We start from the raw sequence: 115,430 nt of genomic DNA on the forward strand, positions 1-115,430 counted from the left end.
GTTGCACTGTTTGGCCAGTGGGCCCTGGTAGTGTCAGGGGTCATTGAGCTTGCCATTGTCCTCTGCGGGCTTTATGGTGCAGTGGCCCTCCTGCTGAAGGGCATCACACAACGGTACATCCTTCCAGGCTTTGGGCATCCCCTCTTCAATGTCTTGCTACTGGGGTCAGCACAGAAGAGCTCTTCCAAGGCCATTGGGGAAGAGAAGAAAAAGAACACAAAGTATGCCGAGCCAATGGCCCTAGGCAACATCTGTGATACTGTCTCTCCTTTTATATTTGCTTTTTACTCCTTTGGGTACATGAAGACCTTCTGTGTTGGAGCAGCATGGATTTCCATCATCTCCAGCTGCCAACTGCTGTCCAGCTTCTACAGCTACCTGAGAGGTGATGTCTACTACACCACCAAGTTTGGTGTCCACAGCCTGTACTGGCTGGTGATGTCTTGGGAAGAGTTCATACTCACTGTCCTCCTTGGGCCAGGCAAGGCTCAGGAGAGCAGGCTGGGAATGTTTGGAGGGTGGTTCTTCTTGGCTGTTGCCTGCATGCTGTTTCTGATGTCAACCCACAAAGATACCCTGGAGATGTTGCAAAATGCCTCTTTCATCATCCTCATGTGCGCCTCCATCCATCAGATCCCAGTGCCAGGTGCTTACCTGTTCCTCGGGGCTGCCTGCAGCCTCTGCACTGCTCTCTCGTTGTACGCCACTTTTGCCAGCCTTATCAACTCCATCGGGGAGAAGGCTCTGATTCCAATTGGCTCCCAAGCTATGTCCGGCTCAGCTCTTCAAACCACACTGATGGCTGCCAAAAGCTGTTTCACAAGGTCCAAGAACTTGCCAAGCAGCACCAGAGCCGAAGTGCCAGATGCCTTGTTCTACATCTGCAATGGCCTGGCAGCAGTCTCTGCCATCCAGGCTACTTTCAGTGACCCCGGCAGACAGCAACTCTCCATACCTTCCGTGCTCATCCCAGGAGCCATAATGCAGCTGTATGTCTGCAGGATCCAGGTGCAAGGAGGCAGAAGGTTTGGTTGCATTCTCCCGTTCTGCTGTGCTGCCTTTTGGGGAGCATGGACCTGGCTTCGGTTTGCAGGTAACGCAAGGTCAGGCTTTTGCTTCTTCCAAAACTAAGGGGTGTTTTAGGAAATTGCTGATTGCTTTCTTCAATGTAGTTCCTTCTCCCAGAAGATTCATTGATAACAAGATTAACAATATTCCTCCTTGTAAAGAATATGCAAAAAAAAAAAAAAAAAAAAGAAAGAATGGTCAAACATCCTGGCTTGCACTCAAGTAATTGACTGCCATTGCTGCAGTCTCTTGGTGCTCTGACAGCTGCAGGAGTCTAAGTTGTGTCTTTGACTCCAATGGAGGTAAGGTTTTCCCTGCTCAACAGTTTTGAGGCAGCACTCAGACTGTCCCAGGATAGTTATTTCAGAATAACAGATCAGTAGACGCTTCTGAGGTGGCAGAAGACACCAGGTTCTGGATTTACATTTCAGAAGCCAGTAGTAATTCATCTTAATTGGTTGTAGCCCTGGAAGGAGATCTCAGAACGACAAGTTTGTCTTTAAGAAGCCCTATTCAGCTCCATGTGAGCTGTGTTCATATGAAATCCAAGCCAGGTCCTATTAAAATGAGCACCAGTGGGGAAAGTTAAAGCTGTTGCCTAAGAGGTATGTCAGGAAGCTATTAGTCTTTTCAGCCAGACTTTGATGTCGTTTACAAGCTGGAAGTAAAATCATCAGTTTTTAAGACAGCCATCACCAGTTCCTCAGTTAATACCTCAAGTGGTTTGTACTGCTGATGTGATGGGTTTCAGTGTTTCAGTGCAGTAGGTTGTTTTCATAGCAGTCACCATCAGTTAATACAAATTGTAGTCATTCAAACTGCACCTATGTCGTTCTTCTGTTACACTGCGCTTAATGGTTTGCTCACATCCAAATCTGCTGGTCCTGTTTCAGGCCACTTGATGAACATTGGTGCGGGGAACAGTGAAGGATTCACTGCTGGTGCGATTGCCTTTTTGGTGCTCAATGCTTTTTTAATGATTTTAGGTAAGTCTCAGTACCGTGGGTGATTGGTTATTGAGGGGTATTTGGGGCCACGTCATTAATCTCACCTGTGGCTGCTCTGTGGTGGAGATGCACAAGTGAGGGAGTCTCAGCTCTCTCTGTCACTCCAATTAGGCAAGAACTGAAATGTTTTGCCCACAGTCAGTAACAGAAGCTGAGCTGGGCTTAGAAGAAGCAGTCATAAGGGAAAAGAAGAACATTTCAAAGAAAATAAACGGTTCAAATAAGGTGAAACTGTTAGACGGACTGGGCCACTGGCATACATCCACAGTCACCCTCCAGCCCAGCTGCTGTAAATCACAATCTTCTTGGCTGCCCGAGAAGTATTTTCCATGTGAGCACAGCGTACTGGCAGATGAAGGGCTTGGCAGTTTGTCTCCTGAAAGCCAAGGGCTAACTAAACCACAGTCGTATCTCTGTGAACACGGAAGACAAACCATGTACAATTAAGTTGATTTATGAGCTCTTCTGTGGTTTCACATACATTTTTACAGGTCTTTCTCTGATGTGGGTTCCTCTTGCTTATATTTCTTTCCACAGCTTCCTCTTTAAACGTTGTGCTTCTCTGCATGACTGCTGCAATGGAGCTCTTGGCCATTTGTTTTCTGCTCTTTACATTGGAGAAGCTCCCTCTGCCATTTGAAAGTGAGTTGTAGCTGAACATTGTCCTCAAACCTTCACCCAAAGGGTGCAGGGAGTGGGTCTCTGGTTGGTTGGGGAGCAATATTCTGCACAAGCTCTGTATGGTAAAAAGCAAGCAAAAAAATGAGTCATCTTTCCCTAGAAGACTGGTGTGTGTGCAAGCTACAGATGCTGAGCCTATTGGCTCTCCGGCTGCAGGAGGAAACGTTGCCTTATACTATCCCCAGGCCCTTGAGCTTCCTAATAAACATCTAGCTATGGCCGATACTGCTGGATCAAGATGACCTCCTGAGGTTCTGTACAGCCCTACTTTCTAGTGGTTGTTCAGTGAGCCAAGACTTGGAGTGATCTAAATATGCCACCAGTGTGAATTTCTGTTCAAATTCTGGCTTTGTAGCAAGTGAGAGTTTGATTTGCAATTATACACAGTACTTTAGCAAAATGCTTTTTAAAGGCTTTTCTACCAGGGGAAAAAAGAAAAAAAAAAAAAGGGGAAAAAAAGTCAGGTAGGCCAGTGTGGAAATGCCTTGAATTTTTAGACCCACAAATGTGCTGGACTGTAAACGTTGTGTGACAGGAAAGGCTGAGGTAAGTTTGCAATTCTGGGAAGACATGAGACACAAAAGAAAATAAAACTTTGCCAGCACCCTTCCTTCCTTTGACCCTCTGGTTTTATTTTCAGTTGTGATGTTAATCATCTTCAGCATCATCTGCTTCTATGGAGCAACAGCATCACTGGCAAATAGCATGTTTGGGAAGGATCTCATGATGATGGGGCCCCCTCTGTTCACAGTAAGAGATGTTTTGTGCAATGGTGTCACTTCCCTGTTCAGAGGGATACCCTAGAGTCTTCAGTCTCACCTAGGGGAGTTCAAATTTCCATCTCCCTTCCTTTGTGCCATTTGAAATCCCTGTCACAGCATTGCTGCAGGGAGCTATGAGCTGAAAACAAGTGACCTTCCATTATGAATAATGTGCTGAAAACTTGGGGAAAAGGCAGGGACATTTACAAAACTCCCACCTCACTCCAAAATGCCCTTCCATCTCTTTGTTCAGGTGGAATTAGCTGTCTCCAATCCATGAATTGCTGACAGGCTGAAGTTTTAATGGTCATAATCTTGGGGGCAGGGGAGCAAAGAGTTGGAATTTGCCCAGACTGGACAGCAAGAGCTCCCCTCTCCACCTGATAACTTTAAACTGTTCCTGCTGCCTTCTATGTCTGACCAAGGGAGCTCCATCTAACTGGGTTGATTGATCTGACAGCTCCAATTCCTCCTGCAGTGGAACATTTTCATTAAATTACTGCTCCTAACTACAGAGAGTCATGAAAAAGCACTTTGCAACCTGATCTCACTCAAGTTCCTCTGGATTTAGGATTTCCTAGCAGTTTCCTTAGGCCACTGTGGAGGGCAGTTACCTCTCCAGAAAGTAGTCACCATGCTGGGTGGGATTCATCTCCTGTAACTGTAGGCATCATGGTTCAAATGTCCGCACCTGAACTAGGTGCTCTTTTGACTCTTTTATTCCTGGAGCAGAAGCAATTGCTTCTGAAAAGTAATTAATATAATCTCCTTTAGGTGAAGCTTGCCTTGAAGTGCCACCTCTGTCCTTTGACTAGCAAGGGAAATAGCTGCATTCAGGCAGACCAGGTCTTACCCTGAGACTTTTATGTTTGCTTATTCCCACTCTAATGGATTTATTGCCTCCTGATTACCACCAGGCTGAGAGCTCTAAGAAGGACACTGAAGGTCCTCCACCCTGCATCTGCCCCAAGTCTCACTGTACAAGTGGCCTGAGGGCCATTGCTGACTTGCTGAACACAGGGGCAGTGTGTGGGGTCCCGACAGACACCGTGTATGCTTTGGCAGCCTCCTGCAGACACCCTCAAGCCATTGAGAAGGTCTACAGAATCAAGGTGTGAATACAAGACTGACATCTTGTTATTTGGATCCTGCTAGCATCCCATAGATGAGTTATGTACTCAGGTAGAAATGGAAGCCGCCTTGTTTCAGGTTGTCCTGGCTCAGAGCCGAGCAGAAAGAGTCTAGGAGGAGCCTCAAGAAAAGGTCAGGGACCATTTTCTGACCTGAGCAAGCTGGGGAAAAGCACTGGCTGCTCTGGGCGTGTAGCACTGGGAATTAGCTACTTGTGCTTCACTGAGGGGGTAAAGCAAAAACCCAAACTGGAACAGCCCTGATACGTGTCAGAAGTGGGTCCAAACTGATATTTGTCCTCTCTGCCTTAGGAAGTGCTGAATCAGAATCCCAGCTCTAAACCTGCCCAGACTTTTGGAGACATTCAGTGCTGGAATCAGACCCGAAGTTTGCACCTTAAACACATCTTTTGCAGCCTGGCCCTGTCTGTTCTCCATGAGGCAATTTCCTGGCTAGCCTGGAGAAATAAGCATAACAGACTATCTCAGCTGGCACTTAGTGTGAACATCAGTAACAAAGGCAGTCTTTTCTGTCCTGCTTTGGTGCCAATGCTAACCTTCCCTGTCAGTGAGAGAATATAAACAGAATGTAAATACATGCCCCGTTCCTTAGTCATTTGGCCCTGCTGGAAATGATGTCAATTGAGGACTGAAATGACACTGTTTTATGAGCTCTTTTATTTTCCTCCATATCACTTCTCGCTTTATAACAAGCTTATGTCAAAGCACCAAAGAGCTGAAGAAGCGGTCACACAGATATTGGTTTCAGGGGGTTAGACTCCCCTTCCATTATCCTCTTGTGAATTGGTGGTTTTTCTCTTGATTTGTACCAGTCTAAGTTAGAAGAAAATCAAGCCCCTGGTGTAAAAGACATTAAAGACACTGATAATGAGCAGAGCATTGCCTGCCTGGGTTGGTTCTGTCTGAAGCAGGGGATTTGGATGCATCCTCCCAAGCTCTTGCTTGCTTGGAGCTCATGGTCCCTGGGAAGTACACAGACTAGGACTCCAGTGGGTTTAGATCTTCTCAATGCAGACTTGCTCTCTTCATCTCATTTTATCCTTCCTTTCATCCTGTTTTTATTTTCTTTTTTTGTAGGACAGGCCTCAAGAGAAGCCCATCTGCATCTTTATTTCAAACCTGGACCAGTTGCGAGCAGCTGCTCCTCCCATCAGCCCGCTGCTTTGGGAATTCATGGAAAATGTTTACCCTGGTGGCATTGGCTGCATTATCAAGAAAGGAGAGTGGCTAAAGAAGTTAGGTGAGGAGAACAGGACATCCCTCCTCTCCCTCTTTCATGTTTTCAGCACAGCAGGCATGAAATCCTTTGGGATGTCAAGGGGGAGAGCTTCTGTTCATTTTATTCTGAGAAAGCATCTTTGGAGCTCTTACATGTCTTACCAAAATGTTTAGAAGAGGGCGTAAAAGAGCTGGAATGACTCATAAACAGTGTGAGACAGCATGATGATCTCTTTAACCCAGTCAGATTCAAAGCAAGGGAGGCTCATCAGCCTGGGAGGGTCACATCGTGCAAGCCCCTAGCTGTTAGCTAGGAATGAGCAAGCCCTGGGTGGAGGATCAAAAAGAGATGAGCGGTCCAGGAAGGGGAGAGGTTCCTAGGATATCTTGTTGCTTCTCCCTTCTTACCATATGGACCAAGACAAAACGCTGTAAACAGCAGTATGGTTCACACGCAGACCTGGTTTCTGGGAATCAATGGAAATATTAAAGACTGAAGAAATCAGTGTAAATACTAAAGACTGAAGAAACAGTAGGAGTTATGCATGCCTAACTGGCAGAATGTGTGGCAGAGAATGGGGAGGCTGGGCATCAATCACAAAGAGTTTGACTCTGTGATCCAGGTAGATCCTTTATCTGTGAAAACAGCTATGCTGATCTCCAGCCACTAAGGTTGTGAGATTTTTCCTGTTTGCCTCTGACTACTCAGTCCCCAAATCTTACAGCTGCTCTCATGGATTTCTAATCAAGCATGCTGCCTTTCTGAAGCTATGTAAAGAGACTTGCCATTTTATTTGGGGTATGGAGCAGGGACACTTGCAAGGAAAGCAGGAGGTCTTCCTCTGATGCTGTGTCAAGCAAACCTCTTCCAACATCCCCTGTCTGTCTTTCAAGGGGTTGGAGAAGGCTACAGCAGGGTGGGAACTCAAGACAGTATAATGATCAGAGTGCCTGACCTGACTGTCCTGGTGCACCTCATCGACATGACGGGACCCTTGGCAATCACATCTGCTAATCCTAGTGGAGAGGTTGACAGCACCCATCACGACATGGTCATCTCGTGAGTACCCTGTTCACTGCATTTCTATAGCCCTGAAAACTACCCATCAGGTGGGCGGCCATCATGATTTGATGCCCCGTGTAGAGGGGAACTTCAGCACCAGGTAATATGAAGTACTGTGTAGCTTTGTTTCTTCTTCTCCCTACAGGCGTCTTGGCCATAAGCTGGAGGGTGTTCTCTGTGATGGAGATTCTGATGAGGTGGTGGCATCAACTGTGGTCAACTGCACAAAGATTGATGAAAGTGAGTGTTAGAACCACCCTTCCAGTGGCATTTTCCTGGGTTGTTTCCATTCATTTCAATAGCATCAATCTGGCAGCACAGTGTGCTCAAAGACTAAGAGTTCTTGAGTGCCTGGGCATTTACGAACATGTTGCTGGAGAGGAACAAACAAAAGGTGTCCTTGGAGGACCTCTGTGTTGACAGAGAATGAAGCAGTGAGGAGAAACAAGGTTGTGCAAGCAAAATTTGCTTTATAAGAGCAAAATGCTTCAAGTGAGAGGGTGGATGCTTCTGAAAGGAAGTGTGTATGTTCCTTATAGACCACCAGAATGAAGGTAGAGTTAAAGGAGTTCATCTACAGTGATGGAATAGCACAAGTTGTTAGCTGTCTCTGGGTTGTCATCTGAGTGGGATTCTCTAGTGGAAAACTAAACTCTTGAGCACAGTGCGCTGCCAGTGTTGGTAGGTGTTGCTTCCTGCCAAATTTCCAGTGGTCTTGTTACACAGCTTTATTATCTGGGGGCACTGAGCATCTGGATGTTTCTACTGGTTCAACATGTCCCTTTATGTTGGAACATAATCCCCATCCCTTTCTTTCCCCCTTTGGGGATTATCCTAACTTTCTCATTCTTGCTCCGGGAAGGTGGCATCACCATCATAAGAGAAGGCTGCATACCTGCAGGCAAGGTGATGCAGATATTTGAAAGAGTGAAGAACAGAGTGGTCTGAAACTGAAGAAAACCTTTCCAAGTGAAAGAACGGCATCTGCTCTCACAAAAAGACATGAGGCAACACCTATGTCCTGCTGGAGCACTTGGCCTCGTGAAAGCCATACCTTCTCTAATCAAGCACTTACCTCCTTGGGAAACAGCAGCACTTTCTCACCCAGGGAGCACTTTCTCTCCTGGGAGCCTTTTGCGGCTTTTATTGTTTATCTCCAGTAAGTGCCTGAAACCGCCGGGAAAGCTGCCCACAGAGTGCCAGCAGGATCAGGAGCTGATGCTTTATTGCAGGAATTCCCTGAGTGCCCGTGTTTCCTAAGTGCCTCGAACTGTGGACTCCATGCCTGCTTTTATACAACCTTCCACACACAACACTCAGATCTGTTTATTTTAAACAGCTAAGTTTCACTAAATAAATCCACTTTTTGGAACATAAGGAAAAGGCTTTGAGTTTCATTTGATTTCCACCAAGCTATTCATCCTCCAAAAATCACAAGGCTCCATGGCTAAGCCCTAGGGGAAGGAATAAATATTGGAAGGTGCAACCCTGACAGAGGGCTTGCAGCAAGTAGTTGACCCCTTGTCCTTCTCTGGCATCCTCACAGCCACTCCCTGCTTGGACCAGGGGAGTTCCCAGCTGGTCTCGGGGTGCCCAGCAGCCTCCTTGCAGAAAGCAGAGGCTGATGTGGGCCCATGGCAAATGAAGTCCAGGGGAGAGTCAGGGATGAGGGGAATTCGCTCTTAATAAAGACAAACCTCCACTAAGGAAACAATGAGCTAGGGCTCAAAGGCAAGAGGCTGGCTTCAAAACACTCAGATGTGCAATGCAGATTTGGAGTTTTTTTGTAATGTTTTCCCCTGTACCAGAGGCGGTGTCCAAGTGGCAGATCCCTGCCAGTTCCCTGCAGTTGTTCCTTCTCCTCCCTCCTGCTCTGGGCAGGGAGATTGCTCCCTGGGCACTGACACACCACCACCTCCTACCACCCGAGGGACAAGCCCCTTTCCAGCTCTTCTTTACCACAGCTTTGCAGCATCTTTCTCTCCTGCTCATGGCCTTCCCCCTCGAGCCACATCCCTCTGCGTGCCCAAGTTCCCTCCCAGCTCACCCGATGCTGTTCCACGACCTGAGCAGCCAAACCTGGTGGAGCTTTTGGGGCTGGATTCCTCCCACACTTCACTGCAAACATGTAAACACTGACTCCAGTCTTGACTGTGTTCAGCTTGCTTTGGCAAAGGGGTTGTTGTCCATCCAACCCTCCTCGAGATGCCGCCTGCTATTTAGCCTGCACTATTTAAGTCACCATAAATAGCAGCTTTGGCTCTAGCTCCAGGTGTCAGAGGTTGTTTCACTCGAGCAGCTCCTCTGACTCCTGATTAAAAGTCCTTGGCACCTGTTCCTCAGGCCTGAACACAGCCTCCCCTTCACGCTGCAGCCTTCTGACCCTGCCAGCCCACCGGCACCCTGCGCGGGGGCACTCGCTGTTGGGGCACCACGGGGCATTCCCAGCCTCCTGTGGCTTGCCAACCCGTGCCAGCTTCTGCAAGCAGAATGAAGTCATGCCCTCCTCCCTGCACATACCCCAAGACGGCTAAACAAGCCTTGCACACCCTGTACCCTTCCCTCACACACCAGCACGTATCCTGCCCTGGTGGCAGCCATGTGAGCAGTCCATGTGTCACCCGCTCTCCCCGGGGCAAGAGTCTTCTGGGGCAGGAACCTCCCTTCTGCCCCGTGCTCCTCTCCAGCACCCCGTGCACCTCCTGCCATGGGTCAGCTGGAGCTGCACCCACGCTGGAAAACCAGCGGTACCAGGGCGAGGAGGCGTGGACCAGCTGGGAGGGGAGCAGGAAACAGGAGGCTGGGAGAGCTGAGCCGAAACCCTGAAGATTTCTGGGGAAGTTGTAAAAAACCATCATCCTCCCTGGCCCTGACCCAAAAAGGCACACAGCAAAGCCGCTGCTAAGTCTGTGCAATAAAATCCTGCTGCTTCACGGGGACAGAGTCTCCCCCGGTTCCTGTGCTCGCAGTATATTTGCATCCCAGCTGCGGGTGCTGCCACAGAATATTTAGCTTAAATGTACAGATAAATGAAGGAGGTAGTTACATTAGGCAAATGGGGAGAGGAGGCTGCTGCTAATGACTGGCTATGAATGTGGTGCAAAGAGCTGTTAACCTTCTGCAAGCCCCAGTACTTCAAATCACTGAATAAATGAAGTTAAGTGCCAGCTGAGGTCCACCACCATCCAGCAGAGGCTTAACTTCAAGCATGTGGTGAAGTCCCACAACATGGGGTTTCTCTCATGTCTTAATGCTTGAAAAAACTACTTGACCTTTCCAAGCAAAGGAAGTTTTCAACATGGGCTATAAATCGCTGGAACAACAACAAAAAAACAAAAAACAGGTCCCTTCTTGGCTTGTCACCTTTGTCATGTCCACATTAGACTCTCACCATATCGGTGGCACAGGACTGAGAGTGTCTGTAGCATTTCAGCTCATGGGAAGGATGTGTGGTTCCTCACCTGCTGTCATCAGTGCAACAGACAGCCCAGGATTTGGTAAATCGAGGCAACATTTTGCCAGTGGTTTTCTGGGATGTTATATGTGAACATTTTTTCAGTAGCAGTAGCAGCTCTCATCTTGCATTGCTGCTATCTGGCAGGTAAATCAAGACTGGAATGTCTCAGCCCTTGAGAAAAGCACCTGACAGCATTGTAGTGGTGGGAAAATTCCTTAAAATAGGAACTGTTTTGCAACTTCAGTGCGATGGACAAATCGACAATTTAGGTTATAAAGGGGGCAAGATAAGAAAACCGCAGCGGCATGCTTTCTGCTGATGGCAGACAAAGATGGCAAGAGTGTTGCAAAGATCCAGGATGAAAGGCTCTTTAAAAAATTCCTTGTTTGTTTGGGTTGCTTTCCCCTCAAAACAACACTTAACCCTTCAAAGTCCACCAGATGGGTTCAGATCTCTGGGAGAGGCTCATTGTGGGACTTAAGGCAGGACTAGACTTTAGGTTGTGTTTAGGTCCATACAGAAATGGTCTAGCCTGAAACCCATACGCCTAATGGTGGCTTGAGTTTGGAATATGAACCCAGTTTACCTCATACCAACTAGATACCTCTTTCCATCTCATGGGGCATAAACCCACTGAAGACTTCAGTATTTCCTCTCCCAGTCACACTTTGGAGATGTCCAAAGTGCCTGCACCAGCTATAGAGGAATCCAAAAGTATCTATTTTCTCAAATAATACTTCATTTATGTGTCTATGCTGGGGAAACTTACCCTCTTGGCTTCAGATGATGGCTTTGTTTCAGGGAGAAATTCAATGGTATTTCATTGGAAACATGAAAAACCAAAGGATTACTTCTCATCAGACAAGAATGTAATCAATAAATGGCACTATATTGTGAAAGCCATAAATGTAAAGACAAGGAAATTTCTATGTATTGAATTTTTACTGCTTACTAAATAAGGAAGCAAACAAATGAAGTTACAGGAAAAAAATCCTTCACCAGAATCTGGGTTTACCTCGACAGTCACGTTCTCAGAAGTAGTCTGTTGACTCAGGAGAAGTTAGGGTAAAGAGGTGTTTGCACTGTACCTGTTTTCCAGTATCACTTAAGGCACAACAGAAGGCAATGTTTTCAGCACAATAACCTGCACAATCTCTTCCGTCTTTGCTGAGTTTGTGCTGGGAATAAGTGTGGTTATCTCTGCAACAAACAAGGAAATACTTTGTTTTCTCAGTGTTGTCCTGGTGCTGCTAAATAGAGGAGTAGTGTTTCTTTCTCAAAACAGATGGGGGAAAATCCCCATTATATTATCATCATGATTAAGCCTTTTTGATAAAATGCTGTGAATTACGGTATTTTGCAGTATTACCAGCTTTATGCAGTTTTAGCCATGATTTATCACAATTCTCCTCTTGACAAGCAACTGTGTTGTTCCATAACCTCCAGTGATTTGGGTCAGAAATGTCCAATTGGGTGTGCAAGACCAGGGGAATATAGGAGCTGTAAAACTAAAACTGGCTGAAGATGTGTCTGGCTTGGGAGCCTCACGCCCAGGAGATACCCTCAAGAACCACAGAAGAAAAAGCCCAGATTTTCCAGACCATGAAGTTGTCTGCTTCAAGTGTATTCCCAATAGGAAAAACTTGAGCAGATGTGGTGGGATCCTGCCCAATGCAGCGGCTGTCGGGTGTCCATAGATCTTTCATGGCTTGGGTTAACGCATCTGGTTGTCTACTCTGCCACTTTACCCAAACATAAAACTGAATTTCTCACTGTGCTCTGAGCAGCTACCATGACAAGTGAGTCTGGAAAATGGCTTTCAGTAAGCAACCCAGGTGGCTGAGCAGCACCATGTCCCGACTCCATGCATGTACCCAGTCTTTGTTTCCCATAAATTTGGCACAAGGACTTGGCGAGTGGCAGCAACTGTTGTGTGGTTGTGTGCCCACAATTCTTCTCAGGGACTCAAAGCAAACTCCCCAAGCCTGGAGCACTCCTGCCAGCATTTCTACACGCTTAGAGGGAAACAAATACACCACCCTTAGATCAACAACAGGAGCTGTCAATTCCTTTATTCAGGCTCTCTAAACACAGGGTCCTTTCATTAAGGCTATTGCTAACGTTTAATGCCTCTTGCTGTGTTTTCCATTATAAGATGCTCTATATTGCTGAAGGCTCATTTCCAGTTGGGAGCTGGCAATGAGCAATGAGGCCTTTGGTTTCCAGCTGAGCCAGGGGTACTGGACGTAAACCATGTCATGTTTGCCCCTACTGCAGAGATGAGTCTCTTCGTTCTGCCCCGCTTCTCACCCTAGTGTTTGCTCAGCAGTTAGCTGAGCCCCAGCAAAATGGTTTTCAAGGCCAGGACACCAGTTCTGGCAGAGAAGAGCAGCCCACGTGTGTGTGCATTCAGATGAGAGGGGGAAAAGAGTTGTAGAGACAGGCACAGGAGTGGAAGTTTTAGGCAAGAAGCAGAAAGTCCGCCCATGTTTTATTAAAAGAAACATGGTGAAAAATATTTTTGCAAAACTGAATGTCACATCATCAAGGAAGCAAACTGCACTAAATGTCACTGGTGGTGAAGGGCATCACGTCTCTGTTCCAGCCCAGATGCTGGAACCTGATGAAGCCACCGTCCTCTGAGGGACATGGGTAGGACGCTGTGACCCATGAGTTGGTTCCTTCATTCCCGGAGCTGACCTGTGTACTAAGTTGTCCTGTCTGGTTTCAATTCTGCTCAGTCCCCACTCTTCTCCTTCCTTCTTCATCTTGTGGTTTTCCCTTTTTGTTTTTTCACCGTTTGATCATTTCATGTTATCTCTCAAACATTTTTATGAACCAGGAAGAAGCATTTTCCTGGGGTGATAGGCCTGTGACTATGCATTTTATCAGGGAACGTTCTGAATATAATTTCGTGCAGAGCAGCAGGAAAAAAAATGGCTCTCAGCATTTGTTGTGCCCACGCACGCACCACTGCCTGTTACCTTTCCCCTAGAGATGTGGTAGGGCTCACTTCCTCCATACACAGGATGAATTGTACTGTTTCGGACAAAGCACCTCCAAAAAGTTCAGAAAGTCACCAAAACCTGCGGCATCACAGACAAGGCAAGCTCAAAGGATCCAAAAGGTTCAATGGATCCAGCAGCTGCTGTGTGAGGCCGGTCTTCAGTTACAGAGCCCCTCCAAGCTGCCTTGCTTCGTGTCAGATATTTGGCTATGAAGAGGGACAGATGCGGGGCTTCAGCTTCCTTTTGGCCTACTCTTTGTTGTGTCTGCACGGAGCTTGGAAGTGAGATGGAGCAGGTAACATGAGTAGTGGTTCTGGATGTCTGCAGAAACCCCACCTCAGCTCCTTCTGTGGCCAAGGAGAGTCGAGCCCATGTCCTGTGTGCCAGTGGACACAGGCATTGCTGCCTGTGGGATTTGGTCTTTGGGCATTTGGCTGCTGTGTTCACTTGATCCTTACACCTCCACTTCTTCCTCCTCCACTTTTTCTGCTCCACAAAAGGCTCTTGCCTTAGTGACTGGGACTTGGTTTAATCTGCAGGTGAACACAGCTGCTGGCAGCTGCAGGCAAGGAGGGCCCGGAGCAATTGCAGGGGGTGATAGGAAGGGGGACGGGGGCTGTGGCAGGCTCTGGGTCATGCAAGATCTGATAACCTGGTGCAGGAGGACATGGTCCTTCGCAAGGCTGTATGTGGAAGGATGCCATGAGCAGTTATCGGGCTTAGGGGAATTTTGAGGAGATAAGGAGAGCCTGGTCGGGGCAGAGGCAGCGCTGCTAGTACTCACCCATCCCACAGAACAGTGCACTGAAAGGGAATTTGGGCACTTCCTGCTATTTTAGGGTGTCATCGCTGCCTGCAAAAGGTGACGGTGGAACCCGTAATGGCGACAAACTGGTTCTGTGCATCTGCCATGACTTCAGCAAAAAGCAGCACGAGTGCTGGGAGTGAACCCCTGACAGATCACAAGGAAGGCTGCTGTGCTACCGGTGGGCGCTGAGGAATTTATTGTGGCTGCTGAGCCCTGGCCAGGTGCAGGGGCCGTGCTGAACTGGCTGTGCAGGACGGAGCTCCCCATCCTGCCCCCCAGCACCACCCCTGGCACGGCCTTGCTCCATCCAGGCCAGGGGGCTGGCAAGTCGGATCCCGTGAGTACCAGGATGGGAACCGAGGCAGAAGGCTGGAAGCTGGCTGGCTTCGTGTCCCTTCACAGCCCACCAACACATGCTGGATCTGAATGGAGAACCTACACCGAAGGAGCTGGAGGTACAGGACCTCCATTCGAGGTCACTGACCAACAGCCTGGAGCCACTAAGCTGACCACCAGCCCTCACGTGTATGGTTGGCTGTCTCCTGAGTCCCCTTGGCAGTGAGATGCCAGCACTCATGGGAATGGAGCAGGGAAATACACCGATGTGATAAACTCACTGGTCCCTGCCCCAAAACGCTGCTGCTGCAGAGCCTCAGCCCCAGGTCTGACAGCGCAGTGCATAAGAAGGAGGTGAAAGTGTTGGAGCCATCAGAAACATTTCTAGCTGGGGCAGAAGGGAAGAATATCAGAGTCACAGCTAGAAGTTAATCCAGTTAATGCGTGCTCTGACTCCAGAAGCCCAATTTCCAGACGGCTGTTTTTTCCCCACAAGATTTGTTACACAGCCAGTTGCTGCTGTCACCCAGCTATCTGTTCTGCCTTGTTCCAAGCCTTGGCACCAAGCTGCTCCATAAATTCATTACTACAGCTGGCACGAATGCTGGGGATGCCCAGATGGCTCTAGACCATCAGAGGTTGTCCTGTTCTTGGCTGGGCAGCACAACACACACAGCCGTCACAGATAGAAATCCAAGCTGGAGCAGCTGAATACCTGGCACGGGTTTTGAAATATGCTGTTTCTTTGTTGTCCTTAGTACTTCTCCAAAAAGAGACAAACCAGATTATCTAGTCATTTTGTAGTAATAACCCCAGGCACTTGATGTTATAGGGCGGAGTACCAGGAAGAATGCAGCAAGGTGAGTAGGACATAAAATCGTTGTGAGGGGTGTTTTCAGATGCAGTGCCTCAGTAATGCCAAGGAGACCTGAGGGTTTTGATGTGACTGATTATCACCCGATAAGGAGGACTTTCCTTTTGCCTTTTCTCCCAGCTGATGTCCCATCCCAAGCTATAGGCAGATGTTGACTTTTGTATATGAAGAGCAAGAGCCAAATAGATGAGGACCGCGTCCGTACAGAGCTCCCAGTCTTGGTGTTTCCTTAAGCTGGAGGCTGTCAGGACATTCCAGGCTCTGCCCATGTCTCAAGCCTTCTGGTCGGCTGGTTTCACTCAAGAGGTGGTTGTGATGCCACCCTTCCTCCCTGAACCGCTGCAGTATCAGGTCCACCCACTATACCAACACGCACCCTTATGAAGATGCCATTGAGTCAGTTCCTGTCCCTATGGCACAGCTCTATTCTCAGAAGGGCGAGCTGTTTTCTTCCTGCGACAGGAAAATGCCCTTCTTTATTTTCCATTCTTTTTTTTTTTTTTCCATTGACATGGATGTCTGGACTGCACAAAGGGCAAAATCAAGGAGGGACGGCCCTTCTTCCTGGGTTGTTTCCAACCCCAGTGGGATTAAAGCGTTGGCCATTTCACAAAGAGGTCCATTCATCAGGTTATTTTGTCTCCCAGAGAGACCTTTCAGGCCTAAAGCCCTCAGAGTCATTGACAATGAAATCAAAATTGGCCCTCCTCAGAATCTCTTGATTTTGCTCAGTGACTTCAAATTCTTTCTTTGATGGAGGTTTGGGGGCCCCAAATCCCTTCTTATCCCTCGTCTGTCACACAGTAAAGCACCAATCCTTCACATTGAGCAGGATGGGAGAGGAACAGCACCAGAAGGGCACACTTAAAATCTCCTCTGAAGAGGGCTGGGCAACAATGTTTGACCCAAACCTACATTTTTAGCAATGAAAAGTATTTTACAAATTCTTGTCAACGTCTCAGCATGGATTTAATCTATGATTTTTCAGCAAATTGTTGAAAGAGACCAAATGTTTCTGATGGGTGTATTTTGGATTTGCTGCTTGTAACAGAGCCTTTTTTTCTCTCTCAACTTTCCTTTAAAAATGTTCTGCTTCACCTTGAATGCTGGGAAAACTGGAAATATTACAAATTCTTTTGCCTTGATTTAACTGAAACATTCCATCTAAGTCTCCTCCTCCCTAAGTTATTTCTTTCCAGTTTGCTTGGACACGGGAGAGGTATGGGTGGGGTGAAGAAAGGACTGAACTTAACTGAAGTCTTTCCCTGTCTTGCACCTGTCTCGTGAGGTGGTTCCCTGCCTTGTTCTCCCAGCGTCGTGATACTGGCATCAACAGTTCCTGTAAGAAACAGGCACCATAGAGAAAGATTGAAGGAGGAAAAAATGGATCCAGGCAAGGCATCTTGTGAAGAATCCAACTCCTTAAACTGCTCTTAATCTGTGGTACACTAAAATCATAGAATGTTTTGGGTTGAAAGGGACCTTAAAGATCACCTAGCTTGGTTCAAAAGTACCATTACATGCAGCACAGGGCAGCAGCATCCATAGTATATTTAAGACAGGGCTGTTTTCCACGGCAAAAGGCTTCGTAATGCTCCTTTCCAGATTAATACTCCTTACCATGCTCCCTCAGATTTTGGTGACAACATTTTTTAAAAGTTGGTTTAGGAAAGGAGCCAAATTCAGCCTTGGTGTTTATGAACTCATTAGCACTCCCCAGCGAAGCTGGCACCAGGGGGTTGATGTTATGTTTTATTCTCTCTTTCCCTCTTCTCTCCCACCCTAGAAAATACTGCAATTTCATTCACTTGTAAGATCATCTGTGCACAGTTAAGAAACCCCAAAATGCTGAAATCCATAAAACCATGACCTGCAAAGTTTTTTCCAGGTACTTGCCACAGTTGGTAGCACAGTCCTGTGTGACATGTGACAGTTTATTGAAAATATTTTATTGATTTCTGTAAGTCAGTTTTAATAAACACCAAAGAGATACAGTAAGTGGACTGGCAAAATGAGTTCACAAACTCAGTTATCTGACATTTTCTTTCTCCGCAGGAAGAGAGCCAGTTCTGTAAAGAACAAGCTGAGAAGGCATGATTTTGCCACAGTTCACAGAGGTTTAGCTTCTCTGACTGCACAGCATTTATGCTCAAGTTCCAATAGCACTTCAGGTGAAATCAATAAGATTATTCATTGGTTTCAGCTGCAGTTTGATCAGCACCTTGCACCTGAGTCAGGTAAGAGTAATATCAACAGTTTTCAGAGGCTAAACAAGCCACTAACTGCATGGCCAGGCAGATTTTGCCAAAGAAAACTCTTCATGTTGGTTTGAAACTTCTTGTTACTTCCTCCAGGTCAGTTACTACTCTTCTACAAAGTCTGCACTCTGGAGGAAATGTACCGTGAAGTATGTTCAGTTATGCTAAAAGGCAACAGACCAGCTTCTAGCATCTTCAAACGCAGTGCATACGATTCTTCTGAAATTCAGACTCTGCAGAAGATAAAATGAGAAGGGAGGATCTTCCATAATGCTCCAGCACTTCTAAGGAGATACTATTGGAGTCATCAAAATGGTAATTCCACCCTCACACCGACTGTGAAATACAGAAACCCTCAGATAACAGCACTTGTGGTTAGTGTTGGCTTCCGTGACCTCTACCTGGAGAAGATACACCAAAGACAGCCCCAGCTCCCAAGGCTTCATCTATTTTTAAGAAGTTCACTGTATGCACCAACATGGGACCTGAATACACCTTCCCTTCTCCCTCACGCGTTTCTAGTTCCATGAAGTGTTTATTCCTTAATATATAACTGTGTAGCACTTCAGGATATTCTCTGCCCCAATCAGAAGGCTTTAACTCCTAGTGAAAAGAAAAAAAGCTCCATTACTTTGAGGCCAGTCACTGATGTAACACTTTGTCATGCCAGTGAAAGCTGGCAGTTTCCATAAGTGAAAATTTTACTTCTACAAACTGAGCGAATGTAGTTTATGTCAGCTCTGCACTGCATCCAAAGGTGAACGAGTCACCCCTGCAGCTCAGAAACATCTCCCATTCCCCAGTTTCACCTCTACACCATTTTCCAGCAAACACCTCCCTCGTGAGCATGCAGCTGCTTGACCTGCACAGAGTCAGAGACGAGTGTGGTTCCCATCAGTGGAGTGCACCGGGGCTCTGGCTGCTGGGGCAGCCGTGCCCACCCCATTTCGCACTGCGTGGCTGTGGTTTGGGTGTTCTTCCTGGCCTTTTGGGATCCTGGTACCACTGCCAGGAACCAGTGAGTGTTTCTTCTGCACCTGCTCCAGTATCTGCAGCACCTGGAATTAGTAAACACAGATGTAAGCAGGTTACTAATTAGGAGAAAGAACTAATTTATTCTCCAGGTATTTAAATATGCCCTGTTCTTTTTCAAGCTGCCTGTCTGGGCATATCCTTGGGATTACGCTGTCTATTCAAAGGTCTCTGGGACAGGTGTCAATGGAGAGCCTGCTGCACAGAGACCTTGGATCTCAGAGCTCTTTCCCTAAATGAATCAGTCTGACATTGCATGGAACAAGATGGGCCCAGCACAGAGAGGCGCAGTGATGTTTGCAGGATCAGGACACAGGCAACACGGAGCTCTGTTTTTCTGCTCTTTCATACCAGACTATGATAACTCCTCATGCTATCACAGATTTCTTTATGGAACCAGGGAACTCCCAGTCTGAAATCCACTTAATGGAGATGTGCAAAGCAGAGAGAAAAAGAGGGAAGAAATCAGATCAGGATTAATTTTACCTGAGACTTGGGGATGATGCCAACTCTGAAGAATCCTATATTTCCACTGTCAATTTTGGTACAGTCCACAACAGTAGAGGCAATATTCTCTGGAGAAGGACCATCGCAAAGAACTGCATCCACCTGAAGGGCAGCGAAATTTCACAGCAAGCTCAGGCACATAGGCAGAGAGATGGCAGCTTCCCTCTCTCAACATCTCAACAGCAGGCAGCTGTTAAAGGCAGCTCCGCTCCTTCCTACCCCCCTGTGTAACCACTACGTGTTGAATTTGGAATGAATGAACTCAGTAAAAGCAAAGAGAGAGCTCTATGGGATGTAAATCAGCAATATAGCAAAGCAGATTTGCATCAGATGAGGAGTTTTGAGGGAGTCCCATCCAAAATCAGATATGTAGAAAACCATTTTTTTTTGAGTTAGTGGTGGGAGATTTGCACTGCCTCTTGTTTAAAACTGCCTTAAAATAATCTGCCATGAATATATTCTCATAAGTGTAGTATTCTCAGAATTTAGCAGTGAGAAGAAAGACAGCCATCTGAATGGCCATGGCCATTGTACTTCCAGAACTTACAAAAGTTCTAAAAGCCAGAAATGTTTTAAAGCTCTGGTGCCAGTTTTAGACCAGCTTCAGCTTTAGATGGGAATCTCCAATGGTAGCTGGAGCCCTGATGCATTCAGGCATCAGTTGTTTAATTGCTTGTACACAAAGAAGCATCTTTTTTTATTGCTCATAACATCCTGTGTTGGAAGATGAACTAACTCATTACCAAGCCCTAGCTATGCTTTAGAAAATAGAAGCATTTGGGTTTTCCAAAAAGTTTCTTATTTTACACTGTTCTTTCACTCTAGCACCAACATGAGTGACAACGACATCTTTTTAATTACATGCTCTCCCGTATTCTTGGTATCATCTGTTGACTTGCCTACTGGAAACAGAATGAGTGTGTTCTCCCATCTCTGTATCTTCAGGGACTTACAAGGCTGAAAAGACACAAAGCCTCCATTACCTTATCTCCCAGCTTGGCGTACACTTGGTTGTGGTGTGTTGTGTCTGCCTCTCCTGTTGGGTTAGCTGACGTGACCACAATGGGGCCAACCTGGTGGCAGGAAAATGGAAACAAGAGCCCTGAGCATGTTTTGTGGTACAAAACAGATGAGTTGAACTGTGAAGTTCCCTGGCGAATCCCCGTGACTCTATAAAGAGCTCAGTGTGACTCTCCCAGGTAAACACCCCTTCTGCGTAGGCAACTAAAGCTGGAAGAGACAAATCCCTCCAAAACTGTGTGAGTGACTAAGACCCTGCTGATTTGGGGTTTCCTGACGTTGAATCAGGAAAGAACATTTTATTTTCAAGCAATAGTAATCGCCTAAAAGGTACAATGCCTGTCCTAGAAATGCAGCAGTGAGCAGAACAAGCAGGGTGTCACGGTTTCTCTGGCAAAGCCCAGAAATAGAGTGATTAACTGTGGATTTGAGCTGTGCAAAGAACAGCAATTCCTTCATTCAAGGTGAATTTACTAGCAAGGTTATGGGGCTGTATCCACTGTTCTTTGTAATACACCTCCTATAGCTCCTGCAGGTGGGAATAGCAGCCTAACAATGCAATTCCTTCCACCCAGAGCATGGTTGCCACTGGCCAAGCCAGAGATCATCATTTTAAAGGCAAGACTATGGAAGAAAACTGACTCCCAGCACAGTAGGCAGCAGCATCAACATGCTCTCATCCAGAGCTGTGTCAATGTAGCCTGGGGGCAGCGCTCAGCACTGCAGCAGAAAGTCTCCTGCCGTGCTTTCTCTGCAGGTTTTATGCCAGTATGCTGCAGCTGATCATGCATTCGCTTGCTGCTGCTGCTGCCAAGAAGAGGTCATGCAGCACGCTGCAGAAGGAGCTTTCTTCCAAGCAGGGATCAGAAAACCATACGGACAAGCCAGTGTCTGGCCTACAGCGCTGTAATAACCTTGAAGCTATAGCAGGATAGGACAGGCTCTAATCCCACGTGTCTGGGCACCCTGAAATGTTTACGTGCTCACCCCAGCAACACACAGACATATTCTCCCAGGTTGTTAGCCCAGCAGCTTCTGCCTGAGTAAAGTCACGAAGCAGGGATGCTCAGAACATAGTGCAGGTTGTAACTGATGTTGTTCTACATTTGGGACCCTCCCAAGTTATTCTGGCTTCAAACAAGCCTGTGCTTGCAACAAAAATGTTCAAGATGTTCAAGGCAGGAAATCAGACAATGTGTCTGTTAATTACATCTCTCCTGGCATTCTGATCTGGTGGTCTGTTTTCTTGATTTTAGCCTCTCTTCTGCAGTAAAATCAGCTACCAGCTGTCTGCATAACTCATCCCTTCTTCCTTAATGATGTTTTTCTTGTGGGAGTTATTCAGTTCAGCACTTTTCACTCCCCAGGAGACCACTCTGAACATGCTATCATCCTCACTGCTCTGAGAAAAAAGGTGAGGAGGGGTGACGTGCCAACACCCAGCAAGAGAGTGAGCTGAGTGCTGCAGTCTCTCCGTCCTTGACCCCTGGAGCAGCCCAGAAGACCTGGGTGCTGGTGGCTGACCCCACGTCTGCTCCCTGTGCGGTCAAAGGGCAGGCCCCACTTGCCAGTAGTGCTGGGATGAGTGCACCCTGACCACTCACCAGGTCGATGAGGTGTGTGGTGACGGAGCAATCAGGAATGCGGATGGCAATGCTCTGAGGGGTCCCGACATATTTAGCAGAGTCCTTCATCCCCAGGAAGTCAACCCATGCACCTGCACAAGGAAGAGTGGCACAGCACTTACTGATGTACGTCCGTCCTCACGCAATGGTCTTACCGGAGGTATTGCCACGGAGCTCATGGCATTGCAGGAAAGCATGACTTAAAGTTGGAGTTTCAAAGCCAGTGGTCTCCAGAGAGCTTGAAACTAACAGCTTTTCCTCACCTCTGGGAACCACCAAGCTAATAGGAGACGGCCAGGCAGCTTCCATGAAGTCCCAGAGGAGGGGGCTAAACAAATGCTTTGCAGGTTCCAGTTGCTTCAGGCTAGAAATCCAGAGTGACATGGGGCGCTCCTGAGCCTGGCGCTTGGAGCTGTAAAGGGGGCAAGAAAAAAAAAAAAAAAGAATTTGGAAGTAAGCTAGAATTTATTTTCAAGCTGAAAAAGGAATTGTGTTGGAGAAGCCTAGAGTTAGACAAAGGGTGTGGGCTCTGCTACAGGTCAGCCATCTGTAATAAAAGTAGGACTGTTCAATAGTTGACCTGAAAGGAAGGGACATGAGTGACTGTTCTTGATCATAAATTACAAATCAAGGTCTTAGCTTCTTGTGTTGTGATGGGTAAAAAAACCCAGTTGCCTAAGTTCTGTGGGGTCCCAGCTGCTTACAAAAGTACAGCTAGAGACATTTGTTAAATACAAGAGGGATTTTGGTTGTGACAACATGTATCTACAAATATATATAAGGGGTGCCCTGTTTTGACATTTCTTGATCTTTGAGTTTCCTTGTGGTATCCAAGCTACCTGGCTCTATTACCTGTCAGGAGCCGTTAGTTTGTTGTAAGACAATTCTGGCTCAACTGTTTCCATTTCTCATTTGGATCTTCTGCCCAAGCTCGTCACCTTATTGTTCCTAGGAAAGCTAAGCTATGTGTCTCTTTGCTCTGGGCGGCTGCTGTAGCCAGGACTCACTATCAGCTGTACGTCCTAGTGGCCTCCTTAGACTAGCCAGGGAAACCTTCAGTGGGGCAGCGAGACAAACACTTACCGGTGAGCTTTCTCCACAGCATCAGGCCGATTACAGGCTGCCACAAGCACATATACAGTATCTGTGGGGATGCCACAAGTCCCTCCGTTCTTCAGGATATCTGTTGACATGTGAACAGGGCAGAATCCCTTCAGTGACTAGAACTGAGGGTCTGTAATTCACGGAAGAGCTGTCACAGACAAAACAGCCAATTCAGTGCTCTCATATCTCCTTTTCCCAACTAACACAGTATTTCCTCTGACAGTACATTTTCTAGCATTCACTCAAGAAAAGATTTGGTATTTAGGGGAGATCTGAGCCGTGTTCATTTGGGCCAGAAGTCATTCAAACCTGTGGGAAGAACAAGTACCTTGCTTTCTCTGTACAAAACTGTCAGTGGTAGCACTAGCCTGGAGGATTCGTGTGTCACATATTGGATGTCCAGCAGACAGGGATATGATACAGGACAAACAGCAGCAAAATCACTGCTAAACTGAGGAACTGGTTCTATTTCCCACTTAGTGTGTTTTGCTTCAAAGGACATTTGTAACTTGGCCCACTTGGTCAAAATGTAATCAGGTTATTGTGGTTTCCACATCTGGATTGGAAAAACGTCCTTTTAATACTGTTCTGCTACAAAATCTCCCAAAATTACCCCCCCCACCCCACATTATCCCCTATACATTTCCCTTACCTGCAATTCTCTTGACTGAGGAAGCTTTCCTGGCAGGCAGGTGAAGGCACTTGGTCATTCCTCCCCCAACACCACTGAGCTGCACAAGGGGCCTACCCATTGGTAAGCAGGAACCCTCAAAGATGCTGTTGAAAAGCGCAGACAGGAAGCAGTAAAAGCTGACCAGACCAAAGATGACAGTAGCAGCAATGTCATAGCCGACTGGAAGAGCACCGATGGCATCCAGCAGGAAGCTGACAGCAATGAGCAAGAAAGTGAGGGAGTAAAAGAACCAGGTGATGTTTAAGAAGAGTGTGCAGAAGACAATGAAGCCATTGAAAAGCATGAAAGCAATGATGCCTACTGCTGTGTGGAAGCTTCTGGTCGTGCCATAGAGGCCACCATACCTTGCCAAGCCCCAGATGATCCACATGACAGCATAGAGAATGAAGGCACTGCTCTCCAGGGTTTTCCCCCGGGCAAAGGCCACTGAGCCACCTAGAAACTTAAGGATCCCACCAGCTACCACCACCCATGGGATTACAACAGTAGCGAGTGGAGCCTGTGGGTCCCCTGTCATTGTTATAGCAAAAGAAGCAAGGACGCTGCACGCATAGCCAAGTACTTCTGCATCGGCGTACTTGGAGTACCCTAGGTAGGGAGTGTGAAGGTCTGCCCCTTCACGAAGCTTCAGGAAACTGCTGCGAGCAAGCAGGGCCTTCACAACACCCTGCCCAATCGGGATTTTGGTGCCTGTTTTCACGTTGTACAGGTGAATCAGAGCCATCAAGGCTGAGGCCACAAAGATGGCCACATCCACACCTTGGGGTCCGCCTTCGAAAAATCCCTTGGGACGGCAAGCTAATGCAATGCAGTAGGCCACATAAAACAGCAAATACAGGCCATCCACCAGGCTCTTAAGAGTGAGAAAGAGAGCCAAGGCAGCAAAAAGAATTGAAAAAACCACGAGGAATGGGGTAGGGAAGGATGGTTCCTCTGTTTGCCAGACTGGGTATAGAAGGCAATAGCCTCCCGCAAATTTCAGGATGGAAGTGAAACCGAAGAAGGTAGCCATTAGTACATCCATTGCACGGTATGACAAAATGCAGACTCCAATCTGGTAGACCCCAGCTGCCCACAGCCAGGGCATTTGTCCGATAAAAAGTTTGCTAGTGACGCCCAGGAGCCTGCAGCCAAAGACACTGGCAGACAGCATGTTCAGGATCACACCGAAAACCGCAAAATGATTCATGCTACCACTGGTGGGCTGGATCTGCTCATGGGCCTTATTCTTGGCCAGATCTGTGCCGGGGAGGGCAATTTTCTCTTTGGAGAGGAAATAAACAATCCTTCCCAGAGCAAAATAGCCACCAACCAAGCAGACAATCATATAATTGCAAGCCACGGCAGAGGAACCAAAAGACGTGCTATAGTGCATGGCGACTTCATGAGCACCGGCGAGTGAGACAGCAGAAGCAATCAGAGCTAGGATGACCTCTCTGCTAAGGAAGGCCACCACTGCGACAATGAGTAGTGCCAAAGTAAATGTGACCAGGCCAGGCACCAAGGCATTGCGGAAATCACCGGTGTCGTTCAAAACTCCTTGCCCTTCCAGGATGAAGACCACTCCATAGCCACACCAGAACACTGAGATGGTCAGGCAGAGGGACAAGAACAGGGACGCATCTCTTTGGCTTCTCTGAATTCCTATGAAACAAAGGGGAATACAGGCAGAACTGTGATTTTCACAGAGTAAGTTATGGAAAGCCACACTTACAATAGGCAGCTGTGCGACAGCAAGCACATGGTGTCTTGGAACCATGATTACAACACAAGCATGTGGCTGCACAGGTCCTGCATGATTTCAGACAGAGCTAAAATGAGCTTGGGTCAGTCTGCACAGTGCCCCATTACACAGTGTAGACATGACTATAAAGACTCCCTCAGAGCAAACTGTGTGAACTCACAAGTATTTGTGCCTCTCCCAGGCTGTCTGATTTGTAGTGGAAAAAATACCAGCTTCCAATCTGGGATTTTCATGTTCTCACTGCTCCAAGTCACAAAAGGAGAAATAATTCAGCATTCATTCTAAAGAGTATGGAATTTGTTATAATAAGTGATTTTTCCTCTTAGCCTCACATATTGACAAGCAACTTCAAATTATGGATGCCTAAACTAATCTAAGAAAGCTTGGGAGCAGTTTTTAGAGAAATTCACTCTCATTTAGAGTATATTCACTCTGTTATATATTCACTCTCTTATATACAGAGAGAGTATATTCACTCTGTTAAAACTCTCAGAGATTGTGATGAAACATTTGTTCAAAACTATCATTTATTTCTTTGGTTACTTATACAGGAAAAATGTGATGTGCTGATGAAAAAATAGATTGTGAAAAATGTGTGTGTTGATTTCCTAAGCAGAATGGATCAGTGATCTAGCAAGACTGACACAGTTCGTATAAACCTGTTGGCAAAGCAGACCAAATACTTGTAAAGCTATAGGAGGGGGAGGCCTTGAAGCTGGCCACCCTCCGAGTCTTACCTGCATACGCCAAAAGCGATGATAAAATCAACAGAAGGATTCCTAAAGCTGTGCTGGGGATCACTGGGGCTGCTCTGGGTAAACTGTAGAAATGCACTGCCAGCAAGAGTGATCCTGTGTGTGACAAGGGAGGTGGAAAAAGAGAAAGAGCTTGTAAACTCTTGCCCCTAAAAAACAGGAGGGAACCAGAGTGACAAGAGCAGGGAAAAGAGAAAAAATAACAGTGCAAGATCTGCAAATAATGAGATCTAGAGGGAGGGTGTTGTAACTTGTTTTGTGTCCAAGGTCTCACCTCTTTCTGGGTGCCCAGTTTTAAGAAACTTGAACTTATTTGTGTTTGAAAGTGCTCCGCCGTTGTCGGAAAAAGGTAAAAATTGGATCTCAGATTCCAGTTATACAAAAGGCAGACAGACAAGCACACACACTCTAAAGACAATCCCATAAGCCTTGTGCCTACAGTAAACTAGCCTAAAACTGAAAAGTAGCAGCACTCAGGAAGATGAAATGCAAAGGAGGAAAAGAAAGGGGGTGAACACAGAAAACAGAGCAGCAGGGAAGACAGAGAGAGAAAAGGAAGAGAGGAAAATGCATCCAAATCAAAATCATTTATGAAAATGACTATCAAAAAGTTTTGATTTGCTTCCCACTCAAGATGGATTGAGTACAAAAATTCAGGCCAGCGTTTTAAAGCCAATACAAATATTTTGTTGGCTGCTGAACCAGGCAGAGGGATCTCCGGATCTAAAAGTTTTACCCAAGCAGAGAAGATTCGGAACAAACAGACGTTTTAGCCCCTTCAAAAAGGGGGTTGTCCGTGAAAGCTAGTCCCAACCCCATCCTCCCATGCCAAGAAGACTCGATCCCTACCTGCGGAAATGCCCAAGAGCCCTATGGAGTAATGCAGTGACTCAGCTTTTCTGACTGCCATTGCAGAGTCCGCTGAAGACCCAGATGCGGGCTGAAATGCTGCCTCTCTTTCCTCCCTAGCTCTTTATAACCAAACCAACTTCACTGGCCTGTGTTCCTCCCCGCTCTCCACCCCTTTTCCCTACAAACATCTTCTGTTAGTGTGCCTTTCTGCATGCGGGAGGAAATGCAAATGAGTTTCTTGCTGCAATAAATTTCAGTCTGTGAGTCAGAATGGGCTGCTGGTAGCTCCCTCCAGGGGCCTGTTAATTTTACTGTTGATTAACCCTTGTTAAAAAAGACACTTGAAAAATAACGCTGATGGTTTATTACTATTACTGCCTTTTTGCTATTGCCAGTAAGGAAATTACACTGGTTAAAATTAAGGGTTTTTTAAAGAATCCATCTTGCTGGAGCAAACAAGTACTTTGCAAGCCCAGGAGCTCCCCAGGGACCAGTTATTTCTCCTAACACCGGCCGTGGTCCTGCTGTTTGTCCCTGTCACAGCTATGAATGCCTGGCACCACTGTCCTGTGCTGGGCAAGCCCAGGGCATATTCAGTGCCATTCCCTTAAAGGTGACTTTTGTCCATGTGCCGCTCCATGCCTATCTAATCCAGCCTCTCTGCACACCCTCCCAGGGAACTCCTCCTAATTCCTAAGTGGCTTTTGTGAGTGAGGAGTGTGAGCATAAAATCTGGAAGAGTCTTGCTGGCTTTCCAAGAGAACTGTGCAGGCAGTGAAGTGAGTATCAGTCACTCCCACGATCACTGCTGTATCCCAAAGGTGACATAAGGGACCTATGGAGAATACGTGATCAGGCCATAAAGGTCTTTACCCGTGAAGGAGGCCACAGAAAGCAGTGGACAGTGGCCCAGGGTTGTGATGAGATCATGTCGGTCACACATCAGGTGGGAATCCAGAACAGTCCCAGACTGGATCCACAGCTAATGCCAAAAGATGCTGCTCCTCCTGCTCTCTGAGCTATGTGGACCGGGGTGGTATGCTTCCCTTGAACACTTGGATCCCTGCATTGGCTCGCAAACCTTCATGGTTTCTTCTCTGCTTTGGAGGATAGCCTTGAAGAAGAGCTTTGGGGAAAAGGGTTCCTTCACACTCATCTTTGTTAGAATATTAACACAGATTAAAGCAAGGTATTGATGTGTGCAGGTACTCCCATACAGAAAGGAAAAACTCAGCCGAAAAGTATAAACTATCAAGAATACATCTATTGCAGATTGATCTTTAGGCTCAATATGTCTTTTGAGATAGATCTTGTCACATGGGGAAGCACTGGAACAACCCTGTTTTGCCTAGTTACACCTAAGCAATGATTTCAGTGAGGGGAACCAACACAGTCAGTTTGCAACATGCAGAGCTCGGTGATGTGGTTTACAGGAAATTGTAAGTTTGTTTAAATATCAGCCTTTAGCTGTCTTTGTTCCATCAATGATGGGACTGGTCTCTAACCAGCTGAAGGAGGAAGAAACTATTTGACTATTGAACTATGTTCAAGTCGCAGCATGATTCAGCTATTTTTTCAAGTAAGAGGAAATAATGCATTTCTAAATCACATTCAGAATACCTCAGATCTGAAACCAAACAGCAGGGAAAAGGCTTTGGGAATTTTCTCCACGTATCTAACAGTTTAATTCCCATTCTGGATAATAAAAGTCCTGTCTCCACCCACCTACAGTTGGTTTTTGTTCCTGTTTGTATAGGTAGCAGCTATGAGTATGCGGTGCCTGATTTTTTAATCATTTTTTAAATCAATTTTAAGAGATGCGTGCAATAAATGAAGTCACATATATCAGAAAAGAGTACCTTCCTCATCATGCCTGCTATGACTAAGGAACTCACCAAAACACCGTTTCATTATACACAGGATATATTTCACGTCTCTTCCAAATATGACAGACCTGAGAAAATTTTCTTATAAATTATCCCTGAAAAACATTCTTCCCCCAAGTTGCTTGAATTCTGTCGTTCTCTCAAGAATGGCAAGATAGCCTTAAGCGGCTATATTTATTTCAACAGTGCAAAGCTGAAATAAAACAGTTCATAATCTTCTCAGGTATGAGCATGTCAAGGATAAGGGAAAATGGGTTTCCACATGAGCAAGGGAACTTCCCCATCACATGCTGTGAATCTTGCAGCCATGTATCCCTATCAAGGTGAGGGGTCTGCCAGCTCTTGCAACCATTTTCCTGGTAAATGATGTTGTCACATTCTTAGAGCGATGGTGTTGTCAATGAAGAATCACATTATTCATTTCTAACTCAGGACGTGAAGGCCAGGAAACAAACTGGGCACAAAGCTTCTGCTTTTCAGAGATGGGGTGGGAGGCTGAGGACATTTAAAGTCAGAAAAGGAAACCTTGCTGTTAAAATACAGAGGCTGCTGGTACAATGTAGGGTTTAAAAAATGGGGCACAGAGAGGAACTGCACTGGCTCAAATACTTGCTGTGGGCTGGCTCCCTGTGATACCATCTTATGCACAAAAATTTGCTGCTTTAGTCTGAAATAGAATGGAAAATCGACAGCCGAGAAGGAAAAACACAGCTGCTCTGTTGTACAGGTTGTGTCGGCTGGGGATGATTTGGAGACAACGTGCTGGGAAGGAGGTCTGCAAGGGAGCAGTCAATTGAGGAAATAAATAATATTTACATGCCCTGCCCGTGGCACTGGAAATAAAACCTTCTTGCCAGTAAGAAATTCAGCCCAACCCTCCTGGCCCCACCTGCTCCTGGGGGAGGGATCATGCTATAAAAGGCTCCAGGCAGCGCACAGAGATGCACAGCAAATTGGGACTCTCTGGGGACTCCTCCTGCTCTGCCTGTGACCATGGGAAAGAAAGTGGCTGTCGTGCTTGCTGGCTGTGGGGTGTACGACGGGAGTGAGATCCATGAGTCTTCTGCTGTGCTGGTGCACCTCAGCAGGGAGGGGGCACAGGTAAGAGGCACCTGGCAGGCTCCTGCCCCATCCTTTTGCCCTTGCTCTGCTTTTCATTCGCTCCCCCTTGCACAAAGCGCTCTGCTCTAAGGAGCTTTGCATCTTGCCAGACAAGTCACAAGCTCCCCGCTGCTGCTGGGGTAATTGCAAAGCGTAAATGACTGGAGTCAAAGCAAGCAGCACGGTGTCAGGGCAGCTACAGCAAGCAGGGACAATGCCCTGCTCTCTGCTCTGCTCTCCCAGCTTAGCTGGAGGAGAGGATTGGCTGGGTGCTAAGCACAGAGCTCAACAATTCTGTCAGCTACACAACCTCTGAAACAAACTTTCTTGAATCTATTTTTGGCTTGCACTTCCTCTTTGCTTTGGTATTTCTGTTTCAAAGACTACTATTGACTTGGGTTGCTTGAAATTCATCCTTTTGAAGCACTGAAGATTAAAACAGAAAATAGAGTTCTTGTGAGTTAGATTGGAGAAGGGGCAAAAAAGGTGATCTTCAAGCCCCGGCTCTAACATGCAGTCAGTCACAACTGCTCTTTGAGAGTCAAAGAAGAGGGAGAGAAGCCCCGTGTAACGCTAACCTCAGCTCTGAACTGCCCACAAATCTGGGTCAGAGCCGTTCTCCTGGATATCAGACTGCTCTGCCAAATACGAAGGTGCAGTGGTGTGCTGCACACCATGGTGTGCAGCACATACATGTGCTGCAGAGCCGGCCCACCCAATTCCAAAGCCTTCAAAGTGTGTATTCACTTCGTGGACTAAAGCTAAGACTTGTCCCAAACTTTTCTGCACTGTTTGTAGTTTTGCTTCTTTTCCTTCTGTCCCAGAGCTGCTGTAGCTCTCCCCCTGCCTTACACGAGGTTGGCACACTCAGAGCACTGACCTGCACTCATCCCTTGATTGGCAGGGACCTCTAGTGGAAGAAACTCAGGCTTTATTTCCCCCACACCCTTTTAATTTTCGGTTCTGCTTGCCTAAGGAAACAAAGTTTGTATACAGCCACAAAATCTATCACCCACCTGTTTGCCATCTTCCACTCTTACTTTCTGCATGTGAGCTTGAAACAGTTCAGAAGAAAGGCGAGACACTTTCTTGAAAGGGAAATACTCTGGCTGTGGGAAACCAGTGGGCGGGGAGAAGATGGTGGTTTGACAGCAGCTTGAAGGGTGCTGGGTGCTCAGCACCCGTACGGGATGACTGGCTGTGTGCAGGCAGCCGGGGCAGCACTCGGGCTGTTGCAGTGAAGGTGGTTGCTTGGGATGAAGGTGGAAAACTAAGAAATGTGATTCACACGTGGCTCTTGTAATGACTCATTTTCCTAGGAAGGAAACGGGTGGTTGCTCCCTTTCCACCGCTTCAGCCCCCCCCCAAATTAGCAGTGTGGGCTATAGCCTCTGCCAAATACCCTCCTTCCTTTAAGGTGAGGGTAAATGTTTCTGTGCAGAAGCTACAAAACAGCTTTCTTTTGCCTCTTTATAACAATACCTTCCTATTGCCACTATCAGATAGAAGTGAGCCTGAAGGTCACTGAAATCTCCAGCAAAGTTCTTTCCTAACCAAGAAACACAAGCATTTTAATTTGCTACCTGTGGTCTTTAACATGCTTAGGATACATGCCTGAAGGATAACAGACCTTCCCTTCCCTTCTCAGGCAGAGGTTTATGCTCCTAACATTGACCAGATGCATGTGGTGGACCATGTGAGAGGACAGCCAACTCAGGAGAAACGCAATGTGTTAGTTGAAAGTGCCAGAATAGCCAGAGGCAACATCAAGGATCTGGCTAAGCTGGATGTGAAGGGGCTGGATGCCCTAATAATACCAGGTAGGAAAGACAGCACGTGGGGTCTGCATGCCTGGGGTCTTGGGAACAGCTTAAATATTCATGAGCCTTGAATGGCATGGGAGCCATGGGCTGGACAGGAACTGGGCAGAGCACTGGCAAGAAGATAAGCTGAGAGATGGGGCCAGCAGGATGGCCATCTTCCATCTGTGCTTGCACAGACTTGTATTACAAGAGCACGTGGCAGTGCAGAAACTCATCCACAGAGAAGAGGGCAGACAACTGTCAATTGACTTATTCTCTGATTATCTACTTAGTCTTATATCCAGCAGAAACAAGCTATCCCCTCCCTCATCGACACACTGCCCTCTGGGGAAGAGAAGCAGAAGCTGGGACACAGAGGGGGTGTGACTCAAAAGTGAAAAGCCTGATCTTTTTTGAAAGATTCTTTGGTGAAAGTATGACCAAATGATTTCAGTGGGAATTGATGAAGCCTGGAGTGAGGACTAAAAGACAAGTGAAAGCTTGTCAGCATGCCCCACCATAACAGGGTGAAACAGCACTGATACCTTTCCAGTTCAGTTCCGTTTAGAAGCAGAGATGGTGCTTTGGAGTCTTGCCTTGCAGCAGTCAGGAAATGAGAATATTTAGTGGCTCACAATGGTTTAGCTTTCTTCTGTCAATGCTGGGCAAATACTTCCATCCAGCAAATCCATTTTAGCATTCTTACAAAGCATATCCGACAAAAATCCTGCCCTGGAGTACTAATCTTTCTGTTTCCCTTTTCTCAGGTGGCTTTGGAGTGGCTAAAAATCTGAGTACTTGGGCCACCCAAGGAAAGAACTGCACAGTATCCAAAGAGGTGGAGGATGTCCTGAAGGCATTCCATGCTGCCAAAAAGCCCATCGGCCTGTGCTGCATCTCCCCAGTGCTGGCAGCCAAAATCTTCCCCGGCTGCGAGCTGACTGTGGGTCATGACACAGAGTGTGAGAAGTAAGTAACAGTGACACAGAGTGTGAGAAGTAAGTAACTGTGCAGTGCTGGTATATAATCACACCACGGAGATCACAGAAAGGCAGTCTCTCCCCAGTATACGTAGTACCACTGACTAAAAGTTAAGCAGATCCTAGGCAGGAACAAGATGGCTGCTGAACACATAGTCATGTTATGAGAGGTAGGGGTATGATCTGTCCTTACCCATTAATCTGTCCTTACCCACCCATGAAAGCTGTGACCAAATTCTCCCAACAGCAGGGAAGAAACTATGATGGCTCTGGCTACTAGGCTAGGAAGCTGGTGAAGAAAACAAACCAAAAGGAAAAGTCTAGAGTGTGCATTTAAGCAGCGGAACAGCTTTAGTGGAACATCAAGGTTTTATGTTGGCTTCACTTCAGATCTTTAACTCACTGTAATCTGGAGGCTTTCTGGGTTCTATAGTCCTAGAGAAATTCTTCTGATGGGAAAAGATTTACAGCTTATCAATCAGGCGTGTTGAAGGGACCATCTTATCTCTGTAACAGCCTAGAAGCTGTTGCTGTGAGGCACAACCAGGCTTTTCACTCTAGGCCTCTTTCCGATCTCTCGCTGCAATGACAGCTCCTCCGCACAGGGTTTATTCTCTTTTCTTCTTCTAGATGGCCTTATGCAAAGACTGCTGAGACCATGAAGGAACTTGGCTGCAAGCATGTGAACAAACATGTCACTGAAATTCACGTGGACGCGAAGAACAAGCTGGTGACCACCAGTGCCTTCATGTGCAACGCCCCCATTCACGAAATCTACGATGGTATCGGAAAAATGGTCAAAGAAGTGGTCAGACTTGCCTGAATGCCACAAAGCCACAGAATCCAGCTCCTCTGGAGAGCAGGCACTAAGCCTTGCACTTCCCCTTTCATACCCACATGTCAACACGCAAACTGCTGCTCAGAGTTCTTCCCCTCATGGCCCACTGGTAGCCCCTGAGGAGGGAGAACAGGAGCGATGTAAGCACTGGCATGCTTTGCCAAGGACATGCCACTTACTGCGCTGATCACGAGGTGGCAGTAACTGGAGTGTCAGCGTTCATTTTGCTGACGTGCAGGCGCCAGGTTTCCACAGGGCTCACATGCAGCCACTGTCTCTGGTTTGAGCAGCTGAGCAGTTGCCTGGTCATTTCAGCCATGCCATGGCTGACCCGACGTATCACCTGTGAACAGGAATTGGTCTGCTTCCCAGATTTGTTATAAACCCATCTCTCCCTACATATGGCAACCTCACAGAATGGATGAATTAGTGGCAAAAAGAGCACGATTCTGGTACTGAATAAAACAGATATATTTTACATGCGCTGAATTCTGCTTTTATTTTTGCCCTTTACTCTGTATGAGGACCTGCTCTTAGTGTTACTGGTTGGCCAGTGAATGGGGAAAATGGTATGGAAAGAAGTCACTAGTTACAAACTCCACTGCTTTTTAAGAATTTGTCAGAACTCAGACTTGGGCATGAATGACATTGGCTGGTGAAAACAGAAGCAAAGCAACATTAGCATGAAGGTTTAACAAGAAGTGGTTAAGTTCTTCTCTTATATTAACCCAAGACCCGTTATGGCAGCATGGAATATTTTGGAAGCAGCCTAGCCAGAAAGAGTCGAGGGTGAGACCTAGGGCTGCAGTTTCCAGTCTCTCCCAGTCTCTAGAAAAATTCTTAGAAACAATGTGGAAGCAACAATTCTGCATTCCAACAGGGACAGACAAGATACCAATCTAGCTGAAACTAGAATGGCAGACTGTAAACTGGTTGGGTGATTGCAAAGTCTGGCAAAGAGAAGACACTAAGAATAGCTGAGCATCCCACTGAGCTGTTCAGATAACAAGCCAGGCACGGATTTTTAGGGCCAGAAGGAACCATTTGTCTACATAATCTGACTGCTCTGCAAGAGCTGTAAAGAGCGCAGTAACTCACATTTTACTGAAGCAAACCTGCTGAGAAGACTCAGTTTTGACTTAACGATACTGCTGTACTATTTCATAGCTCATTCCCACAGTTAATCAATGTTATTTAAGATAAACCATACCTTGTTTCTCTCACAGTTGAAGAGCTTACTTTCAGGAAAATGCGGGTTTCTCTCCATTAGATTCAAAATCTTTTTAGTGGTAGCTGATATGTTCTTCTTATATAGGCTCTTATTCTACATGAAGCATTATATAATCATTACAGACTGAGCTATTAAATTGTCTCAGTGTAAGACATTTTTTCTAAGCAAACAATTATTTTCTGAGGCTCTTCTAAGCAAACTCTTCAGGCTTTTTATATCCTTTCCAAAACACTGGCATTTTGCACTCTCAACAACATGGGAAGATCCTTCAAGACTCCACCTGTGACTAGAGAGGGAAGGAATTAACCCACATGGTGCAGTGGAGTAGCAAAGAGGGACTCAGGCACTTCTGGCAGGGACAGAAAAGCCCAGAGTAGCATAATAGGACAGTTTTACCCTCTTCCTAAAAACACAGAGCTTATCCAATCACTCTTTTTTGTGTTATTTTTCCCCACTGCTACCCCTGCCAATCATTTTAAAGCTGCCGCCCATCTTCCACAACATTTAATAAAGATATAAAAGCCTTCAGAGGTATAAAGGACCAGCCAGTTTCGGGACAGTAGCTGCCAGGAGGAAGAGGGAATGTTTGCTTAGCATGAAAAGTCCACAGTTCTCTCGGTCCTTCGACAATCCCCCAGAGAGAACCGTGCTGAGTATCCCAACCGCAGAAGAACATTCGGTCTAAATCTGCGTTCCTAAATGATTAGAAAGGAAGCACAAATCCATGGGAGACCTGACCTCACTACATCTTCCACCTCATAGCTGCACAGTCTTCTCCTGTACTGCTCTTTCTGAAGGGAAATCCAAAGCCTAAGATATTTATTACCTTACAGAAAGTAACCGCACCCAAGACCTCAAATCTTGTCTTTTACACCATGCAGGAGATCAGGAAAGGCAGAGAAGTTTCTGCTATAAGTGCTACCATTTGAGAGTTATACAGGGTTTTCTGAGGTTAAGAGTGTTTTGACTAACTTATCAGATAGGCTGGAAAGCTATAGGATGCAATTGCAACAGACAGAACTCCAGGGACTAGCTGCAGAATGTGAATTAAGCTCAACCTTTAGAACCAACTCACACTGACACAGAGTTAGTAGCAACACTGTTTACTGGGATGTGGAAAACTGCTTGCAGTAATGGAGCAGAATCAACACCAAAGATGAAACATTAACAATATCTTGGTATATTTTCACACCCAAGAAATGCAACAAACAAAAAATAATGAAGTTGGAGAAAAGTCACATTGCAACCAGTTGCTTACAACTGAATGGGAGAAAAAAAAAAATCGCAGTTACAGGTCAGTCAATGTCAGAATCCGCAGAAACTCCTGTTGATCCACTTCCCCATCTCCATCCGCATCTGCTTCATCAATCATCTCCTGTGGGATAACAAAGACTTGGGAGACCAGATTAGGTGGGATCTGAGAGGGTGGAGGCCACTAAAGCCTGGTGTTTGCCACTGATGTTACCAGAGGAGGTCTCAGGCAAGGCTTCACATTAGTGTAATGCACGACAGACATCGTGCCCCTTGCAAGGCAACACAGCACAGTTCCCCAACCAGTAAGACATTCCCCTCCCTCCCTGAGTAAGAGGAATATATTTGTAATTCACAAACCTTCAGCTCCTCATCTGTGATGTCTTCTCCAACCTCAGCAGCCACCAGCTTGAGTTTCTCAAAGGAGATCTTGCCAGTGCCATCATAGTCAAACAGCTTGAAACCTTTCAGGATCTCCTTTTCTGAATATGGCTCTGCCTTATCAAGGAAATGAAAATGTCATCATGCAAGCATGACATCTTACAGCTCTACAATCCCCAGTCAGACACTTTACACAGCAAACATTTAGAATCAAATCCAAGACATCATTTTGAGGAAAAAAGGGTGATAGAAGAGGGTTATTTATCCCTGCTGTTTCACCTTTGCTTTGTTTTTTTTTTTTCCCTGGTGTTATTGTGTATTAAAGGAAAAGTTCCAAGAAAAATTGTCAGAACAGCATGGAGATTTGGCCTGGAATATCCTGACAAAGCTTTGTCAGGGAGAGAGGGATTAGCAATGCTACTGGAAGAGGAAGCAGCTGCCAAGAAAGACCCAATGGCTACAGCTAGATTTTATTTAAAAAGAAAGCCAGGCCTACGCTGGCTCTGACTGCCCTTAGTCACCTCACACACAGACACTACATACAGAAGCCTGCAGTTAGGTGTGAGCTTTGACCAAACTCCAAAGCATTACTAGGGGGAAAATGTGGATCTTCACTTAGCTCTTAGCCCAAGCATACACACCCTGGCAACTATGATAGCATGGACACAGGAATGGCAACACCTGCTGTGCCCCAGCCACCTCCCCAGGCACCCCACAAAGCCTTGCAATGAAAACACAAAGATGAGAGAGGCAGAACCAGGCACACTGGTGCTCTTTGAGAACAGCCTCTACATGCAGACAGGCATTGGAGGATACAGAGGGGTCTGAGCCACAGGCATCCCAGGTGTGTGATGCAGTCTAAGGAACGTGAAGCAAAAAGCTGGTATCAAACAGCAGCTCGGAGGACACTCCACAAGCAGGAGGTGCTGGCAACATCAGTGGGCACTGAGGAATGATTTCTCTACAGATGGCAAAATTTTCGTGTACATCCAAGGTGTGGCATTTGCTCCCCTGCTGTCTTGATTTTAAGAAGATCGAGAACTATGTGACTATAAACGCAGATGGAAATTCCACGTGCAGAGGTTTAAGGAAGGGAAAATGGGGGCTGCACCAATTCATGTTACGCTCGTCTCTGCTATGGTTTGAACATTAACAGCAGGACTCCTTCCTGGAGGTTTCTGGGTCCTTCGGTTCTGCAGGGAAAACCCCCGGCACTGTGTGTGTCAGCGCACTCAAGGCTGGGGAGGAGCTGTCTGCTGAAATGCAGCTGTCTCTACCTGAAGTGGACTTTCTGCGCCCTCTACAGTTCGCAGAAAAAGGCAGGAGGGGTAAAGACAACTCACCCTGGGGCAGGTATCTAAAACAGTTCAGCTGAAACTCCTGATTCTCCCCTGCTGGGAACCAGAGTTACCCAATCTACTGTGAGTACCTGCATTGTAAAGTTAGGCAAGAGGAATTTCAGTCTTTTCGACCAGCTGGGCTCACACACCATTTTCTGAGCCATCACCTGCAGAAATGACTCAAAATTTATCTTCCCTGACCCTTCCTCATCAACTTGAGAGATAATTCTCTTCATCTCCTCTTTCCTCAGTTCACAGCCCAGGGCCCTCACGGTTATCTGTCAAAAGAGAAAACAGACCCACGTCTGTACAAATCAAACAGAAACAAAGAGGGAAAGATGTCTGAAACGAGCAGGTACATGCAAATTGAGGGGAAAAAAAACAAAACAAAACAAAACTTTTTGCCATATTGGAAATCATATGCAAAGATAACCGTACAAACAGCTTGTCATTGTGCAGACATCAGAGCAGAGCTCCCCCGGGTCTTCTGACTTTGCAGTGAACCTGGGCTCATGGCAACAGGCTACACACGTTCATGCGGCTATCCTTGATAACTTACCCAATTAAGAAGTTTCAAAAACCCCCAGACCAGTTCCAGATGCTCACTTTTGCCCTTATATTGCAATTTATTAACCCAAAGACATATTTATCAAGCCAAACAGATAAAGGAGTTGCTTAAATCAGACTACTGAAAATAACCCTCCTTGGAATGTGAAGGTTATCTCAACTCTTACAGATCCAGGTTGTGACTTTTCAAGGCACAGTCTCTGATAGCAATTCCTGCTTGCTACATGAACACCCTCCACCACTTCCATCAGCTCCTTTTTGCTCCCCTGCCACTAAACACTGCATTCCCCTCCACCCCAACAGTGCCAGGAAATTGATATATACTCACTTACATATGAATATATATTTTTTTTTATATTGTGGTTATTTTTAACCTGGAACACTTTTCCTATGCAATTCCCTCTCTGCTTCCACAGTTTGCTCTGACAACTGTGCATAGCGCAGACACAGCAACAAAAAGAAGTGGGCAGGATCTGGGCTAACTAACCCAGCTCTCAGCACCTCTGTGCAGACACGAGCTGGTTCAACTCCCTTCTCCGTATGAGGAGGAAGGAGCTGCGCGCAAGATACGTGAGGGGCAGAGCAGGAGAGGGGCGTACAGAACACAGAGCAAGCTATTCATCCACTGTTGTGTCCCTAGAGAACAGTGTTCTGTAGCCGTCTAATGTCAGTACTACGAGGTCGTGGAAAATAAGCAGGGAAGAGCTGCAGGCGAGGGCCAAGGAAAAGGAAGGCTTCGGTCCCTCCTAAGAATACCTGGCTAAAGTGTTGGCATAACACTTACTTCACTGCAGGCTGCGTGACAAACCCGAGCTCCAGCAGCAAAGTCTGAGAGCACAGTAAGCGGTCCAAAAGCAATAGGTGGCAAACACTAATTGCTCTGTAACAGCTCCACAACAGGTGGAGCTTGTAAATGATTAGCCCTATTTGCAACATTTCTGTTTATCGCCTGTCATTTTTGTTTGACTACTGTAATTCAAGTTCCAAGTGCAAGCTCAGTCACAAAGCAAGCGTGTCCTTCCTCCCAGCCAGAGGGGACCCAGGCTGCCGATCCGGGTTGCTCAGACTGCAAACACATCCCTGAGAGCAGCAGACCGAACGCCCTTCAGCTACACAAGACATTTGGCGTCCCTTGTAAGGGCTGTTGGAGGGCAGGGGGTGTTGGGATGTTAAGAGACCTTTCCTTGCGTGTCCAATAGCAAATTGATGTTCCTCCCTGACTCGGTGGGGAAGGGAAGAAAGAGAGGATCAGGCACACACAAACCCTCACTGGTTTGGACTGAGTTCAGTCAGCAACTGACAGGCTCTGCATCCTGCTATGAACTCCCGCTGCAGGCACAGTATGACCACAGTAACGATCACTTTCCCTTTGTGGTATGGGTTATAAGGCTCGGAGCAGAGGCACCGCGGGGAGGAGCCGCCAGCCTTCCCTGCCCGCGCCCCGTCTCCCCCAGCCCCTTGCCTTCAGGCCCCCGACGTCCATCTGCCCTGAGCCGTCCGCATCGAACAAGTCGAAGGCCTCCCGCAGCTGCAGCCGCTGCTGGTCGCTGAGGGGGAACGCGGGGCCTGGGGTAGCCCCGCTCCCTGCCGCTGCCTCCCCGAGCGCCATGGAGGGACCCTCGGCCCCCTGAGGCACTTCTGAGGGAGGCCCCCGCCCGGCGCCATGGCAACCGCGCTTCTCAGCTGTGGGGCGCAGGACGGGCGCTCCTCGGTTTTCGAGATTTGTTTGAAACGCTCACCCTGTGCCCCAGGTTTACTCCCACAAACACCCAAACGGGCGCTCCTTGGTTCTCATGATTTGTTTGAAACGCTCACCCCCTTCCCGAGGTTTGCTCCTACAAACACACAAAATCCTCTCATGGTTGTCAGCAACTAAATTGGTCTGAAATCCCCATTAGTGTCCTGTGCATAAAATTCAGTTGTAGCGAGGCCTTCAAAACACCACTGCCCCTACCCTGCCTGGAGAGCTGAAGCTCTGGGGCAAGGCAAGCGCAAATGCTGACAGAAAATGACCCACATCTGCTTTTTTGGAGGAGAAGCGTTACAGCGCAACCATCAGCGCTGAATTGTATACTGAGCTGCAGCTGTTAGGTAAAATAAATGAGTTTAGGGTGAGGAGGCAGGTTTCTGCCTTCAGGATTTAACAAAACCATAAATTGTTGCAGCAGCAACAGAAGGTCACTGAGAGATTGAGGTAGATTGGATAAAGGACTAGAAAATGCACAGAAAGCAGCATCGGCCTTGCTGATAAACTGACCTCGGCTGATAAATTAAATTATCAGAGCTTTTGATGTCCCATTTATCATTCATGTTATCATGTGTATGTCTTATTCTTCACCACACGGGGGACATGAGACGGCAAGAATCCCCTCCCTTTCTCCAGTATAAACCATTTTTTAACAACAGATAAAGGCAAAAAGGAAACCGACACAATATAAGCCAAATTCAATTATCGTTTATTTTCATGCTGAGTTCAGCCTTCGATTTTTTTCCCCCCCACACATTTATGAACTGTGGAGGTAAGCTGAATGTTCAGCACTTGGAAAAGGGCAGATGCTGACTGAAAAGCAAAGGAATAAATTGGATTTTGAGTCAGAAAGATGTTCACATTTCTACAGAGGAAGAATCCATCCTTCCCTTGTCTGAGAGTGAGGACGAAAGGCACCAGAGGAAGTACTGGTATCTTTAACAAACAGAAGTAGCAGAAGGGCATGGGAGCTTGTTTTCTTCCAACACAAGGCAGGAGCCATCCTTTAATTATGCTCTTACCTTAAATGCCACTTCAAAGACAGAACAGAGTGTAGTTTGTCTCTGTAGACAAGTGTTTAGTAACTAGGGCCCTTCTGAAGACTTAGAAGTTGAAACTCTTTGAGTACCTTTAAGAATCATTTTGTTACTTGCCCATACATCAGAGTGAATGTTGTACCAGCGAAGTTGTGTCTTTGTATATTTCTTTCCACAACTCTGATGGCTTAAAATAAGACACTTTATTTTAAGGAAAATCTTATATTTGCAGCCACTGAATATTCCTGCAAACATACAGATCATCAGCATTGGTAACATTCCTCTTTTGCAAAAAGATTTTTTTAAATATGTGAACTGAATAGCAGTAAGTTAAGTTGCAGCAGTCTATTTACTTACTTTTTCAGTTTAAAGGGCATTCTAAAAAAGGGGGAGGGAATAATCACCATAAAACAAAGTAAAAAAAAAAAAAAGTCGATCCCCATAAATGTGTCATATAAAGAGCTCACTGTAACTGGGCCTAAACCAAGGCATTAAACCAGAAACTTCAACTGCTGCTAAATACAGCTTTACACTTTCTGGTTTCGAGTCTTCTCTGTACCGAATAAATCATGTGACACGTGGTTTTTAGTCAGATAAGGAACTGAATACTATCACTGAAAAATGTGATTTGTGTATCAAAAATGAACAGTGTAAACATCTTAGGAGCACAAACAAGCAACTACGTTGCGACATGTAAACAGATTAGCAGTTGGTAACTGTTCACAAATAGAAGTTTAAGACCATCCACTTACAAGAAAGTATTGAGCCAACTTTTTTGGTCTCTCAAAAGAAATAAAAGGCTGGAAAAAAAAAAAAAAAATGAGGCACCTACCAAACATATACACACATGTGCAAAAATAAATAAAATTCAGTTTCAGTAAAGGCTGGTCTTCTTCATGATCCTCAAGAATTCTTGCTCGTTCACTTCTCCATCCCCATCTCTATCAGCTTCATCAATCATTTCCTGAAATATATTTGTATTCTGAAATTAGATGCAGATTAGAGTAGGATGACAATTATTAGGTTAATTCCGAATTAGAGCCACTCTTAGTAAATAGTATCGGAAAGGACAGTGTTAGTTCAATGTCAGACCTCACGTGCTACAAAATATTTTTTAAACTAGATAACAATATGTTTTTACACAAATTTATATTTATATATAAATGTGTATAGAGTTATGCTGTATTAGAGGAGCGATGCTGGAAGAAACCAAATGCTCAGAGCAGAGTTGTTCCTTTTATATCACCTCAACTCCATAAAAGTGGAATTCTACTGACACAGTGACAGTTACTGTGAAACAATTTAAGGAACCACATGTGCTTAATCCATCTTTGGCCTCAGAAACTATTTCCCAATCCCAAATTGACAGAAGCTTTTCCATTTCTTTCAAGAAACAGCCAGCTTAGATTACCCATGATAGCTTAAAAGTAAGGATCCCACAGGATGCTAGGACAGCACCTAAAACTGAAAGACTGCTGCCTTTACCTAAAAACTTACTGACCCCTAAATGGCTTCCTTCCCCACTGAGACAGTCCCATTCCCTATTCTCACCAGCTCTGGTGCTGAGCAGGCCAGAGAGATGCTTGAGCATCTTCCAAACAGGAGAACTAGACTACGACCATTCACCTAAATTTTAAATTAATGTAAACATGAAACAAAGTAATACACAAACATTCTCTGACTGCCTTCATATTCAACAGACAAAACATAATCTGGACCTTTAAATCTTACACAAAGGCTGCCAGCGAGTGTTTGTGTATTATATGGTTTCATACACCAGGTACAAACCTGCAGCTCTTCATCTGTGAGATTTTCGCCCAGCTCTTTGGCTACACGTTTGAGGTTTTTGAAAGATATTTTGCCAGTTTCATCATCATCAAAGAGTTTGAAAGCTTTGAGAATCTCCTCTTTGGAATCTTTTTCAGCCTTAGAGAAGGAAGCATAAGTTTAAAGAAAAAAGCACTGTTTATGTCATACATAATACCCAAAATAAAGATGGCAGTTATAAAATACAAGCGTTAGAAAGACTGAGAAACTCTTAAGAGTAAGTTTAAAGAAGCCCAGCAGTACACATTCAAAAGCTGAAGGTAGATAGAGACAGCAGGGCTTCAGGGAGTTTTTTTCTCTATCTAGCCAGCTGTCCTTGGGATTTCAGTATCAGGATAAACCTCTGTTAAATATTTGTTTTTACTCAATATTTTCTAGGATTTTTAAAAGCAGAGGTTTCATCTGTAAATATCTGTCATCCGCGTAATGCGTTAATACTCCGGACAGCTTTCTGCAGGCCAGAAAATCTTGGTTTCGCAATTTTTCGTTTTTGACACACACACAAAACTGACTGTTAAAGAAACCTTAATGACATCTTTCTTTCAACCTTACCTTAAAAATGAGACAGGGCATTTTCTGTCTTGCCATTGTAAGTTTTACGTATTTTATTGCTAAGATTAAGGGAGTACTTTGATCTTTCACTAAAACCAAAAGGAGATGAAAGGGACTCAACCATTTTCTGAATTGTTTCAACTTGATTTCTAACATTTACAAACCATTTTCTGTGTCATCACTGCCAAGAAGTCATTGAAACTGATTTTTCCGGTTCCTTCCTTATCGATATCTGATATCATTTTCTTGATCTCTTCTTTTTTAGGTTCAAACCCTAGTGCTCTCATGGCCACCTGTAAGGACAAAAGAAGTTACAAATCAGTCAAAACTATAAGCAAAACCCCAGGAAACAAAAAGTTAACCTTTATACCACACTATATTAAAACATTCATTTGGTGTCTCAAAGAGAACAGCAAGGTCAAGGAACAGTCTTCAAGCAAGTTTTTTTTTTGTTGTGTTTTTTTTTTTTTTTTTTAAAACAGGCAAAGGTGCACCAAGATGCAGAAAACAGGCAGGCAAACGGTCATATTCTGGAGTCACTCCTTCAATTAATTCCAAAATTTCCTAAACACTTTCTAACCACCATATCCACCACCCCCAGGTCACAACTGACAAGAACGTGGATAAAAGTCTTGGGAGAAAAGATTTCTCTCAGCAAGTCTGGATTCTTTTACAAAGACTTAGCATACCCGTTTTGGTATACACTGTTTTAATTCCTACAGTGGGCATTCAGAGAATGAAAGGGTCCCACTTTCATTAATATATTGAAGGAAAAAACCACAAACTCATGTAGTGACATGGACCCTGCGACTGTGATGTAGCACTGTGGATAGCGATTTCCGGTGCTGCTGAAGACTAGAATATTATTCCTTTCCTGTCAAGGGAATCGCTACTGATACTCTCTTTGCAATGAGAAACACGACACAGAATAAAAGCAATAAAAAAGCTCACATCAGACTCTTGTAAGCAAGATGGCTAAGTGTAAGACCTAGAAATATCTTGAAAAAAGGAACATGCTTCCAGGCAAGTGACTCCATGAAAGAAGTTTCTATCATACTTGCAGCTCTACTGAGCTCTTAACGAACTTTAACCTGACAGCACAAAGATAGAAATTCTTAAGCTTACAGACCACAGGAAAATTAAAATAGTTTTTTTTTTTTCATTTTAGTGACCAGGACTTATCTTAATGAATGTTAAAGAAAACACAATTCAGACACTTTGCACAACTGCAGAAAACAATCCTATGAGCAGCACACCAAAGATGCCTTCACTTGCACAGGCATGTGCACGCCTACGAGTTTGCTTCTTCCTCCTTTTATAGAGGGACAAGTGTCAACTTTGAAATCATTTCTCCTCCTCCCAGTCGTCTGTAGCAATATGGGCATCCAGCTGGCAAAGAGAAAGGGCCAACTCTGAAAGCAGAAGAACCCCTCATTTATTGATTACTGTTCTTCCCAAAGGACAGGGGTGGAGAGAGGCTGACATTTTTCAGCGATAAATAAAACCGAGAAAATATGTAACATTAGCGCATTGCTTATCTTGGGCAATCTAAATCACAAAACATACAATTCTTGAGAGCACATAAAAGGGGGGAAAACCTTACATTTTTAATATGTACAAACCTTTTGGTTATTTTACTAGCAGAGAAGGAGGTGGTGCAGCAAATACAGAACTGGCAGTGTGTTTTGGTCATAGAGACAGCAGAAAAGAGTTATAGCTCATTAGCAACGTGCCTATTGACAGGGAAACGTTACACTGGAGAAAAAACAGAGCCTCTGTCCTGTTTAGGGTCCCTTAGGCGTTTGTGCCGCCGTTAACTCCCAGCCCATGCGGGGCCGCGCTGTCAGCAGCCAGGTTTACCTTCAGCTCCTTGACGTCTATGTTCCCAGCGCCGTCCGCGTCGAAGAGGTCGAAGGCCTCGCGGACCTCCTGCCTCTGCTCCTCCGTCAGCTCCAGCTTGGGGCTCGCCTTCTTGCGCTGGGCCGCGGCTGCCAGCGGCGGCTTCTTAAAGCCGGAGGCCTTGGCGCAGCGACACGAGAGCAGAGCGGCGTCAGGGAGGCTCGGCTCCGCTCCGCTCCGCTCCGCTCCGCTCCGCGCCGCGCCGCCCTCGGTCGCCCCCCGGCCGCCCTCGGTCGCCCCCCGGCCCCACTCACCATCCCGGCGGCCGCTGCCTCCGGGCGGCTCCAGGCCTGACAGCCCTTCTGTCCAATGCCGCCCCTTCCCATTGGCTAGCGCCGCCACGCCGCTGCTATGGTAACCACCGCCGCCATTGGTAGAGAGCCGAGCGCGGGAAGCGCTTGGTTTATGGCTATTGGCTAATACGTGCTTGGGGGCGGGTCCAAGAGGGAGCAGAGAGGGGAGGAGCCTCGGCTCCTTCCGTTAAGGCGATTGGCTAGAGTGGGGAGGGCGGGACCAATCAGCGAGGGGCCGTCGGCTGGCGCGATGCTCGGCCCAGGGCGTGCGCGAGGGGAGGGGGTGAGAGGCGGTGGGTGGGCGTGGCCTGAGGGGAGCGCCCGCGGTGATTGGTTGGGCGGGGTCAGGGGGCGGGGCCGGGCCGGCGCTGAGGGGAGAGCGGAGGTGAGGGGCTGGGAGGTGAGGGGGGAGAGGGGGCTTTGGGGTGGGGGCGGGTTAGGGGAGGGGAGGGGAGGGGGCCTTTAGGATAAGGAAGGGGGGGGCCTTTAGGGTGAGGGAAGGGGCCTTAGGATGAGGGGTGGGGGGCTTAGGGTGAGGGCTTTAGGATAGGCAAGGGGTCCTTAGGATAGGGGAGGGGTCTTCAGGATGGGGGCACTTCAGGGTTGGGGGTGATTCAGGATGTGGGGGGGGAACTGGAGCCGGGGCAGGTCCGAGCGCTGTTTTGGGGGGCGGTGAGGCCGTGTTAAGGGGGCTGTGGGGGTAGGGGAGGGAGCAGCAGGAGGGCAGGTGGCCTCGTGTCTGGTTGTCAAAGCCAGCTGAGTGTTCCTGGCCAGACAGGCACCAATCCAGCTTTTTTTTTTTTTTTCCTTGTTGCCTCAAAAGGGCTTCTCAGAAAGTAAAAAAGACCAGTAAGCGGCAGCTTTGGGGGCGAGTCAGTTGAACATACCTGTTGTCTTGTGTGGTACATGCTCACTGGTGTGATACTGTGGTCATTCTACAGCAGCCCTGGTGTAGCTGTGCCTGGGTCGCATCCAGCTGCGTTGACACCTGTGTTTGTGAGGTGAGATGGGTCAGGGAGCGCTCCTCATGGAAACCAGCCCAGGTGGAACGTAATTAATTTGAGACTCACCACACATTCATCCACCTCGGTGCATGGATGGTAGGAGGCAGTGGGAACGACTGACTGGGAATCGGGAGACTCAAATTGGCCTCTAAAGCAACAGTTTTTGTGCTGGTCAATTAAAGTGGCTGTGAGACCATCAGAAATCTTTGCACGCAGCTTGCTTTTCTCATGGAAGCAGATCTAAATAGGCATATTGTCATTTTCTGCCTTTCAGTTATACTTCTCACAGTAGGACCACAGGTGAGATGGGATTTACGTTCTCTATTAGTGTAACAATTTTAATGAAACTTGTGCCATCAACAGCCTGTGATGTGGAAACCTGGAAAATCTCAACGGTGTCTTCCCTCTCCACTGACAGCACCAGTGAGCGCTGGCATTTCTTCCTCACCGTGTCTGCTGTTTTGGAACAGGCGGGTGTGGTGCTTCAGTTCTGTTTTGTTTTTCCTAGCACCCTCGGGCGGCCCTATTTTTGAAGAGATGACTGCCAAAACAACAGAATTGCCTTTGTGTTTTTGGAGTATAGATGCTCAGATACTCAGGAAGTTCATGAAGCTAATGCTAACCAAAATCAAGTGGTGCCAAAACAAAATGGTGCCTTTATCAGAGATGTTTTATTAGAATTGTGCCTTTGAGGAAGCTATTTGATGTCCCTGTTAGTCTTGTGCTGCTTAGCATGTTCGTCTGGTCTGGGAGAATTAGTTCACTGATGTTTTTCATGTTTCTGCTTTGCACCTCGATTTTCAATTGTAATTTGCATTTTCAGTGACTTTACACCTCGATTTTTGTAACTAGAAATCTGTTTTAAAAAGTTGTTAGTGTTAACGGCATGCTTAAGTAATATGAGTATTTTATTGTGAATAAAACATTTTTCCTTTTTTTTCTTTAGGAACTAGGTTGATACCAAGTCATCAGAGAAATGGCCACACGCCTCAGATCAGTGAGTAGAGGGCTTTAACTTTGCTGCACGAAGATTTGTCTGATGGAAACATGTTTTCATAGATCCGTATTCTCTAACCGTGCTTGGAAGAAATGAGGCTGTTTCTGTGTTAATGCCTGCTCCCAAAGATATTGCTGCTGGAAAAGGGGCATCTTTGCTACCATTCCAACTCCAGAGAGACCCGATGATGCTCCAGCCCTGAGGAATACCAGGGGCTTTGTCAGTGCTGCTGAATCAATTGATCTGGAGATCTGCTTACACCAGGATCGTTCCTGTGTGCCTTAAAACATTATTCCATGCTGGCATGCAAATAAGGGCCCAGCTGGGCTCTCTGAGATCTGCTAGACCGTAGTAACTTCTTTCTGGCATTATTGTATTGAATGTAGGAAGTTTTAATATGGAAAGAATAACGCTCTGCTTAGCCTAGAAAGTTATCTGGCCATTTATCTTGGGAGTACAGCTTGCTAAGCTGATCTGGTGTGTTACCTGTGGTTGTTTATTGTAGAGAAGTTTCTGCTTTCCGGTCTATTTTCTCTTTTTTTTTTTCCGGCTTCTGTAAGTAAATGTCAGATATTTAGGAAACAAACAAAAATGTAGCATAACGTTAGAGAGCATGAACAGGCTGTTTTAGCTGCACAGCACTAGACAGACAGTAATTCCTCTCCCAAAGTTGATGTAATCCCGCCTAGCCTGCATTTCTGCCAGCCTTTTAGAGAAGGCCAACTTGTCCAGGAGCAGTACCGTGAGCTGCAGTTACACTGACTCTGGACACTGGGTTGGTTCAGTTAGTATTTTCCAAAGAGGTGTGTGTGCTTTCGGTTATAAACATGCACTGAAGGTTATTTAAATAAATCTTTCAGTCAGTGATTAGAATACTGACCTTTACTTGGGTGAGTGGGGAAACTGTCATACAGAAAAACCTGGGCTGCATCAACTGCAGTGGGAGAAAGTGATGCTGTCACTTTCAGTCAGACAGAGGGCGTCCTTCTGCCGCTGTTTAAAACTTCGGCTCAGCGCTGTGCGCAGTTGTGGTGTTTGCATCTTATGAAGAACGTGCTGGAATGAGACAGGGTACAGACAAAGGGCAATAAAAATACCAATGAACTGGAGCGACTGCCTGCTGAGGAGAAGCTAAAAAGGCTCAACCCCTTTGTGGGGAAAGAAGACTGCAGAGGGGGTGGATGTGACCGAACTTACAAAATCGGGAAGCTAATGAGTAAAGCAAATGTAGACCTGTTGTAGGGGGGAGATACAAGGAGAACAAACTGCAGAGAGTCCTTGGACTATCGTATTTTTTCTATACTGTCTGTTCTGCAACCATCAGAAGCAGAATCCAGGACCAGATAGGCCATTGGTCCATCCCAGAAGAACTTTAATTCATTTATTTAATGCTTTTAATCAGGCCGGACTTTGCACGCACTATCCCAAGTAGCTGGCTATGCCCTGCTGGAGTTGCTGAGTTGCACTGAACTTTCTCGTTTCTGCTGTGGATAACTGATGCTTTGCAGTTGAATCTTTGTTTAGGGATGTAGCCCTTGGAAATTACCAAACAATTGTTGTCTTTGTGCGGTTTCACGGGGTTAAAATTCCCTGCAGCTCAATAGAATAACTGCAGAGGTGGGTTTTTGTGTAGCAACAATAAGGAGCAAATGTATTTCCAGCCAGGACAGAGCAGTCTTTGTACAAAAACTTCCTCCGACTCATTGCTTGCATGTTCTTTGTTGGCAGTGAGGTTTCCACACTCATTGCAGTTAGACCGGTGACCAAACCAGAATCTGTTAATTAGCGACTCTAGCCATTGAATTATAAAGCATTTAAAAAAGAAATGAAAAACTATGACTAATTAAATAGGATAAGCTTTGCCTTTACCTGATTGCTTTCTTGGCTTGGAGGAGCCTAAGTCTCATGTGCTGTGAAAATGGCTTTGTCCTTGCTAGCTGCGATGGGTTTTGTATTTTGGGTTATCTGTGCCTTGTGGCTGTAGTGAGCTCCGTCTGGTTTATATCAGGGCAGAGTTTGTCAGAGCTGGTCCTCTTCTTCTTCCCTCCTAGGCGAGCCGCTTGGTTACGTGACGGAGTCCTGCCAAAATAGGAACCAGCACGCAAGCTGTGTGGACCACTGGCATACCTGAACTTCAGGTTACTGCGGTGGCACAGACGTATTGGAAAGTGATATCTGAGTTTAGATTCCCCCAGTCAAATCGACTACTGCCTTGAACAATCAGAGCTGTGCAAAATTCCAGCCCGTTAAGATCTTAGGAAGTTCAATCCCGGTTTAGTTGCACTGTTTGTTGGTGCATGTCTGCTTTCTTGTAACACTCATTGTCTCACTGTCTTTGCAGGCTGGTAAAAAGTGTACAGTGATCGGCGGCTGCGGATTCTTAGGCCAGCACATGGTGGAGAAGCTCCTGGACAAGGGTTACTTGGTCAACGTGTTTGATATCGAGAAGAGATTTGAGAATGACAGAGTGCAGTTTTTCCTGGGAGACCTTTGCGACAAAGAGGTACAGACTAGCAACAGTAACCTGCGTAGATGGGAAGGACGTCTGTATAAACTAATGTCCAGGCAAACAGCTCAGCGGGCCGTGTTTGAAGCGCTTAAATGCCTGAAAGTTTTGTACAGGCTGTGAAAGGATGCATAGGTACGCTCTCCTGCCTTTCCCGTTGAAGTCAGCGGCCTAAACAGTTTTCTGGGGAAGTGTCATCTGGAACACTTAAAGAAATAGTTGGTGACTGCTTGAAACTGAAGGGAACAGAACTTGTTTCTGATTTGTGATTTGCATTACTGTTAGCTCAGCTGTGGAGTCTAATTACAGTCACTGTTGGTAATTAGCTAGGAGAGCAGCTACGTGCAACCTCAGCTGCATGAGCACCGCAGGATGCATTATTCCTCACAGTTAAGACACACTAAGACCTCTTGCCTTGACGAGGTTATGCATGTGAACCCTGGCAAAAGCATTTGTATGCAATGTGAAGAGATGTTTCCCTACCAGTATAAGTTATCGCGTCTCAGAGCTTTATGACAGTCGTCTCCAAGGCAGACAATGCCATGGGATGCTGTGAAACTGCTGCGTGTGGAGTTCTCTAACTCCTCTCCCCAGGTAATTTTGAGTCTCATATCTGCAGTGGAGACTCTTGCAAGTAGTTATGTCGAGATAGCCTCCAGCTCTCAGAAAATTCCCAAGTTCTTCTCTGGGGGGGAAAAAACAAGAGCTAATGTAGTGCTCTTTTGCCTAACAAGGAGAGGACACTGAAGACCCTAGAGGCTAATCCTATTCTAGCTGCTTACCTTTATGGAGGGAACGTGACTTGAAATTTAGCAGTTTAGTTTTCATGAGATTAAGACCCATGCTTTATTTCCTGAGTAATCCCTGTTGCTGCTGTTTCATTGCTGTCTTACACAACGTGTCTTCTTGTAGGCCTTGCTCCCAGCTTTACAAGGCGCTTCAGTGGCATTTCATTGTGCGTCGCCAGCACCTTCAAGTGACAACAGGGAACTGTTTTATAAGGTGAATTTTATGGGAACCAAAACAGTCATTGAAGCCTGCAAAGAAGCTGGAGTGCAGGTAAGGATGGAAGAGCTTGTGGAGTACATAAGATGTGAATGTGAATTGGTGATTTCTGAACTATGGACCGGTTTGAGTCTGGTAAAAAAGGCTTTTTTTCCTCTCAGTGTAGTGATTTTATTCGCTCTTACCAAATTGTCAAGCACAACGCCTGTGAAGATCCCTTACTCATTCTGGGCAGAGATGTGATACTTCCAAGATACCTTGCACGTTGTCCATGTACAAATACAGACCTGGCAATGTTTAGAATTAAATGCTATATAGGACTCCCAGCCCACAGGTACTTGTTGTTATTTTGCCTCCCCCTTTCCCAGTCATAAGCTTTTGTAGGAAACGGGCCGTGCAGTGTTTACCTTCAGGCTTAGTCTAGCTTCTGTCAGAGCAAGAAGCAAGTTTTGTTAGAACTTGTTAGATCCAGCTATCTTTTAAAAAGTAGATCTTATTTACAACCACGTTTCCGATTGCCCAAGTGATCGCTGGCTTCCTGTTTTGAATCCATGAGGGCATATTTTTTTATCCAACAAAAATATCCAGGATAAGAATTCTTTTTTGTTGTAATCTGGCATGGTACTGTTATCATAAAGATAAGCAAAGATATCTTAAACATTCGTTGCATGTTAAGTGCTAAAATGTGCTAAGCCTAGTGGGTGCTCCAATTTCCTTGGAGATGTTTTCACATTGACTGGTTGTCCTGGAAATTTGTTGTCCTTAAGGTAGCAATAAATTATATTAGAAAACTCCCACTCTCTTAATTAACTCTTACCTGCAGTTTCAGATCATCTTCTGTTAACCCACGTTATTCCAGACACAGTTTATTCTCTGTAGAAACAGTCAATTAAACATTATTATTGTCTTTACTTAGTCTTTGTAAATAATGACCCTTTCTTCTGAGGCTTTAAAAAGCTGTTTTCTTTCTCATCCATTGCAGAAACTGGTGTTAACTAGCAGTGCCAGTGTTGTTTTTGAGGGCACAGACATAAAAAATGGAACAGAAGACCTCCCTTATGCGAAAAAACCTATTGACTATTACACAGAGACAAAATCCTACAGGAAAAGGTATTTGTCACAAAATGGGTAACACTTTTTTCCATGCTTAAAAATGCCCTTCTAAAAGTAGGGCGTGCCCTGGGGGACATCAACAAACTTCAAGACTGAGCAGATCACTATTCTCCAGAATCTTTGTTTCTCTAAAAAGAAGTCTTTTATTTGTAGTTGTGGAGAAAGTCTGTGCAAATTGATGCACATTTAGCAACGTCGGCCAGAGTTTTCAGGTAGAACTGGAACAGGAAAATTCCCTTGTTTTAGGCAGAACCTCTTGACTTCTGTGTTCTTTTCAGCATGGAGACTAGGGAGCTGTGGAAATGTGTTCGTTTATTCTGTTAAGAGAAGTGTGGCAGGTGGCCGCTGCTTGCATCTTTCACAGCTCACCCACAACCTTTTACCTGAGCGTGCTGATGGGATGGTGCAGGGGATGCTTTCCTAGCAGCCCTGTAGAGTCCAAATTCTTAAGCAGTCAATTCTGTCTTCCTTGGCTGGCTAAGCTCTAAGCAATGTATTCATTTAATAAAAGTGAATAAATAAAGCTGTGACAAATTACCTGGAAAGCTGAGTGAAGTAGGGTGTTATATTGGGAGGGAGGGGAGCTATTTCTGGAGAAAGAATAAAAGAACTGACGGAGACGTGTAACAAGTCCCTTTCTTAACTGATCCAGCTCTGCTTTGAGATAAGCTGAGGGAGACTTTTTTGCTTTCTCTGCTCCCATTGGAAGGCTTTCCTTCCACATTTACCTGATTTGCAGCCTGAAGGTACTAGTGGTGGTGGGCATGTGTTTCAGCTGGGGTTGTGAAGAAGGTACTGGGGAAGGAGATGATGAGGTGGGGATTTGAACCAAGTTAAGGAGCATGACAACCAAAAAACGTGTTGTAAACTAATGTTGTTGGCCATATACTGAAAATCTTCTTCTTAGTGTTTAAAAATTTCCACTTACATCTTAATGTCCGCTGCTCTGAAATTCTACAGATCACCAGTATCTGTTCTGTTTCAGGTTGTTAATGCTGCAGTATTTGTGGTCTCAACGTGGTATGGCAGTGTTTTAAATCAAAGCAAACAAATGTATCTTCAAGGGTTTTTTTTCAATGGTTTGCATTTCAGTTGTGGAAAGAACTTACGCTTTTTATACAAGAAGAATTTAGATTTGCTTCCAGATGGAAGCTGTGTCCTGTAACGTACAGTATTAGCCTTGAAGAATTTTTCTTATGTTCTTTGAAAAGAGCTCAGTGTAAAAACATCTGCTCATTCACAAGCATAACCACTTCGCTGCAAAGGGGACTAGCAGAGTGGAAGCTTGTGAGCAACAATCAAGTCAATATGCTTGTAATTATATCTATTTTGGGTGAAGCAGTGAAAGTATTCAGTGTTTGTTTGCATGTGGTGTTCTTGAGTCTTTACTAGAAAAGACAGCAGATTTTTTTTATTAAAAAATAAAAAATCAGTTGAACATGTTTAGAAACTCCCAGTAGAATTAAAACTTCTTCAAAGGTGCCTTGTTAAATCTGCTTTGCACATGGTGTTCCCAGGAAAAAGGGACCACACCCCTTCTGAACGTGGTCAAGGAAGCCCATGATGGAAGTCTTCCATTAAATGATGAGAGATTGAGTTGCTCAGTTTCCTTCTTTTTGACTCCCCCACATCCTACAGCTCCTCTGGTCTCTGTGGTGTTAAATGGCAAAGAGCTCACTGTCAATCCACGTAGTGTTCACTAATGAAAACAGATTTGTTTCTTTTTCTCATTAAAGAGAAGAAGAAGAGAAAAGGGGAAGGATCATCTGGTAGGATGGATAGTAATTCTTCCACTGATGTCTTCCCAAAGAGATGAGGGAATGCTTCCTTGCTCTAGTGCTGCGGTTGGGGTATGTTACTAAGCCATATTTTTCTTCCTAACCTCTCTGTTTGTTTGTTTTGTTTTTTTTTTTCTTCCTCCCCTTACAGGAAGTACTGAGTGCAAATGACCCTGACAACAATTTCTTCACTGTTGCTATTCGCCCCCACGGGATATTTGGTCCTAGAGACCCTCAGCTGGTTCCCATCCTCGTCCAAGCAGCTAAGAGTGGCAAAATGAAGTTCATAATCGGGTGAGCAAGGCTTAGTCACTCTATAGCTTGTTAAACCTGAAACTCTTTTGGAAGGGGATGATGCTAAATCAGGAGTGGTGATGTGGCTTTCAGTGATCTTCTGATGTAAGAATAGGATAATTCATGGTAATATTAAGTCTGTTGGGATCCTTGTCCGGAGGTGTTCAGCATCGAAGAAGAAGGCAGGATTTAACCTTCTGCACTGGCAGTCTCTTCTTGGGAACTGCAATGTAATTCTGGAGGGGGGAGAAGTTTCTCTAACTTTTTGCTTGTAATCCAGTAGCCTTCTTTCATAGCCCGTTTGTTAGAGACTCACACACTCAGGTGAGTAAGCATTCTTCATGCAAAAAGCATATCGCTAGGGAAAGCAGACATAACTTGAGCTGGCTTTTCACAGTCTAAAGAGTTCATTTTTTAATCAAAGAACTCAGATAACTTGTTGTTAACTAACGTACACTACTGGTATTTGAGGGTCTTGCAATTAAAAAGTGTGTTTGACAGTGTTTTAATACTCATGCCAATAAGATCAAAGATGTTTGCATTGTTATTAAGTCTCGCAGTTTCCAGTGGACCACTGAAATGTTAGAGCAAGAAATAGTTCAAGCTGCTACTAAGAAATCTTTTTAACTTTTATTATGATCTTGAAAATAAATGCGCTCTTTAATTTATAATAGGTTTTTATTGCATGCAGGAAGCTATTGTGTGTGTACCTGTGTGAATGAATACGTGCTTAGGGTAGGAGAAAGAAAGGGACTAGGGTTGGGTTTATATGGTTCTTATTCTTCCTTATGGGTCACTTCTAGATTGATCTCCCAGGCAGGTTTGCTGCTCACAGATCAGAATAAACTCAAGCTTTCTACTTTGTGTAAGTCTTTGCTTTCTAGCTCAAACACGCTTTCCTCATTTAGGTTTCCTGCTGCTATAAAGACCTGCTTATCCCTATCAAGAAAGCAAATAGCCATTTATCTGTGAAAGTTGAAAACGAAAATTATTAATTCCCAGAACGCTGGATTGCAGCAATGTTTTTATGGCCAAATGAGTGTGCTGATGGTTTTGTAACAAACAATTTGTGTGATTTAGATGGACTCTTGAAAGTGGCATGCAGCTCTATCTTTGGTATCTGTGTGGAAATAAATTTAGCACAGTGGGCTGAATCTGTTTCAGCTGGGACTGAAGTTGGCTTATTGAGTAAGTTAAAATTTCATAAGCCAAGAAATTCATAATTGAAAGCTTGTCCTTAAGTGACTTTCTGTGTGCTGGTTGCCACTGTGTTCCTATCTGTTCTGCTTCTGTGGATCACTGGTGGTCCTGAGACCTGTAGGATCTCAGTGGGTTTAAATAGGGTACTGTTACAGGAATATAAACTGTCTGAGGGTCTTCTCAAGAGCTGAGACAGTAACGGCTTTTCCTCTGTCTCAAGATAAGATGCGGTGACTTCATATCTCTATCAGAGTAACAAACAGCCTGAAGTTATGGCACAACGCAGGGAGAAGAGGATTCTCAAATTGTGTTATGTGAAATATCCTTCCTTTTGCCACAAGCAGATTTTTTGCCCAGATTACCTTTGGACATAACTCTTTCCTTTCATCTGCGCAGGGATGGAAAGAACTTGGTAGACTTCACTTATGTGGAAAACGTGGTCCATGGACATATCCTAGCTGCTGAGCACCTTCAGAAGGACTCTCCCTTGTGTGGGAAGGTAAGGAGGGAACCGGGAAGGGGCGTGGGTGTCCCCTAGCTCAATTTCATCTGCCTGCCTTGCTTGGTTACGTGTTTTGGCTCTGTAGTTCATGTTGATGTGTCTGTACTGAAAAATCCATCTCAGACGAGTGGAGCTAGCTCACACAAACGGGTCATTTTTTCCTGTCTGTGGTTATAACGAGTCGTTGCCCATCTGACGACCGTTCTGTGCAACAATGTGGGGCAAAATGCATGCGAATACTTTTAACTTCATTCTGTAAAACACCTTGTGGAAGGAAGTCCGGGCAGAGTTGTGGGTAGCTGAAATGAGTGCATAAGAAAACAGTTATGTAGCTCTTACAATAGAGCTCTGAGCAGCAGAATTTCTTTACAGACTTCCATGGCACCACCATGCTCTGGGCATGCTTTTATATGTTTTCACTGTGTTGTCATTCAGTTTGACCAGTGATGAGAGAACTAACCTGTCAGAAGTAGCTGGCTGTCTTAGTAAAGGGGATAACTGCTTTTCAGGTGGAGGAGGGTGGTGGAAGGTAGTTTCTCATGGAAACGCCTTTGCAGTCAAGTCAGAGGTGTCAGTCTCCTGGGCGTGAACATGAGATGAGCTGGGCCATCAAAGAGACAAATGTGTGAAAGGCATGATTTTCATCTGGCTTTTTGTCTTCTCTTTCAGGCATTTCATATCACAAATGATGAACCAATTCCCTTCTGGGCATTCATGTCCCGTATCTTGACTGGCTTGAACTACGATGCACCCAAGTACTATATTCCCTATGGGCTGGCATATTACTTGGCCCTGTTCTTGGCTCTAGTGCTGTGGCTGCTCAGTCCACTGGTCACCATCAAGCCCACTTTTACCCCTATGCGGGTAGCACTAGCTGGGACCTTTCACTACTACAGTTGTGAACGGGCCAAACGAGACATGGGCTACAAGCCAGTGGTGAGCTTGGATGAAGCGATAGACAGGACTCTCCAGAGCTACCCCCACCTACGCCGGGCTAAGGCCTGAGAAGTCCTGGATGGATTTTATTTCTACCAGAATTTCCTAATTGCTTTGAGATCTTAACATGAACACTGAAGCAAATCTCACTAATTGCCTGGAACAGGGAGTTTTCCCAAAGTCCCTCCTCCTCCTCACCATTATCAAGACAGACTTCTCTGGGTTGAAAAACACTTCACGTAGTAGCTGTTCTAACAGTTCTTTCCTTTGATGTGACTTGTTCTGAAACAGCTGCTGAACTCTGTGGGCTATGAATAAACACCCTGCTGTGCCCTTTTCAGTCCCAGCCCCGCACATCAGCATTCCTTCGTCTTCTCTCTCCACCCTTGTCCTCTGTTTTGTTGCTCTGGTGATAACAGCCGCCTCTTCTCATAGCTGCAGATCAGTTGATGAAATACTGCTCACAACTGATTTCTCTCTGGGGTTTGGCTTTTTCTATAAAAAAGCAATGAAAAAGAGGCCTTCATCAAGGAGGAGTTCTGCCACCATTTTTTTTTTTAACTGTTGAAACTGACTTTATTGTTCTGGGACTGTTCTTGGATCTTCCTGTGGTTGGTGGGTTGATTTGGCCTCTTACAGAGTAATTGGAAGGAAATATGAGAAAAGGCATGCCAGGCTCCTCCTTGTAAGGAAGCTTGTGCCTTTATTTCTGCAGGAGCTTAATTCTATTTAGAAATATATAAATAAAACAAGAAGAGAGGACTTCCTAACTTCGTGTTCCATCTTTGAAGGGACAGATCCTATTCTGAGCAGCTCAGCATAAACAGGTTTTTAATCATTCCCTTTGTGGGGGGAGAAATCTTTGCTGTGGCTTGTTGTCAGCCAGCACATATTTTGCCGTAGCTCTCTTACTTCCCGTAGGAATTACATTGGTTTGGAAGATCTGCTGCACAAGGCTGTCATCTTGTCTGACATTGTTTGTCAGACATGGTAATGGTCCCTGTGTTGCATTGACCACTCAGTACATGAAAAGCTCTTACACAAGAAAAAGGCTATAATACTGTGTTCACCAAATTGTTTAGTTGCCACTTAAATTAAGTCTACTTTACTCCATAATCTTGCTAAGTGCTCGTTTCATTTTGTTTTTTTAAATGAGGGCTTAGGTTAGGGTTGGAACTTCCCTCTGTGGCCAGTTCCTTGCTCTCCAGCAATGATGGATGTTTCATATTTCTTGGTGCTTCAAATTTCAGAAGTATGAGAAGTGCCTCACTGTGTATTCATCATTGTGCCCAGCTCAGTGAGCCTTGACCTCATCTGGGAGCTCAACGTGCTGCCAGAATCCCATAGAAATGAAGGAGTTTTTAAAACTTTTGGTTATATTGTAGAGTTTTATGTTGGATTTTTTTTTTCCAGGAAACTTTTTCTGTAACAGCTAGGTAGTTTTACCAACGTTTGCCTTGCCTCATCTTGAAGTAAATATCCAGTGGTTGGGTCACTTCACACAACTCGGGTTTGCACTCATCAAACACCGAGGCTATTTCTTGTTTTGTTTTTCCCAGCCTGTAGGGTTAAATATATAAAGCTCAACTTCTAGAGCGCAATCTGCTTGTGTCACCCCACGTCCAGTTTCAGTGGGAGACAGATACTGCTTCCAAATAGCTGGGCCGTGTTTCCCTCCATGTGATGCACCGATGTGCTGCCACAAATTCCCTGATAATGGGAAGACCCTTTCTTTCCTCACTGTTTGGTGGTGTGAGTGGCTGTGAATGCCCCATCCATACCTCTACAATTTGTGACTTATAAAAAGAACTCAGGGTGAACTCAGTGGTGAAACCATGCCTAGCTGATAGTGGTGGCTTTGTTCCCAATCTCACCGGCTGGATGGAGTGAGGAAGGACTAGGGAAGTTTTTCATGCTCCTCTCTGGAGCTGGCCCCACTTCCAGTTCTCATGATGCGGTCAACTGACGCTAAACTTGTAAATTGCTGCTGGAGGAGTGGCCTTGTGAAAACAGGCAATTCAGATGCACCTCTGCTACGTGCAGTAGAGGTAGCCAATAAACCCAAACCGGTAAGTACAAAAAGCCACGAGGGACAAAGCATTCTAGTTCAGATGCATTGCTTGTACACAAAAGGTGGGTACTGCTCTTGGGATTCATGGTACAGCACGGCAGGGAACTTCAGCTCCTCGTGAAGTAGGGATTACTGCACTTCTAGGGGTGGTGAGAGGATCGTACTGAAGTGAAAGGAGCAAGTTCAACGGTTACTTTTCAAAAATAAATCGGTAAAAGCACGTTTTGGCCTCTAGATGGCGTTTCCCAGCTAGATCTGCCACGCTGCTTCAAACGTTCTCCAAAATGCTGTCTCTCAGAACTTGGACACCGTTCAGGAGGAGAGTTGCTCACCTCCTTGTGTTTTGTGAAGGTAAATCCAGAAGCTGCTACAGAAACAAGAGGCACTGGAAGTTCAGGTCTGCTGGATAAAAAGCAGCAGATGGTTTATTTACCCTCAAGAGTATGGTCAGTACGAAAGTAAAGCAGAGTTTTGCTTGTATGGGGATGAGCAGTTTCCCAGAGCTGGGCACAGCAAGAAGCGTTGCATCACGCTGAAGTTGGTTTGACTTGGTATTCCCTGTGTAATTAGGTCAGTTCCCAGCATTTCTGGGAGGCTGACTAGCTTCTGTTTTTCAAGCAGAAGTAAATACACGTTGTTGCTGTGGTGGAACCTGACATCGCTATGCCTATAGCCCTGGCCACAACAGAGGAGGAACCTTGCTTTATCCATAGCCTCTCCTAGCCCTGATCGAGCTGCCTCCTCTCAGCTCCATTTCTTTTCCCAGTGAGCACCCAATAAGCTCCATCTTCTGTTCTTTGGGCAAGCCAATGAGCCCTTTCTGTACTCTGGCCTGTAATTTTTGGCGTGCATCTTCTCTGCAGCGTGTATCTTACATGTGCGTGAGCATGCAAGTAAGCAGGAGGCTACAAAGCAAAACTACCATTATCAACATTTCCTTCCAAATATCTAGGGTCAAATCTGCCGCTCTTGTTAGTAACGCTCAACAGGAGCTGCTGAAGACATCAAAGACTTTCCTAGAGCACTCTTGTCAAACTTTTAATCTCTTTCACTTTGCTTTCTGTCTTTTTCTTGTTGCAGCTCCCCATTTTGCTGACATGAGATGGATTTTGGTTTGACAAGCAGTGGGAGAGATAAAGGAGATATCTTCTGTTTCTTTCCCTAGAGAAATAGGAGAGGGAGAGGAAGAAAAGTGCTTCTCTAGGTGGAGATGAAGAGCCCCATTTCCTTCCTTACAGAGAGATCGTGAAAGGGGCATATGCACAGGAGGAACGTTGCCGTCTAAGAAATGCTTTTCAGTCTTGCCCTTGGAGTGCAGAGGAGCTCTTGTCCAGACACACCTCAGTGCCAGAAAGGAAAAAATAATGGCTTGGTTGTAATTACTTGGGGAGAGGTAAGAGGAGCAACTGATGAAAAAGGCAGAAGCCATCTCGTGTGTCCAAAGATGGAGACAAACTTAAGTCAACCCTGAGGTGGATATGTGGGAGGTTTTAGGTGCAGGGGGATGTTTGTATCGTGCAGGCATATGGTTACTGATGTGGAAGCTCACTACCCTCAGTGACAGAAGTACAGGGACCCACCGAGCCTCACAGTGCTCAAATGCACCCTTTTGTTGTGAAAGTGGCACCTCTTTACTCAGTAAATCCTTGCGTATGTTTTTCGGATCTGCTGATGGCAGTGATCTCCGAGCGATGGTACGGGTTTCCACACCTTTTAGCGCTGTGAAGCCAAACGTGGCGTGGGTGGGCTGGACTCTGCTCCTTCAGAGAACTGTTTACCAAGTTTCGTTAGTGCTTGTGCAAACCTTTGGAAAGTGCCAGGTCCACAGATGTACGTGATGGTGCAACTTGGTCATTACTATGGGAGAAGGAAAGCGAGTTGTTTGCCTGGAGGAAGCTTGCTGAGCTGGTGATGAGAAATAAATAGGCATCTCCCTGCTTGCAACAGAACATGTCTGAGGTGTTTCTGTTTGCAGATTGCACACGTTGTTTTACTGTCTTAGCAGCGCCATCAGGCTGGCACTTAGCCATGGCTTCTCTTTTGCCCAGTGTTTGCTGGCAAGATCATTTTGTCTTAGCTGTGAGAGCTCCTGACCTCCTTTGTAGGTGTGTTTCCATGGCCATGGGTGGTTTCCTGCTGAGATTATTGTATTCCAGCCCTGAATAGTCAAGGGTATACGATTCTGTTCAGCTACCTGCTATTAGGAAGGTGAGGTCTGGCATTTCGGCAGCGCTTTGTAATGACACCTCGTGAAAAACCAGTTTGATTCGCTTGCAACAAATGGGTGTAGTGATTTTACACCCTTCTACTCATCGCAACTCTGCTCAGCCTCTACTGAGGCTTTGCTTTTCTGTCGCCTTGGCGAAGGCCTGAAGGATTGATGTGTTTGGTGCCTTCCCTGTACCTTCGGTGCAAGGATGGGGCAGGTGGTTACACGGAAGAAAGCCTTACCCAAAAGAGGAAATATTCCAGTGGAGTTGAGTGCTGTGGAGTGGTGGTGACTCATTTTTCTTGACTAGGAAAGACTCGAAAATTCTAAATATATTGTAACTGTTCAAATACAAGTTGGGCTGGTCAGGGAGACTGCACGCCTTTGGCCAGAAGGCCGTTGCTGTCAGAGGAATGTCAAGAATTGCTGTGCTGCTCCGTATAACCCCCTGTCTATAAAACGGCTGTCTGGATTTCGAAAGGTGAGCAGGTTCCTGCCTTGTAGACGTCGCTGTTTCTAAAGGTACGCACGCCGCACCTCTGGAAAGGAACGTACTGCAGAGTTACGCAAACTGGTTTTAGGCTGGCTGTCTCTGGAAGTGGCAGCAGCATGCCCCTGGCAGCAGGGAGCTCAGAGCAGGCTGATGTACCCTACCCAGAAGAGAGCACGGTACGTCCATCCTACAGGCATGACTGCAGCTCGCAGGCAGCCCAGCCTGACCTCCACATTGCCAGCTGTGGGCTTTCCAGCACTGACTTCTGTGTGGCTCTGGTAGCCCCTCTGGGACAGCTTCTGGGCTTCGAGAAATGGATGAGACTTCTGTTGATGTTTCAGAGAAGTGGCAGTGTTTAATTCCCATCGCTCCTCCAAAAACAAACGCAACCCGTCTCTGAATGCAAAAAGCTCAAAGTATCTAGTTTGCAGCTCGGTCCTCAATTTTCCTGTTTTTATGTCCTGGATGAAAGTAGCCTTTGTGCTTGTCACTTTCTCTCCATGAAAAGTTCTCTCATGCTATGGTCGAGTCACCTCCGTTTCTTTTATTTTTTTACCTAAATTGTCAGAGTTCTTTAAATCTTTTTCTGTTAAGCATTCTCTCCAGTCTGTGAGTGGTTTCTGTGGCTGCAGCTTCCTTGTGTGATGTAATTTTTATGTCTCACTGATCCCAAATGATCTGCTTTGTGGTGCACTAAATAGGGGAGACAGATAAAGGGCAGTGAAACAAGCGTTAACCAGTACTGACCGTGGCACATCCTGATGAGAGGTGCTTATGCTTTTCTCATGAAGAAGATGCAGGGAGAATCCATTTCCTGGTAAAATCAGATACTTCAGGCCAAAATTTACCTACAGAAAAACAGTGTTTCAAAGTAGAGATGGAAAAGGGCTCTTCCAACCTGCTGCTCCCTCCTTTCTCCGCTGCTGCAGGAGTGTGTGCACCCCTGGAGAAGGTTGTTGTTGGAACCGAGGGGCAGAAGGTCCCTCCTGCGTGGGGCTGGGCTGGCACACCGGGATGGCAGCCTTCACCACACCTTTGGCTCATGGCCCTAGGAGGGAGTCCAGATCCGCAGCCGTGTCGGGGTTTTTCCACAGCAGACCCTCTTGGTTTTAACTCCGTACAGAGGAAAAAAGCCCTCTTGGATTCTGTTCCTCTGCTGATGAAGATAAGGGACTTTATTTTGTTGACAGCAGCACAGGCAGGGTTTGCTCCAGAGGTATGCTGGCTAACTCTGCCCTTTCCAGATGAGGCTGGCCTTGCTGACTGGATTGAGCTTGGTGGCCTTGTACTGAGGCGTCCCGAATTTGTTGGTGTTCAGCCTGTAACTGCCAGCTTGGAAAAAGCTGCTACTTCTTGCAGTGGTAAGAGTTACAATTTTGCTGGCTTCAAAGTAGTATCCGAATTGTGGTTGTGGCTGTGAATGAAGGGAGTGAAAACAGCCTCGTTTCACTCCCCTTGCACGCAGACTTGCACATGCACACGCTGCATATTTATATTAGGAACCACAGGTAGGAATTCATTCATTCTGGAGTCTTTATGCCAAAGCCTCTAGAAGCTACAGAAATGAGGACCCTGATGTGATTGTCTCAGTTCAGTGCCTGAAGTTAAGCAAATTGACTTTCCCTACAGATTTACTGGACAGCCTTTCAGCTTCTGGTCTGGAGCAACCTGGCAGTGCTGTATTTGAGTGGCCCCGTGGCATGCTGCTCTTCTAGATGTCACACAGGCCTGCCACTTGTTGGCAAAAAACCTTCTGCCTCTGGCCACTGCTGTGATTTTGAAATGCCATGTCATTAAAAGCTGAATATGCGCCTGTAATTATGAAGAAGAAAAACACCCATCAGGGTTTCTGCACCTGCTGGTGTGAGTGACATCCACCTATACTTTGGAAAGAGTGGTTTATCTAAAAGCTTAATTGGGATAAAACCACAACGATTTGTTTGGGACTGATTGTCCCTACCTGTTCAAGCTGCTGCACACCGTAGATATGCTTTTGTTTGCAGTACGGGATTGGTGTGGACTGGGCTGACACCACAGCCCTGGAAATCTCCAGTTCGAGGTAAGCTGTCTGCATGGCTGGACACAGTTATTTTGGTCTGAGTAGAGTATGAAAACCCTTAGCTATAGGAAAAAAAAAAAGGTGTTCCTACCCCACTCGCCTTGCTGGGGAATGAAAGACAAAGCTGTGGTCTACGTTAGTGTATTTGTGTGGTAACATACCTACATTTATACTACACTGCCAGTGGTATCCAGTGTCTCTGACCCACCAGCGTTGTCCTAGTCCAGGTGAGAAACATAGAAAGTCCCTTTCCATAGTTTGCTGGTCTTGGAAGACAACAGTTGATGAGACTTGCCTCTCTTCTGACATTTTAAAACATACAACATACTCCCTGTTTCTTTCTCTGGGCTGTTAACTGGGAAGCCTGTCACATTCACGCTGTGCTTGGAGCATCCACTTCTCTGCTCCCCTCTAGTAACAGCCGTGGCTAGAAAAGTTTCCCTGCTTTACCCTTTCTACAGAAAGTGGTGGTTGGCAGTCATGTACTAAATGGTGTTGGGGCTGCTATGTGTTTTAGGGTCGTGGCGTTGCCCTTGGTGATCTACCTGTGCAAACCTCACATCTCTGAAATGCACGAGCTTGATTCCCCTTGCAATTACATTAGTGCAGATGAAAGCAGCTCCCCTGAAAGAGCTATGCAGCTTCAAAACTGAGAGACCTGGCGCTGCTGGATATGTCGCAGGTTTAATTGCAATAATAAGCCAGGACCTTTTGTGCAAGCACCAGCTGAAGAGCAGGTGTGTTGCCACAGCGGAGTCCCTGCTACCCTGATGGGGAGCAGCAGTCCCTGGGCTCCCCAGTTGCCATGGGTGGCTGGGGCTTGACCGCTCCTTCTGGGTGATACTGTGGGATGTGGTTAAATCCTGTCGTCGTTGTTCCTGGTTTTCTCTGTGTAAGTCTCAGATAGCGGAGGTTCACAAGGACAAGGGGCTGGAGCACCTCTCCTACGAAGAAAGGCTGAGCGAGCTGGGGTTGTTCAGCTTGGAGAAGAGAAGGCTCCAGGGAGACCTTCTTGTGACCTTTCAACAATTAAAAAGGGGTCTTATAAAAATGGTGGAGAGTGACTGTTTGCTGAGGCAGCTAGGACAAGGGGAAAAGGTTTTAAATTAGGGGAGATTTAGAGGTCAGGAGGAAATTCTTTACCCTGAGGGTGCTGAGGCACTGGAACAGGTTGCCCAGAGAAGCTGTGGGTGCCCCATCCCTGGAAATACTCAAGGCCAGGTTGGAGGAGGCCCTGGGCAACCTGATCAGGTGGGTGGCCCATGGCAGGGGATTGGAACTGGATGAGCTTTAAGGTCCCTTCCAACCCGAGCCGTTCTACGTAAGGGGCAGTTGTAGCAGTATTATAGTTCTTCTGTGGCTTTCATAGACAAGCCTTAAATCTCCTCTTGCCTTACTCCCAAGAGGCTGCATGTGGCCGGTATGATGTGTAGCAGTGAGTAGGCAAATGCTCCCCTACACTCACGTGCTGCTCTGCAGTAGCCTTACATCTCACAGTTTTGTAACCCTGCAGCTGAAATGACATAGCCGTGATTTTCTGCAGCAAACACTACCTAAATGAAGTAAAACAAAATGTCTCCCTTTTCCCCTTCTCTCAGGAGCGGCTGCCACAGGGTCAGCCCAGCCTGGAGAACCCAGCGTGGGACTGACATGTCAGCAGGTGCTGGTTCAGACTGGAGTAGCAAGGGGCTGACTCCTGAAGGGGAGGAGGGCTGCGTGAGGTCAGTACCGAATTACTGGGGGTTTGGGTGACATCAGGAGCTGGAACACAGAGAGTGAAGCTTGAGGAGCCTTCAAAAAATTGATACTGATGGGGCTAGAGTGGTGGTAGTTCATGTTGTGGCAGGGAAAGAAACATCTTGCTTGGTGTTTCTCCACATCTCACGTGGCTGCTCGCTGTACAGCATGTCTTTCAGTACCAACTTGAGCATTCGTGTTGTTGTGATGGAGGTGCCAGCTGGGGAGCACATTCTCTGCTGTTCTGTATCGCCACCACACCCCTGAGTTTAAGACCTGTCTTTATAAGCTTTGTACATGTGTTTGGACCAGTATTTTTAAGCTAATAACAAAATGCGACTTATCACTGCGCTTGTCTCTTCTTAGTTAATTAGAAAAGCAATTCTTTGCTGTGTTTCTTCTAAGGCAGAGAGCAGTGCTGACAGACATCATCACGGCTAATGTTTTAGCCTGTGTTTGTGCCAGTCCAACAAACTGGTTGTCTGCAGTAAAAAAGTCGTAAAACTTGTGTATATTCTTTTAGAACCTCCTTGTCCATTTTATTTTTTGGTGTTTAATATTGAGGTGCTTATAATAGATGCTATTTTTTGAACATTCACTGCAGAACAGTGTGTTCATACTAGAAAAAGAATCACAGTCCTCAGACCCTGGGGTGTCCCTTCTGCTCACTTGGCAGAGGACCTACTGTACCCAACAGGCTGGCCAGGCTGTTAGTCACTATTATTTCAGGAAATAACTTGAACGAACCTTCAGCAAACGATGGGATGACTCAGGGGTTACTGAAAATAAAGCTACGCTGTCAGCTGGAGCCCTGAAGGATGCTTTGCAGGGGCAGGGACTGGGCTGCATCTTAGGCAGGCTGTTTCCTGCGTTGGACACTGCTTTGTGCATATCCCGAGCTCAGGGCGCGGCTCTGTGAACACGACATCTCCTCTCCTGGGCCTATCTCAGCTGGGATCAGCGGCAGCCTCTGGGGAAGAAAGCTCAGCTGAGCCTGTGCCACTGCAGGTGTTGCAGCGCGAGTAGATCAGAGAGGAAGATCTGGGATTGGAATCACAACGTTGACATCAGGGCTTTCCAGACGTTATCTTCGCTGTGCTTCTGCAAGCCAGGGATGGGTTATTTGCCCTGTTAGAGCCCAGCCCAGCCCAGCCTGCTGGTGGTTTGCCCACCATCATGCAGCAGATCCAACACAAGAAAGGGGAAGTCAGAAGATCTCTGGGGCCCATCTACTCCAGGCTCCTCGTTACTTCTGATCAGGCTGCAGTCGGAGGGAGAGGTGGGCGCACAGGTGGGGAGAGGTTCTGACAGATACAGGGCTGGGGCTTCAGCGCCTTCTTGTCAGCCTGTGGCGGTCCTGGGCTGAAGCCCTGACTTCTGAAAAGCGCTCAAAAGTCCTGCCACTAACCCCAAGTCCTTAGGGGCTGGCAAAAAGCGTGTCCAAGGGCCTCGCTGCGTCCTAGAGACTGGCTGGTGGAGCTGGGCCTCGGGGATCTTGTGGCAACTGCAGCAATTAATTAGAAGGGAAAATAAATTGAGGAAGATGATAGTACCTGACGACTTCCTCTGCTGTGAATGGTGATAATCGCACCTGTGTACCTCGTTTAATTAGTTACAAGGAGAGGATCTCTGAGCACTAATTACAGCGCCAGCCCCTGATGCTCCCTGGGTACCACTGCTGGAAGCAGCTCTCCCAGAGGCAGGGGCTTGCCTGTGGGGGAGCAGCAGCGGGGTGCCTGCTCCCCCTTCCTGCGGGGCGAACCTGTCCCTGGGCAGCTCTGGTGATGTTTGGCCTGGGAAGGAAGAAATTCGGTGGGCGAGAGCAGGGGGCTGCTCCCTGCTGTCCCACCACAGCACAGGGCTGGAGAATGCGAGGAATGTAGAGGAGAGCTGGCGGGGAGGGGAGACCGTGCAGCCTGAATGGAGAAACCTGTTTGATTCCCCTGAAGGGCAAAACACACCCAGGTCTCCTCCTCAAAACAAGGCTTGGCTTCCCGGAGCCAGCCCTCTCGGTCCGCCCGGCAGGTAAGGGCTCTGCCTCGCCCACAGCCGCCTCGCTGCCAGGGAGGATCGGAGATACGCGCTGTTTCGAGCCCTTGGGGGGCAAGGCGCTGGGAGACTGGTTGCAGACTGCTCCGCATCTGTCTTCTGGGGGAAAGCCGCAGCTGAGGAGCCTCCGCAGGTAGGGCTGGGCAGGGAGACTGCTCCTCTGAGCCTCGCAGAGGGCAGCTGGGGTGCTGCTGCCACCCGCGCTTCACCTGCTGGCTCTGCTGGAGAGGAGGAGGACTGTCCCCTCCTAACCTGCTGACACAGGGATCTGATGGGGTTGAGGGAGGCTTGAACTGATGCCTCCTGTAAAGAGAGAGATGAAGCTCTTTTCTCCAGTGTATGGGAGCAAAGTGTGGATCTAAAATGGTACGTAGATACGACAAGGATGGTATTAGTGCCAACATGTAAATAAGGCAGAACGGGATGTTTGGCTATGAGGTTTTGCTGCTCTCCGTCTGATCACTGAGTTCCCTCCTTGCCCATTCCTGTCTTTCTAAAATCTGTCACCTGCTTAATTTATGAGGTATAGCAGGGGGTATGGCAGCAGGGACAAGTCTGTGCGCAGACATGAGCAAGCAGCTCTGCACAACTGGTATAGTTTGAACCTGTGACTCTGGACAGCCTTCTGAGAGGCTTGGGGTCAGCTGCTCTGCATGCCACCACTCCTAACCCCCTTCCCCAAGACCAGTGTGTGATGGAGAGGGACGCAGATGGAGATTCTTCTCTCTGCGCTCCTCTGCCTTGTTTTGTTTCTCTCTGATCATGAAATCAGCACCCTGGAAAGGAAGGGATGGGAGTGGTAAAGCTCATGCGGAGGAGACGAGCACCTCCCTCAGTCCTTGCTTCTTCCCACCTCGAAGCTTGGTGAACGTCTTCTCCATTTCCCCCATCCCTGCCCCGCTGCTGCTCCAAGACAAACCCCAGCCAGGAGAACGAGCTGCCCATGGTCGGACAGGAGACAGGTTGCTCACCACGGGCTGCAGAGCAGGGATGTCTTCCCGTGTCAGATCCATCAGGGCCTTGTGCTTATTCTGGTTTCATCCAGCCAAAGACAAAATATTGAATTTGTTCCCTGGAATTATTTAACTGTAAGTCCCAGTCTTCACAAATGATAGATTTTAATTTTCTTTTCTAAAAACATATTTTTTTTTTTGTGGCAAAACTTTGTAGTGTCTCTGAGATGCCATGAAACATCAGTAGGATTTTTTGTCCTGCGCTGTTTATGGGTCTGTCATACGAATGCAAAGCTCTGCCTTTGAAAGCCCCAAAACTTTTCCTTCCTTCCTGCTTTCATCTTTAGACATCAAGGCATAAGGTCAATAGCATGTGGGTGCGGTAAACATCCTTTACATCCTTCTTCCTTTTCAAATACAAAAATTAGTTGAGCAATTAGGAATTAATGCCTTGTAATTAGAGTAATGAAACTGCGTACCCAGTACAGTGAAAAACGATTCAGTAATTTTGGGCACCAAGAGCAGCGAGCTGCTGTGCTGGGGGTGGTCGTGGCGTGTCGGTTTGTGCAGCTCCCAGCACAGCAGGGCCCTGGGAAGGTCTCTTGGGACAGGCAGGATTGCGTGCCGCTCTGAGGAAGTTTATACCACGCTTTCCTGACTTCAATAGCTCGTGTCTTTGCCAGCTTCATCTGGTTGGACTGAAATTCTTCATTGTGGGGTATGTGGTTGTGAGAGAATTAAAAAAATAAATAAATAAATAATTGTGCACGTGTAGCTTTACAACAGCTGTCAGACACGGCTGAAACGTGTCCAGTGCTCACCTTGGAGGTCTGTGCAGGCTTCCCCACGGCAGCCACTGGTCTTCATCTCACTTTCCTCCGTGCCTGAGGAAGGAGAGACGTTTGCTGTCCCCGGGTACTGGTGATGGGGATCCAAGGAGTTGCAGTGCTGGGCTGAGGCTCTTCGTAGCAATCCCGCACAGCCAGCAGGCCCGGCTGCAGCCACAAGTGCTTGTTGTTCCCGCGATGCGTGTTCAGGGTCGTGTCGGCTGCCCTGAGAAAGGTGGGCACGCAGTTAATGACTGCGATGCATGTGAATTATTTGACTAGCATCGCGGAAGAACAGCAGTGGAGGCATAAAGTGTCACCTGCAGCGGCGTGGCCGTCCTGGAGCACCTCTCCTGCGAAGAAAGGTTGGGAGAGCTGGGTTTGGTTAGCCTGGAGAAGAGAAAGCTCTGGGGAGACCTTATTGCAGCCTTCTTAAATATCAGCATGGGTTTAGCATTACGAGCCTTTCTATAGTTAGGCAGTTATGCGTGATTTTATGTCTGTTTGAAAGCCTCCAGCCACTGAGTTGCTCCTAACGCAGGGCCAGTATCACGACGTGACACGTTAGATCTGCCCTGGGGGCTCAGTCCGAGTCCTGGAGCGAGCTTCAGGCTGGTGGCCTTGGTCCTTCAGAGGCAGGCTGACAGCCTCCCGCTGCGAACACGCTCAGCCACCTGTGTGGACGAGGTGGGACGAGATCCTAAATTGCAGGATGTGACTTTACAGCCCGAAGCCCCAAGTGTAATTCCTGCTGTCACTTGCTTCCACAAGTGCAGACAGTGGGGCGGAAGCTGCCCATCCTTCCCAGGCACGGGATGTCATTCAAGCTGGAGAACAAAGGTGAAATAAATCTAGTCGTAGCAATGCTGGCTCAAAAATTTCACAGCGCTAACCCAGCGTACTTTCTTTGCTGGTTCCAGCTTCTTCAAATGAACTTTAAGGGTTAACTTTGCGCTGGCAGGTTTTATGCCAGATCAGGCACAGTCTGTCCACGCTGCTCTACCTTCGTAGCAGATCAGGTAACAGCTGACATAAAAGCATAACAACAAGGTTTGCATTGTGCTCTCTGGCTAATGCAAGAGAAATGCAAGTATGTGCCCACGCCTAATCCAGATCACTGGAGGGCAGCCTGACAGTGCACAGACCTGGATTAGCAATCCCGAAACCTGGATGCTGCTTTTCTGGGGCAGGGAGCCTTGTGTTTGCGTCTGACCTCTGTGGAGAAGCTTTCTCTCCCTGGCTTTCCTTCCTGTGGGTTTGGAAAAGGTGGGCTTGGTCTGTTGAGTGTTAATTCAAGGTCCTGCCTTGTCCCATAGGGGTTGGAGAGTAGGGACTGGGACCCTGATTTAGGTCTAGATAACAAAATCCTCAGAGTCTGCGGAGTTTAAGAAGTTCATAAGAAGTTCTAATTCAAGCCTTTTGCAAGTTTTAAATACCTTTTAATTTGAGGACCGTGAAGGTCAGAATATGCATTAATTATTGTTAAACCATGAGACTCTTCCTCCTGACTGACCTCGGCCCAGTTTGCAGCTGAGGGCTGACATTCAGGTCACTGGTCAAGTCCTCCAGGGGCACACAGGTTCAATGGTGCAATGAGTTCTGTGCCTCCACCTAGGAGGAGCGTGCGAGAGATCGCTCTGAAGGCACCAGGACAGCGCTGGTGGGGGCAGCACAGCCTGGAGCTGCTGGCTGCGGGTCCTGCGGTGCTCTAGGCAGGGAAGGATCGCTTTGCAGCTGGTCTTGCAGGTGACACTTTGGGCTGAAGGAGAGTAACCCTGGTTTAGAAGGTTTGTTGTCTATTAACGGCTTTTGCGTTGAAAGCCCGAGTTTGCCTCCCTGTTGCATGGACTTGGGAAGTGCTGCAGGGCTCAGCCACGGGGTCCCTGCCCGGAAGGCACGAGCAGTACAGGACTTGTGGCTCGCAGCTCCTCAGCGTGCAGCTCCTGCGGGGCCCGGGGCGGTAAGGTGAGCCTGGTGCCCCGACATCCAAGGGAGGTCCCCTCCTGCGACCGGGGAACCGGAGAGCTGTAACGTGAACTTGGCGGCTGGCTGGGGCTGCGCGGACAGTTCAGGAATGTAAAGGCACCCCGTGGCACTCTCCAGGAAAGCTGTATTTACCGGATCAAAGCAGCGCTGCTTCCTTTCCCAGGGCATTCATTTAGTCCTCAGAACTAGGTCCAGTGTTGGATCCAGCTCATCACCGAGACAAACAGAGGGCAAGGTGTCTATTAGGTGCAAAGGGGCTATTACTGCAAGTGCCCTACAAACTCCTGACAAAAGCAGGCTGAAAAATTATTAACATTTTAAAGTTGCAGTTGAGCCATCAAAAAGAGGGATGGCTGGCGAGTTTTCCTTCTGTGTGTTTGCAGCTAATAAGAGCTGCAGTCAGCTTTTAAAGAATAGCTAGTGTTTCATCTCCTGGGGTATAATTACATCTTTTTAAGTGGCTTACACAGAAAGCAGAATCATTCCCAATTAAGCGATGGGCTGCTGATTTCTGGCACTTGGAGAATTTATTAGCAAAGAGTGCTGCTCTGGCAGTGCATCAGTTCCTTTGCAGAGCACTGCACGAGCAGGCAGAAATCGATCGTGTTCTTCCTCACGCTGCTGCCCAGGGCCAGCTGCAGCCTCTGTGGCCCTGGGGACACAGTGGCCTTGGGAATGGACAAGGGCACAACCAGGCTGTGACCTGTAGGGATCGCTCCCTGCTAAGGGTAAGAGGAGGCTGTGCTGGAGCCATCTCTTGGCTCCTCTGCTGGGACTGCTGCTGACGGTGCCCACCCTTGTGGTTGCATGTCACAAGGGCCCTGGCAGACAGATTGAGCTTTGCAGCTTGTTTTGCCTGCATGGGGGGATTTTCACCAGGAACAGGCTCCCCGAAACACTGCTGAGAGGAAGAGACTTTGTAGCCCACTGGCACCAGCAGCTTACCTTGCAGCTGCCTTAAAAACTCAAAGCACGTTGAAGTACCCGAGGTAGGGACCACTCCAGCACCTGGGAGCGTGCAGAGGGTGAGCAGAGCTGGCTGGCTGCCCGCAGACAGGCACACCCCAAAGATTAAAATCTAAGCAAGGTTTCAGCTCCCCTTTCCTTATTAAGTAGCTTGTAATTGCTTTCATTCACATGACGAGGAGCTTCAGAGGCAGCGTCTTCAGCGTGCTGGCGGGCACCGTGCCTTTCCTGCCTGCAGTGACTCCGTGACAAAGGCTGTCCCCGTCCAGCTCTGTAGCGAAGCTGCTCGTGTGGTTTCCTGGAGGTGGACATAGCCTGCCTGGGATTTTCAGGACCACGGGGTCTTGTTGGTGCTCTGTGCCTTTGAAAATCAGGGCTTGCTTAGGATGGATTTAGCTAGCAGCTCCATTTGAAGCATGTGGTCTCAGGATGTGGTGTACTAACGGGGCTTTGGTCGAACATTTATTTTTTGTGCTGGGGTGCTCACGTTGGATGTCTTGTCAGCAGGAATTTAGGCATCATAACACCCATTTTTACGGGTCACCTGCTGTCTGGGTATATCCCAGAGGTCAGTGTCTGAAAGCTGAACGCCAGTTGCTATCACCCAGCACAAAGGCTGAGGGACTTGCGTTGGCTGTATCCTACTAAAAACTTGAGGCTAAGATGTGCTGTAAATCACAGATTTCATATATCAGGAATTGTATCTAGCCTGTAGCTGTTGTGTATTCGTATTACCCAGGATGGCCAGCCAGTTTCCTGCATCCTGATGCTACCCGTAGGGAAGAGTTGGAGAGAGAAGCAGGAGGAGGGGAGGCCTGGAGACCCCTCTGCCTTGTGAAGTGCTCTGCAGAAGTTAGGAGGTCATCAGCTGTCGTAACCAAGCCAAATTCATCCCTGCTCCTGCTGGCATCAGCCCCGTGCAGCTGGTGGAGAGGGAAACCCGGCTCATCAGCAAAGGTGCTCCGGTTCTCCCGGTGCTATCACGCAGGTGATCGGCCTCGCCTCCTCCCGCGTACCCAGCGTGCAGCTCCACCTGCGCTGCATACCTGAGACCTGCTATCGCGGAGAGGGGAGAGGCAATTTGGGTTTAATTGCCTGGAAGGTGGTCAGGTCCTGACTCACAAAGGGCTCATGAGAACCTGGGGAGAGACGAATTTAAAAACTGGCTGAGGGGCCAGCGCCTCGCCTCTCCCCACTGTAGGACCACGGCATCAGTTTTCTCTGCTGTTACGCCCCATGCTGGAAACATCCCATCCCATGAAGAGCCTCGGTAAGGTGCCAGCCTGTCCGGGTCCTGGACATGGGTAGATTCAGCAGGAGGGAAGGATGGGTTTGGGAAACAGGGAGATAAGAGATGAAGAGGTGGTTGCAGGGCTGAGCAGCGTGCTGGCCGTGAGCGCGGGGCGAGAGCCAGGAGCGAGGTGGAAGGTTTTCAAGAGCAGAGCTGAAAGGTCCACGCTTGCCTCTCTGCTGGCCTGGCATCCTGCGCTGGGTGTGGGGCTTGGGAAGGCAGATAGGGAAGATCCAAATTTCCACGTTGTCCCAGCCCTGCTCTCGGTGCAGGATGTCACCACAGGCACTAATGAGGGCACGAGCAGGCCACCGTGGAGTATTTCTGCAAAGCCCTGCCCTGATGTGCTGCTTCCAGCCAGTGCCTGGGAGGGGAATGAAGCTCCTGGGACAGGATAAAGCCTCTCCTCTTGCTTAAGAGCAGAAGGAGGCAGGGAGATGCATCTCTCGGAGGACTAGAGCAGAAGCCAGCTGCGTGGAGTCAGGTATGTCCTTAGGACCCCTTGGGAAGGCATACCCTGAATTCAAAGCTTGGACTGTGGGCAGAGCATCTGGGGGATTCGAATAGGAGAAAATGACTCTCAGGGGCTCTCACGTTGTTTTTCTGGCTGGGGTTGGGGTAAAGGAGACGTTTGGAGTACTTTCAGGAGGCTGGAGATGGCAGCTGCTTTGCCTTGGGAACTTGGGCTGGCAGTGACGAACCTGATACAGCTCTGGTTAGACCTGCACATTTCTTTTTATTTTTTTCCAAAATTCGCAACACTGAACCCTTTCAAAAACGCATGCAAGCTTCACTAAGTTTTTGTTCGCAAGGAAAAAAAGTCAAAATCTGAAACAAAAGGCAAATTTAAGCCTTCTGGAATGAAACCTTTTTACTTTGTTTTGAAATAATATAGCTTTTTCTGCATTTTTTTTTTTACTTTAATCTTGTTTAAAATATGTATAGCAGTGTGGCGTGAAACTAAATTCCTTGGCTGTCATGATCTAGTCTGAATTCTGCTTGCTGAAAGCTGTGTCCTCATGTCAAACCAGAACAACCTTTTTCTATTCTGGAAACAACTGGTGAATTAAAAAAACCTCCATCTTTTGCCCATTCCCGGTGATGCCTGGGAAGTGAGTAAGCCCACAACCTACTAATTTCCCATTCCTCTAATATTGCAACACTACATTTAAAGAAAAAATAAAGCAGATGACAGAAAGGAGGAGGAGAAGAATAACCCCTCCTTACGAGCCGGCAGTGGGGTGCGATTCAGGCCCCTAAAAGCCACCTTTGTGCAGACACGGACCCGCACCAGGAGCCGAGATGAGCGATGTCCCCGCAGATTTCGGGAGGCGTTTCCCTCCCTGGCAGAGCCGCTGGCTCTGCTTGCTGATGTCGGCCACGTCAGTGCCTCTCGACAAAGAGGCAGGTGTTTTCTCCGGGCTGCATGAGGTGCTGAGCAGCGTGCTAGGCCTCTTCTTTTATCCTCTTTATTAAATAGACTCACATGGCACCTGGGGACTTGATTTTCTTTCCCTTGTGCTAAGGCAGTCAGGAGTTAACCCCTCTTACAACAGCCAGGCACTCGCTGAATGGCTCAGGTCTCTTTTCTTCCTTAGAGAGCAAACCTGTGATTTTTTTTTTTTTCAGCTTTTTCCACTCTGCAGGTTGCAATTCCAGTGGATACACCTTTATCACTGGAGGACCAGGCATCCTGGCTGTAGCCTTTCCACACTTATTTTCAGTAAAGGCTTGTTCTTGTAGGTCGTCCGCAGGACCCTGAGGATTTTGAGGACTGGAAAATGAGAACTCCTGTAGGCATCTACCCCAGGAAACCAAATCACTTTGATTCGGTTATCTCCCATCAAACCAGCTGGGCTTTTTTGAAGCTATTTCTTCAAAAATTCAATAGCTGGTTTGACACAGACCGTGAGGGGTCTTTTGCAGTGAGATGCATTTGATCACTGCATCTGGGGTTTGTTCCTAAAGGCAGTTATGAAGGAAGGTGTTTAATATCCCCTGTGTCCGGCATCACTGGGACTTGGGCTGACTGCAACAGCTCTTAAAGGCTCCTCTGGCTGTCTTTGTTTCCAGCTAAGGGGTTTCTCACAGAGTCTTGTGCTTTTGCAAATAAAGCACTTCCATCCTCTTTTGTTTTAAGGCAAAGTGTAGAGAAATTGGCAGCTTTTACCCATTTTTTCTGCAATATATTTATTTTTGGACGAAAAAAAAAAAAAAAGGAAAGAAACAACAGATCACTCCAAATACTATTCTTAACACTTTCTAGATGAACACAAGTCTTGGTGTTTTTGTACCACCTGAAACATCCATTCAGGGCTGTGTGTGCAGAACCGTCGTTGTGCAGTGACTCCTGAATCCAGAGAGAGAGAAAAAGTATGTGCAGTAGACAAAGTATAATGTATTTAGGCTTAACTACAGATTGAGCTACAGGAGGGATTGAGCATATATATATATATATATATATATATATATATATATATATATATATTCCTGGACTCAACCTCTGCGTACCGCACACGCTGCAATGTGTGTATCCCACAGACATTACAATGACCTAGGTTGAAGGTAGGTGGCGTTTGAATTTGGACCCAGGTGTGCTCTGCATGGGTGGCACGCACACATTGCTCTGTGAGTCCCAGGTCTTTGAAAATAGATGAAATCTAAATTGTTTTAGCTTAGAAGCCTGTAAGAAGGTATGGGAGGAACTTGAGCTCTCTCCCTCATGCTACCTAGAAATTTTTCCTAGACTGAGAGGTAGGTCATGGCACACACGTACGCTTGTTTAAGCGCTGCCTGTAGCAATGCCCAGCTGTCCCTGCTGAGGAAGGAGTCACTTCAACGGGCAGGTTGAGGCACCATGGTCAGTCTGTTGTGTTTTTTTTATTGCTTGTTTGATGTCTCTCTGGTAGCTGATGCTCACAAGCTCACGGTGTTTTTCTCAGATCACAGGCCAAACGGTAGTTGGTCTGAGAACCTGCTGTGTGAAAGCAGGGACGCTGTCACAGCACCAAGGAGTCAGGACGTGGAGCTCCTGGATCTGCTGCGTGGCCAGGACTCGCCCCTCAGGGATGTGGTTTCCACCACTGAGATGTGACCTTGACACCAGGCAGGTGATACACCCCAGCTCAGGGCTTTCTCGCAGAGCCTTATGCTTCTGCAAGTAGAAGCACTTACATCCTCTTTTTGTTTTAAGGTAAAAAGTCTGGTGAAATTGGCACATATTTACCAATCTATTTTTTTTTCTCCAAAAACATTTACTCTTCTGCAGCTGCTTTCAGAGGAGAATCACCTCTCAGAGCTGGCATTTTTCGAGCCACTCAGATATTTATCTCAAGGATTCCAGGGCATTTTGCAAACGTTAAGCCTGAGGCAGCTCTGTAAGGTTGTTCGGGGGATTCACGTTAAGGGATCCATCTCTCCAAGTGCAGCCATCTCGCAGCAAACCAGGCAATGCTTAACGGAGCCCGCAATAACTGTTTGGATCAGGAAATGAAGAACGATTAGTGCTCATTTGCATAGCGATGGCACCCAAGGGTGCCAATTAGGATCGAGGGCCTATTGCACTGATGGCGTGCAGGCGCTTAATAGGAGGCTCTGAAGGGCTCCCACTGGACTTCTACAAGAAAACCTTCCATGTACAAATCATGAAAGGAATGTGGATTTTTTATTGGAATGATGTTTTTGTCTCAAATTTCATATTTGTAGTGAATGTCTAAGAGGAAGAATCTATTCCTGAACTGCTCTGGTGGCTAAAACAGTGTGACTGGCTGCGTGTCCTCTTAGAATAGTCCCACAGCAGAAGCTTTTTGTGTTAGGTAACAAATCCGCAGAGGACAAAAAGGTGTGTGCAGGCCTGCAGAGTTACTTCCTCACTACAAGGCAAGAGGGAAGTGATGGGTTTAGTTTAAGGCAGAAGTGGTTTTGGTCTCCGTGAGAGGTAGAGATCTCCACGTTCCGTATGCATCGTGGCATAGATTTTACTGCTGTGTGTTTGGAAACAGGTGATTACAAAGTGTGGAAATCTGTGGATAAATCTTACAAAAAAAAAGAAAAAGGGATTCTGCAGTGGTGGGGAGAGAGAGAAGTGTGGGACAGCAAAGGGCAGGGAGGGTTGGTGGCTGTGAGAAAGGTTACAAACTCTTCAGCTCTACCTGCTTGTCTTTCATCCAGTGCCTCAAAATCTGAGACCTGCCTGTTGGCGAGTGGAGGTTTTCAGGGGAAGGTCACCTTTGCATGTCAGGAAGAGGCCACGAGTTGTTTTTGTTGTGTTTCTCTGCTGTGCTGTGTGCTTCTCTGTGGGGCCACGAGCCTGGAAGCTCCCGTGCATGCAGAGTGCTTTGTGTTAGCAGTGGGATGCTATAGACACAGGGTTTGGAGTGCCCAAAATATAGAGGGATGATATTGCCATGATTTCTAGCCTGAAGCATCATTTTTGGGTCATGGCTAGTCTGAAGCGCCTTCTTCCCTTTTATCTCCCATTTTGCCACCAGGCCCAGGTGCTGGGCTAATGTTCAAGGTGTGTTGGTAATGGGGGCAGGAAACAGCATGCCTCTGGCATCTTGTGTAGAGGAAGGGGTTTCTTCTGGGGCTTTTGGAGAAGCTGTCCTGAAAAGACAGCTGCAGTGGTGTATAGCTGTAAATTAGGCTCTCAGCCAGCTCCAGAGATCCGCAGGTATCCCTCGGTGCTGCCAGAAGACAATCTTTGCTGTTTGCTTCCAAACTTACAGGCCATGCTCCCAGCTTCTGAGTGACTCTCACGAGGTGGAACGGTGCTTTTGGATCCTAACCACCTGCTGAGTCCGGATCTCCAAGCTTCAGTCAAGCGGCAGGTGATAGTCCTGTTCTCCAGGTGGGAAGCAGAGCTGTTGTGATCAGCTGCAGTCTGTGCCAGGACCAGGCAAATAGGTTTGTTTCCATAGCAATAGAGGAAATTGTTGTAGCCCGTGGCTGAAGCTGTAATCGATTCCCAAATAAGCTGTGCCAATAAAAATACTTTTTACCCTTGTAACTTAGCCGCTGTCTGTGGCAGAGGTTCCAATAGCAGAAAAGCACATTTGTGAAAAAACACATCCCTTGGTGACATTTTGATAAGGGAGATTTCTGCAGTGCTCCGTGTTGGCTTGTCACTGCCTTTCAAGGGAATAATGATGGGTAAATGTGAACACTTGAAGACGCCCCTCCAAATCTAGAGCTGATGTCTTTGAGAATTACTGCGCTGCAGATTCACAAAAAATTGAATATAAAGTCAAAAATGCTTTGAAACGTGTTGAGGTCCTACAGTGCATGTGTTGAAGCCTAAACTCGAATTTTGTCAGAGAGGGGAAGCTGTGTAATTTCTAAGCAGTCCTTGAAGCAGTGAGAACCACTTTTTCCCAGGAGTCTTGTGTCAGCCCCCTGGAGTCCAACACCCCCTTGCTAATCCTCTCTGGCCCCACAAATCCTGTGCTCCTTTCTGCAGAGCCCTGTGGCTGGAGCAGACGCACTGGGATGCGGTCCCACTGTCGCCTCGTGTGGCTGGGGAAGCTGCGCCTCCTGTTTCGTGTTCTAACCACCAGCCACTGGAATATCAAAGCAAGGAGAAATGATATGAGCTTGTTTTTGAGAAATGCTTTTCCTGGTACTAGTTTGCTGATCTGTTTTTTTTGGTTTGGGTTAGCAGGCCACATCTCTCTCTTTTTCCTGTTTCTTCAGCACAGCTACTATCTCGGCATCTGTAGACATCAGTTTATTTGCCGGGTGCCAGCAAGCATTAAAAGAAGAAAATGAGCTTTTCCTTTCTCATGTAGGGAATGTTGAGTTATTCTAACTGCAGGATCCATGGTATAACCTGCATTAATTTATCTTTTAATGTTCTTGTCACTGAGCAGGCACTGAGTAGACATGTAAGGTCTGCATTGCATCAGCACAAAGGTTTACGAAGCTCGCTGTCCCAACTCCAGCAGGAGCCTACAGCAGGTGATTAAAAAATGTGGGCAAGAAATAGGGTATTTGAGTTGCTCTGCTCTTGCTGCATCCTCTCAGCTTGTGGTGATCTTGTTTAGTCTGTGTTGCCTTGATCCTCAGGTGACAGGTAAAAATATCCACCTAGCAGCCTTTACAAACCAAAGAAAAGCGCGTTAAAGGAAGCAGAGAACTGACTCCTCTCCAGCTCTCACAGAAGGACCTTTGCACCCCTCTATGCCCATCACAGAAGCTTTGCTGAAAGCATCACTCTGGACAACTTCGTTACGGTGTTTGTGACGAGGGCAGAATCCTTGGTGTGGGACAGGGGGACAGCCAGGCTCTAACCTCCTCGAGTTTGTCTGTCAGTCCGTAGAGAGCTCCCGGTCGGTCCCAGCTGCTGGGACAGCTGGGCTGCTGCTGCCATTGCATGAATCATCGGTGGAAAAAGGAGGCTGGCAGAACAAGTTGCCAGTCCCCCAAAGCTAAGCCGGGTGATCACCACTGACATGTTCCAACTCCTGTTTGTCAAGCCAGAAATATCAGTGGAGTACAGCGGCGTTTGCTGCGGTCCCTCCCAGGATGATGTGAGCCAGGAAGAGGGAACGCAGTGCCAGAGGAAAAGGCTTGGCCGACCTGTAGTTTCTGGCACGTATATTTACACACATACTGAGTGCCACCCTTCGTGGCTTCCCTTCCTTTCTGGGTATATTTGTTAAGTTAGGGGAGCTGTGTGAGTAAGAAGCAAAGCTTCTGTTTAAGCAACAAACGGAGATGATGTCTCTTGCAGGGCTGGTCCCAAGCGGAGCTGTGGTGCACCTCCGTGAGCTTCATCCCTCACTCTGCATCTCCCGAGAGTCTTTCCTACGTGCTCCTAAACCACTGCTTGTTTGTTTAGTAGGCCTGTGCTGGGGGGCTGATCGCCTCTCAGTTGTGCTGCTAGATATGTACCGGCTTTCCAGCTTCCAAATACCTCCATTATATTACAACACGTAGCCTATATCTACTACTGAATCAGGGCCATATCAAGCTCTTGGGATAGCTCTTTTCCACTGCTTCTCATCCTCCACCTCCTTCAGCCTTTATCTTGTCCTGGAATAGGAAAGAATTTAATACCTGGAAGAGGGCACCAGGGGCGTAGGAGCACCTCTCATCTGCAGTCAGCAGGGTAGCTGTGCTCTGGACCTCGCTTGGACACAGTAGGTAATGAAGCCACTTTCTACGTGGCTTCTCTATGTGCAGGTCCAAGATACTGACTTCTTTTTAATCCAGAGTTGCCAGATTACAGGTCCTTCAGCTGTGCTCCTACAGACTACAGCAGTGCCTCCCACCTTCGGTGGAAAGATACCCAAGTATTGAGAGGCTCTTTGTGGATATCTAAGGCAGCACTACAGTTTACGTTTCTCTTTAAATAGCAGGGACAATTAAATTTGTGTGGGAAGGGGGATCTGGGAAGGATAAGAAAAGAGGTGGGCTGTCAGCTCACGGTAGAAGCTGAATTAATGTTTGGGAGTGTTTGCGAAAGGGAGAGGGAGCCTAGGGGTAATTGCAGAGGGCTTGTTCACGATCCGAGCACAAACTGGCTGAGGAGTGGGTATGCAGGGAGCTGAGGTAGATCCTTGACTGAGACAAGGCAGTGGAGGAGACTTTGCCAAGAAGCAATGCTGTGAGATCAGCGCTCGGCATTCTGTATGGGCGTGTGGCTTTGCAGCAGTGTTGCAGAGACAAGCCCACCGGCAGATAACAACCTAATTTTAGATTCGCAGGCTCCCAAATAGGGTTGGGCACTTCTCTTAATGATTAGTATAGTCGCTTAAGAATCCGGGTTCAGCAGATAGTTTTGGCAAGGAAAGAATGGAGGAAAGGGTTTTAAAGGTTGGAAGTTGCCCTTGACTTTCTCCTTTGAAACAAGGGCTTATGCAGCTTAACGCAAAAAAAATTGAAGGGTGGGAAAAAAAAAAGAAAAAAAATTTATGGTTTAAAAAACAAAACAAAACAAAAAAAGTAATCAGATGCTGAATTAACATGGGTACTCAAACCCAGTGGATCAATTTTGGGGGTTTCTGTTTTCTTTGTTCCTTGTTTTTTTCCAATTAAATATATATATACACACACACTGGTTTGGCAGTATCTGAAACAACCAATATATTTCCTGATTTTTATTTTGTGGTTGTTTTTATTCAACTGCAGCACTAAGCAACAAGTGCTCTGCCAATTTGCTATTTCAGAGCATCTCCAAGATTGTATGTCCAGGAGTTTCTCCTTGCTGCTTTACAGTGGTCACCTCCAGGAGGGACTCAGTAGCCATCAGAAGCAAGAGCTAACTCTCGCTTCAGAGGCGGACAGTAAGACATTCCCTCTGCTCTGTTTCCTGGGGAAATACGGATCATCTCTGTCAACTGAAATTTGTCAAGTGTCCTTATATTCTACTCCTGTTTGATGAAAATGCCAAGGTTCACCCAAGCAGCCTCAGCTTCTCTGAATTATAGAGACTCCAGAAGATGTCCCACCTGGGTGGATTTGGGCACCTTTGGTGAGGTCTCCTCCACTGCTGTCCTTCCACAGTTGGAAGGATGCATCTGTCACGGCCAATCTGTAGATTTACTGGTATGGAGAATACACCCACTGGATTTTTTTCCATCCTTGATGCTGAAGGTGCATGGCATGGGAAGAAATTGCGGCTCTCTGGTATATGTGCCATGATCTCCCTACCCTTCAGGCTCTATGGCTGTGGCACAGCTGTGATACTCCCTCTTCTGCATGGCTTAAAAGCTGTTTTTTTGACAGAACTACTAATCTGTTTTTCTCCTTTTCATTTCTTCCAGGGACCTGTGGTCTTCAAACAGTAACTGACAGGGGAAGGCACTTGTGAGAACCATGATGTCCTTGGGTGTCAACAAAGGTAATTCCTTTCCCCATCTCAGGCTGTTGGGAATCTGTCCTCTGCTGTATTAATGATACACTCCTAATGTCATCTTATCAAAGAAGTGTTGAAAATTCTCACAGAGGCTACCAGTTGCTGTGTTTTGACCCAGCAACATGCCCATAGGACTCACAGGACAGATGCTCATAGGACCTTTAGATGTGAACAGGTGGAATGATGCTTCCAAATCCATTGACAACCTGAAACAGTAGTCTGGAGAAGAGTGGAAGTGCCTTGTTCATTTCCACAAAGCAGTAGACTTCATCTGCAGTTTCAGTGCGAAGAAAAGCAGCCCTTCCTTTTCCAGGTGCTCTGCTTCTTGCAGGGTGTTACTGCTGGTCCCCCAGACTGCACCCTGATGTAGATATGGCCCGGTATATCAGTGTCTTTGCTGCTGCTAATTCCACGTGAGAAAGGACATTCTTTTCATTGGTATGGCTGTTTTCCTCAATGGCAATCTGATGCATGTGTTTGTCCAAACAAATCCACCACCATACCCCTACTACATAACCTAGCCTTGAAGCACGTAATCTTGTGTCAAAGATTAAACAACTTACTGCACGTCGACTGCTCAGTGATAACTATCTCTGGGCAGCCTTTTAGCCCTCGTTGAGTACAAGATACTGAGACTTAGTGACCCTCCTTTCCTGGTAGCTAAATTGAATTATTTCATGTTTGTCACCGGCTAAGAGTGTGCAGACAGGTGGTTTCCTTGGCTTGGCTGATAAGAAGTTAGTTGTAAAGCTGCAATAACTTGCTGGTATCTCTAACACCCTGAGCTGTATTGGTCCATGTCCTATGAGGAGAGCAGGCCCGACCTTTTCATCTCTTAGCAGCCATTTCCAAAGTAGCAAAAGATGGAAGATAAACAGAAATACACAGAAAAGGAGATTTCTTTATCTGGTCTTCATCTTAAAAACAGCTATTTTCTTCAGAAGAAAATGCTAGATGGGGAATTTACCAGTTAAAATATCTTTGTTATTGTTTTTTTCCTCTTTTTTTTTTTTTTATTTTTAATATCCAAAGGATGTGTCTCCTCCAACCCTGACAGGACACCAGAGAAAGTTGGGTGTTTGCATTTTATGGCTTATCCCCCAGCTCTTGGCTCAGCATCATGCTTCAGACATATCCTCTCCCACAAACCAAAAAAGCCTTTTGCTAGAGCTGATCTGATGGGAAATGCCAGAGGAAATGCATTGCTTTGTAAATATGTGATTAGACCACCCACTGAATGTCTTTGGTCTTCATGAAAGAAACTGACTCATTAATGTTAAACAGTCCCCAGAAAGGAGTGAAAAAACTATGAATCTCTGCAGAGGAGGTGATACATCAGGGGAGCTGGAGTAAATTGATCCTGAAGTCAGGATGATAGCTGGTTTCCATCTTTCATCAGAAGTAGCAAAAGACTCGTTCAGTGTTTGCACCTCTGGCTGATGGGGGACCTGTGCTCCCTGCTGTCTGAGATTTACCCATCATTCACCTGCTGACACTGAAATCTTCTCAACAACCCTTCTCTCTCCTTCCTTTCCCTGTGCCTCTCCTAGGACGTGTGATTACACCTACAGATGAAGACCGTAGAAGGATCATTAAGCAGATGAAGGTTCGCACCACCCTGAAGGGAGACAAGAGCTGGATCCACCACCAGAACTCAGACTCTGAGGACGAAAAGAAGAGCAGCCCGCTGTAAGTGTGGCCACCGAGGAATGCTCCTCTTCTTCCTTTCCCTCATCAGCCTCCCTCAAGAACTCTATTTTCCAACCTATAGGAAAAGCACACATTATGCTAGCTTGTTGTGGGGTTCCCATGATGCCAGGGAATGGCACTGCCCAGGGAAGCAGTCCTTCTGTTTCATTTTGATAAATGAAGACTGAGGAGAAACACTGAGAAATGGCCTTTGGTGTGGGAGCTGTGAATCCAGCAGCACAGGCAGATTTGAAGTCTCAGGAGAGCTCCAAAGTCTTTTTGAAGCCAGATTGTGTTTCACGATCTCCAGAGTGACAAAGGAAGAGGCAGACCTTGATGGGAGGGAGTTTGTGAGTGGTGTAAAACAGCCAGGTCTGCATCTCCCCCTGCAGCTCACAGGCTGTGAGATGGAGCCACCCCTGCACCAGGAATGCCTACGATCTGCACCAGGGTCTCTTTTTAGTCAGAAACAAAATCAAGCCCAAACTAGTTTTCTCTTAGCAGCAATCTCAGAAAACATCACTGCCTCCTTCAAGAAGGAAGATCAGCAACAGCAGGAGTTAATTATGTGACTGTTTCCTCTTTACTCAGGTCTGCACGGGCTGGTGGGGGATCCCCAGCTTCAGCACCTATTGCTCCCCAGATTGACAGGTAATTTGGGGGACCCATCCTGTTGTTTGCTTTCTTTCTGTTATCCCATGGAGTCAGTGCATGCTGTCACTGGTTCTTCCTACTCCTATCCACTCACTTCCATAATTGTTGAGAAATATAGGTCCTGTTGAAAAATACAGAGCCTGTTCAGTGCAGTGTCTTATGAACTGTCACCTCATACAGAGCATAGCTCAGCTTCTGCAAAGTCCAGACGGATGGTGGAGAGATGTGTGACCAGATGGATCTGTATCTTTAGTGCAGAGGAATGGGTGCTTTTGAGGACACGATCCCAAGGATCACTGGTGCACATCAGCTCCTGTGCTGGTGCAACACCTGTGTGCTCTAAGCCCAGAGGCTCCTCAGATCAAAAGCCATTCCGTATTGCAGTTGGTTTTGCTTCAGGCACAGACCATGAGGGCTTTTCAGGAACTTAGGAGCTGGTAGGATCTCCATCCTACAGCGCAAAACTGTTGAAATGGGCTTATTTATATATAAAAGCTCTTTGCTACCTGCAGTACCATTGCTGGGAGAGCATTGCCCTCTCCCGTGAGCAAATTCCTGCTTCCTCTCCCTTTTGTTGCGCCTGCAGGCGGCAATCAAAGGTCAGTGCTCAGGGAACTGCTAGGCAATGGGGCTGAGATGGGCTACAGCCTGCTGGTGCCTGCTCTGAGGACAGTGCAGAACCAAGAGCTTGGTGCTGTGTTCAGCACTCATCAGCCTCCAGCTTCTCCATCCAGAGAGCTCCAGAGCTAAACTAAGCCTGCAGTGGGTTTGTATTTCTGTGCCTGAAGGCAACAGGACAAATTTGAGCCTGGCAGCCACTTTGGGCATGTGGTGTTGGGCAGTGTAAACCTGCCCTCCTGCTGAGCTCTGGCCTGAGGACTGACCCTGCTTGGAGCAGGAGGGTTAGACCAACCAGAGACCTGCTGAGCTTCCTTGCCACTGTGTTATCCTGTGATCCTAAGGGCACCTGGACAGGCAAGAAAAGAGGGGTTGGCATCTGGGCAGGGATGTAGCGAGCCTGTCTGTGCCATGTTTGGACCTTGAGGCTCATCCTGGTCCCTACTTTGGTCTCAAGAAGACTTCAAGCCAGCTTGAAGCAAGTTCCAGGGATGTTTCCTCCTGCCCTGTTGCAAGGGGCCAGGTCCCCATCTGCTGGTATCCCTTTCTTTTACCTACAGGGGAGCTCTGCTGCACTCCTCTTCTGAAGACAGGCACTCAGAGAAGTTAGTGTGAAGCTGAAGTTTTCCTGTGGTAAAACAGCCAGAATCCGTACTATGCCTAATTTCCCTTCTCTTACCACATCAATCTGAGGACTTCATTTTGAGCCAGAAAACTGTCAGCATGGCTAATTTTGATTGGCGAATTCTAAAGTTCATTTTTCTTACAACGCTCTTTCACAGAGCTTGTTCTGAAGGTAATTCATTTTTAAAGAATCCTCCCACGGTCAAATTGGTGCAGTAGCTGAGGCAGGCAGTGCCCAACTCAAAGCCCCTTTGGCTGGATTTTTGGCTTGATAGCCACGTGGACATTTCTCTTTAATACTGGTGCTGTTGCTGTTGCTTTTCCATGTTTCTTAATTCACTGATGTCTGTTCTTTGCACAGGCCTCCCGTCTCCAAGCCTCAATCCGGTTACCTCATCAGGTTGGTATACAGGGTGGCAAGAAGCACGTAGGCTGGAGGGGAAGGAGATCTAGATCAGGAGCAGTAAACATGAAAAATATCGTGTTCTCTTGGTTTATTCTGCCAGTTAGGAACACTGTAATGCTCAGGGAGTTCCTTGATGAAGAGATAGTCCTGGGTGTTTTGTTCACAGGTAGTTTGGTGATGTTAACAGAAAATCTGATCTCTGTGCGATGCACTGATCGCACATGGGAAGATGATCATGCTGCAAAAATGTTCCACCATCCTCGTTCTCAGGACAGCGCTGTCGATGGGGCTCATGTGCTTCAGCTTCCTCTGACACGTAGTTTGTTTGAGGAGACCCTAATGCCGCCCTTACCCTAAAAAGGTCGGCAAGCCCTGTGGTGCCATTCCCAGGCCGTTCTCAAGTGAAAACTGATTTTACTGTAAAGCCAGGGAGTACATAGATGGGACTCTCCCAAGGAAGCACCTTCTAATTTTGACTGTCCTGAGCCAGCACATTGCTCCTGAGAGGACATGCAGGTGCTGTTACGCTGAAGAGTGGCTGCATGCCCCCTCATCTGAGCTCCAAACTCTGCCCTGCAAAACAAATTTAGCATGTCTCTTTTCTCCCCAGGGGAGTGTTCACAAGAACCATCGATAAGACTCCTTCTGTGCCTAATTCTTCATCTTCCAAAGAAGTCCAGAAAAGGTATGTAGGTCTTCCAGTTCTTCATGGAAATGAGCTTTTAAATATTGTTTATGTTTTTAGTGACCCTTTTACTTTGGCCGGTGCTTGTGGGCTTCCAATGAGCTCCTTTGCTAATTAAATGAACAGTGATTAAGTTTGAAGTCAGGGCCTTTTATTTCAGAGCTCTACTCAGCAGACATGGAAAAAAGACGACCTCAAACTCTATTTCCCCCACCAAAGCATGGGATGGCAGTTGACCATGAAAATTTTTATGGATTTAGGTTTAATTTGGCAAATAGGCTTGACTGGGGATAAATTGCAAGGAATCCTTGCAGCTCTGTAACACTTCATTTTGGTATTTTTAAGGTGTGTTTTTTGAAACCTGTCTTGTGAGAGACATTTACATTTAAGTGCAGTAAGATCTAAGCCTGGCTCTGATCTAGACAGGTGTTTGTTGCACTTCAGATGAAACTTTTTTGAACCCCCCTTTTTTCCCCTGTTTTGATTCAGCTGGGGAGAAGAATGATGCCACGAGGTCTTTCCTCCTCCCTGGCTGATCCTAGGATGAAGTGGCATCATCCCACAGAGGGCCATACTGGCTCTGACAACTCACAGTGGCCCTGGGGAACCAAAGTGTACTTCAAATCCTAGTCCAAGGCTGTGGAAAGAATGCTGCTCCTCAATTAAAAGGCATTCCCCGAGTTCACTGAGTGGATCTTTAAGATCACTCTTTTCTGTTGTTGTGTGGAGCTCATCTGGGGACAGGGTGGCAGAGGATGAGTGCTCAGGAGGCTCGTGTTAACAGGTGTGATTTGTGCCATCTGCAGCACTGCCATGAAGGGAGCCAGCTCATGCCGTTCTTCTTCTGGCTACAGGATGACAACTGAGGATTACAAGAAGCTGTGAGTGTACAAAGGGGAGCTGTGCTTTCAGCCTATGCACGGGCTCAACAGCACCTGAGCTTCAGTGATGAAGCCACCTGCACGTGGGTGCCTAGCCAGGCATGCCTTCGTTAGCTGAGTACTGCAGAGCTGTCTCTAGAAACTGAAGCATTCCTCAGTGCAACCTCCAGGCCTGTGTGGGCTGTAAGGTGTTCCTTGACCTGGTAACGGCCTTTGTAAGGAACGAATTTTACCACTTCATAGTAATTAAGGCAGAAAACTGGAGGACGTAGCCTGGGGACTTGGTTTGCAGCATTGCCGGCCTTTATGAAACCATAGCAGAACAGCCCTCCTGACATTTCCTACACAGTTTTTCATGTCAGAGACTTTGTCTGTACCCTGAAATGCAGCTGAGCATTTGTTATCAGCCTGCTTCTAGGCTTAAAACCCCTACACTAATAAAACAAAATCCTGTGAAGACGTGTACTCCAATGCACATGGAAAGTACAAGTGTCTTCCCACTCCTATGCAACACATCCAGGGTCAGAACCCTTTTCCACATACCCAGCCCTCGGATTTACCTTGGGTTTTGTTTGCGCTGCCTCTGCAACAATATACAGAGGCAGTTCCCTTACTCTTTCTCCCCTTCTCTTCCTTTTTCAGAGCTCCCTATAATGTTAAACAAAAATCAGTGGACTTGGATGAGGAGGATGTGCCTTTTAGTCCAGATGAACATAAAAAGAGGTATGCCTTCCAGGTAACCACCTTTTTCTTGCAAGGGGCAGTGACAAGTGGACTTACTTCAGTTTAACTGTTCTTTACTGGCAGGGTCAGTTTGATGATGATTATAGCTGAGCCATTAGGGCTGATTGCAATGAAATAATAAGAAGCAGATATTTCTACATGGAGCGCATCAATGCCCACAGGCGACTGCACTCCCAACAAAATATAATTAAAAGCCTGACATGATTCAACCTGACAGCATACCCCAATTAATTTGGCAGCTGGAAATGGGTTGTGGAATCTGTCAGCTGCATAGTGTCTATGTGAAGAGATAGAGACGTACAAATAGCCTGGCAGTAAAGGAAGGAGTCCTCCTTCCACAGCCTACAAGTGCATCTTTGAGACTGGACCACCTGAGGACTTGCATCGAAGTCCAGATCTAGACGGGTCTCCAGGTTTAGATGGGTTGCTTTCTGTCTTGTTTCTAAAGATGCTTTTTCTCAGATACAAGACTTTTACAAATGAAAGCTGGTAATCTGACCAGCGGAGATAAAACAGTGAAAGTCCTTTTGTTTTGAACTTTCCCTGTGGTATGTTTGGTGCTACTGATGTTTGCATAGACACATGCAGTCTATGGAGCATATCAGCCACAAAACCTGCATCCCATTTTTTGCCCCCAGAGTATGCAGTGTTGAAACAGTTCGGGTCTTGAGATGGGGAATGCCCTCTGCCCTCCTGGAAGAGAAGGATTTTTATTGCCTGATGCTTTACATCCGTGAGAAAGTGCTGTGACTCAGTATGAAGAGAAAAATTGATATTAGTGGAAAAAGATCAGACATTGTTCCTCGTCTTGCCCCTAGCTAGATTTCAGGAGCTTTCCAGAGCCATGGGAGCTCTGTCAGGTTTAGCACAAATCTCCACTGGTTTATTCACCTATCGTTTTTTCAAGGCTACACCTGGCAGCTACTAAGAGCATGGGCAGAATGTGACCCCTTCATTCTCTTCCCTTTCAGGACAGAGGCAGCCAACAGTGTCCTGAGACGCACTGCCAGCAGGGAACGTGCTTACGTGCTCTCAGCAGCCAAGAAAAGCAACGGGTGAGTTTTCCCCATGTGAGTATGGGGCAGGAGACAGTGAAGAGGCTGCTGGTGGTGCTCTGACTTGAGCGGTGGCCTGATCCAAAGACTCACTAGAGAAGATGTGTACCTCTCCAGTAAATGAAGAAAACTTAGCTGCTGTCTCTCTCCAAGTGTCAAGGATATCTGCTGGTTACTGCAGAATTGGGGAAGTCTTCTAGGAATCTTGAGACATCTCCTCTATTGAGAGGGATGAAATTTCAGCAGGAGAAAAACTGTGATAGTCCCTAATTCCCTGGGACCCAAAATTAAGACCCAATTTTTCAGAGTCAGTTTTTAATGTTGGTCTCTCTAGTTTCATTGCAGGAACTACTTGGAAGGTAGAGGGAAATCAGAACAAATATAAATCACTGTTAGAAATTGCATCCAATTTGGATCAGTTTTTTGGGACAGATTTTGCCTTTACGTTGTGTTTGAATGATAGTTAGATTTACAAGATCCTGATATTAGTTTCAGCTTCAAAATAATTCTGTAGGGGAAGAAAACAAAACCAAAACGAAAAACCTAGCTAACATGTGGGTGTGCAACAACAACATGAAGGATGTGTGGGAGCTGCTGGTGTTCAAGGCTCTGTTGTCCATTTCTTTCCTGGGAGGAGAAGAAAAAAAAAAAAAAAAAAAAAAAAAAACCAGATTAAGACGGTCTCAGGTCTTCCAGGAACCATGGTAGTGACTTTTTTGCAGCTTGCTTTCACTGTAAATCCTTTTCCTCCTGACCTAACTCAGGGCGACACAAATAGGCACCAAGAGGTTGGTAGTGGGGGAGGGAGCAGGGAGGGGATGTGCCAGCAGCATTTGGCTGTGCCCAGAGTGAGAGGCTTGCTTGGGTAGGATTTGTGAGGGCATTAAAGGAGTTTGCACTGGCTGCCAATTCTTCTGGTGCACCAAGTATTGTGCGGTGGGGGGCAGGCTTGCATGCAAGAAGAAAAGAAAGTGGGAAGGTGCAAAATCAGAGAGGCCCTTTGGGGGAGCTTCTACTTCATGTTTTATAACTTTTTGCTCTGTAATTTGCACATGTTTAGCACGCTCCCTCATGGTCAGCTCTGCCCAAATGGTGCAATAGGACCCCTTAATGCTTTGCACCACATGGGTCAAGCTGCTTCTGCCCAAAGCCTGTCTTTAACTCCAAACTTGTAACTCTTGCCTTTGTGCTTCCCTTACAGCAGCCCGACACAAGAATTCCCACCCTTGTTTGCCAAGAGGTAGGTCACTGACCTTGCTCTGAAAATGCTGCTGGGGCTGCACGTCTGTGTTCTGTGCCAGGGTTGCTGTTAAATGCTGGGATGGGAGATTCCAAGGTGTTTCAAAGTAGAGGGGGGACAGTTCCCATGGAAGGGGTTAAAAAATGCTGGCTTTTGAGAGCTCACACTGTCATGAGCTTTAGGAATACACGATGATGCTTTAGGTTATGGGCAACCTGAAGTGAGGAGGGATTGTATGGACTCGTTCACTGCCTTCATTCTTCCAGGAAGGCTGGTTCCAGGCAGCAGTGCCAACATTCTTCAGGCATTTAACTTCTAAAGCACTTGGTACCATAGGGAAATGATGTCTAGGTCATTTACTGGAACTGAAGCATCAGCTGATGCTATTTGTAAAGGAACTGCGACAGAAAATTGCCGCTGATTTTGGCTGAAGTTCTTACTTCATTCAGCCAGTTGAGATACTCACCAGTAACAGCACATGGAGCACAAAGAACAGGAAAAATGTGCCTCCAAGGGAAACAGAGGGAAAACATAGCTTAAGGGAAAGCAAAAGTAAACTGCCTGGATTAGCTAGCGGTGAGAAATGGGAAATGATGTGATATTTATTTTTTTCCTCCCTCCTTCTGAAAGAATTGAGGTAGAAGAAGAAGAAGGACAGCAGAGGAGGAGTTCAGCTGTGTCTGGTTCATGCAAGTTTTCGCCAGATGACAACAGGTATGGGTCTCATTCTGGAGTAGTGTGACTGTCTGATTTTTAGGGCACGCTGACCTTCCTTTTAGCTGGAAGGTAGCAGGCTGAACACAGCTAGGGATGGAGGTTTTTCAGCAGACTTTTCATGAAACCCTGGTTGCCTGTCTTGCATAAAAAAGCAATCCAAAATGGAAAAAAAAAAAAAAAGAAGAAACCAATTAATTCAGTGAAGCAAATGGGCAGACGCAGGGATATATACAGGGTAGTATAAGGTATCCAGCTGACAGACCTGGAGAGTGGCAGACAGCATTTAACTACAGGCCAGCTATAGTGTGAGTTACGTGAGGTAAACTTGCCACTAAGCCCCTCTCCTGATCGTGCTCCACAGCCCCATCACTTCTGTCTTCACGAGGTGCTTGTATGCCACAGGAATGAGCCTGGCAGTGGTTCTGTAGAGACAACACACAGGAAGAGTCAGAGCAGGTTTAGATGAGCTCACCCTACCCATCAAGCAGCCACCAGATAGTAATGATTTTCTTGTACTAGCAGACTTGGCTGCATGAACTGACCCCATCACCTAGACATGAAGTACTCAATATCTCATTATTTCTAGTCCCCTGAGCCAGCTCTCTGCTTTTGTTAGACTTTAGATTTAATTATTCTACCTTGATAGCAACAGATAGGTGTGACCTGGGAGGTTTGAGAGGTTCATTATCTTTAAATTGATCTTTGCTTTGATGGTAAATGTTAGTCTCGTTCTGAGCCCACAGCCCCTTCCTCAAGCTCCCGTGAAGCCCAAGTGTATGTGGCGCCACGGCAGACAGGCTAGAGAGTTCCTGCTGTGGTGTGAGGAACCTGGGGACACGCTGTCCCTGGTGTGAAGGAGCAGAGATGACATCCTCTCCCAGTCCACACTGGTCAGGAACTGCTGATATGTGGTGTGGGACGGACACTGATACAGAGATAGCAGTGTTAGTACTGGGAGGGAAAAATCTTCCTGTTTTCAAGCAGATTCATTTAATTTGGGATTCAGCTCTCTCTTCCCACTATGAGGTGTGGCTTGAAGCCAGGCAGCAGCAATATTAGCTTCTCTGCCACTCTGGTCCTTTGTGGACCCAGCAGGGGCACCAATAGATGAGGCCTTTCAGGCTGAAATGCTTTGTTTTCAGAATGAAGGAGCTGCCTCATGAATTTTGGTGCAATTTTGTGCCATTGTGGAACAGGTTTGAAGCAGGGCTGGGATGCCCTTTCACTCCCTCACATGTTATACACATACAGAGAGTGAGCGCAATTTTGTAAATGCACTGAGCCTTAATCTGTACATTTGGGCAGGTTATTTTTTAGCACAAGCTCAAATGTTGGGGATAGAAACAGCCCCAGCTGTGTTAGATTGGAAAAAAAGCAGTTCCTAATGACAGAGCATTTCAGGAGAAAGGCAGATATTAGTTGCAGCAGTGCTTAGGGCCAGCTGAGTCCTTATGCAGCAGGGTTTGGCCTCTCACTGCCCAGAAAGCAGACATGAGAGCTGTGGGAGAGCAAGCAGGATGACACCTAAAAGATCTTCCGTCTTTAATGCTTTGTTACTTTTGTTGTTTTGTTGTTGTTTTGTTAGTACCAATGGGCTAAGGAAAACCACAGCTGGGTCTTCCTGGAATGAGCCAAAGACAACAGCAGCATCTCCCACCAGGTGAGTGTTACAGCACGGCCGGTGTGCCTTGGACATCTGCTGCTGTGTCAGCACACGTGTAGCACGTGACAGAGACTTCTGTCAGCAGCCCTCTAGGAGGTGAACTGAATCAAATTCGTCGGCCTTGTATGCAGAAGACTTTTAAAACAGCTGTCTGCATTTAAGAAGGTTTTCTGTCTGAAATCCATGTTGTGTCTTGAAAGGGTCTGACAGCATATTGATAAAAGTGCTCAAAACCTGAGAGGAGGAGACCTGCTGAACTCTTGCTAAATCTGCAGCGGAATCATTTTCAGTTGCTTTCCACTTTGTCTGTTTGAATTCATGACTACAGTATAAAAAATGCTGAAATGTTTTTCCACAGCATTGCAAATTGCTTTGGTCACTGACCTTGTTATTTTATTTTTCTTCCCTGATTATCGTTGGCAGACTGTAGATATTCATGGCAATAGACAGTGTTTTTAATTTCAGAGTTGTTTCTGATAAGACTACTCCTTAAGTGAATGTACTGAAAGTGGTGATGTTTGCTTTCAATTTTATTTACTTTCAGAAAGAACATTTCAGTGCAGGAAAATTTTGGCAAGCTGCAACAGGGAGCTGGTTTGCTCAAGAATGACAACTTTTTCTTTACCATCTCTTGCAGCACTGAAACAGGCAGCAAGAGCCAAACAACCACATCCTTGAGTGAAACTTCCGAGAAAATGTCCACCTATACTGAAATCAGGTAGGTCTGCTGGCTCTGCATCTTCCCAGAGCTTCACTAATGACAGGTAGGGAGTTGCTGCACTGGAGAGTTTGGCTCTGCTTGGTAGTATTTTCCCGAGTACACATAATCTGGATGCAGTGCAGTCATGGAACAATAAGTATGGTAGCAGGGGGACTCTAAGAAAGCAGCACTTCACAAAAGTATTAACAATCTAGGAGGAAATATACCCAGATGAAAGCTTATGAGCCTCCCACAGCTCAAACATCACCCAGTTCTTTCTGATGAGAATACGAGTCTAAAATTGACAGACCTTTCTATCTCCTAAACTGAACAGGCTTTCATTTTAATCTAGTCCCTGCACCATCCTTATCACACTTCCGACTAGCTCCTTGTCATGGAGTTCCTGTCCCTCGCGTTCTGTCCCGACATCTCCCTACCTAATTGTTCTTGCTGTTTTGCTTGCAGAAATGGTGAAAGCAGACAGTCTTCTAATGGGAAATCCTCATTGGAAACTGTGTCACAGCATGGGGACGGGTAAGAATTTGAGAAAAGGCACAGATCAGCCTAACGTTCAGCAGCACAGATCAGCCTGCCTTCTGCTTTTCACTCAGAAATGGTATATACCTGCTAGTGACCTCAAACAGATGGGATCTCTCCAGTCATGGTCCTGGGCTGCTCTCCAAGAGCATCATCTGCTGGCTAGGCTGCAACTCATCCGTTTTTTCCTGTTCCTCCTCCGCTTCTCCCAGAGAGGAAAGGATTCTCCTCTCTGGCTCAGTCCCTAAAGAATCTACCTCACGTGTTTTTCACCACTCCGGTTGTCCTCACACTGCTATCCCCTGGGGAGTTTCTTCCACCTGCAAGGGGTGTGTTGAACATGAGTCACTGGTGGTGGCTTCTAACACTGGTTCTGGTCCTCTGCCCTTTGCAGAAAGTATGCAGGGGTGGCTGAACAATGGGAAAGTGTGAAAAGCTCTGTTATAAGGAAGAAAACCTAAGAAGGAACTGGAAGGCATGGGTACAGATGGTTGACACATCAAGGAGCAGAGCTCTGACACTGTAGCTGCACATAGATCCACAGAGCAGGGCATTTATTCTGATTATCTTCAGTGGCAAGGTGGCTGAGGAGGGGACTTCCAAGGGAGAAGCAGTGACAGATGAACCCAGCCTAGCTGTAGGCAGAAAGTGTCACACAGCAGGCGTGCCACACGCTGGCTGCTGCTGGCTCATCTACATTCAGGTGTGCTTTGGGCCGAAGACAGTGTCCTCTGCGTGTCATTTGTGTGCCCCATTTCCTTTGAAAATGGGGAAGAGTGAGAGAGATTTCCGAAATATATCCCATATTAGCAGGGCTGGTTTTGTTCTCAGTGTTGCCACACTGAATTTTTGGCAGTGCTGAGACTGAAGCAGAGAGACTTGTCCCTCTGGGATTACCTTTCACTGTTGTGCTTAAGCAGCTGTAGAGAGCTTGGATTTACCAAATGAGTTTTTGCAGTATACACAGTTAATTGCATCTCACTTTCCACCTCTATCAGTGAAGATAAAGCTAGAAATGTTCCCAAATTAATATCTCAGGCTGAAGCAAAGTCTAGAGTGCTTGAGAAAAGGTAGAGGCTGGGATACTGCCATGGTCATTGAGCTGAGGCCCATAAATATGTCCTTGTGTGTCACTGCAGGGACAGCCTGAGTACAACGCACTCTTTGTGCTTAGGGTTGTTTGCGTCACATAGCTGCTCCTAATTGTGAGCCACTCTCCCAGAGAAATTAGAGAATGCCTCATTACTTAAGCCACCTAAACTGGAGAGGAAATAACTGGCAGGGAAGGAGACGGATGCACGGCTTGATGGGTCTGGGGAGCAAGTGGTGGGTGTAGTTGGGCACGAAGAGGTCCAGCTGGTAGGCCTGCAGGAAGACCTCTTTTGCTTGGGAGCAGACAGACAGCAACCGTTCGAGGGTTCTTAAGCTTTCCTGAGCAAAGGGGTCATCAGTTCCTCACTGCGCAGAGCAGCACATCTCTCTGAGTACCCCATGAACTGCAATCAGGCCTGCAGCACCTAAAAGGTTGCTTCCTATACCGATATATTGGGCTAACCCCATTTTGGGCTCATCCTAATTAAATGTTAGTAGATTTGTACAGGTCTTATCTTACTGGCATTTTTCTTTGTCTAGTGACAAACCTCTTAAGGAAAAGTCTGAGCCATTGGCATGGGATGAGTCCAGAGCAGCCGTGGTTTCCACAAATGGAAGGTAAGGTTACCATGAAATTCCTTTACCGACTTGAGCGTCGTGCAAATAACAACTGCTCCTCTTGAGCTATCTGGAAACTCTAAATGAATATTTATTGATGGAAAAGCACAGTTCAGTCAGTGCTTTGCAGAACTGCAGCACTTTATCTAAAATTTAGTTTAAGAGGGGAGGAAAAAAAAAAAAAAGAAAACCTTGCTCTCTTTTACATGAGATTGTATGATATTGTTCCAGTTTTTTTCTTTGCTTTCTATAAGACAAGGAAAATACCACTTTTGCGGGTCGCTTCTGCATTTTCTGGATATATTCCCAAATGTAAACCAATTCCAGATTTTTTTAACTTTTTTACTTTTATACAGTATAGAGAGCTTCATGCTCAATACATCTCTAGGCCTTTAGCCTTCACCTATCTACTTTTGCAACAAGAGACACCTTAAAAAAGAAAAAGGGAGGAGGAGGTGGAACAGAGGAAAAAAATCCACTTCCTTTAAAGTGTCTGGCAAGCCAAAAGGTTCAGTGACTTAGGAAAATTTGTGTCCTGACTCCAAGGTATTGTGGAAAGTAGTTAAAAATCCCCTAACCACAGGCATGGCTGAGCTACTTGTTGTCTCCAAATGCCCAAATGAAGTCCACCCTCACTGCTCTCTGATTGCCTTTTATGTGTATGGGAGTTTTCTGTCCCCAGCCCTCCAGGACCTATCCTGGACAGGATCCTGCCCCATCTTGCGAGCACCAGCGTTTCTGCATCCAACCAAGCTGATACTCAATGGAGCTCCTTAGCCTGGGCTCCACACTGCGCTGCTCTCCACCGCTGTGTCAGTGGACCTTGCTGGAAGGTCCCCTCCCTGTCTGTAAAACACTGATTTAATTTGATCCAGAACCTGTGTGAGTCTGAGGGTACTTCTCAGACATCCACTGAAGGTGAGCAAAACAACCCAGTTCGTGCCTGTTCTACAGCACTGTGTGGCAGTCTGCTTCACAGCTTTTGCAGGGAGTCCTCACTCGTACTGGAGGAAAAAAAAATAAAAAGATTCACAAATCAAAAAAGGCTGCAGATGCAAAGAGCAGTGGCTGTGTTTTTGTCCCGTCTGACAAAGTGGAAGTGAGGGAGGAAAACGTACTGCCCCCATGGCATGCAGAAGAGAAGTTCAGTAAAGAGCTCTTCACCCGTCTGCTTTGTCACTGCCCACAGCCAGGAGACAGGAAAACAGAAACACACAATTTTGGATGAGAGACCTGAAGTTCCCAATTTTGTCAGCTCCCCGGAGGCAAATCAGAGGACATAAGGGCCGTCCTCCCCTTCTGTGGGTGAAACTAGAGGTGCCTGTGCTGCAGCTCTGGGCTGTAGGACAATCCCACTGGTTCTGGAAGAGTCCTGGCTTGGATTTCCAGATGACTCCATATCACTGGCATCTGTCACGTGGTGACAGTATTCAGGGTTACTAACTGCTCCTTTGCACTTGATACACAATGAATTTCCCCAAATTTTCTTGTCATTTTGCCTGCGGAAATATGCCGAGGAATATCACCAGGAAGTCTTGGGGATTTTTTCCTTCTTCTATTTATTAAATGCATGAGAAAATAATTGCAGAACATTCCCCAAATCAAAGCAAGGATGCTTTCTAAAGTTGTTTTTTCTCCTTTTCAGTTACTCTGAACACACAGAAGCAAACAATGGATTTTACCCACCAAAGTAAGTTTGAAGTCTATTAGCAGTATAAAATTCACATTTTTTTTCTTGATTTTAGAGTGAGAGGCGTCTTCTCCTGACCTGGTACTGCCCTAACAAATGTGTTCTGGGAGCAGCACTTGTATGCACTTACAAAGGGGAGTGCCCCTGATCCACCAGCTCAAAATGGACTGAGATCTCTCAGCTTCTTTCCTTGTGCTAGCATGACTTGGTTGGACTTGTCTTTGTCCTTCAGGTCCGCTGCAAGAAAGTTATGCAACTAAGCAGGAAGAGGCATTGTTTGAGACAAGCAAATCTCGTGTTTGATATTTCCACTCCTTGCTCCATTCTTCAACTTGCTAATCTTCTCTTTGTGACCCATGAATCTCCCTCTCTTACCAGGTCCGACCCTGGTTGCAGGGACAGACCTGCAGGTGCTACAGACAGCCTGCAGCGTCATTACGAGACCTCTCCCTGCCTGGATGATGCGAAGCCTGAACCTGCAGGGTCAGGACCTGGTGCTGGTGCTCACGGTGCTGCTGCTAGCAGAGGGTAAATACTGGGGGGACAATAAGTAATTCATCCAGAGTAGAGTTGGAAGTAGAATCCAGATTGTGCAATGAAGCAACAGCAGCCAGAAAATCTTAGGTGGCTAAACTCTGGGAACTGCATTACTCATTCACTGTCACATATCAACTTTTTATTTTCACTGAATCAGCCTGGGAGCAGATACCGCAGCTTTATCATAGCTTTTAGCACTGATCTCAGAAGTGCCTCCATTCCACGTGTTTTTAGAGCATGTTTGCTGCCCTGACAATGTCTGAGGCACAGAGTCAGGACAGAATTGCTGCTGTTGACACTAAACACACTAATCTCCCTGAAGCTTCTCTCCTCTCTTGTTTTAGTCAGTTATTTTGGACTTGGCCCCATGCATTGGCTTACCAAACAACTTGAGGTGAGCAAATGATGTCTTCCAGCCTCCCAGCTGAGGTGAGGAGGTTCACAAGGCTCCTAGTAGGATGGTGTAGGAACATGATCTTGAAGGTCTTTTCCAACCTTAATGATTCTATGATCTGCCCCGAAGACATTTGTGTTGTGCTTTGTCCCAGGTGCGTGATCCTGTGACAGGCCAGAGAAGTGATGCATCTGGATAGGGTGTGTGTGAATTGAGGCCAAGTAACTGCATTAGTTCCACTAACAGCCTCTATTCTTCTTTATTAGAGATAATGAAAGTGGTTTTTTTCTGAAAGAAAAGCAGTTCTCTGTGAAAATTACTTTCTATTTTCTGGTCTGATATGGAGTGCGGTGTTGTTTCATACTGTGAATCCCCCCTGAAGCACTTTAACAGCCTTTCACAAGCCATTAGGCTGTTGATTTCTTCTTTCTTTTTTTTAATTTTTCTTTTGACAGGTCTAGCTTGCAGTCTAATGTCCCCTCTCCTCCCGCTGAGAGAGCCCCTGCACACCTTGAGGACACTGAATATTCATTTAAAAGGTTAGAGTGGGGTAAATATTAGTGGGCATATGAGTAATACTGAGGATTAAGGGAAGAAAAGCATAGAAAGAGGCTTCTTTCTACAGCTCTTGTCCCAAGAGTAAAGCGGACTGTTCTGAGGTTTATAGTGCAACATACAACATAAAACAAGGGGTTTGGGTTGTATCCCTCCTCCATCATCTTTGGTATGAACCAAACACTCCAGCTTTTCCCTGCTTTTGGTGCACGTGTGCTTGGTGGGGTTCAGTCACTACCTTCTCATTTGCTGAGGATGGAGAAATACTAAGTGATGCTGAAGTGGCAGCAAGGGAGCTGAAGGGTCAGCTGAAGTAGGAGCATGTTGAAATGCAGCTGTAGCCCAAGTATGGTCCCTGGGGAGAGACCCTGGTGCAGGACACTGAATGGTACAGCTTGGCAGGAGCCTTGCCTTGCGAGTAGATAGCACTCACTAGTGCAATGATTTGTGCGCCAGTTGTTAAAGAAATAATGGGCCTTTCTTTGCTTACCAGATCGGTCCTGAGCTATGAGGAGGGAAGCAGCACGCAAGAGGGCAAATACACGAGTCCCACGGTCCCAGCATACAGCAAGCCTGACGCGAATGAAGTGATGTAAGGATCTGGGGTGCTAACCTCATGTTTGCTAATGTGTTCTTTCTCATTGTTGAAAACTCGGAGGTCCTGATTCCGCAGCAAATATCAAGCCCAAGAACAACAGCATAAGGGCCGTTTGCCCAAGCAGCAATAAACCACTTCTCTGTCCAATATCCACTGAAGTATCAAATGTCTTATGGTGTTCCCTCGAGACTCAAACCCTGCAGCAAATGCATTTAACTTTTCCCAGGTTCTTCCCAGTGTAGGATGTGAGTGTGCATCATCCACTTCTCCTTTGTCTTCTGCAGGGAGAAGCCTAGGGCACAGAGCCAGGCATGAGCTGAGGTGGTTTGGCAGCTGGGGTGAGGTGCTTAGAGCAGGGCCACAACATACTCCTGGGAGTAACATAATCTGATAACCTGGAGGTCTACTTTCATGCTAGAAAGCAACATGTTTGTCTAGAGAAAATGCAATTTGGACTGGTGTTTTAAGGAGCTAATTTCAGCTAATGAAAATGTTGCTGCTTGACCCACCTGTTGAATTCCAAGCAGATAAGCTCGTTGAAGTCAGCGCTGCTTGTGCTGGTTACAGCTTAGCTTCCACCAAAGCGTTGTGACTTTTTCACTTTTCAATGTGCATTGAACCGAGCAGGTGTTTATGTCTGATAGCCACGAGTGGGGCTTCTCTTCCTTTTCCAGGTCCTCCCAAGATTTCAAAGAGGGGAACATCCCTAGGGACAGGGAGCACGAGAGCACACAGACCTCAGATGATCATAAACCAGAGTTGCTCCAAGAACGGTAAATGCTGGTTAGAACTAGCCCAAAGTATCTCTTCACTTTGTAATTCTACGAGTCTTATTTTGTTCTCAATGTAACTGAGAACACGGAGCTGCTCCTCTGTCTTGCACCCATAGTGAGGACTTCAGAACAGCACATTGCAGCAAGCAATCCCACCCATGTTGTTGGGAAACTGGACACTGTGTGTGTGTAAAGTCCAAGAGCCAATTTCTGCACTGACAGCACGTGTCATCAGTCCTTGGGCATGAACTTGGTTCCTTTTGTCCTGCAGTGGCAGGCAGTAGCTTCTGCTGCCCAGAGATCTCAGGAAGCACTATCCTACCATTTATGAACGCTGCAAAATCATGCATGAGGGTGTCCAGGTGTTAGATGCATCTCTCAGGCTGAGGAACTCTGGCATGAATGCCTTCTCCCGTGACCAGTGTTTTTCTTCTGTGACAATCTCATCTGAAAGGCCTCTAGGTGTGCTCCTGAAAGTTATAATGGGATTTGTGTGCGTAATTTCCATCAGATTTGGTCCCAGGGCAGTTTGGAATGGCTCTGGCCAAGGAAACAGTGTGTCCTGCTCCATGCCTAATGGGTTCCTGTCTAGGGAATAGATGTCTACCCACCCCAGCCTATTTTTTCTTTACTATCTTAAGCACAGATTTTTCTTTTAGGTTTTCTGACTCAAACCACCATGCTGAGAAGGGACAAGAACCTCCTGATGTCCACTCAGAGCCTCCCAGGTCGAATGAACATGCTGACCATGACCTGAGTACAGCAGTGTAAGGAATTACCCCCCCCACCCCCTCACCTTTTCCTTTAGGATGAGAGTTAACTCCTTTTGTGTCTTCCCATGCATACACTTTTTGATAAAATCTTCTTCCAGGCTCCCCTTGTGTGCCTGATGCTAGCACTGCTTCTAATGACTGACCTTCTTACTGTGGTTTTGTATAAAAGCCTGGGAGAAAACATGCTAATTAGCTGGAGGCATCAAACAACGGCCAGCTGGATTACCAGGAGATGCTGCCTAGACCTTAAATTTGGAAGCAGAGACTGCCTCTGGAGACACATGCCAATAAGCAGCCTGCCTCTGTGGTAATGCTGGGTCTCATTTCCAGACTTGCACAGGCAGTGTCAGGTCTCAGGCTGCACTCTGGTCGTCCTGGCACAGCACCATTGTCCTTCCCACTGACCTGTGCCTCTGCTGGGTTTATGGGGGCTGCCTCAGTGCCTTCAGCTTACCTCATGCAAAACAGTGCGTGGATAAATGGCCGAATGGAAGGACTTTGTGGATTTTGTGTGATTTCTTTGCTTTTGTCTGTATTTCGTCCCTAAATACAAAGGGTTGAGGATCTTGGCTGAACTGTGCTTCCTCGTGTATGTGTTTTAGTGAGTAACTCGTCTCCGAATCAACTTGTAAACCAGACTGTTCTGCTCCCCCAGGTGTGTGCCATGCTCCATGGACTGCACCAGTGGGAGCATAGACAATAACAAGGGAGTAACACCCTATGCGCAGAGTGAAGAAGTTGCTTCAAGAAGGCAAGAGAAGTGATAGAATTGCTTATTCTATAAGAGAATGAACATGAGAGAACGTGGGGAATTTATTTACTACAGGTAGTTCTGGAGGAGGGACTGAGAGTGCTGTGTTTGGGGTCAGGAGTCACCAAGCTGGACTTTCTTCGTGAGTGCATGGAGATGCATAGTGAGTGGTGGGACAGCAGAGCATGGAGGAGGGGCCCAGGAAAGGATGCTGGGGAGGAAAAAAATGCAAGGAGAGAACAATGGTGTTAGTGTCTTCTGGCCTGCTGGGACCTTCCAACAAATGGAGCTATCATGGATGTACCACGAGTACTCCAAATTGTAGCTCTTCATCAAGCAGGGAGGCAAAGGAGCTGTTCTCAGTCCCCAGGGATGGGAGCGTAAGTTAGACTGCTGAAGAAAAGAGATAGAAAACTTTCCATTTCTCTCCAGTGTATCCCCACATACAAAGTGCCACGGGTGGAAGCACCTCAGGCAATCCCTTGCCCACTCCATTCCCTCCCCAGTCCATGGCCTTCCTGTGGATAAGCCCTCAGGCTTCCCAAGCCCTAGTGCTTCCAGGTGCAGTGAGCTTGGATCGGACTTTCCACTGAAATACTTGGGAGTTATCTCCTGATCTTTTCTGTTTGCTGCTGTTGCCTTCATTAAACGTTTAGGTTCAAGCAAGTGTGGGACGTTTTATCAAGGGATGTCCGTATCTCTGCACATCCACCTGAAATACTGTACCTGTCCCTCTGCATGTCCTTAGCCTGTGTCAGAAGCAAGTGGTGCGACTTAGTGTGATTCCTCTCAACCCTCTCACTGTGGGCTAAGTGGAAGCAAACTGCTTTGCATTTGCCACAAGCTGGGACCATACATGCAGACAACATTTATGGCTCAGTAAATTGATCTTTAGTCTGAGCTTTTGGACAGATATGTCGTCTTTAGGCATTTTCTCAGAACATCCCAACCTGAATGGGATTCTACAGTTAGTGATCGCTAGTGTTTTGCTAAAAGTAAGAATTTAAGATATCTACCTTTGTTATAAAAGAATCAAATTAATTTGATCTTGCTTTCATTTGGGTGACTGTACCATTTGTTTTTTGGCTTATCCACTTGGTGAAATTGCAGGGATCAAGGGAAGCCCTCAAATCATAACAAGTACAGGGTAAGGGCTGCCTCCTCTTTCATCAGATGTAACATTTCACGGTTGGATCTTTGAAAGCATGTTGAGAAATAGTTTCTTAGAGTCTAATTAAATGCAGTTTTGATGCAGGAATCCACGCTAGTTTTGAGATTTTTTTTGCAGTGTATCAGTATTCTTAGAGAGCACAAACACACAAAAACAGAAAAAGTGAAAGAACTTCTCCCTAGACTAATGTAGACAAGTGCAAATCCAGGGTTGCTGTGCAATGGGTGCAGAGATGTAACGGATGTGCTTCTGAGATGGTACCCCCATCAGGCCAGCTTAGCAGTCTGAAATCTAGCACAGAGGTGCTGGATAAATCATTATGGTTTATCACTGTTAGGTGAATTAACTGTCATGTTTGGAAAGAATAAGAGAGAAGCGACGATCAGGAGCTACATTTTTCTTTCAGCCTTATTTTTGAAGTGATCTGTATTTTCTCTCTTCCCTCCCCCCTCTCCCCCCCATATGTTTGTGAATTATCTGGCATCTTTCCAGGCATAAAGAAGTACAGGAATACTGTACTTTTCTGGAGGCAGGAGATTCTCTAGAGGTTGTTTCTATGTTTTACAATAATTCTGTGCTCAGAGGTACTTTTGCAGAGTGTAAGAATCTTCTGTCTTGGCAGGCCCAGCTCCCTACCGAGAGAAAGCATCCTCACTGCTCCAGAGACCCCATGTGCAAATGAATCTGACCCATGCTGGGAAAGGTACGCAGCCAGGGGACCAGGCCTGTCTTCACTGCTGCCTTGCACATCTTGTGTTCTCCTAGGTCCCTGTTCAAAGGCATTACAAACACTTGCTTCTTGGCTAGTGAAAACAGAGCGAGCTGAATTCTGAAACCAACATAATCATGCTACTGTTGCATTTACTCCCCACAGTGGATAGGCACTGACAAAAGCACTAAAGTTGCTAACAGGCTTTTTCCTCCCTGACCAGGACCACTCCAGGTTATGAGGAGCAACCCCCTCTCACCACGGATAGTCACCATGAGAGCCCCGGAGCCTGGAGACACAATGAGCTTAACCCGATGGCAGCCAGGTACAGTGGGGCTATCCCCTCGAGAGCTCATCAACAGCTTTCAAATCCTCAACCTTTGCCATTTCTGCTTCTTGATATAGTCCTGGCTGAAATCCTGGACCTATGTAAATGTCTCCTGGGTACACTAATTAAATGGAAATGACAAGGAGAATGACAAAGGGAATATTAGGTCTAGGATTGCACCTAAATACGCTTGTTCAGATTTAATTTCAGTTATCAAATTAGTTTAGAACGCTACTGAATCTTACAGCCATCCATTATGCTGGGAATTCAGCTCATGCACAGAGGGAATATACAGACCTCTGCCATTCTCCCTAAATTTAAGAACTTATTAACAGCATGGTGTCCCAGGTTTTCCTTATTGCCAGCAGAGAGGGGCATGATACAACCTCTGCAAACTGACTACTTGTGTGAGCTGGTCGTAGCAAATAGGCGTTGGCTTTATGGTCAAATTGGCTTTAATTCTTTAGCAGGTCTAACTTCAGCTCAAAAGAGAGCGCTCTCAGTGCGTATGAGACCCAGCATCCCATGCCACTGTACATGGACCGCCAGCCTTTTAACACCAGTGTGCCAGCACCTAGCCACAGGATACCATCCTATGCAGACAGCCAAGTATTCAGCACCAGAAGGTAAGGGTTTGGGGATGAGATGCAGAGAGAGTGCCAGCTGCTGGCACAGGAACTATATTTGAAAGGAACCCCAGTTCAGGTTATGTGGTCGTTGCATCAAGAAGTGAGAACAGGATTTTGTTCCCAGAGAAAGCAACCAGGTCAGGTCCCACAACATGTGCAACAAAGCTCCTTTTTGGACCTGAACAGTTGGAGGTGGGATTCTGGAGATCTGGGCTGATAATTGGTCTGTAACACTGGAGAATTCTCGGCAGGCTGTGTTCAGACCACATATGTGGTGCCTGGACACATGACAGATTTGTAGAGACCACATCTGCTTTTCCTCTGTAGATGCAGAGGTTGAGGAGCGATATCTGTTTTTTATTTCTCATGACCCTCAATGACACAAGTGACACGACAAGGTGTACACTTAGAACTATGATATGTATCTACATTCATGTGATCTGAATTTGGCCTTTCAGCTCTTTTAGCATTTCTCAGGGAGCCGGTGTAACAAAGCTCTTGTTTGCATTTGAGGCATTTGTGGACTAGGACTAGAAAAATGGGATAGACCTTTGTTGTACTTTGTAGCCTGTCATTACCCCCGGCACTGCGTGGTGCTGACATGTCTCTCTGAAGTGCAGTAAATGCACGCTTCATTCTGCCCTGGGGTTTATATCACAGACCAAGTGCATGTCTTGCCCAAAGCAGGATTTTTCTCATCTTATGATGAGCTTAGCCTGTCCCTCTTACTCTCTTTAATGCAGCATTGATTTGCAGTGTTTTTCAGCATTGTTTAACATTAAGTTATACGGTTGCCCAAAGCTATAATCAGGATCAGAGTGCTAAAACACAATATAAACATAATCTATGCCCCAGAGTACTTGTAAGAGAAAATGACCATAAGCTGTAAGCTCATTTTTCCTACTGAAAGAGCCCGAGCTCAGTCTGCGTGTTAAAGCCATTCTGATAAATAAGTTCTGTCCTGGAGAAGTGAAAATGTGCAGACCTGATAGCCAGGCGGGCCAGCTGGTCAGCAGTTCACACTTGCAGGTGGTGCAGCGGTGGTTTTGGAGAGTACTGGGAGTGGAAACAATATTCACAATGCATCCATTTATTAACTGCTTCAGCTTTATTCTCAGTTGTTAGATTTTGAGTAAGCTTTCCTAGGCTCAGAGCTTTGCTCTGTACGCATGCTACAGCTGCAAAACCAGCATGGGTGAAGCAGGCATAGCAAAAGGAGAATACACCGTGGTAGAGACTGCTGAGATAAAGTATTAGTTAGCCAATGTGGGGACTCCAGTGGTTCCTGGTACAATGTAATCAGGGCTTTGTGCTTCCTTGCCAGGCTTATCCCAGATTATGAAGGGAGAGTTTATGATGGGAGAAGCAGCCCTAGGAGCAGCAGATATGACAGTGCTATTGCCAGGGGGCACTGTGAATTTAACCCCACAGCTCCAAGGTAAGGAGTCAAACGGTGGGATCCAGACTTGTTGACCCAAAGAACATCCCCACTGATAGGTTTACTTGGTATCTGGAGAGTCCTGATCTACTTCTTCTTAATTCCCTGGGTCTAAGCATGCTCAGTGAGTTGCTCTTTGCATGGATGGCTGTGGTGCATGGGTGATTTCAATGCCAAGCAGGGAGGCATTCGTCCAAGATTCTTGCCGCTTGAGAGAATCCCTCACGTGCTCAAGTTCATTGCTTGAGATTGTATCACTTCCTTTCATAGCTACCACTCCCTTCCCAGAGACACCACCATGTCCATTTCCCCGAGAAGCCACAGGGTGCCGTTCTACATGGACAGCTCAAACTATAACAGCACCAGGTAAACGGGTAGTCTCGATGCTTGTGATGGAAACCTCCATGATGCTGCTGTGGAAGAGGAGCTAGGAAGTAAAGCCAAGAGCTGAAAGAGAAGAATTATTTCCAGGGAGTGCATGTGTGATCTGAAGGCGCAGAACTTCTCTTAAACAGTTCCTAGCAAAAGCTACCTAGCACGGGGTCTGTGATACATCCGTCTCTGGAGATTTTGCCATGAGGGTGCCAGAACAGATTGAAAGGAGATTGAATGGCTGGTTTCTGGCTATTCTCCTTTAACCAGAAATCAGCCTTGGCAGAGGCTACAGAAAAGAAGAGTGCTAAAATCAAAGAGAAATGTCAAGAGAGAAGATCACTATCTCCAGAAAGCCAATGGTTAAATGACTAAACTGGTCCCAGAACAAGACTGTTGGATGGGGTAGGAGGGTACCTCTTGTGGAAAGCTTTCTACAGTCCTTTGTGGCGGTGTCAGTCCATCCAAGTGCCGCCTGACACTGTACGGAGGCACCAGTGTAGGTCTCAGTGTTGGTCTGTAAAGGGGGAGTGTCTTGTGGGTGCGAGCAGGAGGCACGAGATCCTTGGATAGCCTACGGCTGGCTTCAGGCAAGACCAGCTTCATCCCTTCCAGGCAGATTTAACAGGTCTTGTTGCTGAGGGGATAGGCAGAGCTGTTTTCTGAAGACGTTCTTGTAGCCATGATTTTTGCACCTTCCCTGCTCCAGCTTTTGAAAGGATTAAGTTGGGGACGGTTATGTTGGACCTTGGCCCATATGTCCCCTTCTCCTCCTCTCCAGCAATATGCCACGGGCCGTTTCTTTGTATAGCTGCTTCCATTCAGTCTACGTGATTCACTTATGGTTTGTGCTTATTTGAAGATCTTGTTTGATCTTTTCTCCCATGGCCCCATAAATGAATGTTTTCCAAATCACTTCTACAGATAAGAATTACTGATACATGGCAGGTATAAAAAGAGGAAGGAGCCTCTTTGATCTGCAGTAAAGATGAGTTCATCTGAGTGGTTAAGGGTTTTAATTCCTTCCCAAATCACCCTCCTAACGGTAGTTGTAGGTCTTTTCTTGGCTGCCAGTTTGGATCATGTTATGGCTCACGTTTCCAGTGCCCACAGACTTTTCTCTCTCTCGCCAGGCTTCTCTCAAGTTCGAGCGAGAGGATGTGCGCTCCGATGGCCACCTTACCGTACAACAGCCCCGTGGCCTCCGGGTACCAGCCTGATGCCAGCTCTGCCGGGTAAGGAGCAAGGGGTGGTCACGGTCCTCCAGCACTGCAGGTTTTGCAGGCAGCCGTCCTGTTTGGTGGAGATACGGCAGGCTTTGCTGCTTGGCCTCTGGACCGAGGGACGTTTGTCAGTCTTTTCTAGCGAGGAGCACAGACGTTGCTGTGGTGGGATCTGTAGTTTCCACGTGCTCCATCTCAAAGATGGAAACTGCTGCACAGATTTACACAATTTAGGGAGGTGTTTCAAACTGGTGAGAGGTCAGCATAATAGGCAATATTTGGGTCCTCCTGGTCTTGCCACAGCCTGCTCATCACACCTAAGTAGGGATACTCTGGTCTGAAACACAGACACATGGAAAGTGTTTATGCTAAGTTTAAAAAAAAAAATAAAAAAATCTTTCCTTAGCTGCAACATGGCTTAGCTTAATCATAGCTTAAAGGCAGCAATGAAAATGAACCATGGAGAAAGAGCCTGATTAGTTCATTTCATGGTTCTGGGAAGAGAGCCGGTGGGCACGGTGTCTCCCCTCGCTCTGTGACAGAGCTCTAGACAGATGGACAGATGGGGGCATGTCATTTTGAAATCAGAATTTTAAAGAGGGAGAAATATGCAAGAAAGGTCATCTCTGCAAGAAAAAGCATCCCACAGACAGACTGGTAGCAATTTATAATGCATGAGAGCTCTGGAGATATTTCAGTGACAAAACAGTCACTGTAAGTAGTGCTGTGCCAGTAGGGTTTTAATGTTAAAGGACAGAACCACAAGCTCTGTAAATACGTATTGTGTGCATAATCCTGACATGGTTTGAAAAAGACTTATCCCTGCAAAACAGGGGATAACCGGATGAAAGAGTTGTATTATCCATCCCATTCTTTCTAATTAACTTGATTTGTTTTGGTGGGTTAATTAGAGGGGCATATTAGGTGTTATTTAGCAAGCATGCTTGATACTCAGTATTTATTCGAGAACAACAGCATCTCCCTGTGCCTTTTCACACACACGTTACGTGTCCAAGTGCACACATGTGGTCCCTTGTGCTGTCTCTCATTAGTCGCAGCCTTTTCTAATGCAAATGCTTCTCATTCTGTTTCTATCTGCTTCTAGAAAAGGGGTCCTCTTTGTGAAGGAGTACGTGAACAGCAGCGAGCTGTCGGCCTCCCCGCGCTATGGCAGGTAAGAGGAGTGTCTGGAGACAGCCATGTGTCTGTCTACGTGTGCAAAGCAACAGCGTACAGCTCTGCTGGCTGACACACCAAGCAAGCTCCCGAGCTGGAACCACTAGCACTGAGTCAGCGTGGCATCGTGCCTGAGCTAATTAGCCCTGGAGGGATTATTACACTGGGTGGGCAAAGAGTTTTGCTAAGGCAGCAGTACTGTTTTGGGGACCTAGAGAGATCTCTCCACAATGCTGCGCTGTGCTGCCTGGTCCCACTGCAGTGACAGGAGGACCTGTGTCTGACCTCCCCTTGGGGAGGGGTTAATCTCCCCCTCTGGATCAGCTGTGAGGTGGGTGATGGGGTCAAAACACTTCACGGCAGTTCCGTAGGCTGCACGTTTGGCACCGTCAGGCTCCGCTGCACATTGGCACACACAAATAAAAAGGTTGGAATTGGTGAGGAAATGTGGAGTTTGTGCGTTCTCACTCAGAAGAGTCTTTTACAAGTTAGCAAAGGTAGAGAGGTGCCACTCTGAAGCTAAAACCTTCAGTCTTAACGTTCTGCTCGCAGGTAACTAAATTAAGCTACTCCAGATTGACACCAAGGTGACTGAGAGCAGAATTTGGTACATCCTGCTTGCACTGATGTGGCAGCTAGTTAGCACCCAGTTCGCTGCTTCCCTGCTGACGCTTATCCTCCCCCAGTGCTGTGCTGGCATTGCTGTGGGGGCTGATGACAGACTCCATAAATCTCTCGCCTTTCCCGTAGGTCTGCAAAAGCAGACCTCCACAGCCAGAGATAAGCACGTTGCTGCACCGCCTAAAAACCACAGGCAAGCAGAAGGCAGAGGGGAAACGCTCAGCTAGGTGAGACTAGGGATGTTTCTCGCCTTTTCCTGGCCGGCAAGGAGTAAGCGGGTGGCAGCACGTGGCTGGAAACGTACTGGAGGAGGGATCTTCCTATCATTTCCGTGGGCTGCTCTCTGCTTGTGCCACCTCCGTTTGCTGCAGGCTCAAAGGGGCCTCATCTCAGGGTATGTGCCCTGGTTCCCCAGCCACGCTGCCCACATCCTGCCTCTCCCTGCGGTGACAGCAGCAGCCAGACACATTTTTCAGTGCTGTGACATGGGTGCTGGAGCCACCAGCTCTTCGCTGCCCTTTTGGCCTGCCGTTGGAGGTAGCCATTCCGTGCAAACCTCCTGGGAACTCTGAGAGCAGCACCGTGGCTTCTGGCCCACCCGTGATTGTGGTACGTGTATGGGAGCAGGATACAGCCACCCCTATGCAGAATCTGCAGCATGAGTGCAGCAGAGGTGGAAATATCTCTGCTGACAGCCCAGCTCTGTCAGTCACCGTGGCCCTCCTTGCTAGTGAAATGTTTTTTCAGCTCTGCCTAGGAAGGACTGTCCTCGCCAAGGAACAGGCAGCTGGGATGTTGCAGTTAGGACTTTAGGTTAATGATTAAGGGTTCCATCTGCAATGCTCTTCCCATGTATCACTGTCAAGTGCTGACATTTCCCTCTGTCTCCAGTGGCAGCCTTGTAGATTTGACTGATTCAGAGAGAGCAACCTACAGCCACCACAGCTACCTGTCCAGCGCTCCTCCGCAGAGGTAGGACAGTTTGGGACTGCGTGGGGGTTTCAGCAAACTGTTAAACAGAAATAACTTTAAGGTTTTTAGAATATTGGTATGTGAGTGGTGAAATCATAGCATAATAATAAATAATAGAAGTTTAAATGATCTTCAGAAAATGAAGTGACATTTACTTAGAGCTCTGTTCTGCTCTCTGCATCCCTGGGCTATTCCATGCCCCTCTGTGCTGTCACTTGGCACAAACACATGTAGAAGCAGGTACCTGGTGCAGAGCAGTGCTGGTGTTGAGTAAGAAACTGCTGCTACCAGCGATGGGATTGAAAACTATTGTGTTACAGAGACACCATGGTGCAGGAATTCTTTTTTCTGTTCCTTCACAGGTCCAGTGAACCTGTTTGTACTTACTGCAGCCGTGAGATCCGAGACTGCCCTAAGATCATAATAGAGCATCTTAACATCTACTGCCACGAATACTGTTTCAGGGTAAAAAGCTTTTCTGCTGACCGCCTTCTATGTGCTGCTGTGAAATGGGGTGGTGGGAGGAGGAATTCTGCAAATTTTGTCCTCAGACTTTGTGTAGAGTATAGAAGCTGTGCTAAATGCTTGCATCCACGTTGGAACAAGAAATGATGCAGTCACAGGTGCTGGCTGTGTCCCCAAAAGTTTTTCATCTCCTCAAATGAATGCATATCAGAACAAGGAGAATTCTTCATTGTCGTCTGGTAGAATAGCAGCGTGGTCTTTCCTCATGTCCCTGTGGTAGACTTGGTGCTTTGCTGCCTTTGTTCCCCAGTGCAGGGCTTGCTGAACCTCTCAAACTTTGCAAAGTTTGCAGGTGAAGACTGTGGAAATGGTGGGTGTGAGTGGAGGAAGCCTGCAGCAGCAATAGTCTGTTGTAGGAAAGTTTAGTCTCAAAGGTCACTGCTTTGGCATCTTCACACTTTATAAAAAGGTTCAGATGCTGTTCATTTCTCTGCCCCCTTCATACTGACATTAACGCATGGTGCTTTGGTTACTGTCCAACCCTTGTTTTCCCTTTGGCAGTGTGGAATTTGCCACAAAGCAATGGGAGATTTTCTGGATAAAATATTCATCCACCGGGACATTGTCCACTGTGACAAGTGCTACGAGAAACTCTTCTAGGTGAGTGCCCCTTTAAAGTGTCAGCATAAATGGCTCAGTGAGAGAGCTTATGGAGTGTTTAATGAGTGAAGAGCATTTAACCCTCATAATTACTGGGTTTTCCTGTGGGTTTTTAGTGGGAAGTAATGACCCTTGTTGCAGGAGTAGCTAGAAACATGCTCCAGCTGGCCCCAGGGGTTTCAGAGCCAGAATCTGGGGTCATAACATGACAGACAGGCTGTGTTAGCCTCACTTGGGGGAGGCAAGTGGAAGACTGGCTGGAGTGATGAGAGGAATATCCCTTAGGGCATAAGAGTCCTTTCTGAGAGCAGGTTGTGAGTTCCCCCTCCTGTCCTGGGCTAACCCGCTTTATGTAACGTTCCTTTGAGGTGAACCCCTCCCAGAGGAAAAACAAAGAGTTGTACAAAGAGTTGTTGGCAAAGCAACAAGGAATTAGACCGGATATAATTTTGTTTTGTCTGATAACCTGGATGAGGTGGGAGTTGCCACAGTGGCAGTCAGAAACCCTGCCACTGCACTGAGACTATGAAAAGGTGTCTCTCTTCCTTCCTCTGCCTTGTGATGGAGAGTGGGAGGGAAAAGGGCACCTGCCTCACTGCATACATGGCTGCTTTGTTCATCCCTTAATGTGATGTGACTGGCTGGCTTTTTTCATCCCCTTCCTGCATGTTCGTCTGCTCCACTGACCTCCGTAGTGCAGCATTTTGTGTGCTGCTCAGCTCCTGTGTTCACCTTCTCTTTATTTGCTTGCAGGGTTTTGCAAAGGTGGAGAAGGCAGCCAGTGAAAAGTCCTCAGCAGCACATATCTGAATACATCTACCAGCTCCTGACTGGCTAAGACAGCAGAATTCCTGCTCCCCCTTCCTCAAGCTATCTTCCCTCTCACTGCCTCATCACAATGAATGAGTTTAACATCCGCTAGCTTATGCTGTCAGCTGCACGCAAGACAAGTGCCAATGTTAACAAGATAAGGCAGTGTCATCTACAAAAGATAAGTGGGCTGATTTTCCAAAGGTGCTGAGCCCCTCCACCTGTCTTTAACTTCATTAAGATTCCAGAGCGCTCCTGTGCTGGAAATCAGGCAGAGCTCCTTAGATCTATGTAAGCTAATTGCAAGAAACCTTTTCTGATTTTTTTTCTTTCGTTTTTGCAATCAGGCTGCAGCTTAGTGTGTGTCAGCTGGCACAAAACAAGCAGATCCGAGAACTGTTAAATACTAGATTTGGATTCTTGGGAGGGTTTGAATTTAGCTCCTAGCAAAAGCCTATTTCTGCTTCTTTCACCCCCAAATTCTGCCTAGAAATAGCTTCTGACTGATTTCCATTTGCTTTCCATGGGCTTTCAGGAGCACTTGCAGACTCACTTTACTCTAATTATGTGTCAGCTTTAATTTCCCTTTCCTGCCTACTCCCTAGTGGATTCCTTCAGCAGCATGTGTGTCTGCTGTCTGTTTGGGAAGATAAACTACCAGGTGAAAGAGTGTTAACTTGGCCTCTGATGGTAGGTGTCCAATGGCCATACAAAATGTGCCAGAGAATCGGTGTCTCAATTGGCTCTCCTGACAAGGAACACTGCTTGACTGGAATCTGAATTTTCCTCCACCTCGCAAAGGCTTGCTGTGATGCCTCTTTTATTGCTCTAAGTTATTTACATCTCAAATGCTTGCTCACAAAAATGAACTTCTAGCAGGTGCTGTACATGCTAAATGTCAGAAATGCATAATTTCAGCCCTTAATTCAGATGTTGAGAGGGTGAGAAAGTTGAACACTGAAAGCTGAAAGTCAGCCTCTGTGCCTTAAATGTACACCTCTGAATGTGTCCGTGAAGTTACTGTTTTTTTCTTTGAAAGCATTAGGAGTATCTGCAAAGCACACAAATCAGTTCTTTAGTAGCTCTTACATGCCAACCGGTGATGGCAAAAGCTCTAAAGCAGACTATTGTTAGACAGATAATTCTTCATGCTCTTAGTGATGGAAGCTGGCATGCATGCAAAAGCTTAGCAAGTTAGTGTTTTTACAGCACCAGTGCTACATAGCGGTGGCTTTTTTTTGTTTTGTTTTGTTTTTTTAGGCCACTGTACCATTTATTTGAGTAAAGTGTAGGCATGACCTTAAAAGCACTCCACAAGGGGAACTCCAGTTGAAATCAGTAACAGCTCTGCTACTGGCAAGCTTCAGGGCGAGACCATAAAGTTGTGTCTGACAGGGACTGGGGCAGCTCCATCCTGAGTGCATGGTACAACAGGGGCCCCAACAACCCTCCCCAACCCCATTACACATAGCGGTGGACGCACAGGCATGCAATTTTCAAAAATGTGGACTCATTTTGGATACCCATGTTTCTCAGTTACCAAGATGTTACAGAAATGATACTTTCTGAACAGAAGAGGATCACAAAGTGTCTGATCTCCCCAAACAGCTCACTCCTGAAAACCATGGCCTATAATTACAGGTGCCCTTTGAGAAGATGATCTGCAGAAATAACATATTCACCCATGCTGGAGCTCCTGGTGGCTGCGTGGCCTTCTGGGGAACAGGTTTTGTCCACTGTATGTTTTGCGTCATCTTTTCATCACCGTATTTTCCTTGTAGCAATTGTTTAACTTCCAGCATACACCTCTCTAATAAACATTCACTGCTCATCTGCAGCCTGCTTACTTGTGTCACCATATAACAGAGCTCAGTGAGTTTTTTTCTTTTTCTTTTCTTCTCAGTGGCCTGAGGCCATGACCCTAAAGTCACTGCTTTACTGGAGGGGGAGGCACTGGGAGTCACCAGTGCATGAGGGGCTGGGCTTGGGTCTGGCTCAGCAAATTTATGGTCTGATAGCCACACGCACACACAAATTGGCTGCTACCTGGGCAAAAGGGAGCCTTGATCCACACTGTGCCATTTGAAGTGCAATAAAAAGGGCTGGGTGAATTTTTTTCTGTGGTAGTGGCTGCTCTTAGTGGTACTGCCCATCCTTCACCTACCTCACGATCCTGGGGGTCTTTTCCAACCTTAATATTTATATGGTCTATAGGGAGAGAGCTGCCCTCCCCTGTCACAAAAGCACTGTCACAGATCCCTTCATGGCATCCCC

The 115,430-nt window shown here is 46.6% G+C and overlaps 6 protein-coding genes across 8 annotated transcripts; 3 read left to right on the forward strand and 3 right to left on the reverse strand.

The window, feature by feature from the left end:
• Window positions 1-17,502: 17,502 nt before the first annotated feature.
• On the reverse strand, window positions 17,503-27,081 carry LOC118245446 (uncharacterized). Its single transcript, XM_035541638.1, has 10 exons — window positions 27,021-27,081; window positions 26,154-26,267; window positions 23,631-25,316; window positions 22,958-23,057; window positions 22,138-22,286; window positions 21,854-21,966; window positions 20,213-20,302; window positions 19,209-19,331; window positions 18,553-18,748; window positions 17,503-17,923 (listed from the first exon to the last, which is right to left on the reverse strand). The coding sequence occupies exons 1-9, from the start codon at window positions 27,079-27,081 to the stop codon at window positions 18,563-18,565; spliced, it is 2,622 nt and encodes an 873-aa protein (XP_035397531.1). The 3' UTR covers window positions 17,503-17,923; window positions 18,553-18,562.
• A 2,821-nt stretch (window positions 27,082-29,902) lies between these two features.
• LOC118245435 (glutamine amidotransferase-like class 1 domain-containing protein 3, mitochondrial) lies at window positions 29,903-33,911 on the forward strand. Its single transcript, XM_035541627.1, has 4 exons — window positions 29,903-30,010; window positions 31,659-31,830; window positions 32,580-32,781; window positions 33,423-33,911. The coding sequence occupies exons 1-4, from the start codon at window positions 29,903-29,905 to the stop codon at window positions 33,613-33,615; spliced, it is 675 nt and encodes a 224-aa protein (XP_035397520.1). The 3' UTR covers window positions 33,616-33,911.
• A 2,238-nt stretch (window positions 33,912-36,149) lies between these two features.
• LOC118245445 (uncharacterized) lies at window positions 36,150-40,009 on the reverse strand. The gene is made up of 4 exons (XM_035541637.1): window positions 39,863-40,009; window positions 37,983-38,111; window positions 36,473-36,610; window positions 36,150-36,236 (listed from the first exon to the last, which is right to left on the reverse strand). Exons 1-4 carry the CDS (start codon window positions 40,007-40,009, stop codon window positions 36,150-36,152), a joined length of 501 nt encoding a protein of 166 aa, XP_035397530.1.
• Window positions 40,010-40,835: 826 nt separating this feature from the next.
• Window positions 40,836-45,842, reverse strand: LOC118245525 (centrin-2). The gene is made up of 5 exons (XM_035541793.1): window positions 45,717-45,842; window positions 45,424-45,582; window positions 43,728-43,856; window positions 42,973-43,110; window positions 40,836-42,148 (listed from the first exon to the last, which is right to left on the reverse strand). The coding sequence occupies exons 1-5, from the start codon at window positions 45,786-45,788 to the stop codon at window positions 42,059-42,061; spliced, it is 588 nt and encodes a 195-aa protein (XP_035397686.1). The 5' UTR covers window positions 45,789-45,842; the 3' UTR covers window positions 40,836-42,058.
• A 1,004-nt stretch (window positions 45,843-46,846) lies between these two features.
• NSDHL (NAD(P) dependent steroid dehydrogenase-like) lies at window positions 46,847-57,436 on the forward strand. The gene is given in 9 exon segments (XM_050713358.1): window positions 46,847-47,059; window positions 47,706-47,756; window positions 50,098-50,259; window positions 51,175-51,321; window positions 52,250-52,361; window positions 52,364-52,377; window positions 54,310-54,452; window positions 56,049-56,151; window positions 56,824-57,436. Coding segments are annotated over 8 exon segments (1,038 nt in total). The 5' UTR covers window positions 46,847-47,059; window positions 47,706-47,735; the 3' UTR covers window positions 57,160-57,436.
• An 8,141-nt stretch (window positions 57,437-65,577) lies between these two features.
• On the forward strand, window positions 65,578-114,988 carry ZNF185 (zinc finger protein 185 with LIM domain). Of its 3 annotated transcripts, XM_035541670.2 has the most exons (34): window positions 65,578-65,643; window positions 78,459-78,636; window positions 82,497-82,573; window positions 84,139-84,277; window positions 84,869-84,928; window positions 86,535-86,573; window positions 87,190-87,264; window positions 88,071-88,145; window positions 88,788-88,868; window positions 89,861-89,944; window positions 91,146-91,184; window positions 91,815-91,898; window positions 93,487-93,561; window positions 94,202-94,282; window positions 94,730-94,798; window positions 96,434-96,511; window positions 98,157-98,201; window positions 98,580-98,729; window positions 99,588-99,671; window positions 100,181-100,279; window positions 100,960-101,058; window positions 101,718-101,825; window positions 102,487-102,582; window positions 104,376-104,456; window positions 104,686-104,787; window positions 105,258-105,416; window positions 106,744-106,857; window positions 107,128-107,223; window positions 108,363-108,464; window positions 109,558-109,626; window positions 111,141-111,221; window positions 111,584-111,686; window positions 112,248-112,346; window positions 113,100-114,988. In XM_035541670.2, the coding sequence occupies exons 3-33, from the start codon at window positions 82,549-82,551 to the stop codon at window positions 112,344-112,346; spliced, it is 2,691 nt and encodes an 896-aa protein (XP_035397563.1). In that variant the 5' UTR covers window positions 65,578-65,643; window positions 78,459-78,636; window positions 82,497-82,548; the 3' UTR covers window positions 113,100-114,988. The 3 variants fall into 3 exon arrangements, with proteins under 3 accessions (XP_035397563.1, XP_035397564.1, XP_050569316.1); XM_050713359.1 differs by lacking the exons at window positions 65,578-65,643; window positions 78,459-78,636 and adding an exon at window positions 79,599-79,686; XM_035541671.2 differs by lacking the exons at window positions 65,578-65,643; window positions 78,459-78,636; window positions 107,128-107,223 and adding an exon at window positions 66,577-66,938 and having other exon boundaries at window positions 91,149-91,184.
• Window positions 114,989-115,430: the final 442 nt, after the last annotated feature.

Source organism: Cygnus atratus, chromosome 13 (assembly GCF_013377495.2).
Source record: "Cygnus atratus isolate AKBS03 ecotype Queensland, Australia chromosome 13, CAtr_DNAZoo_HiC_assembly, whole genome shotgun sequence".
Lineage (NCBI taxonomy): Eukaryota > Metazoa > Chordata > Aves > Anseriformes > Anatidae > Cygnus > Cygnus atratus.

Coding starts and splice junctions, on each gene's coding strand:
- LOC118245446 (XM_035541638.1), bottom strand. CDS start 27,081: ATGGCAGTCAGAAAAGCTGAGTCACTGCATTACTCCATAGGGCTCTTG. Junction 22,287..22,957: donor GCTGTGGAGAAAGCTCACCG/GTAAGTGTTTGT, acceptor CCCCCTTTACAG/CTCCAAGCGCCAGGCTCAGG. Junction 20,303..21,853: donor CCACACACCTCATCGACCTG/GTGAGTGGTCAG, acceptor TCCTGCCACCAG/GTTGGCCCCATTGTGGTCAC.
- LOC118245435 (XM_035541627.1), top strand. CDS start 29,903: ATGGGAAAGAAAGTGGCTGTCGTGCTTGCTGGCTGTGGGGTGTACGAC. Junction 31,831..32,579: donor GGATGCCCTAATAATACCAG/GTAGGAAAGACA, acceptor CCCTTTTCTCAG/GTGGCTTTGGAGTGGCTAAA. Junction 32,782..33,422: donor CATGACACAGAGTGTGAGAA/GTAAGTAACAGT, acceptor TTCTTCTTCTAG/ATGGCCTTATGCAAAGACTG.
- LOC118245445 (XM_035541637.1), bottom strand. CDS start 40,009: ATGGCGCTCGGGGAGGCAGCGGCAGGGAGCGGGGCTACCCCAGGCCCC. Junction 38,112..39,862: donor TGGACGTCGGGGGCCTGAAG/GCAAGGGGCTGG, acceptor CTCTTTTGACAG/ATAACCGTGAGGGCCCTGGG. Junction 36,611..37,982: donor AGGTGATGGCTCAGAAAATG/GTGTGTGAGCCC, acceptor TTCCTTGATAAG/GCAGAGCCATATTCAGAAAA.
- LOC118245525 (XM_035541793.1), bottom strand. CDS start 45,788: ATGGGAAGGGGCGGCATTGGACAGAAGGGCTGTCAGGCCTGGAGCCGC. Junction 43,857..45,423: donor TAGACGTCAAGGAGCTGAAG/GTAAACCTGGCT, acceptor TTGTCCTTACAG/GTGGCCATGAGAGCACTAGG. Junction 42,149..42,972: donor TCACAGATGAAGAGCTGCAG/GTTTGTACCTGG, acceptor AATATATTTCAG/GAAATGATTGATGAAGCTGA.
- ZNF185 (XM_035541670.2), top strand. CDS start 82,549: ATGATGTCCTTGGGTGTCAACAAAG. Junction 89,945..91,145: donor GCAGCCAAGAAAAGCAACGG/GTGAGTTTTCCC, acceptor CTTCCCTTACAG/CAGCCCGACACAAGAATTCC. Junction 94,283..94,729: donor TCCACCTATACTGAAATCAG/GTAGGTCTGCTG, acceptor TTTTGCTTGCAG/AAATGGTGAAAGCAGACAGT.